This window comes from Carassius auratus, chromosome 5, assembly GCF_003368295.1.
Source record: "Carassius auratus strain Wakin chromosome 5, ASM336829v1, whole genome shotgun sequence".
NCBI lineage: Eukaryota > Metazoa > Chordata > Actinopteri > Cypriniformes > Cyprinidae > Carassius > Carassius auratus.
The window spans coordinates 27,296,208-27,440,386 of NC_039247.1; the positions used below are offsets into that span (position 1 = coordinate 27,296,208).

At 39.7% G+C, this 144,179-nt stretch overlaps 2 protein-coding genes across 7 annotated transcripts; both read left to right on the forward strand.

Annotated features, from left to right (window-relative positions):
- Positions 1 to 4,155: 4,155 nt before the first annotated feature.
- LOC113069460 (zona pellucida sperm-binding protein 3-like) lies at positions 4,156 to 9,745 on the forward strand. 2 transcript variants are annotated; one of them, XM_026242560.1, is made up of 10 exons: positions 4,156 to 4,230; positions 5,689 to 5,870; positions 5,941 to 6,038; positions 6,643 to 6,725; positions 7,909 to 8,089; positions 8,787 to 8,892; positions 8,976 to 9,058; positions 9,154 to 9,239; positions 9,323 to 9,364; positions 9,496 to 9,745. In XM_026242560.1, the coding sequence occupies exons 1-10, from the start codon at positions 4,176 to 4,178 to the stop codon at positions 9,648 to 9,650; spliced, it is 1,071 nt and encodes a 356-aa protein (XP_026098345.1). In that variant the 5' UTR covers positions 4,156 to 4,175; the 3' UTR covers positions 9,651 to 9,745. The 2 variants fall into 2 exon arrangements, with proteins under 2 accessions (XP_026098345.1, XP_026098338.1); XM_026242553.1 differs by having other exon boundaries at positions 9,323 to 9,415; positions 9,496 to 9,738.
- A 7,352-nt stretch (positions 9,746 to 17,097) lies between these two features.
- LOC113084485 (mediator complex subunit 13L) lies at positions 17,098 to 87,492 on the forward strand. 5 transcript variants are annotated; one of them, XM_026254853.1, is made up of 31 exons: positions 17,098 to 17,849; positions 47,166 to 47,400; positions 53,141 to 53,225; positions 57,506 to 57,589; positions 57,910 to 58,049; positions 58,141 to 58,335; positions 58,418 to 58,555; positions 59,264 to 59,411; positions 59,516 to 59,593; positions 65,984 to 66,562; positions 68,367 to 68,556; positions 69,099 to 69,177; positions 69,259 to 69,380; positions 70,298 to 70,397; positions 70,476 to 70,684; positions 70,879 to 71,048; positions 71,275 to 72,158; positions 76,140 to 76,319; positions 76,768 to 76,991; positions 77,643 to 77,826; positions 78,676 to 78,919; positions 80,350 to 80,593; positions 80,675 to 80,863; positions 82,126 to 82,349; positions 82,435 to 82,577; positions 82,656 to 82,814; positions 82,992 to 83,156; positions 84,209 to 84,375; positions 84,459 to 84,620; positions 85,672 to 85,781; positions 86,146 to 87,492. In XM_026254853.1, the coding sequence occupies exons 1-31, from the start codon at positions 17,772 to 17,774 to the stop codon at positions 86,276 to 86,278; spliced, it is 6,042 nt and encodes a 2,013-aa protein (XP_026110638.1). In that variant the 5' UTR covers positions 17,098 to 17,771; the 3' UTR covers positions 86,279 to 87,492. The 5 variants fall into 5 exon arrangements, with proteins under 5 accessions (XP_026110638.1, XP_026110646.1, XP_026110657.1 ...); XM_026254861.1 differs by having other exon boundaries at positions 71,278 to 72,158; XM_026254872.1 differs by having other exon boundaries at positions 70,476 to 70,678.
- The last annotated feature ends 56,687 nt before the right edge of the window (positions 87,493 to 144,179 follow it).

The window sequence follows — 144,179 nt, forward strand, 5'->3', positions numbered from 1 at the left end:
TGCAGTTCTCATTCACGCACTAGTCACCTCACGTATAGACTACTGCAATGCTCTTCTCACAGGTATTCCCTCCAAATTGCTACATAAACTTCAATTGGTTCAGAATTCTGCAGCTCGTGTTCTCTCTAGAACACCTTATACTGATCACATTTCTCCGGTTCTCCAGCAATTGCACTGGCTTCCAGTAAAATATAGAGTTGAATTCAAAATCTTGCTACTCACTTATAAGGCACTTCATAATCTTGCACCACAATACCTTACTCAACTTCTCCAGGTTTATACTCCTTCACGTGCACTTAGATCTTCATCTTCAATTTCTCTTGTGGTACCTCGGATTCGACTTACTACTATGGGTGCCAGATCTTTTAGTCATGTTGCCCCCCGCCTATGGAACTCCCTTCCCCTCGATGTTCGCAATAGCGATTGCTTGTTGACTTTTACAAAGCGTCTTAAGACATATCTTTTTATACAGGCTTTTTATATTTTTTTTATTAAGACTTAAATCCACTTTATATGTATATGCTGTTTGTTTTTTTGTTTGTTTTGTCTCATGCAGTGACCTGTATATTGCTTGTAAGGTGACCTTGGGTGTTCTGAAAGGCGCCATGAAATAAAATGCATTATTATTTTATTATTATTATTAAATAAAAACCCCATGAGACATTACTAAATCTAGTGTTTGACCCAAATTGTGAGTTGGACCACAGACAGATTGTACAGTTTGTAAGTTCAAAGACTCTAAAATATTTACAAATTCTTTGACCAACGTTCTAGAAGGGCAGCAGAGATTAATGTTAAAATCCCCAAGAATCAATAGTATATCAGCCCGAGTCACCAGATCAGAGAGAAAATCAGAAAATTGTTGAATAAAATCCGTATTGCATTTAGGGGGTCTGTAAATCAGAGCACATAGCATAGGACCATTTAAATTAACCTTCAGTAACTGGACTACAAAACTGGAAAAGGTGTCCGTAGGCACAGACTTACATTTGAAACAGTTTTTAAAAATTGTTGCAACTCCACCACCATGTCCAGAAGCCCGTGGAGAACTGAAAAAAGCACAGTCAGGAGGAGCTATTTTGGCAAGAGGCAACAAGTCACCCTGTTTTAACCAGGTCTCAGTCACAAATAAAAAGTCTAAGAAGTGAGATGTAAACAAATCATTTAAAATAAAAGATTTGTTCAATATTGACCTTGCATTCACTAAGGCCATCTTTACAGTAGCAGGGCAAACAGAATGCCGAGATGTGAGAGGCGCGTGTTTGAGCAAACAAATGTTTTCAAGATTGACACCCTGACTCTTACCATTTGATCTGACGGAAGAGCGGCGATGTGGCGACCAGATGACAGGGATGGGAAAATTATCCTGAGACACAGTCGAAGTCCTCACAAAGGGGTCACGGTGAGTTCCACGATGGATGTACCTGTGGCGGCGTGTAATTCCCAATCCGGCACAGCGGTTGTAAATTCCGCCGGAAAGACGGGAGAACGAATTCAGTCTCTGTAAGTCCACCAAAGAGTATTTAAGCACCATATTTGGAGAATTATCCACACCGGGAACGAAAAACAGACCCCACTTTGAAGAATAAACAGTAGAACTCCAGCACACCAGTGTGCAAATGATATAACACCACATTTCAATCAGGATTCACTCCTCCACGTTCAAGTTCACCAAGCGAGTTTCAATAGATCTATGCATTCAGATCCTCCGACTCATTTCACCATAGCACGCGATGAAAATACCAAACAATAATCAGGTGAGATCCCCTCGATCAAAGGGCATAAAATATCCTCAAAATTAGGCTAAATTCTAAAATAATAAAATAATAAAACATTAAAACCGGAGAGCAGCGGCAGCCAAACACGCCAGCGTTCGCTCAAACCGGCCATGTAACCATGGTTCCCTGAATAGGATGCTGTGGTTCGGGCCATTCTGTAGCTTGATAGTGTTTCCTTAGATCATGAAATCAGAGCGAAATACTAAGGAATACTATGCGTAAGGCGTCGGCAAGTGCTGTTTGGCCAATAAAATTGGAGGGATGGTACAGGGCTTCAGACATTCATCACAACAAGAGGTTTTCCCATACGGTGACATCACCGCAGCATCTCGTTCTATATTCAGGGAACTGTGGTTACATGCATAACGATATGTTTTGATATTTTAAAGAAAAAAATGTAAACCGATGTTTGAAATTATTTAAAAAATGAAAATGTGCATTTAATGTGAAATTAAAACTGCCAGTAGGTGGCAGGAAGTCACTTTAGAGTGAGTCATTGCGTTTGAACTGAATCAATTACATGGGCAATTCATTAAAATACAGAACACTGTTGTGTTGTTCAGAGACACAAAACAGTGCTGTGGTTGTGTTTGGAATGATATTTGTTGAAGAAAAAGAGCAAAAACAGGAAATACGGTGTTCTTAATGCATTTGAAAGAATGCACTATAAATGCGCACGCACGCGCACTAGTCTAATTGCCAGACTTCATCACGTAACTTGCACGCACTCTGTAAGAGTTTAGTTTGCTTTTAGCGATATACCGGATAATATGAAACTGCACATAGTTAAAACAACAATTGCAATATTATTGCAGGATTCGCAGACCACATAGCACACTATCGGATTAGAATCCCGCCAAATGTATTGCAGTCACAGATCGAAAAATAATAAGCATAAATAAAATCAGGTTTCCTGCTCATGTTATTTTTTTGTGTGTGCTTGTGGTCTTTCCCCCTTTGCTCTTGTTTCCACGTTCTGCGCTTGCATTTCTAAAAGTTGCAGTTTGAGTTTCATGTAAATCAAAGCAGATGTCGTCTTTGTCATGTGAACTTGAGCGAGAAACTCAATGTATGGAAAATATATCTATAGAGAGCGCCACTCTCAGAGTTCAATGTCTACGCTCAAATGAAAAAAATAAAATAAAATAGAAAACGTGTTAGCATGGATGATTTACATTACGTGTGTGAAATGCACAATGTGCATTGTTTAAGATGGCTTTCAGTTCAATAAAATAACAAAAAAAAATTACATTTTACATTTTTATTTAACTAAAGTAGGCATGCTGTGATCTGTGCTGTATTTTTTCACTGTAACTGACAGATTCCGGCTGAAAAAAAAAAATACAACATTCGAGTGGAAGAGATTTCCCCCCAGTTTTTCGATCCCTGACTGCGCTGTTTGTTATTTAAAAAAAAAACTGCATTTGTTTTTCGGTTTTATGCGTTATTTTACACATGTTTTTAAATATTTGATGTTTGCTTATTATTTTTCGATCTGTGACTGCAATACATTTGGCGGGATTCTAATCCCATAGCACACCCCTATACTTTTTAGATTTTGATAATGCATTGTCTTCTTATCAATCCACCAGTTCACATTTAAAGCTCTGCATGTTTGCAGGGCAAAAACATGATTTTCGATTTTCGCATTGTTCTGAACTCTGAACAAAAAAACAATTTTATTGAAAATGTTCATTTATTCTGCCAGCAGGGGGAGAGTTTGGTACAATATAACAGTTTCCCTGGTAACAGCAGAAAACGAAGCAGCAAAGCAGGACTACAAACATGCAGCACTCATGTTTTTTTTAATGAATTCATAACGTTAGCCTTTTTAAGTTTAATCGTCACATTCAGACATATTGAAAGTCTGGTCTTTCCGTCCCCAAATTTAAAACCTCTTGAGATCATAATTAAGACTTAATTTTTTCAGAGGCTGCTGCGAATATAGGCGGGAGCAGGATATAATATCAGAGTTCACCAAACCTGAACTTTGGAATGCACAAAAATGCAATATTTTTTCGCATGAGCTTGCGTTTCCGGTCTAACGCATTCGCATGCGTACGAATGGAAGTGCTAGAATGAGGCATTTTAGCCCAGTCTGGATCAGCCTTCTCTTTCAGATAGAAATAGAATAAATCCTTTTGTTGGAGCATTGTAGCTGCAGATCTTAAACATGCACAAATTGTTACATAACACACTAAAGAAAAGGAAAAATAGAAATTGCATTAAATGTCCCCTTTTACTTACGTTGTGGTCCTTTGGTGAGAGTTCCATAAACCCTCCTGATTGACAAAGAGCGGCTGTTTACGGAGTTAACGCTCAGCTGGTGCTGGTTAACCTGATTATCATCAGAACCACTTAAGCAGGAAAGATGTTGCTGTTTTTTAGTGACTGAAGATGATTTCAGGATGGCTGCTATTGATGTTTGTGGCCACTGCAATGGCAAATAATGGTAAAATTCTCATAGTGGTAGACAGTAACGGAGTAGTTTTACTTCATTACTGTATTTAAATACATTGTTCAAGTATTTGTACTGTACTGGAGTAGTTTTATTTTGAGTTACTTTTACTTCACTAAATTCCAATGCATAAGATCGTACCTTTTACTTAACTACAATTCATAAAACATATCGATACTCCTTATATCATGTGCTCCGACATGTAGAAGCGATGTCTGATTCAAGAACAAACTTTTAAGTGAACCTTTTAAATCGGTTCGCAAATGGCATCAAACGATTCTTTCAAGAATAAGAATGATCCTATAGCAGCTGTTCTCAAGTCGACAACTCCCTGATTCAAATGAACCATTTAGTGTGAGACTCCAGTGAACTGCTGAACTCCCAACCGGGAGATCTTGTGAGCACGCGCTATAGATGCTGCTAAAAGTAACTTCACTAATATCAAATTTTTTGATTAATTATTGTAACTGAATCCTGAGGTCAAAGCTGTCAATTTGTTTGTGAACTAAATCTGTTGTAAAGGGTAATCTGTTCAACTCCACTGAAATGCTTTAATGCAGACACATCAACAACAGTGTTTCTATATTTTAGGTAAAAAAACTAAACGTTAAAATAAGATTAAATAAAATAACTCTTTGTACGTTCAAATTCCTCGCTGCCGTAACGTTAACCGTTTTAGTTTGTTTTTATATTGTTTGGATTAACTAGCCGAGTACTTTTTATTCACAACCATACTGAAAATAAGTAAATATTGTTAGCTGATGTTAACAGTCTAGCTAACAACCTTGCTGGTGCAACGTTGATGTAATTTTAGCTATAAAGTAAAAATGTGTATATATAAATATTTTTTTTTTATGCAACCACCTATAAATGACATCTTGGGGGAAAAAAGAAAGGATGTGCTGTTCAGAACATTGTAATTATCAAAGTGGGAAGTGATGCCCTCTGGGGTCATTAGACCAGGGGTGTTTTTACACCACAGACAAGGTTTGAGAAGGGGCAAAATCATTATGAAAATATATTTTTATATATTTCTTCCTAAGGTCAGGCCACATGTAGCCTATGTTTTTTTTTTTTTTCTTACTAGTGAAAATCAGATGTTCGAATTATCTCCAGGAGATCGCAAAGAAAGCTCCATAGTGAACATTATTTCATCACTCTTGTCAATTTAGTCCATATCAACAACAAACATATCTTTTGAGCAGTGTGTATATATATTTTAAGTAGCCTATATAAAATTGCTTTTTTTCTTTTTAAGTACATAAGTTCTTTTGATCTCACTCGAGTTAAACTGAAAAAGGAGTGCTTTTAATTTTACTGGTGTAATATTTTATTATACCATCTGTACATTTTACTCAAGTAACCTGCTTGATTTGTATACTTCGTCCACCACTGGTTAATTCTCATCTCATTCTGTCTCAGTATTCACTAACTGGAGTGGTTTGCATTTAGATTTGACTGTAGACTGTGGCAGCGGCGATTCAGTCACTGTCCGCTGGAGACCCAGACTGGATTCATCTCAGAAGCTGGATCCTTCCAGAGGTTTGTTGGGAAACTGTCCGCCGAGCTTCACAATGTCCGATGACATGCTGATCTTCTACGCGTTACTACGAGACTGTGGCTTTCTCAAACAGGTACATGAGTGTGATTCAGAGATTCACCCGGACGAACCATCTCGCTGATTCTCTTCCACCGGTCTGACAGGTAACTGCAGACAGCGTGACGTACTCCAACATGCTGATCTATGACCGACAGCCGGAGCTGCCTTTCATTTCCCAAAGGGTCCAGTGCGTCTATGACTCGTAGGTGATGAGACAGTGGTACACAAGACCTCTCCAATCCGCAGTGTAAAGTGCAATTTATGCAAGAGCTATTTATACCTAGTGGCTAGTTTTACCCCTAAATGTAGTTTTGCCTTCACAAATCTGTCTGTGTTATTGAGCACTTCTCTGTTTGCCGAGATAATCCTTCCATCCATCTCACAGATGTAGCATATCAATATGCTGATTAGACAACATGATAATTGAACAGGTGTGCCTTAGGCTGGCCACAAAGGAAAGAAATCTTTGCATTCAGCTCATGAATAATAGGGGCAAAAACAAGTGTTGCGTTTATAATTTTTATCAGAATAAAGTGTGTATATTTATCCTAGAATGTTGTTCCAAATGCATCAATGCAATAAGTCACCACATTCATTACTGATGTTGGATATGCAAACTGGGGAGAGAGACTCATGTTACAGCAGGTGCAACAATTTTCACACATGACATCACTGGTGGGAGGGGCCCCATCTCATTCTTTGAGGGTCTTCATAGAAATCTGATGTGCCACTGTGATGGGACACTGGATTCTTGATGGCGCGGTGAGATTAAGCTTTCATTCAGTCTTTGAGCTTGTTTTCCACAGAGCTGTAAGCAAGACGACCACATTCAGCGCTGTGGAAGATGAGAAAGAAGGACTGGTGACCTTCAGCATGGAGCTTATGAACAGTTAGTGTTAAACTCTCATTTACATCACTCCTCATCTTCAGCACTCATTCCTTTATTTATTTTCTTTGTAGACTTTCAATAAAAGTAACAACTTAATCTCCAAACTAATTTACAGACACTTCACCACAATCCTCATGGATTTAATTCACATTATAATCGGTGAATATCCTTTTTCACTTGTCACATTGGGTCATTCTGGTATTCAGTGCCTTTTTAGCCCCTTTCACACTGCCATTCCGGCAAATACAGGGGTAAAGTGTTCCTGTAATTGTTCCCTGGTCGCTAGATTTGGCACTTTCACACTGCCAGTGATGACCCGGTACATGTGCGTGCTTTCACACACAACCCTTGAAGATCCCGTAACGACACGTGACATCAGCGCGTGACGTGTAATGTACGAGTCGAAAACGCTTGGCACGTTATACTTTAACTGAAGCAAGCAAACGATCTCGGCGTCAGCGCGGAAAGTGAGGAACTAACTGATCTCTGCTTCATTACAGTTTGCACTTATGTTTTCGTCGCGAATGTTGATCTTCCTTCAAAACAGCCGGTAAAAGAGTCGCGCGATAACGCGCGTCATCACTTCGATACGGAATTAGATCTGGCTTTTGTTCACACAGCGCTCGTTCCGGATCGATTACCGCAATGTTACTAGGTCCCCGACCCGGGTTCAATTCGGTAATCAATTCCGGGACGTGGTTGCTTTCACACAGAAGGCGACCAGGCAATGTTACGGGAATATTGCGGGTCCGACGTGCAGTGTGAAAGGGGCTTTTGTGTCATGCTCTTACTGTACCTTTAAAAACTTCTAAAAACTGTGGCTTAAAATGGCGAGGAACATAAATCTTCAAGTTGTCTTGCACATATCCCCATTTGAACTTTAAGCATAAGGAAGTTGATGACATTTTACAGCATTTTAATTCACCAAATATCACAACCTTTCCTGTTTTATGATGTCAAAGGCACAGAAGAATACCAGGAATTAACTCATTATGAAAGTAAATGGGGTACAGATGCAGTTTCGTGTGGCGATGCTCTAAATGTGTATATAGCCCTAAAATCAACATCAGTGTAAGTAGTTGAGACCTAAGCAGAGAGTGCATGTGCTGCTGAACTGTCACGCATGTACACCTGAGTTCATCATGTTCCGGAAGATAACGACTCCTCTACTGATGATCTGCAGGTGATTTCAGTGCCCCGGCTCCGTCTATGAGGTTCCAGCTAGGGTCTATTATTCCCATCCGAGCCACTGTGGAGTCACCGAGCCACAGGCAGCTGAAAATCTACATGGAGAGCTGTGTGGCTGCAACAGATGCCAACATCAGCCGCGCCGCTCAGGTGCACCCCATCATCGCCAATGTCGGGTAACCACATGTGGCTTTCTTCTCCATTTACTAACGTCCTTCACCTAATTTGGTGTTCCAAGCCTTTATAAAACTATACAATCACAAAATATCAGATTCAATCTTTGTGAACCTGTTTTTTCAATTAGCAATGGTTCTGGGTTTCATTCTGGAGTTTAGGCACCTCAGTTTTTGAGTGAAAAAAGTTCTTGCAAGATTATTCACCAAAAAAAAAAAAGACTTCTGTCATTCTCGGATCAATGTGCTAACTGTGAAAGAAAAGCTAAATAATCCATGTCTGCAATGAACCAAATAAATATTGTTCACAAATGTTCCAAAAAAGAATTAAGCATGGGAATAGATTCTTTTGAAACTTAAGTTCAGTGTGTAGACATTAGTTATATTTGCTTTAATTCATGTTTTATCCTGCTCGTGAGCCTAATAAAGGGTTCTGGATGTGCATAACAACCATATTTAATTTTGACAAATTAAAAGAAAACTAGTTTATGAAGCTTTTAATCCAAGATATAGCAATAAGATACAGGAGACTTGGAATCAATTTTTGTAGGCCAGTCATTTGAGTAACAAGGTGTAAGTTTCATAAATCACATTTATTTGGAAAAATGTTATACTTTTTGTGTGGGCTAAATCAGTCAGAATAACCCAACATAACATGGGCTCATGTTTATGTGTATTTAATGATGCTTGTCGTTTGTAGGTGTTTGATGGAAAGTAAATCCGGAAACTCCAGTTTTCTGCCGAGGCGTCATCCTGCTGAAATGCGTCTCCATCTCCAAGCCTTCAAGTTTGCTCTTGGACAGAATGTGAGGGCTGCGCTTTCAGCTTGTATCATGATGTTATGCATTTTGTTTGTCATTCTCAGTTGGTCAGTGTTTTTCCATGGCAGATTTTCCTGCACTGTGATCTGGAAGCGTGGGATGTCCAGTCCATGGACAGGAAGATGTGTCACTACAGGCAGCAGCAGCGCAGGTCAAACTAATGAACAAGTTCTTGAGGTTCTGGATCTCGCGCAGACTCTGGGCAGCTTGTTGTGTTGAATATTTTTGACGTGTGGTTTGTGGTAGATGGGAGCTCCTGGATGATCCATCCCAGAGCTACGTGTGCTCCTGCTGCGAGTTCTCATGCTTCTGGAGGATGAACTGCACGAAAGGTATGCCACTGAATGTTCTGCCACCAGGAGCGTCTGATCTGTGAGGCATTACCATAAACAATTGGCATGATTTTCTCCACGAGGCTTGTCGGCTCGTAAAGTTCTGGGGCCGTTTGTGATGGAAGGTGAATCTCGGAGCGATACATCTCTGGACACACAGTCTAGTGCTGAAGGCGGTCTGTGCTCTTCAACAGGATGTTTATTAAAGCCCGTGTGACTGAATAAGTTTGACGTGTGTTCGTTCTGGATTGTGTAGGTCTGACTGTAGCTCTGCTGTGGCTGTTGGTGGTTTCTGTGACCGCAGCGCTGGTGACCATCATGGGAGTTTTGGCCGTGAGCTACTACCTGTGTTTCTGGAGAGGAGGACGCTTGGGCTACAGGCCCATCAGAGATCTGCTCACCAAATACTGATTATTAGCTTTAATAAATAATAATAAAGATAACATTTAATGTTATTAAAATAGCTGGTTGCAGAGTTTCTCATTCTTTTGTTAGTGCTGTTGTCCATCAGGGGGCGCTGGATCCCCGATTATCAAACGATCTCCTCTATCCTTTTCTCTCAGTGACTGATATCTGCGTAAGTTTGAGCAGATAGACATGTAAAAGAAAAGCAGAGTGCTTGAAAAACTGGGTTTAAGAAATCTTTGCAAATTCATAATTTGTTGTTGCTTGATTCACATCAAGCTTTTCCAAGACTCTGTGAACACTGATTCTTCAAACAGTTAAAATGAGAAATACAGTAGGTCTGTATGAGTTTAAATCTTTATTTTTGGTCTTGTATTTAAGCTGGTCTTATTTTGAGTCATACTGATGCCTCATGATGAGTATGCGGAGATCTACTTTTTTTTTTTTTTAATCCACTTTTAAATTCATGCTAAGATAAAATTATGAAAAGCTGAAAAGTGCCTGTAAAAAATGTAAAAACAAAACTGACTTCATAAACCGACTGGTTATGTAAAATGATGCTGTGCAGGTCATAAGGCACTACAATATGAGATGAGTCTCTATGGCGTTTGGCTGCTCTCTGAGCTCTGGATTCGGGTTTGACGTCACTGCGTCTCACGTTGCTCTCAAACATGAGTGTTTCTCCTCTTGGTGGCCCCAGGGCTGAATCTCTCACTCATTACAATAATTAGAAATCAGCAATTGGCGGGTTTGAGAAGCACAGAGGTACTGTGAGAGTAATGTTTTAATTTGCCTGAGCAAACGCAGGCCCCTGATCACATCCACAAACACTCATTATGAGGAGCCTCCAGCAATATCAGGTCACATTAGGAGGCCCAAGGAGACAAAGGCCTGATGAATTGAATTAATTTGTAGAAGCTTGTGATGGAGGCTTTGTTCGGAAAGGCCACACTGTTCATCTGTCACTTACATGGCTCTTTGATTCAGGCAGGAGTCGCCCACATCTCTACATGCTTCGAAAAGCTCAATGGTGACTGATCTTCTGTAAATATTCAAAGAATAAAAACATTTGTTGACCTTCATGTCAACAGATCTATGAAAATCCATAGTTGATAGTTTCTTGTAGCACATAAACTTTGACTAAGCCTCAAATGAGGTTTACTGTAAATTAAATAAAATATCAAGTAAAAATGATCTTAGCTGGGTATAAGGCTTAAATAAATGGCATAGTATTTTAGGACGGGTAACTTGATGTTCTTTACCACATCTCTGAGGATTTTAATGTTAACTGTCAGTAATACACTGGGAGTCTGGTTCAGTTCTACGGCCTCATTTATGAAACACACGATTGGATTGATCATAAATGTAATTTAGTTTATATAGTATACATAAATGTGACCCTGGACCACAAAATCAGTCATAAGTGTTACTTTTTCAATTTGTACATCAGCTGAAAGCTGAATAAATAATATTTCCATTTATGTATGGTTTGTTAGGATAGAACAATATTTGGCTGAGATGCAACTGTTTGAAAATCTGGAATCTGAGGGTGCAAAAAAATCTAAATACTGAGAATATCATCTTTAAATTTGTGATATACTTAGGGTAGGAAATTTACAAAATATCTTCATGGAACATGATCTTGACTTAATATCCTAATGATTTTATGCATAAATTATAAATCGATACGTTTGACCCATACAATGTATTGCTACAAATATACACCAGTGACTTAAGACTTTTTGTGCCCCAGGGTCACAAATACGGAACTAATCAATATTTATGAGGGCATAATCATGCACATGCCAACCGCAGTAGCCTACCATGCAGTAATTAAATGTATTTACCATTGCTTATAAAAAACTTAAACATGGAATTAGAATATGCATTAATATAATTATATGCACAAATGAGCACTATTTTAACTGTTTTAATAACTAAAATGTTCACATTTATTGGGGTCAGTTGTGGGCTTATACTGGATTACAACCTAAAACTGCTTATAGATGAACTGTTATTGATCTGAATTTACGAACACTGAATTTAATAATGACACTACTGTCTTTTAGAGCTGCTTTACAATAGAGTCCTGACTTTCTCCATATTTGAGTTTCCATCAGATTGTTATTTTCCTGTTTATCTCTGTGAAGCTGCTTTGACACAATCGGTAATGTATAAAGTGCTATAGAAATAAAGGTGAATTGACTTCATTTACAGTCATTTTCCAGTACAGTGTTGTCAGGTCTAGAATGTTGGTCTTCTTCAGGATTATCTGTTGTTTTGTGGTTCTTGTTATGTTATGTTCTTGTTATGGCTTCATTCACAAATCAGCTGTGAATCTTAGAATGTCATGTTCATAAAACAGCTTACAGGAAGGGCTTGACTGTTACACAAACAAATCATGCTCAGTTCAGTCCCCAGCATCTTTCATGTATGTACAGTATTTGGTGTTTTTTTCATTTGTGAATTATATTGCGTTCAGTGTACAGATTTAATGCATTATGCAATTTTTGCATTCCCTGGCAATCAAATAAAGTTGTACAGCATGCAGCCATGATATTTCCTCCTGAATTCTGATCAATTCAAGTGATCACAGAAGATAAAGTACACTGTATGGAGAGATTAGGAAATACTTCTTATACAATTCAGGTGTTTCAATCAGACATATTTCCATTTGTGTGTAAAATGAAGCAGCTAGTCATACAGTCTGCAGTTACAAACTTTTGTGTAAAAAAGGGTGATTATGAAGAGTTCAGTGAATTGAAGCATGGTAATGTGATAAGATGATAGCTTTGCAATAAGTCAGTTCATAAAATTTCTTCCCTGATATTCCACATTCAACTATTAGTGGTGTTATTAGAAATTGAAAGAGGCACATGGTGTGTAAAAGTCGTCAATGCTCTGCTGATTCCAGAGGTGAAGAGTTCAAAACTTCCACTGCATTAATATCAGCAAAAAAACTTTGCACCGGGAACTTCATGGAATGGGTTTCCATGGCCGATCAAGTTTTACCTCACCGTCCAGACTGCATTGGGCTGGCAGTAAGGTTTGGTGGAGGAGGAATAATGGACTGGGTTTGTTTTTCAGGGGTTGGGCTCAGTTCCTCACTTCCAGTGAAGGGAAATCTTAAAGCTTTGGCGTACCAAGATATTTTGGACAATGCTATGCTTCCAGCTTTGTGGAAGCAGTTTGTGTAGGAGCATGACTGAGCCCCAGTGCACAAAGCAAGGTCCATAAAGGCATGGTCAGATGAATTTGGTGTGGAAGAACTTGACTGTCTGCACAAAGCTCTGACCTCAACCCCATCCAGCACTTTGGGCTAAACTGAATCAGTGATTGAGAGACAGGCCTTCTTGTCCAAAATCAGTGCCTGACCTCACAAATGCTATACTAATGGATGAGCAAAAATTCCCACAGAAACACTCCAAAATATTGTGGAAATCTGTCCTAGAAGAGTGGAAGCTGCAAAAGAGGGACCAACTCCATATTAATGTCTATGTATTTAGAATGCAATAAATCTCCTTCAAATTCCTGTTGGTGTAATTGTCACGTGTTCCAATGTACCTTTGTCCATATAGTGTACATTTCCCACGTGACAACCAGGTGAAAATGATCCATCTTAGATGACCACTTGTGAGAAAATCAGTTATAAACAGGAGCTAGGAAAGGCTTTTTGTAGTCTGCAGGGCTTTGCAGTCTTGACTGGAGCTGTTCCCATACCACACTGAGATATTGAGTCAATACACGTTCTATGGCCCCTGAATAGAAATTTTTCAGGATTGCTGGTGAGACCCTGAATTTCCTCAGCTGTCGCAGATGGTACATTCTTTGCCTGGCTTTATTAACCTGTTATTGAACAGTGAACACCACTACTCTCTGCACCGGGGGATCTTGAACGAGCCTTTGTTTGTATCCTGGTGTGAGGAAAATGGCGGCATGGTCTGATTTGCCAAAAGCCAGTAATGAGTGGGCTATGTAGGCATTCTTAAACTGAGAGTAGCAATGATCCAGTGTATCCGGTCCTCTGGTTGGACAGGATACATGTTGATAAAAGTTCGGCATGACCTGCCTGCGGTTGGCTTTGTTGAAGTCCCCAGCGATGATAAGAGCAGTGTTGATGTTTGTTGATGTTGCTGCTGAATGCATTGTGAAGCTCAGACAAAGCCAAGCCAGTGTCTACTTGTGGCGGGATGTAAACAGCAGTAATGATGATCGATGAAAATTCCCGGGGTAGATAAAATGGATGGCAAATAATGGATAGATGTTCCAGATGAGGCGAGCAGGAGTGTGACAGAGTGGAGATATTCCTGGGGCCACACCATTTCTTGTTAATCATGAAACTCACTCCTATACCTTTGGATTTACCAGCCTCAACTGTTATATTCCCTTATGTCCAGTTGGAAACTTATTCTGGCTCTAAGATCATCCATCTTATTCTCCAGAGATTGGACATTGGCATCCTCCAGAGGAGGACTGTGAGCTCTTGGAGGATAAAGTGTCCAGGTTAGTGAAGCGGTGTCCTATGTCCAAAAGTGTTCCTTTGTCGTAAATGATTAGTGCAGACATTGTGTGTTAAAAGAGAAAGCAAAAGTAAGTAAAAAGGTAAATAAAAGCACAGTCTTAGTGGAGTGACCTGGACGGTGTCCAAACTTGGCAGCACCATCTTGTATAAGTCAGCATCTCAGACATGGTCAAACAGAGGATGAGCACTATTAACAGCAATTATTAAATGAAGCAAACAAACTTGTAGCAAAATTTGGTAGTTCGGTATGTTGTTTCAGGGTTGGCATCATCTGAGGACCTCTGAGGGGTTGGGATAATCTCTTCTCAGGTGTTCTGGATCCAATAAATCCAAAAGCAGAGGCAGTGTTGGTCATCATGTCGCCTACAAGGTGGTGTTTCTGAAACACATGCATAGCTGTAGTTCAGACATGGGTTGGATTTGTGATGGACCTTAAAACTGACCTTGACCATGTCTGTGATGCTGAGGTGTGTCTGGGCTTTGGCCGCAGTACAGAGAGCAGGAATGATGTGAACCTAGTCGTCATACAAAGATCTGCTCAATCTCAGTCCAATCCACCCTCCCTCCATCCTCACAGCCATGTCATCATAGAAAAATGTTTCTTTTCTTTTCTATTCTTTTTTTTCCCCTACCATGTTTATTGGTATCATTTGTTGATTTATATATTTGCTTCCAACAAATTAATCTGTTGTTTAAACAGAATAACTAAAAATTCCCCTTTTTTTTAATAGTTCAGTTTAATCATGAATGAACAGGAAATGTAATTTATACCATTACAGTGTTGATAAATGTTATGCTTGTTATTTGTCTATATTTGTCTTATTTGACTAAAGTTAATGGATTTTTTTTTCTTCAGCACAGGTTTTGTACTTCTTTTTGGAGCTGATTGATTGTTATGTCTCACTGATCTAATCTTGTTGAGGACATAGCCTGCAGTTTTGAGTACATTTTGCCAGAATTATCAACAAATAAATTTAATATTAGTTAATATTTTTAACTCAAAAACTGAAGTGCATAAGCTCAGATCAATGAGACCTACAATTAATCAGAATTTAATTTACAAGCATTTTTTAAAAGGTGATCATTTTTGACCAGGAAAAAAATAATACACAAAAAATTATATCTGATCAGCAGTAGCTTTATTCAGGAGAAGGTGAGTATGGACTCCATGTTGTTGGAGCAGTGCTGTGTCTTTGTGAAGTGGTTGAGAGAGGTTCTCGCGCGACCACAATGCTATAATTTTCCCTGGCTGGATGATCGATGAGCTTGTGTTAGACTCTGTTCATTATAATGCGCGCCATCTATTCTTCTGCCAGACAGCCACTTTTTCCAGGAAATGCCATTGAGGTGTTTGGAGTCTGTATGAGTGTATATGAGTTTGTGTGTGTGCAATGGATGTTTGGGATTTTCTCTGTTGATTTGTTGGTGCACTAAACTGTTTTGATGGATTATACACATATTGAGGACAACATTTTTGTATAAACTTAGAATAAAACTTGCAAGATTGCAAGCGTCTCTAATATCACAATGCAATGAGATAATTATCCACAGTGTAAGAGATCTTTTGTTCTTTTGAAGTTTCCAGTGTCAAATGCTTGATTGAAGTCACAAATGTTATAAAACCGCATTAGTCAAAATAATAAGCATGTTATGACTCCCTCAACTCGGGCTCATTCTGTGGCATTAAGGAGAACCTTTGATTTACCAGAGAATGTATTAGCTCTGAAACTCCCCAAAACATGACTGGACTGCTGCTTAGCAGAGACCTTTTCAGACCTGCTGGGCATATTAAACAAGATGAAGAAACTACAAATGAATTCTGTCATGTTCTTGAAGCAGTGAGATCGATATGTGCTATGCTCAGCTCTAATATGTCTGACACATTGCTCTCTCTCTCTCTCTCTCTCTCTCTCTCGTTTAGCAATAAGAAGAGGCATGATGCCAGAATCCTTTCCACCAGCAGAGCAAGTTATCAGATACAGCTGGGCTTTACAATGCATTACGGAAATAACTATAATTTGGCAAATGGGATATGAGCTTTGTTCTTATCACAACACTGATTGCTCCGCTGAAGTTTATAGCATTTGGGTCAGGCCTCGCAGGACTTCAGTTTATTGTTCTGAACAGCCCTTATATAAAACCAGCCTTATAACTGCATGATCCAAATTAGTCCTGATCCATAAGACTGCTGTTAGTGGTTTATCAGAAACTGAGTTTAATATATACTGTGAGAACAACCTGATACCTACAATACCTAAACACAAAATTATGATGCGGATTTCAAGAAATGACCAACTAATAAGATGTTTGACTTGAACCAAGATTTTGGTTTGATATAGCCTACTTATTTTATCTTAGGCAGGGTACTGAAACGTTTCTTTGTTCGCCATGTCCACATGTGTTTGTGTATTATTGTGATCAACAGCTGCATATATTGTAGATCACAGGTTTCATTTGTACTACATGCAATTATCAAAGATGTAGATGGACTCTTCATATAAAGGAACATTATTTTACATTGTGTGGAACAATTATCATGGTGGCTTGAATATCATCCATGTCAGAGGCAAAAGAACAATACAATTAGCCTTAATTTTAAGCTATATAGGCTCCAACATCAGGATCTCATTTGCAAACAATATAAAATAATCACATCCTATAATAATGTTTTTTTTTTATTATTAATGCAGAACACAAAAGAGCATACAAAAGTATAAACATACATCACATAATATCAACCATAAAAAAAGAATAAATTAAAAAAAATCCTATAATAATGTATAACTGAAATTTTTAGTGTGTCAAAACGTAAAAAAGATTTTAAAAGACAAGACCTTGTTGATCAGCAGCGCTACTAGTGGCCAAACCGCGTCATCACCGCAGATTCTCCAGCGCTGCCGTAATCCCTGATCACATGACCACAAACACATACACACACACACACACACACACACTCACACGCACGCGGGAGCGCGCTCAGCGCTGCTGTATGAGCCATGCGTGAACAATACGCGCTCAAACTGGAGTCATTTTAACAACGCTGCGTGTTTGTGTGGATGATTATTGGCGAATGGACGGTCTTTATAATGTGTGACTGGCGTCGTTGTTTCGTCATGGCCTCTCAGAGAAAAGAGGAAGATGCGTTCACTGCTCACTTCAGTCTGAGGAGGAAATCTGGAGGATTTTAATGCTCTGTTTCAGTGTGTGTGTGTGTGTGTGTGTGTGTGTGTTTGTGTGTGATTAAAGTGAAAGCTGCGTGTGATCATGTGCGTGTGTGTGACATCTGACCGATTCTTCATTTCACTGTCAACCGGATGATCTGAAACTTCACGAGCGTCATACTGTCCTGTTGTGGATTATATGATTTATGGGGGCTTCATCTGTCATGGATTAAAAAAAAGAACACTCGAGACTGAAGATGACTCGGTTCGGACCGATTACGGATTTAATCCAGTGAGAAATTATAAAGCAGAAGAATCTCATGCGCACATGTTTATTGCTTTGGTTCATCTGATCTTCTAATGTTCGGCGTGGATTCTGCGGGTAACTGCGATTAATTGTGATGATCGGCTCTGATCGGCTTTAATCGGGATGTTCGGCTCTGGATGATTATGACTACAGCAGCGAACTGGGCGGCGAACGGGGCGAGTTTAGAAGACTGTCATTCCAACCTCTTCTCTCTGGTACAGATCCCCAATCTCATTTATGTCTCATGTGTGTCTATATTACATTTATCTGCTCCTGAGGTCATGGGTCAGCTGCCCATAGTTTAGAGGTCATGCTCTGTCATTTTTTAGAAGTATTAAGGCCCCAATATAGGCTACTTCAAGCTAAATCGAAGGCGAACTGATATGACATAATTTAAAAAAATCTGGGCAAAACTAAGTTCGTTTTGTGTTTGTTTTGGCAATGAGTATAGAAGACCAAGAGATGAAACGCTAATGCTTTTAGTGTAACAGACACTAGGTGGCTGTTCGGTATGGCAGATGCTATTTTGGGGTGAAAATTCCAAATGAATAACAGCAAAGTTACACAAAAATTACGGAGCCCCGCATGGCATGCAGGAAAAAAATAGTCGACTAAATCATGTGCAAGATTTACTATTTCGTTACTTCGATTTATACATTGTGCGCACAATTTAATTTGTTCCCTTGATTTATAAATTGTGTGTATGATTTACTAATTCATTCCATCGAATTTGTAAATTGTTCGCGTGATTTAGCAAATCGAGGGAATGATATCGTAAGCTTGTTCATTGAGGCAACAAAATTAGTAGATCGTGTGCCCAAAGACCCTGACAGGTAATTATTAACAAAAGTGTAAAAATATTGTGTTTCGAAGTGGAACGTAGTGCTGTCTTATGCACCTGCTAACTTTAACTGTTTTTATTACAGTAGTAAACTTAAATCCTTTTAGGAACTGCAGGTCGTAGAAACCATAATAATGATTTATATGGATATGACACTAAATGATTACAATAATTACTATATTATTACTTACTATTACTCCACTAGGTCTGAAATATATATTGTATGTTTTAATCCCTTGGAACACACTATGAACATAATGCAATAGATTAGAAAATGATGCACATATAATGAAATAAACACAAATTTGGAATTTCTTTATTTATTTTTGTTTTTCAGTCTTCCTTTAATGGACAGTAATATAAGACTACTGCACAAACAATTTGCTGTCAAAATGGTGGAAGCGCAGGGCTGCTGCTGGGAGCTGCTGATGCAATGGAAAGTTATACAGATTTTCACCTTTTGGCCTTCTATACTCTTTGGTTTTGGGAGTTCGAAACTTCTTGCCAAAGCAAACTTTCTTGAAAAGTTAATTCGAGCTGAAAACACCGTACTGCCATTGGTCCATGATGATTACATCATAAGAGGTGTGCACTTAGGCTCCACCTTCTTTCACATGGAACTCTTCAGTTATAGTTGCTGTATGTAGGATTGACACCGAGTGGTTGAACTAGGAATTGCAGTCCAAATTCAAAATATTAGAGAGGGTTCTTTTACCCCGGCCCCTGCTTAGACTTGACGCACATGCAGGTGGCCAAATTGATGGCACAAACAAGAACACACTTGACAATGAATTAAATTTAATACGCTGCGTTATCAGCCAATTAGCAACCCAGGGTGGCGAAATACAATTGGGTAAACTGGCAGTGGGCGGGTTTCACAAACCGAAACAGACTGACAAGTATGTTTCTTAAATATTTGCAAACATATTACGGTATTTTTATGCTTTAGTAGAGTCAAAAACTTACTTTAAAGTCTGTAATTGTAAATTGAAAGTTCTTATTTTTTTACGGAATACTGTAGTGTTTATTATAAATAATTTATCTGTATTTATCGTCATTATTTTTTTCAAATGAATGTGCCCTCATAATCATTAATCAAAAACATTAACCTCCCTTCACCTTCAAAACGACTTATCTTCCAGTTATGGCACAAGGGCGGAGCTAGTGGCGTGAGGGATAAATGCTGATGCTTCACTCTATAGAAATCAACAATCAGTGCTGACTCGATGGTGGAGTACAATACCCTTAAAGTCCCCATGCAAAATATTGTATCCCTTAAAAATTATCTTTGATAATCAAATTGACATATTTTAATGTTTTTTTTCTTGTGAAAATAATTTTCTCATGCCTTAAAATAGCTTGAATTTAACTCTACACCAGGGATATTCAAATCTGGTCCAAGAGAGCCACTTTCCTGCATAGTTTATCTCTAACCCTAATAAAACACACCTGAGCATGCTAACCAACGTCTTTGGGATCATTAGAAAATCACAGGTAGGTGAGATTGATAAGGGTTGTAGCTAAACTCTGCAGCAGATTGGCCCTCCAGGGCAAGATTTGAGGAACCCTGCTCTACACCCTTAAATCATTTACTATATATGGGTCTATGAATATACAAATTAGTCCCGCCTCCACTCAGTCCGTTTCACTAAGGTCGCTGTGATTTTGCGGAGTAAGACATGTTCCTGGATCAACATCTTTTGGTGAAATCATGCTCACTGTTCCACTAAGGAGGTTCAACCAACACTGAGATGGGAAACTCTTGAGTTTTCGCGTTCAGAACAGCTGAATTGTGTAAGTTCAGTCAACTCTGAGTAGGCTGACTGAGTTTAGCACGTGCACCATGACCATGAAAAGCCATAATTTATGGAGCTCCGATATTATGATTCACCATGGCAACAGCTCCGCTAGTTTTACTCAAGTCAAATGATAAAGTGCTCATAAAGTGGCGAAAGGGCAAGTGTAATGCAGATATATTTGAAAGGTCTGGGCGAGGATATCGTCACATTCTTGCGAGATCAGTCAGATCTCGTGAGACACAGGGTAGCACTTTATTTTATAGTCCTGTTCCCCATGTACATACTATGTACTTATTATAGTAATTACAATAACTATGTAATAACTTGGTTCTAACCCTGAACCTAGCCCTAAACCTAACCCTACCCCATGTAGTTACATTGTATTACCAGAACTTTCTTAGATAAATACACTGTAAGTACACTACAAGTACATGTTAGTACACGTACTGTAAAATAAAGTGCAACCAAGACACAGTCTTTTGGACTGTTGACAACCAAAACCTGCTTACCCCCATTGAAAGACTTGGAGGGACCAGGACAGTTTTTAATATAACTCTGTCACATACACCTGATGCTGATGCTTTGAGGGATAGTAAAACACAGGCTAATTTTCATTTTTGGGTGAACTAAACCTTTAAGGCTAGATGGCATAATCTACAGCAAAAACTACTGGGCATGCACACATCAATATAGCATAATATTTCTCACACTGTACAACAATAATAATTATTTTTGTGTGTTAGTGAGCACTTCTCCTTCACCAAGGTAATCCATCCACCTCACAGGTATGGCATATCAAGATACTGATTAGACAGCATGATTATTGCACAGGAGTGCCTTAGGCTGGCCACAATAGAAGGCCACTCAAAAAAGATGTCACAAGTTTTGAGGGAGCGTGCAATTGACATGCTGACTACAGGAATGTCCACTAGAGTGTTGCCCATGAGTTGAATATTAATTTCTCTACCATAAGGGGGAAGTCATGGCTTAGTGGTTAGAGAGTTGGACTCCTAATTCTAAGGTTGTGGGCTCACAACTGAGGTGCCCTTGAGCAAGGCACTGAACCCCCAACTGCTCCCCGGAAGCCTTTGCATAAATGGCAGCCCACTGCTCCGGCTGTGTGTTCACAGTGTGTATGTGTTCACTGCAGTGTGTGTGCACTTTGGATGGGTTAAATGCAGATCACAAATTCTGAGTACTTGGCTGTATGTCACTTCACTCACTCACATAAGTCGTCTCCAAAGGCATTTCAGAAAATTTGGCAGTACATCCAACCGGCCTCACAACTGCAGAACAATTGTAACCACACCAGCCCAGGACCTTCACATCCAGCATCTTCACCTCCAAGATCATCTGAAACCAGTCACCCGGACAGCTACTACAACAAGCGGTTTGCATAACCAAATAATTTCTGCTCAAACTGTCAGAAATTGTCTCAGGGAAGCTCATCTGCATGCTCGTTGTCCTCATCGGGGTCTTGACCTGACTGCAGTTCGTGCCCACTTGAGTGGGCAAATGCTCACATTCGATGGCCTCTGGCACTTTGGAGAGGTGTTCTCTTCACGGATGAAGGCCCATTGTTGTGCCATTCATTCACGACCATCACTTCATGTTGCAGCTTGATAATGCACGGCCCCATGTAGCAAGGATCTGCACACAATTCCTGGAAGCTGAAAACATCCCAGTTCTTGCATTGCCAGCATACTTACTGGACACGTCACCCATTGAGCATGTTGGGATGCTCTGGATCAGTGTTGTCAAAAGACTTCGGTACCTAGTCGGTACTAAAAAAATGAAAATGTCACGGTACCAGATTTCTTTGCCCGGTCAACCGGGTTCTTGACGCATTCAGTGCTATGATTTCCGCGAAGCAGAAAACGAGGACGGATTCTCAAAATCCAGCCATGAAAATGAAACTTACATTTTAATATGGACAGTCACGGAATTTGTCAAAGTTAGCATAAATTAATCAAATCAAATCTCCATATGGACCAGTATCTGTAAATGTTAAGCCACAAATGTTGGTTGAAATATGAATCCTGCATGTTCTGCGCCTCTGTGTGAAGGAATGAATGGCAGAGATGTGCGGGTTTGTTTACTACATAAAACTACGACTGAAGCCCGTTTTGCTTGCAGTAATTTCAGCATCTGCCATCTCAATGAGGACATAAAAACATAAACATACACAACATCAGCAGAACTGTTTTGAGTCACTTCACAAGCATTCACTTCACAAACATTTTTCATTTTTTTTTATTTGAATAAAACCAGTGTCTATTCAAAGGTATTCAAGGTAACACGTCAAAATAAAAGTTTTTTTTTTTACACAGGCATTGTGCTAGAAATATTACTATTATTTAGTAGAATGTATGTGATACTGCTACTACTGTTGAAAACATTGCTAAAACTTTTTAAAGAAATAAATCACACAATATTTCTTACATGTTTTAATTTTTATAGCAAATCCCATTTATTTACCCAAAAATTAAATCAATAAAAAATAAATACAATTTGGGTGAAACTTGTTTACAGTTTTTCATAATTATATTACTTGGAGAAAAACTTTAAACACAATTGTAAATAATTATAAAGAATGGCATTGGTTTTATTTTTAATGATAAAAAATTTGTTTTTTTTTTATTAGCATATTTTTGTGTTTTGCTTTGTAACCGAAATTGGTACCGAGAACCGTGGATTTTCACTGGTATCGGTACTGAATACTGAAATTTTGGTACCGTGACAACACTACTCTGGATCAGCGAATACGACAGTGTGTTCAAGTTCCTGCCAATATCCAGAAACTGTAATTATATTTATTTATATTGATTTGTGGGCTCCACACTGGCAGCAAGTAGAGTACCCAGGGATGCAAACTATTCGTAGGTGACAAGGACGAGCACCCCTCCAAAATAAAACCCTAATTTTTTTATACTTATAATAATGTAAAGCCTTTATTATTATTATTATTATTATTATTATTATTATTAATTTTTTTAATCACATTTTTTTTTTTTTTTTTTTGCCAAAATTGTCTCTTCATGGAAAGTTATTATAGGAAGATATGTGCGTAAAAACAAGAACGCAGTAAAGAGTAAAGAGTAAAGAGTGGAAAACTTAAAATCGCATCATATAAACCCTTTAACAATGTAATCAATATTCTGTTTATCAAAGCCAAGTATGCATATCAAGTTAGTTTTGTCACGGTTTTACGCTGCCTGAAGGAATACGGAGTCGAGGATAAACGGAATAAGGTTTTTAATGTATCCAACACAGGGGATATCCAACATGGAGCACAGAGGTAGACACACGTAAGTAGCAAGTGAGCACAAGTGAGCACAAGTGAGCTGCAAGTGAGCACAAGTGAGCTGCAAGTGAGAAGACCCGACAAAACAGAACTGAAGGGACAAGGCTTATGTACAACAGATAATTGGGGAAACACAGGTGGATGGAATCATTAACTTAACAGGGACATGGAACACATGAGGAAGATAATGGACACACCTGGGAACTAATCAAACACGGAAAGACAGAAACTGGGTCACGGGCAAAAACACATTAAATGAGTCCAGGTGTGTGACAGTACTCCCCCCTCCCGGTAGGTGCGTCCTCGCACCGTAGAAACAACAGAGGGAGGCGTGGGTGGGAACTTGGGAGGAGGTTCCGGTGGAGGACGGACTCCCAGGAGGGGGCCAGCAGACAGGGACCACAGAAGGAGGAGCCAGGGAGGAGACGACGGAGGGAGGAGCCAGGAAGGAGACAGGAGCAGGAGGAGCCAGATGGTCCACCAGAGACCAGCCAGGACGGAGATCCAAGGTGGAGTCGACGGCGGGAGGAGCCATGGTGAAGGAAGGGTCGACGACACCAGGGGGCCGACAGGCGGAGACTGCACCGGTGGGTGAGGAGCCCAAGATGGAGCAGCACAGCCGCAGAGCCAGGGTGACGACGAGGTTCCGGAGGGCCTAGGTGGAGCAGAAGGCTCAGGCGACCAAGGCGGAGGCGGGGTCCTGGCAGACCGCTGTGGAGCCGGAGCGACCGAGGATGGAGGTGGAACCAGAGGGAAGGAGGAGCCTGACAGAGCCGGAGGGATGGAAAGACGAGGTGGAACCAGAGGAGTGGAGTCCCGAGGCGGCGGATGGTCGACGACTGACCAAGGTGGAGCCGGAGGGACGAGGGAGCCCGGTGGAGCAGGTGGGATGACAGGCCACGGTGGAGACGAGGGAGCTAAGAGCCAAGGCGGAGCCTCTGGGTCGAAGGACCGAGGAGGAGTCCAGGGCTCGGAGGCTGGAGGCGGAGACAGGGCCTTAACACGCCAAGGCGGAGCTGGAGACTGGCAGTCCAGCGGCGAACCACCGCGCCCCGATGGCGCGGACTGAGGGTGAGCTGCGGGACTGACTGGTACCAGCAGGGATGACGAGGAACTGGCTGGTCTAGGAGGAGGAGAGAGGAGAAGGGTGGGAGGAAGGACAGGAGGATCAGGACTGGACGGAACCAGCGAAAGAGGAGTAGAGAGACCAGCAGGTTTGGGAGGAGGCGGGAGAGGGAGGCTGGGAGGGAATACAGGAGACACAGAAGATTCAGGGCTGGGCGGAACCAGCGGTGAAACAGAAAAATCATGGCTGGGCGGAACCAGCGGTGAAACAGAAAATTCAGAGCTGGGCGGAACCAGCGGAGACACAGAAGATTCAGAGCTGGGCGGAACCAGCGGAGACACAGAAGATTCAGGGCTGGGCGGAACCAGCGAAGAAACAGAAGATTCAGAGCTGGGCGGAACCAGCGGAGACACAGAAGATTCAGAGCTGGGCGGAACCAGCGGAGACACAGAAGATTCAGAGCTGGGCGGAACCAGTGGAGACACAGAAGATTCAGAGCTGGGCGGAACCAGCGGAGACACAGAAGATTCAGAGCTGGGCGGAACCAGCGGAGACACAGAAGATTCAGAGCTGGGCGGAACCAGCGGAGACACAGAAGATTCAGGGCTGGGCGGAACCAGCGAAGAAACAGAAAACTCAGGGCTGGGCGGAACCAGCGGAGAAACAGAAAACTCAGGGCTGGGCGTAACCAGCGGAGAAACAGAAAACTCAGGGCTGGGCGTAACCAGCGGAGAAACAGAAAACTCAGGGCTGGGCGGAACCAGCGGAAATGGAGCAGAGGAAATGACTGGAGGAGGTAGGAGTGGGAGACTGAGAGGGTATGCAGGGGAATCAGGGCTGGACGGAACCAGCGGGGAAACAGGACAATTAGGGATTACCTCCATAGACCAGTCCATCAGATCCTGAACTTGCTCCATATGATCTTCAGAGACTGCATACAGCTCACCCTCAGTCGCAGGAGTGTGGGCAGGGCTTTCCTCCACGCCCTCGATCTCCACGAGGACTCCCACGATGCACGGTGTTGCCGGCTCACACACCTGGTCAGTCGCGCTCTCGAGATCCGGCTCCCTGTCAGTGGATGGCTCGGGCTCTGCGGCTGCGGTGGGCTCTGGCTCCGTGCGGCGTGATGGTGGCTGGCTGGTCTCTGGGTCGGGAGTGGGGCTGGCGAGGTCCTCTATGGGGCAGATGGTGAGAGATGAGCCATTTCTCGCCAGAGTCCACTCCACGAATGCGGCGAAATCCTCTCGAGGACCATCTTCGGACGACAACGCTCTGCATTTGAAGTTCAGGCTGGTGTTGTAGAAGGTGCAGAGCGCGCCGTCCGGGTAGCTGGTGGCATTAGCTAATAGGAAAAACTGTCTGGTATGGTCCTCGAGAGAACGCCCTTCCTGCTTCAGCAGGAGGATGAGGAATTCGGGACGATAGAGGGGATCCATAGACACTAAGAAAAGAAAAGACTGTGAAAAAACAAAAGCAAAACGGAGGGAAGAACACGCAGTTTTCTATTTTCTCTTTTGAGGTCGGGTCTTCTGTCACGGTTTTACGCTGCCTGAAGGAATACGGAGTCGAGGATAAACGGAATAAGGTTTTTAATGTATCCAACACAGGGGATATCCAACATGGAGCACAGAGGTAGACACACGTAAGTAGCAAGTGAGCACAAGTGAGCTGCAAGTGAGCACAAGTGAGCTGCAAGTGAGAAGACCCGACAAAACAGAACTGAAGGGACAAGGCTTATGTACAACAGATAATTGGGGAAACACAGGTGGATGGAATCATTAACTTAACAGGGACATGGAACACATGAGGAAGATAATGGACACACCTGGGAACTAATCAAACACGGAAAGACAGAAACTGGGTCACGGGCAAAAACACATTAAATGAGTCCAGGTGTGTGACAAGTTTTTTAAGCATTTTAGATTTATTCAAAAATATTAACTCAAGGCAGTAAGAATTTAAACAAAATATTTATGTTAATAAACTTATGTTCAGATATTCGTTAACTGTCAACTTTTTTAATTATTCGGTTCATCGTTCATCAGAGCTCAGTAAATATTGGTCACAGACACAGAGATTTACTTAAAATTTTACCAAACTGATTACTCACTGAGTCTTTTGATTTTAAACTGTGAGACTGCTTTCTGTGAGCTCACACCCAAAGCGCACACACATAAAGCTGCATCTGAGAGCACGCAACTACATTAAGAGGTGTTGTGACTTATTGGGCCCTATTTTAACGATCTGAAACGCAAGTGTCAAAGCGCGAAGCGCAAGTAACTTTGTGGGCGGGTCTCGGCGCTGTTGCTATTTTCCCGGCGGGATAAATGGCTCTTGCGCCCGGCGCAAATCTAAAATGGGTTGGTCTTAAAGGGGGGGTGAAATGTCGTTTTCACTCAGTATCCTGTTAATCTTGAGTACCTATAGAGTATTACTGCATCCTTCATAACTCCAAAAAGTCTTTAGTTTTATTATATTCATAAGAGAAAGATAGTCTGTACCGATTTTTCCCGGAAAAACACGAGCGCCTAGAGGCGTGACGTGTGGGCGGAGCTAAAGAATCACGAGCGCCAGTAGGATTTTGTGTTGAGCGCGTCTGGAAGCTGTGACACAGATCCAGAGGCTGAAATTTAACAAGAGGAGCATCAGCAAAGGCTTCTCTATGTGGTATGTACTGAAACTGTATATATTTGCTTAGCGGTTTTGGAAAATGACTAAGTTCCACTTTGTCGTCTTTTTTTTTTTTTTTTTAAGCTGTACATGTGGAAAGTGCAGTTTGATAACAACATCGCATGTTGTTTACTTGATGTGCTTACGCGCTGATAGCTAAGTAAACAACACAGAGATATTTGAAGCAGTTTTACTCACCGCCTGCGGTTCCAACACATCGTGACCCTTTTTCGTTGGGATTGCATTATCCTTAAGAAATAAACGATGTGCAAATCCAGCGTCAACCTGGGCCTTGTTTGTAAAACAAGCATCTTCGAAATGCAGGGAACAAACACAAACACTTGCACAACTCCGTTGATGCTCTGTAAAAAATAAACTCCATCCACTGGTCCCTTAATGCTGTTTCTCTTTTGGTAATCTGTGCAGGGTTGTCTTGCCCTGGCAACCAAAAACACACTCCTTTTGTGACATTTCGCGACGCTCTCGCTGTGATGAGTGATTGTCTGTGCACAGCTCTCCCTCAGCCTGAATAATTTGTAAGCTAGATTTATGCCTATTTTTTCACATCTTCGTGGCACACCACAATGATTTCCGTCATCTCACGTGTTAATATTTTTTAGTGTAACAATTTATGATTTGCAAAAATAACTGTTGCATCTGTGTAGATCACATGAGCAAAGTGTATGCGCGTTGTGCACGCTATACATTATGGTCAAGCATGCGCCCTTAAATAGCATAATGAACAACGCGCAACGCGCCACTGACTTTAGACTAGGTTTTTTCTGGTCAGTGGCGCAATTGTTTAATGGAACAGCAAAATAGCACCAGGGATTGTTTGCGCCGGAACACGCCTCCTTTTTTGCGCCGAACCGCCCAGGGAGCGCAAGTTCATTCACTAGTTTAGCGACGTGCTTCTGTGGAGGGAAAAGCGCGCTTTGCGCGGGTGCAAAATAGGAATGACACATGCGTCGGTGTACAAAGTCAATTGCGCTGGGTGCAAGATAGGGCCCATTGTATGTAAACGGCCAAATACATATAAAATTATGTATTCACGTAATCAGTCGATTTATACTAAACATTGTTGGTTACAGACTATTAAGTGAATTGTAAACAGTTGAGAAACAAAACTGTCTTAAAGAGACAGTAACCTAAATAAAGCTGCTGCTGTCTGTCACTAATGTTTATTTATACATTTAAGACTAACCAGTGTTATTTTAAAGTTAAATAGATTATTCAGTTTCTGTGGTATTTATGTACGTGCATATTTCTGTTATACTTACCTGAAAAACTTCAGGTAGCACTAGGGCTGTCAGGATAACTCCTATAATAGGGTTACGCCCTTCTCATTTTACACTTCGTGCATGTGTACTGAATATTACATATGTTAGTAATGATAACATACTGTGTACCATGCTGATTTGTACAGAGGATCCATAGATTTGCACTTAAAGGGATAGTTCACCCAAAAATTTAAATTATGTCATGACTCATGTCCTTCCAAACACGTAAGACCTCTGTTCATCTTCGGAACACAGTTTAAGATATTTTAGATTTAGTCCGAGAGCCTTCTGTCCCTCAATTAAAAACCTATGTACGGTATACCGTCCATGTCCAGAAAGGTAAGAAAAACATCATCAAAGTAGTATTTGTTGCAGCATCGAAAATACATTTTGGTCCAAAAATAACAAAAACTATGACTTCATTCAGCATTGTCTTCTCTTCCGGGTCTGTTGTGAGCGCGTTTAAGTGTAGTGATATCCGGTTCGCGAACGAATGATTCAATATAACCGGTTCTTCTTGAACTAGTTCAACGATACGAACTGAATAGTTTGAAATGATTTGCGTCACCAATAAGCATTAATCCACAAATGACTTACTGTAAGTACAATTATTTTGATTTTATGGGGACTTTAACAATCCTAAACAGACATCGAATGAGCGAGAGATCAACTGATCATGTGCGATTTACTTGCGAGTCATATATATTTGTGAAAATAGGTTGTCATGTTCAAGGAACATGTCTGTCTTAGCATCAGCGCATTGGTCAGCTGAGCCTTCTAACATGGCGATCAAAGTTAAAATGATTTCAACAGCACGTTTCATTACATCTCTCTTTGAATGAATCAGTGTTTTTGAATGTGTTGTTGAATGAATTAAAGTCTCTTGTCCAGTCGGACAGTTATAGCTCATTATAGCGTAACACATACACACACATACACATGTACTGTACACACACACACAGAACTATGTTTTTATAAGCTGTCGACCCCCCCCCCCTCCCAAAAAGCTTTTAGGACACAAAAGTAGAGTACAACTTATCATATTACTGAGAACTGCACCCACTGGAGGGAAACGTAATGGGCAACAAGACTATTTATTATTTTTAACCATGTCAAAGGATTTTTTCACCAATCTATGTGAATCTGAGAGGAGGATATATTAAGAAACTACATTTTATTGGTCTGTATCAGTGCCCCTTTTCCTAACCTTTTGTTTGAGAAATTATCCAACTGAAAGGCCCAACGTGAAATACCCCGAAATCTACTACATCTATTTGTGTCCTAAACGTTCATTTTTGGTGGGGTCGACAGCTTATAAAGGCAACATTTAGTTATTAAAAACACAGTAAACACTGTAATATTGTGAAATATTATCCATTTAAATATCTATTGGAATGTTTTAACATATAGGCTACTGTATTCTTGTGATGGAAGCTGAATTTTTAGCAGCATGACTTCAATCTTTAGTGTCACATGATCATTTTAATATGCTGATTTGCTGGCCAGTAACCATTTCTGATTATTTTAATGATGAAAACAGTTGTGCTGCTTCATATTTTTGAGGAAACAATATTTTTCACTATTCTCCTGTGAATATTTGAAATGGTTCTTTTTATCAGAGCAGCGGAGTTTATCAGAAATAGAATGGGGCATTCTAGTTCTCTATTTCTACAATATATAGTATACTATCACAAAAGATAGAGCAGCCTTTCATGTTTGCATATAGTAATTTAACTAATGACAGATTGCTTGTGTCTTTGTATTAAACATTATCAAAATTAATAATTTGAATTCTTATTGATTCATTTCAAATACCTAAATAAATAAAAATGTAAATGTTTAAAGATAATTATAATTAAACACAGCCTTATTTACCTTACAGACATTTCATCTTGTGTTAGTTTGCTAGTTTGATTATTAACTTTCAAAATGAAGACAGGAACTGTTATTTAAATGTCACAAAAAGTTAGATGTGTTTTGGATGATAATTCAAGTTTTTTCATTGGCTCATGACTGTGAATGAAGGGTATGCAATGATGGTGAGACTGTGATTCACAGAGTGACAGCTGTGCATTTGTGTGTTCTTCAGTAAGAAACTCTCTCTTCAAGTCAATATTGAAACCAGTGCACACATTCCCACAAACACACTTTCACAGAAGACTGACAGAAAACAGCACGCATGGAAACTCTTGCCACCAATAGGAAAACAAGACAGCAATGTCTAAAAACGTGTTTGAGCTCCAAAAACATGTCCAGCTGCATAGAGAGAGAGAGAGAGAGAGAGAGAGAGGAGTGTGGGAGCAGAGGAATCTGTTTTCGTTTTAGGAAAGTATTGTGTGTGTGTGTGTGTGTGCATTTCCTGAGTTCAAGCTACAGCCCAGTTTCTGCCTTGCTCACTGCAGTCACCACTGAAAGTTTGAGTCAGAGCAACAGACACACCCCCTTCAGGTCGCACACACACACACACACACACACACACACACACACACACACAGTGCTCTGATCATGACGTGATGATACACAATGAACTTGTGCAACCACCTAGTTATTGCTCTGTTGCAGGATGTGTGAGAGAGATATTACTACTGTTAAACTGTAAATGTTGGTTTGCATGAATCATATTTGCAGTGAAGCTGAATGATAACGTTTAACAGTGCATATAAGCTATTAAATTATACATTTATTAAAGGACTGGTTCATCCAGAAATGAATTAATTTACTTACTGTTAATTTACTCATTCTATGATGGCCATCCAAGATGAAGCTGAGTTTTCTTTCTTTCTTTAGTAAAACAGTAAAGAAGATTTTTAGCTGAAACTGAGGTCCATGGTGATTCAGTTTAAGTCAATGTGTACCAGCTCTTCGAGGGTCAAAAAAGCAACACACAATTAATACCCATGGCTCCTGATGATATATTAAGGTCTTATAATGTGAAACTGTCAGTCTGTGCAAGAAACTAAACATTATTTACACCATTTTTACTTGTAATCCAGAGCCTCAGGCAAATGTCCAAAATGATGAAATGTTTGCAAACAAATCATTCTTCAGGACAGCAGATTTTCATTTTTGAATGAACTGTCCATTTAAATTTGTTTAAAAAGGTCAGCATGTGTCTATATGAAGTCCTCGCTGGTGTAGCTATATTAAACCATCAGTCAGAGTTCACATTTGATCAGGCTCAGTTCATACAGTAATCATATGGGGAAAAAATCCTCTCTATGAATGTGATTATTGGTTATTTTTCCCTCTCCAGTTAAAATGAGATGGATTCACAAATGGATTTTTAGACCCCAATCATAGTTGTTTTTTTATTCATTTTATTGTGGCATTATCATTTCAGGGAAGGAAAAAAGAATACAGTCAAAATTGAATTAGGGGATACTGCTCATGACTGGCAGGACACTGCTCAGGACTGTCCTGCACGGTCACCCTATAGAGAACAGACAGATGGAGCTGACAGTGACACCTGGTGAGACCAGTGTCTGGCAGTGGGATACTAGGAGACTTTGCTGCAGTGTTTGAGGAGTGTCTGTAGATGTGTGTCATGTTCCTTCACAGTGGTGTAGGGAGGCCTTCAGAGGTGGGTATACTCTTAATTTATGTCCCCAATTTTTTTTTTTTTTTTTAAAGCAAGCGTGGTGTTTCAGTCTGAGTCTGAGATGTTTATTTTTAACCAACATTAACATATCATCATCATTAAAATAATGCAACAATATATTTACCGTAAAACAATATGTTAAACAAATAACAATATTTAGTTAAATATAATGTATACGTAAAATGTATACGTTTTTACAATATAATTATTAAAACCACAGTGATATATTTTCTCAACCTATTTTTTTTTTCTTTACAAAGACCATTTTCACTCTAAAAACAGACTGCACATAGTACAAGACTTGATTTTATGTTTTATTTTATTATTATTATTATATTGCTCTTATATTGTATTGCACGGATGTAGAATGCAGGAGACTGAACCTAAGCATTTCAGTGTGCAATTGTCTCTGACATTGTACACATGATAAATAAACTTGAAACTTGAACTTGCCAAATATCTCAATAAGTGTTCATATTTTTGGCTCAAGGTTAGGTAAGGAATGACATACTTGAAATAATATGAAATAACAAATAACTGATTTTGAACACAAGATTTATTGTCAGTGCAGGTTTTTACAGAATATTCCAGACAGACTTTCTCTCTGCAGGGGTTTTCACACTGCATTGTCTGGAACGCACAGAAGAGGCAGCACGGTGGCTCTTCAACCAGGTCTTTGTATACTTTCTAGGTTTAAACTTGGAAGTAGGGGTTCCATTGATGTTAATAATCATCAAGTTTGATATGTTTGAAGATCAGAAGGACAAACTTTTAGTCTGTGCATACATTGTTCATAAGGCTGAAGTTCCTCTCACACTCTGCTTTGCTGATAGGGAATGTTTTCAAATAGTTAATGAGTGGTTTTAGGTCATTGGTCTCACTGTTGGGCTCTTCCAGTAGGTCCCAGATCCCATTCAGTGCTTGGTTTGTGTGCGAGTTAAATTACTTGCACAGTCGCTTAACTTGTGGGGAAGGGGGAAGTCGTGGCCTAATGGTTAGAGGGTTGGAATTGTGGGTGGGGGGAGTGCATGTACAGTTCTCTCTCCACCTTCAATACCACGACTTAGGTGCCCTTGAGCAAGGCATCGAACCCCCAACTGCTCCCCGGGCGCCGCAGCATAAATGGCTGCCCACTGCTCCGGGTGTGTGCTCACAGTGTGTGTGTGTGTTCACTGCTCTGTGTGTGTGCATTTCGGATGGGTCAAATGCAGAGCAAAGATTCTGAGTATGGGTCACCATACTTGGCTGAATGTCACTTCACCCTCACCTTGTTTTTCACCATGGCAGATGCTGGGGTTCGATGGCCATATACTCTGATCAAGAATGAAAGAAAAGCGTTGCTCAAGATTCGTCACAAGGCTTTGTAAGAACTGGCCTGGATTGATAGAATTGAGATTTGTATTTCTTTTCAAGGCTATAGATTGATACACCTCTCTTTCTTTTGCTTTTAAAGCCTCACCATATTTCTCACCTGGACTCTCTATGAATGTATGCATCACTCCGATTGCTCTGCTCTGAGGAGAGTTAAAGAACTAGCCTGATGTGACAGGACACTTAGTTCATGGAGTGTGTCATACATGAGCCCAAGGTCACAAAGAATTTCAGTACTTTGAACACAGACAAATAATCCTCTGTACATTTGCTTCTCTTTGTTGGACCTCCTCTCATCATAACAAACATTCTTAAAGGGCTTCATATAAGGGCTTTTTATGCCAAAAATCAATAGGATATTAAGTAAAGATCATGTTCCATGAAGATATTTTGTAAATTTCTTACCATATTTCAATGGTGATTTCTAAGTAATTTTATTGTTTTGCATTCCATATGTTCAAATAGTTGTATCAAGCCAGATATTGTCAAATCCTAATCCTGACCATGGAAAGGTTATTTATTCAGCTTTTAGATGATGTATAATTCTCATTCTCTTTCGAAAAATTGACATTTAAGACCAGGGTCACATTTGTGTAACTGTAACAAAAATGAAGTATTAAGCCCATCTTTATACCATTCAGTCCCTGCAGCTCAATGAGGCTTTCATGGTCAGAAAAGGGTCTGTTCTTTTTGGCCAAATGGTAGGCTGTTTGAAATACAGCTTCAGTTTCCTTCATGTAGGACTCACTCAGCCTCCACTACATTCTCAATGACCGCTTCTTTCTATTGTTCTACCATCTTCACACATGAAGTGTGTGCCCTAGAGCATGTTCCTCACCTTTCTCAAGGCTGACAAACTTGTCTCTCTATTTCCCTGGCTAGGTGCTTGAATTTCATTCATTCTCTTTCTAGAGAGATACACCTCGATGCTCCTTGATGATATCAATGGACTTCACACTGCTAAAGAAGAGACAACCTGTGAAGCATAAACAAAAAATGTATCTAGTTGTGTGTTAGTGTAGTTTAGTGTAGTGTCCATTTCTCCCACATACATACAAGCACACAAACACACACACTGTACATTTCTTCTTGTCCTCTGTTTGCCAAAACTACCAGTCTACCTAAAATTACCCAAATTTTGATTTTGTATTTTAACGAGGGGTTCTTGGATTTCAAATATTCTTTTTGTTTGGCTGTCCACAGGTCTGTCCAGTTTTTACTGGTGTCTTACAAAAACATTGAGTGATTGAATTATGGGCTATAAATGTAACAATGGACATCGAATTACCATAACTAGAATATTACCGATTTTCAGAGGTGTCAAGTAACGAAGTACAAATACTTCGTTACTGTACTTAAGTAGAAATTTGGGATATCTATACTTTACTTGAGTGATTATTTTTCAGCCGACTTTTTACTTCTACTCCTTAAAATTTCATGCAAGTATCTGTACTTTCTACTCCTTACATTTTAAAAATAGCTTCGTTACTGCTATTTCATTTCGGCTTGTTTTCATTCCGGCTTGTCATCATTAAAAAAAAAAAAAAAAAAAAAAAAAAAAACCTATCCAGATAAATCGCGCCAATCCGGATGGAGTGAATTTGATTGTGGTTGGATGAGAAGTATAAACATATACCATTCCGACACCCTATTGGTCTGTACGCGATCCATCGCACCTGCACGTGACACAAATCACATCACAGTCCAGCCAGGACATAGACAGTTTTGGGTCCGTTTATCAAAAAATATATTTCTTAAAAGTAGGGTTGGGTATGGAACCGGTATCCCGATCGCCTCAGAGTCAGTCCGTTTAAATTTCACATGAAACCAGCGTCAGACCGGTCTCCTCTCCGTCTTTCAGCACGCTCTTCAATCCGCAGAGGCGCAGACCGCGAACGGAGCAGCGCAAGCGCACTTAAACAAACAGAGGACACAAGGTATGTGTTTATCGATAGATTGTTAGAATATCCATATCTGTCCAGTTCTTTGTCATAAATACAGTTTACAAAAGGTCACGAGGTAGCAGTCGGTTTCTCATCTGTAAAGTTTTCGCTCATCACACCACAGCCGTTTCCTCCAGCGAAAATCGAGCCCTTAACACATATGAACGAACACATACTTTAATTACACTTACTTAAATATACTTCATTTAATCATACGTACTTTATACATACACTACTGTGCAAAAGTCTTAGACACGTTAGTATTTTCACTTAAAAGAATGGTGTTCGGACAGTTATTTATATATTTTGCTGTAGTGTGTCAATATAAAATATCAGTTTACATTTCCAAACATTAATTTTCCCGTTGTCAGACTGCTTGTGCATTCAAAATCACACTAGATTATTATTAAAATTAATGGCAAACTGATATTTCCTACTGACACACTACAGCAAAAGATATAAATAACTGGCTTAAAACCCTTTTTGGGGAGAAAATACTAATTTTTCCATAAGACTTTAACACAGTACTGTATTTTAAAAACGACATTGTTGCTACTTTATAAAGAATGAGCATACAGTAATTCACAGAACTGATTTAAGACAGTGACAGACAGCACTCATCTTAACTAAATATAAGAGTGATTGACAGAGATACAGTAGAAACATTATGTGTGGTTTTGTATTAAATAATGACCCAGATTGTGAAATACATTTATTAGCCTTAGATTAAGGGAAGCACTTGTTGCACAACAAGCTATGGATTTATTTTAAAGATTTGTAATGTTCTTTAAAGTTATCCATAGTTTTTTTGTGGTAAAAAAAGTATCGGTTCAGGCACCGTTTAGGAGCTGGTACCGTTTTAAAAGTATTGAAAAGGCACTGGACCCTACTTAAAAGTTATTATTTATTCATTGGCTCATTTACCAAATGAGTGCTTTTTCTTCGTCCTCCACAAATTAAGCTACTGTAGGTAGTTCGGTAGCGAGACGTTTTAATAAATTAGCGTTTTCGATTGACGATGTGATTGACAATGTTGTGATAAGTAGGCTATACCAACTTTGTAACTCGTTACCCCTGAACACTGGACGTATGTACTGAATACAAGAAGCTATCAATCAAGAAAGTATCAGGATTATGATTTCTTTTTCAGTTTTAGTTTTTGATTAATCACTTGGATTAATCATTCATTTTGACAGCACTATAATGTTTATTGTAAATAGTCAACCACACAAGAGTAATTGTTACTAAGCCTGCACCAATGTTCTTGTCCATTGCCCTCGCAGATTCCTGCAGCTAATCTTGGATGTACATTTACATTCCATTAAAAGTTATTGATGACAAGCCTCTGAAGTTTGACTTTTTGCACCATAACAATACTTATTGGCAACTAGTCATCATATCTCTAGTCCTTTAATGTATTTGCATTGTACTAAAGTGCGTCCATTTTAAATGGGCATATATGCGGCTGATGAAGACCTGAAGGTCGAAACGTTGCTTGATTAAATTCCTCTGGAGCAGTAGTTTTCAGTGTTCAGACGTCACTTCTTTATTTGTCTATTTCATTCAGTTGTCTTGCACCTGCGTCCTAATTGGATGTTTGGGATGTGCACACCATTTTTGTATTTTCATATATGTGGCTGAAACAGGAAGCCTAGTGCATCCCAAATTTTTCAACATGAACATTTTAATATAACATTATAGTCATTATGGCCTATGGCCTTTAGAAAATTTTTTTTTGAGGCGGTGGGGTAGTGCACAATAGGCCCCTGTGGTGCAGCCTAAGCTTTTGTTCTTAATGGCATTTTTTCCCCCTTACATTACTTTTACTTTTATACTTTTAAGTAGTTTTTTAAACCAGTACTTTTACACTTTTACTTGAGTAAAAAGCTTGAGTTGATACTTCAACTTCTACAAAAGTCTTTTTAAACCCTAGTATCTATACTTCTACTTGAGTAATGAATGCCAGTACTTTTGACACCACTGCCGATTTTATTTCATTGACAAAAGAATTTCAAAAAACAGCCTCATTATATTATATCCAATCACTTTTATTGTCACATCACTACAGCACATGTGCCTTGGTGATTGAAATTCATGGGAACGTGCTCCAGACAGTGCAGAAACAATTTACATATAGACATACAGACTTATACAGATGACAATGTGCAATATTCCCCATACATACTGTATACTCAGTACACACAGTGTACTTTTAGACATACAGTACAGTTAGCAATACTCAGTTATACACAGTATGACTATATACATACTTACAGTTAGCAATATGTACACATTCTGCATTTTGTACACATAGATTCACATAATTCATTTTCATTTATTTATTAATTTATGCATTTAGCAGACACTTTTATCCAAAATGGTATCCAGTGGTAGCAGATACATTATTGTATTTAGTGCATGATGTATGTATAGTCCAGTATTGAACTGTGTTGGAGTTAAAGTGCAGTGTGTGGCATACTGTATTGTAGGAGTATGCTGTAGGGTGCTGTATGGTGTATTAGTTCGGACTGTTCATTAGTCATTAGGAAAAAGCTATCCCTCAGTCGGCTAGTGCAGCAGAGAGAGCAGTCTGTTGGACGGGTGGCTAGAGTCTCTGAATGTCCTCCAGGCTTTCCTTATGCTCCGATGTCCTGGAGGGAGGGAAGCTCACCTCCAACAATGTGGCGGGCAGTTTGCATGACCTTTTGCAGACCTTTTCAGTTTCCAGCGGTGCTGTTTCCAAAAAAAGAATAACCTGTATAAATCCAATTTGTTTTTTAAATAATAAAAACTAAAATAAAGTAATAAATAGACTGCAGCATTTTACAATTTTTCTGAACCTCTAGTAAATTACATGCTATTTTGTTTAGTTGTCTGTTCAGAATCGTGGTCTGTATTTGAAACAAATAAAATTGTGATTCGCAATAAATCCAAAAAAATCCTTCCCTTTCACACTGTAGTGGTGCTTCGCCCAATTCCTCTAATGAAGAAACCGCCCCTGTTTTAAGTTACTAATAATCACTTTTAAAGACATAATTTGCAGAAATATTAATATAAACATGCATTTGTATGACATAATACTAGGATGTCCCTAAGCTTGCAATCCAAAGTGTGTACTTTTTCTTCACTAAATAAGTACATACTTTACTGTTCGCACTGGGGTGAAGGGGCATTATGTCACAAAAGTATGGACTCAGAGGAAGACCGCAAGGGTTTAGGGTGCAATTTGGGACAGGGACTTTCTTGAATGAATCAAAAATGCTGGACTAATTTTGGAAAACCACAAGTTACAGTGGCTGGTGAGCACAAAAGTTAATGTCATGCCCTGTATACAAGGAAGGTTTGTATTATTGCAATTAAAAATGTGGTGTTTAACTGGAGTAGTGCGGTGGGTGTGCTAGAAACCAAGGAAGTGTGGGAACCACTGATTTAGACTAATGAAGAACACTACTGAATGATGCACATCAGAGGGCATAAACAATGCCAACTGATAAAGCAGTGGGTATGCGCCATATACTTGGGTATACCCTGTCTGCACTACAACAGTGCTTCTTCTGATCCAGCATGTGAAAATGGTCTGATCACTCAGTGAAGTATCAGGACACTCTTCTCAACATCACGCCTGATCTGAGGATCATTCATGACTGAAGCATAAACACGTACTCAACTACCTCAGTGATAGAGGATTAGGCGCGTCACTGTCATCGCTAGTACTAGTGAACAATTGACATCTAACAACACTAATTAAGCGAATGACCTCTAATTTGAGAAGCAGCTCTGGATTTAATGGTGTTGTTAATGTTTTAATGGCTGAAGTGCCGCAGACATACAGCTTCATTGAGTTTCATCAGTGCTGCGTCTGCAGGCTGATATTCGTGAGCGCTGGTGGTTTGACTGTGAAATATGTAAGCCCTGCAGTGCCAGCTGTGTGCTATTCTTAGCTTCTGGTGTTCCTGCGTGCAGAGACACACCAGGGAATAGCAAAGAAGAACTGGCAGAAATGCAGGCCGACTGGCAGCAAGTGCTGGCCATGCTGCCACGCATGCTGGACTTAAAGGATGGTGATGGTCCTAGCCGTCTGCTCCACCTCAAGGTTATATTGATGTTTCCAGCGGTGCTGCTGAATGCAGCCGTCTGTTACATTCCGACTGCAATATAGTCAGAGCATTTAGTCTTTATATGTGTCCAAAGTTCAAGCAGTTAGTGATGAGGACTTGATATAAATATAAGCGTTGAAGAAGAGGAAGCCACTGTGTGAGGTTTGATGCTTTAACTGAAACTGCAAATTCAACAGTGCAACTGTTGTCCTGCATTGTTATGATGGATGTGCAGTTAAATCAGGTTGTACTTTATGAATCAATCCCACACCCATTTGGCAAGCAAATAAGTGGTAGAATATAAATGGCGATCTACAGTGGTAGGCTGTGACCTGTTCAGGGTGCAGTGCTCAGATGATCGCTGCTATGAGCTTTGACTGAGGAACTTTGTGAGTTTGTTTGTGTCAAAGTGTTATTAATTCATATCATTAGACACAATTTTATGACAAATTTGTTATGAATCATTAAACACAGAATCCAGGAAAAAATCGAATGGAAAACAGAATTTACGAAGGAAAAAAAAAACAGATTCCAGGAAGCCCTAAATTAAAGGGTAATCTGTGGAGTTTAATTGTGAAAAGAAAATACAAATAATTCTCTACATTCATTCTCAAGGTCTAACAAACTTGTGAAAAGCATTTCCCAATAGTAAATGCATGTTGTGATAAATATCGCTATCATAAGATTTGGAAAAAATAAAAAATATATTGTTATCACACATTTGGCCGTGTTGAGCAGCCCTGATGTTGACTGCAAATGTTTTCTTCAGCTGCTGCTCATTTTGCATGCAGTGATGTTACATGAATGGTGATCCTCACAACAGTGCTGTAATGTTATGCATTCTGCTGTGGATTATTACACTACTGTGATCTGCGAATCATGTGACTGATCTGCTTTCCCAAACAAAGATTTCAGCTCAACAACTCAACAGAGTATGGCTTTATCAACTGCAAGGTCGTATCCAAAGAAATGCATGAACTACGGTATATACCCTTAAATGCAGCGTGAGTCCCTTTGCATAAAAGGGTCTGAAAAATGTAATGTTTACAAAGCTACACAGTGACTGACCAGAGTGTCTGCCAAATGAGTCTGTTTGGGCAGACAGATAGTTATGAGTAGATAAACAAGAGTACTGAAGATCTGAGTGGGTGATCTTTGAACATTTTGAATGCCAGGTTGATCCACGATACGATCCTGCCGGACAGAAGCGTGCAGTCAGCTGTCTGGCGACAAATCAAGACTCTGTTCACGTTTTCCAGTGAAGTTATGATCATGGAGCATGTGAAACCTTGAGCTGGTGCGAATTACATCCCTTTTGTCCTGTGCAGTCAATAGAAAAGCCTTGCGAATGGCTGGCAACAGCATCACTCTGCTGTAACCCTGGAGACAGAATCCTGAAAATGGAATAAGTTGCTGAAATCCTACAGATGTTGTATGTTGCCTAGCAACTGTTTCGACTTCCCTCTCTTTCTCGCTCCCGTCTCTCTGTGCCTGTCAGAGTTAATTAAGTCACACAGGAGATGAGCTGGTAAAGGAGGCTTTGGTTTATTTATCTGCCTGTTAATAATTTAGCATAAACAGGGACAGCGGTTTAGGTTGCTCTGCCGTGTTGAACTGAATCTGCCTCGTGGCCTTTGTTTGCCAGCAAAGCGACTTCAGTCAGCTTTGTTCATTGTTCATAACTACAGTCAGGCTGTTTGCCCGCTGAGACGGCCCTTGACAGGTGAGAAGTCGGCGCTCGACACGGTGTTTTGTGGTGCGAGGCTCCTGGCTGATGATTGGCAGGTCCATCCGTCACTCCGCCCCGCGGGACGATGCCTGCTCTAATTAGGTCGCTTTTCTTCTCTGCACTCCCGAGGCTGATGTCTGTGACGGAACGGGTACAGCGGCACCTTCTGCTGTTGTGTGGCCTGGTAAAGGTGGCAGCAGAATGAAAGCCTCTGTTTAGAGTCCTGAGGCCGTCGTGTGCTCCTCTCAAACTCGAGCGAGCCCAAAACAAGAAACGACACAGTGATTGGGTTCATTTAATTCCAGTGGGTTATAATTGAAGGGGTCGGACTGTTGGCTTATTATCTGCTCTACAATTCTCCTACTGTCTCTGTGAGTTTTGTTATTGATGTCCTTTGTGGAAAGCATGGAGATTCTTTTATTACTGATAATTTAAGAGGAGCAATGAAAGCGCCTCGGTTCATGCTGTTGAGTCTCCAGTGCCGATCAGAACATGTCTAATGTTTCATGGACACTATATTTTGTGTCGACAGACCCTAAAGGCTTCCTTTTGTCATTGATACCCTCTTTCTGATTTTCAGAGAACAAACACTAAATGAATACAGAGCCCTGCATATGACAGATATGACAGACTCATTATTAAGATCAGTTCCCCTTTGTTTTTTTAAAGTGTCATTGCTGTCAAATTGATAATATGACTGAAAATTAAGTGTCTTTTGAGTTCTAACTAATCAAGCCAAAGGCGACAGTAGCAAAAAACCTTAATTCCACAAGGTGACTGTACTTATAATGCTAAGAAAACATCAGTAGCTTCCTTGGTTTCTGGAGACCTGTCACAGGACAGTGACCTTTGAGGTCAAGACCCTGGTCTACAGTCTCTGATTCAGACTCTCTGTTGGAGTGCTTGTAGAGCTAATGGAAGTGATAGCAGAAGAAGCTCTGGATGACTGTGTCGGTGAAACTCATTGTTTATGTGCAGTTTCTGCCCTTCTCATTGATGTTTCTGCAGTAGGTTTGTCATCCAGTGTGAATGACTTACTCATTGACTTATGTCTTGTACTACAATTTAGATTTAAGTCTTGCTGTTAACACTAATGTCATCCTAACTAATTCACCAGTGAATAACCAGGTGCATTATGGTATGTTTATAGCATATTTGTGGTTGTTAAAGGAGTTAAGAACTTTATAGGGTATATTAGCAAATACTTGCAGGAACACTTTTGCAGGAGAATAGACTGACATCAGAATTATTTCCTGATCCCGTGAACACTTCAATCCATGGATATGATTGGAGATGACAGCAGTTCTGCAAGTGTGAGAGAAATATATTGTGTGTGTGTGTGTGTGTGTGTGTTTCAGAAGTCCAGGAGATCAGAGCTGGGGCCATCAGGAGCTCTTCCTTGCTTCAGATAATGTTTGTTTTGACACCCGCCAAGTTTTTTGCTTGAGGCCTGTCGATGCAACAGCATTTCTGGGTCATTCTTAGGAAACAATTCTACAATTGCAATTTTGCAATTTGTGCCGCAACATCTCAGGAACATTTAATCTTTGTATCATTCACGTGAAGAAGTTACAGCTGCACTGTTAGGTTTGTTGTGATCAGTATAAATTGAGTAAACACTGGTAGAGTCACCATGTTTTATTGCGTAGCCAGAGCTTTGATCGAACAGCAGATGATCGCACCGCTGCTTATTCTGATGACCTGACCAACATCTACAGCAACTAACAAGATGTTTACCTGCTGCTTAGAGGCACTGTTATTTGAAATAGTTATTACTTCAATAATAGACCAGCATGAAAAATTAAATAAATCATTTCAATAATGACAACAGGACACATGTACTGACTGTGTGATCTGTCTGTTAAAATATATAAAATCTTTTGTGTTGTGTTGCTTCTAAAATAAATGTTTATTATTTCAAGAATCTCTAGATATTTGGAAGATACATTAAAAATATTTATATTTTTGCTGTGTACGTCAATGTTATTTAGTATCATTGAGATACTATTTTTTATTTATTTAATTCGTTTTACTTTGTATTTTTCATTTTTATTTTCATTTTTAATTGTTTTAGCAATTTTGTGTTTGTTATTTTTATAATTTTTTAAATGTCTATATAGTTTTTATTTTAGGTTTAGTTATTTTAGTACATCGAATAAAACTAAATGAAAAGTTTTTTTATTTTTTTATTTAGTAAACTTTAATAATCCTGGTACACATACCTCATAACATTTCTGCTTTTGGTAATCTTTAGTTGTTAGAAAACTCATGCACTAGTTCTCCTTAATAGCTCTTGCTCTATTAACCCAGTAACTTGTAAATTCACTTTTGTTTCCAGGTGAGCTAATAAAAACCTTTTATTGCATTTTGGAAGTTGCATACTGTAAAACTATGACAATGACAATGACAATTTATTTATATAGGACAATTAACTACAACTTCTGTCGTAAACATAACCAATGTGCTTTCCATACGGTCATTAAAAACAGAGAAAAACACACAACGAAAAAAAAATAAAAAAAATTATTATAACATTGTACAATCGCTTTTGAAAATAAAAATGTCTTTAGCCTGGACTTAAAAATATTAAGAGAAGAGGCTAGTCTAATGGACAGTGGCAAGGTGTTCCAAAGCCTGGGGGCAGCAATACAGAAAGCACGGTCTTCCCTGCACTTAAGCCTCGACTTTGGGGTAAACAATAGATCCTGGTTGGAAGACCGAAGGGATCTAGTGGGTTTATACTCGGTCTGCAACTCCCTGAGATAAAGTGGAGCCAAACCATTCAGAGATTTAAAGATGAGGAGCAACATATTAAAATCAATTCTAAAACAAACAGGCAGCCAATGTAGTGAGCATAAAATAGGAGTAATATGCTCCCTCCTTTTGACGCCACACAAGAGTCTAGCCGCATCATTCTGAACAAGCTGCAAGCGGGATAAAGCTGTCTGGCTAATCCCAAAGTAAAGTGAGTTACAGTAGTCCAGCCTTGATGAAATAAAAACGTGAATTACTTTTTAAAAATCGAAAAGCAGACGAAAGCAGACACAGCTGAAAAAAGCAAGATTTGACAACTGAATTTATTTGTCGGTCAAACTTTAAGCCATCATCAAAAGTGAAGCCAAGGTTTTTTACCCATGATTTTAAACACAGAGTCATCCCTCCCAAATCAATTTTTGGGGAATTTGAAAATTCAGATGGACCAGAAAATATAATTTCAGTTTTCTTTTCATTGAAAATTAAAAAAAATTAAGGAAAGCCAAGTCTTTACATCTGCCAAACATGTCATAAGAGACTCAAGACCCACAGAGTTTCGTATGACATGCAAATAAACCTGAGTGTCATCCGCATAACAGTGAAATGACAAACCATGTTTTCTAAAAAATTGAGCCAAGTGGGAGCATATAGAGGGAAAAAAGCAAAGGAGCCAAAATAGAACCCTGAGGAATCCCACAGGGCAAAAAAGCATTACTCGAGTAATGTTCACCCATCTTGACTGAAAAACTCCTATTTGCAAAATATGATTTAAACCAATCAAGAGCAACACCTCTTAGACCAACACAATGTTCTAAACGATCAATGAGAATAGCATGATCGACTGTATCGAAAGCAGCCGTCAAATCCAAGAGCACCAGGACTGCAAAATCACCCAAATCACATGATATCAAAATATCATTAAGAACCCTCAAGAGTGCAGTCTCGGTAGAATGGCATTTACGAAAACCTGACTGAAATGTTTCAAACATTGAATTGTCAGATAAAAAATGTTGTAACTGTGAATTTTTTTTTTTTCAGAATCCGTCCAGATTCTGTTTTTTAAGCAGTGGGTAAACCACTGCATGCTTTAAGCAATCAGGCATAATGCCAGATTCTAAACTGCGATTAACGATAAACAAAAGATATGGAGCGATGTCAATAAAAACTTGCTTAAGTAAAAAAGGAGGAATAATATCCAAGGACGAGCCCAAGGGCTTTAGGTGCTCAACTATTTGCAGCAAATCTGGAAGAGAGATTAGTTTAAACTGACTAAAAAATGTATTTGCGATGGAGCAATTAGATGGATAACAAACCGAGGGAGATATCCCCAGCCGGAGATCCCTAATTTTACCATCGAAAAATAATAAAAAATTCTTCACATGAAAGAGAAGAATCCCCAGAAAAACGACAGGCCGACGGATTAAGAGTAGCATTAATAATGTTAAAAAGAGTCTTTGGTCTAGAACAGTTTTTGTTAATAATATCTGACAAATGTCGACATGTCATATTTAAAAAGAGAGTCCTTTAAAATCTCAAAGGAAACATGAAGCCTGTCCTTTTTCCACTTTCGTTCTGCTCTTCTACAACAACGTCTGAGAGAACGAATAGAATCATCAATCCAGGGTTCAGAACGGGCTTTAGACTGAAAAGCCCTTAAAGGAGCCACAGCATTTAAAACATTAGAACAGGTGGAGTTAAATCTGGAGAGAAGTTCCTCAACGCTAAAATCACAGCTAACTAAACAACTAGCTAAACAGATTAGATTGTCTTACATGGAGAAAGTGTTGTGTTCAGTTTGTATCGGATGCCGAGTGAAGGAACTATGGAGCATCTGAGATTAATAAATCACACATAATCATCTAAAAAATATTAACCTACAAGCCAGTCCCTTTCCAGAGAGGTTTTGAGTCAATCCTTTAACATTGCCAAAAATGACCTCAGCTAGCAGATATCATTAAACTCCTCCACATTAGTTACAGTCAATGTTCTCATGCTTAATGAGGCCAGTGAAATACTGCAGCATGTGATAGGAAATATTATTGAAGATGTCATCATCATAAATACTGTGAATATCAAACCATTATTTTTAAAGGGTAAATGCCGAAACATAACAAGATTGTATAGAAAGTGCAGGACAGGACAGATTCTGTTATGACAGAGTGATATTATAATTTGAATCGAGGTAAAAAGAGGTGACTGTGCTGGTAATGAAAGCACACACGTGTATTTCATGTTCATGTTCTTCAGATATCAGCTGTGAGATCTGCTGGATCAGTGATGCTCGTGAAGCTTCTCACTCACTTCTCTTCATTAAGAGAGAATTCTCTTAGTTCAGTTCCTCTGTGATGAAGCGTGTGTTTCCAGCGCGTCCGATCACACACAGTTTCACACGCTTCTCTTAGATCTGATCCTTCACGCTGAAGATGTCAAACACTGACTGAGAGGATTTCTCACAACACCGTCTCTCTCAGACTCAACACACTGATCATTGGAGTTAAAGTGAACAGCTGTCACAGTAACATTTGTCTACAACAATTTACCTGTTTATTTGAATCTTTGTTTATCCATTCTCATAAAAATGTGTCTTTGGCTCCCACAGGTGGAATATATCACACTCTTTCAGCTTATTCATAACACAAAATATGCATACATAATACACATAATAAAGGAAAACAATGATGAGCAATTGTTTAATAAACCAGTTGACAGTATAAGAAAGGGAAACTTTTTCATTTTATTTTTTATATTGATTTATTACATTGACAGTGATGTGTTAATGAATGAACAGATTATATGCAGCATTCACTGATGCTCCCAGGTAAATGTCTGTGCACACATGCTGTTTCAGAGAGGGATGTTTGCAGTGACCCAATGACTATTAATCTCCAGAGATAATGGCCTTATAAACAGGAGAATTGCACACAGATAATGCAGCATTATCAGATACAAATAGAGCTGCTCTTTATTGTGTATCATTTACTTATCAAAAGCGGTTCATTACAGTGATATGACATTATAAATGGCATGTATAGATCCAGGTGTTGTGATTGTCTGATGTGTTTATTGTTCTCCTGTGCAGGCCGAGCTGACGGGCATTAAATGGCGCTGCTACAGTGCTGGCGCTCTGGCGTATGGGCCAGGGATTTCCGCTCCAGCGCAGGACGACCCGGTTCTGCGCAGCTTCATGCAGTGCGTCCGTGCGAACCTGCTGTGTGTGTGGAGGCGCAAGATCAAACCGGATGCCAAAGAGCTCTGGATCTTCTGGTGGGGTGAAGAACCGAACTTGACCGATATCATCCACCGTGAGCTGGAGGGTAAGACTGACTAACTGGTGCTGAACAGCAACCACAAATAATTTCATAATTACTTTTATTTGTCCTGATGATACAGGGATGATATTGTTTTAAACAGCAAGTTTGTTTTCTTGTGTGCTGATGAAGCTGACCGTGGCATGTGTGTGTTTTGGGTTACAATTTAGTTTTATAGGTGCAGTTTTGAATCATTTAATGGTTATTTATGCACTGTGTTTGAGAATGTAAGAGTGGTCGTGTTGTGAACGGCATGTTGAGCACTGAATGCACTGCTGTGTGACAAAGAAACTCCTCTTTGCTGCTTAGTCTGTTCCTTTTCTTGCTCTCTCAAATCTGTGCCGTTCCCAAATATCCTCTCAGCTACAATTTTCACATTTTCCCTTGTTCTCCTCGGGATCCACTCTGAAATGATTTTTTTTCAGCATAATCGTAAATCTCTCTCATGCTGATGATTGATGGAGAAAATCTTTTGCTTTTATTACACAGTCTCATATTAAAAGATCCGCGAGCGAATACTGTACAAGAGCTGCTGTGAGAACGGGGTGGTCTGAGAGCCACACTTGTCAGAAAATAAGGTTGCCAGTCCCAAAATCAGAGTTTTAAGTTGAATTATTATATTGTGATGTATACTGTTACTGAGATATAATGACTGGAGTGGTGGTGATTAGAGTGGCAGTTGATGACATGTGTTCACCCATAATGACTCATTAAGCAGAATCGTCTACATCATTATTTACACACACAGGATTACTGCACCTGTAATAACGCTGTGGTCACTCGCTGAGATGTTTTGAACCGGCAAGGAGAATCTGACGTCTGCTAATGTTTCACAAGACTTCCTGGTTTTTTTGGGCATGACCACAGTCACTTCCTGTTTATGCCCCAGTGCACCTGAATAGAAGGAAGGAATGAATGAGTCAAGAGCAGTGTTAAAAGCGTCATCATCTGAGTCATGAAAAAGGAAGCACAGCATCACAGTTTGCTGAAGTGAACAATTTTTTTTTTTTTTCGCAAGAAACCAGGTGACTCACACTACTTCCTTAAACAGCAGAAACACACAAAGTTCAGCTGATGAAAATAGAAACAGTGAGCGATGATGACAACTGCAGTGAAGATCCTGAATGCTAACTGGCTTCTTCTCCTCTCATACACTATTATTATAAATTGTAGCAGTGGCCACTGATTGGTCCATTGTGTGTTTCAGTTTTGCCTAAACACATGACATATTAAAGGTATAGTTCACCCAAAAATGGCTCTTCTGCAGTGAATGGGTGCCATCAGAATGAGAGTCCAAACAGCTGATAAAAAACATCACAATAATCCACAAATAATCCACACAATTGCAGTCCATCAATTAATGAATTAATGTCTTGTGTAGCCAGAAACTGCATGTTTGTAAGAAACAAATCCATCATTGAGACATTTTTAACTAAAATACAGGTAGTCTAAAAAGTTTTCTGATCTAAATCAGGAGAGAAATATGCAGAGACCAAGCACCATTTACAAGCCAAAGATTTTGATGTGAAAGAAAACGGGATGGACTTTTTCCCTGGACAAAGCATTATTATGGATTATTGACTCAGAACAGAAATAAACATCAGCACATTCTGACACAGAACATAAAAACAACATAATGAATGTCAATGACTTTTAGGAATGTCAACATTGCTAAACTACTAACATAACTGAATTAATATCCCCATAATACAGTGATTCATAAACTTTTTGACTTCAAAGGTCTCTACTGTACATAACAGAATTTAACGGATTAATTATCAGGAAAATATGTGTTCTCATAATTTGAAGGATTTAAAAAATTATGCACGTATGTTTTACTTTACATTTTTAGAACTAGGCATATGCAAAATCTATATTCATTTTAAATTAGAGTGGATTATTAGTGTCATGTAAATGCCACTGGAGTGAGATCTACAGCATGAGTTGTGTGTATAATATGACGTGTTGTGTCATTCACAATCACATGCATGCTGTCATTGCGTCGATGTAGAGCAGGACTCAACACTGCAGCTTTATGACTTCAGTCGAGAGAATACAGACATCATGAAGGGAACAGATTCTTCTCGCTTGTTTCCCTTTCCATAAATCAGAGCAGGTGGCTTTAATGAAGAGCTGCTGATGATTGGCTGATTAGAGTCAGTGCAGTTTGATTCCTGATGTTGTTCCTGATGGATTTGTCTCTTCTGTTCGCTGACACATTGCTCTGTTCTTCATGGACAGTCAGTCAGTGAGTGAGTGAGTGTTTATGATAACAGAAACCAGTGATTGGCATGTGAGTGTGTGTGATTGTGGAGTTTTTAAGGGATGAGCATGAGATGATCTGATGTACTAGATGGATCATGATGTTATGCAGAGAGAGAGAGAGAGAGAGAGAGTGACAGAGTTTCTGGAGATTCCTACAGTTGGGTCCACTCTTACGAAAAATGACTCATACGTGCAAAAGTCAAACAAAAGTTTGAGTCATGTGAATGAGTTTCTGGAGTTTTGTGTTAGCTGGAGCTTTGTGTGTTGGTTTACTCTGAAAGATCAGAAAGTCTTTTTACCTGGAAACACAGATGTGATTCTATTTTTGAATGTGCTGTCGGACTGAGTTCCTGTGGTCATACAGCTCCAAAAGTACTTACATTCCTTTCACTGAAGCCTGAATTACACAGACCAGCCTGTATGTGCTGTGGATGGAGAGTCAACATTACATGATTGTTTATTATGACATCTTATTTTACTGCTGTTAATGGACGTGTGAGACTGTCAGATGTCTCTCTCGTGTTTTCATACTTGATTCATCTTTAAAAGAACCTAAAAGCTGTACATTTAATCATTTAGCAGACATTTACATTTAATAGTTTATCCAAAGCGACTTACAAATGACAACAATAGCAATCAGACCAACAAGAGAACAACAACAGTATACAAGTGCCATGACAAGTCTCAGTTAGTCCAGCACAGAACACGTAGCTTATTTTTCTCCTCCTCCCAAGAATAAGAAAAGGTAAGTGTTAATATTAGTTGGTCAAGTGCTGGCGAAAAAGATGAGTCTTTAGAAAATGAGTCTTTCAAAATATATCAATGGTGGATTAGTAAAAAAGAAAAAAAAAGAAAAAAAAAACATAATTCTCAGAATGTTGCTGTGTTTACCACTGTGTCAGTCATCAATTTCATGAGTGATGTGTGAACTGTACACACCCTTGATCACTGAGGTGGTTCAGTCCCGCATTCAGATTCTTTCAGAGTGCAGTGTGGCTTCTGCTTCTCAGTATATGGATCAGGACTGGACGGACTGAAGACATGCTGGCATCGGCTGCATGACTCTAGAGGAGCTTTGTGTGCACTGTGCAGCAGCACCACCAGCAAGACTCCCACTAGTGGCCAGACTGAGGCCCTGCAGCACATGCAGTGGCGACCCAGTTCAGTCACTGCTCATTTGTGTTGAGCAGAGAGAGAGAGAGAGAGAGCAGCCTGAAATAAACACGTGTGAACTCACTCAAGATCTGCTGGCCAGTTACTGAAGCATGTGAGATCATACAAGAGTGGAAGTAATAACAGCTTGAATGAGTGCAGCAGATTCAAAACAAGCTTTGTATTTCAGTACTAAAATCTCTTACCACTTACCACCAAATAAAAAATAAACTCATCTGAGACCTCATGTGCTTACAGTAACATGCTTTCAGTGGATGTACAGGACACATATCTAGACTGTTTCTGAAATCACCAAACACAATTGCTGTCTGTGAAGTTACATACTGTATTTCATATCATGTCCATGTAAAGCCATACAGTGATATTGTCTATTCGACTGAAATATCAAGAATAAAGAACTTTACTATGACAAATAAAATTTATCAGCTGAGAATACAACACCCTGAAAACACGGCGGATTCAGTTACCCCCAAATGTAATATGGAAAATTACAGACAAACATTGGTTTACAACTAAATAAAACTTGACAATTTTCGGTTTCATTGTTTCTGTAAAACATTAAAGCTGTGGTAGGTAACTTTTGACGCACTAGTGGTTAATAAACAGAACTGCTTGCGTCTTGCGGAAGAACATCGTAGCCGGAACTACTTCTCTCTGTTTATGTCTATGAAGAATCACAAAGGTACTGGGTTACTCCGCCGCGGTACCCCCGAAGCAATCTCGAATAGTCAGAATATAAACACTTATTATAGGTTCAACCTAGTGATTCAGGACAAGCTAAAAACACGGTTTGGAAAATGGATTCATGGTGTACTCGCTTATTATATAAATTTTTCTACATTTTGAACACAAACAAAGTTACAGACCGCAGCTCTGATTGGTTGTTTCTTACCGGGAGCGGATTACTTTCTGCAAATGGCAATAGGACCACTGGGAGGAGCCAGAGGAGCTTGATTTTTTCACAGATTATCTGTCTCATATTCTACTGTCAGGACATAATGACAGGTTTAACAAATATGTAAAAAATATATTTTTACAAAAGTCACCTACTGCAGCTTTAATGCCAGTGCATCGTGTCTGTGTGTTGCAGACAGCAAATGCACGTCAGGAACATGTCAGTAGATGTTCAGCACTGCAGCACTATGATCATTCACATGCTTTACAGATCAAATCATAAATCATTGAATTAAACAAAACATAAGCTGCACATTTCTGCTTTCAAAAGGCAAACAGATCAATGAAAAGTGCATGGCTGTCTTTAAAGAATAAATACACAGAGAAGAGATGATTTTTTTACTTGAATTGACAAAAACTGTTGATAGGGCTGAGTGTGTGTCACATACTGTCACATGAGACACGTAGTAGTGTGAAGATCTCATCACGTGTGTGTGTGTGTGTGTGAGAGAGAGAGCTGCAGGTACAGACTGTCAGATCTTCACTCAGTGCTGCTCATCTGTCTGTCTGTGTCCATTAACAGTACAGTGTGTGTGTTTGTGAGTGTGTGTGTTCTCTAGCTGTGTTGCCATGGTTATGAGGGAATTCTGGCAAGTATGAGATTTCATTCAGTCTGCTGTGAAACATCAACACAGCAGCAGCTCACGGAGTGCCACCACACCCAAACATCAGCGTGTGCTCCACGGTTTGTGTCTGTGATAGAGATTCAGCTCTCTCAAAGCCTCAGTTCAGTGCTTTATGCATATTTTAGCTTATGACTTTCACTCAAAATGGCATAGACAGACAATTTTTTTTTATGTTGGTGAAGTTGGAGCTAGTGGCTTTAATTTCCCCTCGATTAAATCAGTTTATCTTCTCAAAATGTTATAGTTAAAAAAATAATTCCTCAAATTCAAATTAATTTCTCAGAACTTCACCACTATGTATTAAAAGCTTTCTAATATTTCACACTATGGCTGTATGTTTTTCAGTGATGTATTGATGTGCATATCATTGGCAGCATGTGTACAGAAAAGGGTTTAGTGAGGAGAAACATGCCTCTTAATTTGTTTTGTATCTCATATTTCTGTGTGTTTGGTCCTGTAATGACTGTTTGGCAGCTGTATGTTTCCTTTTGTTTTGTATGTATATGAGCATCTGATGTGTTTCTGTGTTGTTCAGGGGCCCCGGGGGCCCTTCAGAGCAGACATTGAGTGCTGCTACTGAGGGGACATCTGAGCGCTCACAAGATGAGATGAGCAACACACACGATAATCCTCAGATCAACTGCTCTATGTGTGTGTGTGTGTGTGCACAGTTTTGTAACAGTACAGATAGTGGTGATTAACTTCTGTGTTGTGCTATTGTCTTACAGTGGTGGAGGAGGGATTGTGGGAATGTGGCCTGTCATATGAGTGCCGGACACTGCTTTTCAAGGCTATTCACAATCTGTTGGAGAGGTACGTGTTCATACTGTACATGCTCATACTGTACACTCGCTCTTACTGTACATGTTCATTTTGTACATGCATTTATACTGAACAAGCCTCCCTACTGTACATGCTCATACTGTAAACACACTTACTGTACACACATTCATACTGTACATATTAAAGCGGTCATATGATGTTGCTAAAAATAACATTTTTTTGTGTATTTGGTGTAATGAAATATGTTTATGCTGTTTCAGGTTCAAAATATCGTATTTTACACAAACTGTACTTTATTGTTTCTCCTCTATGTCCTGCCTTTCTGAAACAAATTATTTTTTACGAAGCTCATCGGTCTGAAAAGCGATGTGTACGCTGATTGGCCAGCTGTCCAGTGCTTTGTGACTGGCCCAATGCCTCAAGCGTGTGAAGGAAATGTTACACTCCTTGTCATACTTTAATGCGTGTCTCGTTCAGAACATCAGTGCTACAAGACAAAAACAATAAAACCCGTTACAAACGATCCATTTGTAGCATCCAGTGGGGACATAATTATGGATTATAATGACTTATACTGTGTTTTTATGTGTTGCGTTGCATTGCATTGCGCTGCATAAACTTAAAGCCATGTCTGCATTTTTGATCAGAGAAATGAACGACAACAAGCTCTACCCTACACCAGCAGTTCTCAATTCCAGTCCTTGTGCCCCCAGCTCTGCATATTTTGTCAGATGTGTTAACATATATCTCTCTGTTAACACATCTGATTCAGATAATCAGCTCCTTAGAAGTAAGCTCTGTGCATGAACTGTGTTCCCATTGACATGGTCCCTACACAGTGTTCATTGCTTCCTACTCCCTGAGCAGGGGAAATCTGTTCTTTACCTCACTTCAGAACATTCATTCACAGATTTGTGCTGCGCAATATCTCCACATACGGGAACCAGAGGGCTGGAATTGAGAACCGCTGCTCTACACTGCTCAAAACACGTTAGGGCTGTCAAAATTGCTCAAAAATGACGTTCGAAAAAACACGAATATTCAAACTATTCGGACATCTGTTTGAATGTTGTCAATGACACGCATTAAGTCAATAACAGGACAAAATAATACAAAGAGACATAACTACTTGTATAGGTAGTCTATTTACGTTTAAACATATATGACAATGTAATACCTACACAAAAACAAGGGAATCAACTAATAGGCAAGACTGCAGACCTCACGCTCTCTCAACCTCACGTTCCCTGCGCATAACGGTTTAAATGAACTAATTTTGAGTGCTGATCAAGAGTTTTGTGCAAGCAATTTAAGGTCGCGATTTTTGTCCCAAATATAGCAGGCTTCATTCAGTGATTGAAACAAATATTATTAATATTAATTGAAGTTTTACAGCATATACAGTATTGTTCAAAATAATAGCAGTACAATGTGACTAACCAGAATAATCAAGGTTTTTCGTATATTTTTTTATTGCTACGTGGCAAACAAGTTACCAGTAGGTTCAGTAGATTCTCAGAAAACAAATGAGACCCAGCATTCATGATATGCACGCTCTTAAGGCTGTGCAATTGGGCAATTAGTTGAATTAGTTGAAAGGGGTGTGTTCAAAAAAATAGCAGTGTGGTATTCAATCACTGAGGTCATCAATTTTGTGAAGAAACAGGTGTGAATCAGGTGGCCCCTATTTAAGGATGAAGCCAACACTTGTTGAACATGCATTTGAAAGCTGAGGAAAATGGGTCGTTCAAGACATTGTTCAGAAGAACAGCGTACTTTGATTAAAAAGTTGATTAGAGAGGGGAAAACCTATAAAGAGGTGCAAAAAATGATAGGCTGTTCAGCTAAAATGATCTCCAATGCCTTAAAATGGAGAGCAAAACCAGAGAGACGTGGAAGAAAACGGAAGACAACCATCAAAATGGATAGAAGAATAACCAGAATGGTAAAGGCTCAGCCAATGATCACCTCCAGGATGATCAAAGACAGTCTGGAGTTACCTGTAAGTACTGTGACAGTTAGAAGACGTCTGTGTGAAGCTAATCTATTTTCAAGAATCCCCCGCAAAGTCCCTCTGTTAAAAAAAAGGCATGTGCAGAAGAGGTTACAATTTGCCAAAGAACACATCAACTGGCCTAAAGAGAAATGGAGGAACATTTTGTGGACTGATGAGAGTAAAATTGTTCTTTTTGGGTCCAAGGGCCACAGGCAGTTTGTGAGAAGACCCCCAAACTCTGAATTCAAGCCACAGTACACAGTAAAGACAGTGAAGCATGGAGGTGCAAGCATCATGATATGGGCATGTTTCTCCTACTATGGTGTTGGGCCTATTTATCGCATACCAGGGATCATGGATCAGTTTGCATATGTTAAAATACTTGAAGAGGTCATGTTGCCCTATGCTGAAGAGGACATGCCCTTGAAATGGTTGTTTCAACAAGACAATGACCCAAAACACACTAGTAAACGGGCAAAGTCTTGGTTCCAAACCAACAAAATTAATGTTATGGAGTGGCCAGCCCAATCTCCAGACCTTAATCCAATTGAGAACTTGTGGGGTGATATCAAAAATGCTGTTTCTGAAGCAAAACCAAGAAATGTGAATGAATTGTGGAATGTTGTTAAAGAATCATGGAGTGGAATAACAGCTGAGAGGTGCCACAAGTTGGTTGACTCCATGCCACACAGATGTCAAGCAGTTTTAAAAAACTGTGGTCATACAACTAAATATTAGTTTAGTGATTCACAGGATTGCTAAATCCCAGAAAAAAAAAAATGTTTGTACAAAATAGTTTTGAGTTTGTACAGTCAAAGGTAGACACTGCTATTTTTTTGAACACACCCCTTTCAACTAATTGCCCAATTGCACAGCCTTAAGAGCGTGCATATCATGAATGCTGAGTCTTGTTTGTTTTCTGACAATCTACTGAACCTACTGGTAACTTGTTTGCCACGTAGCAATAAAAAATATACTAAAAACCTTGATTATTCTGGTTAGTCACATTGTACTGCTATTATTTTGAACAATACTGTAGAACTGACATTGAATATTCCCGAGCGAGCTGTGCTGTGGTAAACATGGAACTATTCCTTGACATGAAACGATAAATAATCAAATCTCAGTTCCATTGCTTGACAGAACTCCCCGAAGCCTGCCCCATCCGTGATACTGATCGGTCTCATGTCCTTACAAATGAACGAAATTATTTTATCCATTATGGCCTCTTGTCGTGTTGCAGACAAAGAGCTTGTGGCGGGTGATGCAAAGTAATGTTAAGTGTCAAGACGTGACTGTTCAGCTGGAGATCCACACATTCATTATGCCATACACATTTGGGTGCACATTTTTGAGATGTGACCTCATGTTGCTAGTGGTCGAATGGTATGCTAACTGTATCTTAAATAGATTGCATACAACTTTTATCTCGCGGTTCAACAATTTTACCTCACTTTCTCTGCTGTGGTCGAGTTGGGCTCTGCACTTGGTGGCATCTTCCATGAAGACGCGTCAACTTTCAGCAGTGATGCTGTGCCAGACAGTGCGACTCCTGTGACCTGTCCCTGAACCCTCAGGCCCGCTAACGCGCCCACTCGCAAAGCAGACAACCACGCCTCTATTACTGCGGGCGTTTTTTTTTCCACATTTCTTTTTATTCGAATATAAATTTTCACCTTCGAAATCAGTTTTTTAAAAACTATTCAAATACATATTCGAATTTAGAATATTCATTGACAGCCCTAAAACACGTGTTTGAATCATCGGTGGCAAATCGTTTAAATATGTAAACGTACTTATAGACTGTGAGTCAGAAGCGCCAACATTGTAGTCTGTTCTCCCAGGATCAGAAAACAGTCTGATGTTAGCTGAATATTTGGGTTGAACTGTTCTTGAACAGTGTTGTTAATACAAATTGACCACTGATTTCTAGTTGTGTCCTCTTTTGTGTCCTCTTTTTGGCCGGTGGCAACAGCGAGAATTAAAGTTACGCCATCTTTCTATGCGTAAAAATTACACAAATCTTCCCACATCATGATGTAGACATTGGGATATGTTTAAACGAAGTTTGTAGGAGGTTTTGAGAGACTATTAACGTTTATAAAGAATATCTCTTTGGGTTTGAGACTTTATTCTTTGCAGTTTTACAGATCTTATCTATTTATGAACAGCATTTTAACACTTCAAAGAGAAAGAAAAACTTGAAACTGCATCATATGAGCCCTTTAATACAGCACATAGACACAAACCTGCCCATAATACAAAGTTCTATGTAGCTTCGCTGATTTGAATCGCTGATGTGTTTGATTTACAGATGCTTGATGGATAAAGATTTTGTTCGCATTGGGAAGTGGTTTGTCAAGCCATACAAGAGTGAAGAGAAACCCCTCAGTAGTAGGTAAGTGTCCATCCAGCATCTTCATCTACAAGCCTTTCTTCACGTGTCACTGCAGAAGAGAAACTCTAAACATCTCTGATTATGAAAGTGTGAATAACTCACAACAAACTCCTCAGAGGAAACGCTTTCACAACAGCAAGTTGCCACACCAGATAAGTGTTTGAAGGGCTTTTGAGGAAAACTTAGGGAGGAGAGTTTGAGGAGTTTATGGGTTTGTCGCCCCCTGCAGGCTCATACAGTGATGAACACACGCACATGTGGTTTCATATACTGTACTTCAGACTGTTTAGCTCTCTCTCTCTCTGTCTGTGTGTGTGCAGTGAGCACCTGTCGTGCTGCTTCTCATTCTTCTTGCATGGCGACAGCAGCGTGTGCACCAGCGTGGAAGTTTCACAGCATCAGCCACTGTATCATTTGACAGAGGATCACGTGCATCTGGCCCAGAGCCGCTCATTGCAGGGTTCGTCCCATCATCCTCACTGCATTCACTGCACTGCTGAATGAACCAGCATCATACATGATGATGAGTGCTATGTGTGTGTATGTTGTAGTGGTGTTGAGTCCGTATGGCCTGTGCGGGGCACTGACGGGTCGGGCGTTTAAGATGAGCGACCCTGCAGTGCGGAAACTCATGGAGGACTGGAGTCATTTCTACCCCATGGTGCTGAAACACAGAGAGATGGATGGCGAGGACGGCTACCTGACCTTTGACCCTCACAGTTATGTTGCACTTGAGGTCATCGTAGGTCAGCACTTCATAACAACATGTGTAAATGTGTGTGTCAGTGTTGTGAAAGACCTCACGTCTGTGTGTGTGTTTGTGTTTAGGAGGAGTGCGAATGGTTTACCCAGAAGCCCTAGTTCTGGTGGCTCAGAGTGACGCACCTGCGCAGGTGTTGCTCAGAGATTCTTCCAGCTGTGGGACACCTCTCACACCCCCCACCTCACCGGGAAGGGCCTGCTCAGGTAACACTTCCAAAACATCTTGTAGTGTTGTACACCCTCACAAATTAATCTTCTTAATTGGCATCTGTGGTTCCATGTAGAACATTTTCAAATACATGAAACATTTGGGATTTAAACACTTGATATACACTTAATATTCAGTAATGTCATCAATTTGACAGCAATGACACTGATCAGATTAATAATGGCACTATTATATTATGTCTTAAACCTGAATAATTTATTTTCATAATACATTTTTGCACCATATACACTTATTAAACTGAACTGAATCAACACTGAAATTAATTAATCTAAATAAGGGCAATATTGTCTTCTGTAGAGCTTATTCAGAGCAGAGTTTTGAGTTAAGTTTGCATCATTATTTTCCTGTTTATTTCTGTAAAGCCACTTTCATAGTGCTATATAAATAAATGTGACTTGACTTTCCATTACGAAAAAAGTTTTTTATAGTGGAAAAAGGGTTTTGAGATTATTAAAATGTTTTTCACACTGAGAAAAATTTGTTAGTTCACCCAAAAATGAAAATTGGCCTGAAAATTACTCACCCTCAAGGCATTCTAGGTGTATATGACTAGAAGATGCACAGTGAAGTGTAGTTAGAGGTTCATCTGGTCGTCCTCTTCAGATACCCGTTGATCTCTAAAAATCTGCAGCATTTCTTCCTGACATAAATGTAAACGTGTGTGTTTGAACTGTCATCTGTAGGAGACAGTGGCTATCAGATGACCATCTCCAGTGTGTCTGGTCAAGAGAATGCTCCAAACGTCAGCCCAAAGCATTCTGGGAGGAAGCTGATGAATCAGATGCTCCATGAGGCCTGGAGGGAATGTCACGTCAACCCTCTTCAGTGCAAGTAAGCACTGCATGAGATGAGTTGCTGATGTGTGTTTATTTGTGTTTACATAGATTATATTTTAATACACTAATTATTGTGGTCTTTTATCTTGTGTAATCCAGCAGCAGTAAGTCTAACAGCAGTCTATCTGTGTGGGGATTCACCAGCCCAAGAGAGCGAGTCCCTTGTGGCTGCTCCAGGTGAGCATCCTCATCACAGCACAGACACACATTTCCAGCTGCTTTCAATTTATGATGATTTCCGACTTCCCAATCACATTAAATCAGTGCTTTCAGTAATCATACAATAAATTGCTCAACTGAAGCTAGAAAGTGTTTTTATTTATTTCTTTTTTTGAGTAATAAAGAAGTTTTGATTTCTGAAAACCGTCTCAGGTTACGAATGTTACCATGGCTCCCTGAGTAGGGAAGAAGACACTGCGTCCTCTAGGGGGTGCTATGGGAAACACCTCGTTGTGACCCGTGTCTGAAGCATATATTGGACTATTGGACATATATCCTACTCAGGGAACCATGGTTACATGCGTAACCTGAGACATTCCCTTTAAAGGGAATTTCGAACTGCGTCCTCTACGGGGCGCTATGGGGAACAGTATACCAACAGCGCTATGCTGAGGGGAGTGCAGGTCCGAATAATGGCAAACACTAAGTACCAACTCTACCATTTCCATGGGAGTTGCCCCTGGGATGTTTAGACAGCTGTCCATGACATTATCCCCTCTGGCAAAAGGCCCAAGCTACATACCCAGTTTTTATTTGTTAGGGCCTCGGCCCGGGGTAGAGCTAAAGGCTTGGAATCAGGAAGGATTCCTTAAAAGGGATACATAAATGGAGTGACACCCAAGATGAACGGGGCTTTTACCAACTCATGAATGGGCACAAAACAACCGCGCAAAGCCCTCATCATATAGGATTTTGGAAAGAACGCAGAGCATGAGCACTAGGTTTCAGAAAGTGCGCAAAGACCTCACATGCACATTTACCATGGACATTTTGAAATACTGTTCTAGGGAGGGGCTCTTGTGGCACTCTGATCGAGCAGCTCATAGATGGAATGGTGCATCTCAAACAATATGTTTGAGAGAAATCAAGTCGATCTGTGAAAATAATGTTGGAGCGCTCTTGGGAAAAGACAGAGAACTCAGTCTCATATGAGAGGGGAACCCCGAATTCAGAGTAGCGCACTCATAGGCGATCCTTCCTGGAAAAGGGGAGCGCTGCTAAACTACCACGAGAATCGCCCAGATAGCCCCTCACATTGAGGGAATCGATGCTTGGAGTGTATAAACAAATACACTCTGGCTGAATGTAGCCCAAGGAACCAAGGTCTAATCATCTCGAAAAGGGAACGAAGCTGAGCGCATAACCCTTACGGTACAGGATTCAGTACAGAGCTTAGCATGTGTAAGCTTCCTAAGAGATGTTGAACCGCACGGGAGAGGCAAGCTCAAATTTTACAAACCTCTGGCGAGGGGTGCATCACTTGAGGCAGTATATAAAGGAAGACTTCCGTAATTACCACCTCCACTTCCCGCTGGATGAAATTCCCTGCAGTGCTGTGCCAATTCTGATGATCAGCGAAGCTCCCACAGAAGCCTGTGATCTCAGCCACCTAATACCAGAGTAAACACCGTAATTGAGCACTGTAAAGGAACTCACAGAGTTTGTTAGTAGACACATAACCACCAGCAATTTAATACGGATAAGTATATACAGAAAGGGTTACATACTCACCCACTCTCCTGCACTAAAGGCGCACTCAAGGGGCGCCTCCTTTTAGTCCGGACCATCAGTAAGGTGGTTACTATGAACATATAACCAGCCACAAACATCATAGGTCCAGCATAGGAGACTGTTATGCGAGAAATTTCCCCCCCTAATCTCGATTAGGTGGAGAGCTGGTGGTTACAGGGCAATTAGGCAGGGCAGGATAAAAGCATAAGTTAAAAACACCCAAAGGGAATGAGTAGCTACCTAGGTATCGCTCCGATTCGGATGAGAACGCTGCCTTGTCTGAATCACATCCCTCAGGTCCTGCTTATCTCCACGTGACCACACAATTCCTCTTATTCCTCTTTAGGATCGCAGGCCGCGACACTAGCTTTCTGTGCCCGTCTTTGATCCTCAGATTGAGACAGGCCAGGACCCCTATGTTGTTTGGGCTCGGACCTGGACCTCCATGGAATGAAGGATTTAAAGGCAGCCGAGCACACCCTTGCATCCCTGAAGTTCTCAACCACCATCTCGATGGATGTAAGGAAAAGTTTAGAAGGCGAGACCGGAGCATCAAGAAGAAAGCCCCTTTCTTTCCTCCCGATGTCTGCCAGGTTCACCCACAGATGTCTCTTCGTTACCACCATGGCCACCATAGAGCTACCCATGGCAGAGACGTCCTGCTTGGTAGCACTAAGAGAGAGAGGTCTGTGGTGCGGCACAGCTCAGCTACCTGGTCAGCTGAAAGGCCCTCGCCTTTATACAGGTCATCCAGCAGATCAGCCTGATAAGCCTGAAGCACTGCCATCATGTGCAACGAAGCCACAGCCTGACCTGTTGCTGCGTATACTCTGCCATTTAAGTGGGATTTATCCTGGAGGGGCTTAAATGGCAAAGAGGGAGATTTAAGAGAGGATGTTTCCCCCACAGAGAGATAGCTAGCCAGCGTCTCTTCTACAGGGGGCATCCTTTCATAGCCGTTTTCGCATATCGCCTCGATATTGGCATAATTCGTATGCTAATGGATGCGAGAAGAAAACAGCCTTTTCCATTCTTTTTCGACATCTGCATGTAAATCAGACAAGAATGGAAGGCTCACCTGGGCTGGGGGGCTATGGTCAGACAAATAGTGCGAGGCGACCTTGTGGCATCACTTTGCTGGCACGCTTCCATGGCAAGTCCAACTTTGCCATGGCATGATCCATAATCTCTAACAGCTTCACATACGCAGGGCAGGAGGATTGAGAAGGCTCAGCCTCAGCATCTTCGCCACTCTCTGACATCTCCTGCTCTTCCTGGGCAGAACCCAGCAGAGCACTAACTTTAGTATCAGAAAGGGTTAATGACAGCACATCTTCCTCCTGAAGTTCACTCTCGTCTGTCGCCGAAAAGCGTGAAAGGGAAAGTCCCTCTCTAAACTCCTCAGCGAGATTCACCTGCGATCCCTAAGAGCTCATTCTCCTCCGTGCCTCAGCAACGTTGGGTCCTGAACCGTGGGAAGCAGATGGCTGTCCCTCTTTCCCCGAAAAGAGAGACAGATGAGAGCGGAGCTTTTTCATAGAAAATGCTCGCAATGCATGCATATCGCCCCCTCAATGACATTGCGCACGTGCTCTTTGTTCAAACAAGAGATGCAAAGACTGTGTGTGTCATAAGGTATCAAATAATGCAGACACGGATGTACACACTGTCTAAACACCTTGCTAGTGGATGCCATGATAAACAGAGAAAAATCGCAAGTCGCTGGCCAACTTGTTGGTGTTTTTTCAATGTATGCTTCAGACACGGGTCACAACCAGGTGTTCCCCATAGCGCCCCCTAGAGGACACAGTTAAAAGTTCCCTTGATTCAATTCAATTCAATTCAAGTTTATTTGTATAACACTTTTTACAAAACAAATCGTTACAAAGCAACTTTACAGAAAATTATGTTTCTACAATATTTAGTAGTAGCTAGTAGTTTGTGCACATTTGACAGGATTTTAGAAAAATTAAAAATAATAATAATAATACAAGACGTAGTCAGCTAGACGATAAACTATCAATATTATTAATTAAGTTATTATATGATGCAGTCACACATTTAGCAATAATTGTTAGTTCTGTTTGTTGATTCAGGGTTAGCATCATCTGAGGTCCTCTTAGGGTCAGAATAATCTCTTCTCAGGTGTTCTGGATCCAGACTGGAGCTTGTGTAAATCCTAGTTACGTGGCAAAACATAGAAACAAAATACAGACATCATTAGCATAGCTGCTGATCCAACAAAGTAAAATTAGTTTAACCCAAGCTAATGAATAAAAATGCACCTTTGATCAGATGCAACTACACTCACAATATAAAAGATACATTATTCGAATGCTTGGCGAAAATGGCGAGATGTGTTTTTAATCTAGATTTAAACAGAGAGAGTGTGTCTGAACCCCGAACATTATCAGGAAGGCTATTCCAGAGTTTGGGAGCCAAATGTGAGAAAGCTCTACCTCCTTTAGTGGACTTTGCTATCCTAGGAACTACCAAAAGTCCAGCGTTTTGTGACCTTAGGGTGCGTGATGGGTTGTAGCGTGGTAGAAGGCTAGTTACGTACGCAGGAGCTAAACCATTTAGGGCCTTATAGGTAAGTAATGATAATTCTTAACTGATATGGAATTTAATAGGTGGCCAGTGCAGAGACTGTAAAATTGGGGTAATATGATCATATTTTCTTGACCTCGTAAGGACTCTAGCTGCTGCATTTTGGACTACCTTGTTTATTGACGAAGCAGGACAACCACCTAGAAGTGCATTACAATAGTCCAGTCTAGAGGTCATGAATGCATGAACTAGCTTTTCTGCATCAGAAACATGTTTCGTAGCTTGGCAATGTTTCTAAGATGGAAGAATGCAGTTTTTGTAACATTGGAAATATGATTTTCAAAAGACAAATTGCTGTCTAATATAACACCCAGATTTCTGACTGTAGAGTAACAGTACATCCGTCTAGTTGCAGATTGTAATCTACAAGATTCTGTGTAGTGTTTTTTGGTCCAATAATTAGTATCTCTGTCTTATCCAAATTTAATTGGAGAAAATTATTTGTCATCCAATCTTTTACATTTTTAACACACTCTGTTAGCTTAGATAATTGGGAAGTTTCATCTGGTCTCATTGAGATATATAGCTGAGTATCATCAGCATAACAGTGGAAGCTAATTCCGTATTTTCTAATAATATTACCAAGGGGCAACATGTATATTGAAAATAGAAGGGGACCTAGGACAGATCCTTGTGGCACTCCATATTTTACTGATGATAAATGAGATGACTCCCCATTTAAGTAAACAAAATGGTAGCGATCTGACAGGTAGGATCTAAACCATCTTAGAGCTTGCCCTTGAATACCTGTATAGTTTTGTAATCGATCTATGAGTATATCATGATCTATGGTGTCGAACGCAGCACTAAGATCAAGTAAGACTAGAAATGAGATGCAGCCTTGTTCTGGCGCAAGGAGCAGGTCATTTGTAATTTTAACAAGTGCGGTTTCTGTGCTATGGTGGTACCTAAAAATTCTTCATACAGATAATTTTTATGCAGGAAGGTTTTCAATTGAGCAGACACAACTTTTTCTAAAATTTTAGACATAAATGGAAGATTTGAAATAGGCCTATAATTTGCCAGTACACTAGGATCTAGTTTTGGTTTCTTAATAAGAGGCTTGATAACCGCCAGCTTGAATGGTTTTGGGACGTGACCTAAAGATAACGACGAGTTAATGATATTGAGAAGCGGTTCTTCGGCTACAGGTAACAGCTCTTTCAGTAATTTAGTGGGTACAGGATCTAATAAACATGTTGTTGGTTTAGATACAGTGATAAGTTTATTTAGCTCTTCCTGTCCTATGGTTGTAAAGCACTGCAGTTTATCTTTGGGTGCGATGGATGAAACTGAAGTGTTAGATGCTGTAGAATCTACATTCGCTATTGTATTTCTAATGTTATCTATTTTATCAGTGAAGAAATTCATAAAGTCATTACTATTTAACGTTGGTGGAATATTTGAATCAGGTGGTGTCTGGTAATTTCTTAACTTAGCCACTGTGCTAAATAAAAACCTTGGATTGTTTTGGTTATTTTCAATGAGTTTGTGTATTTGCTCTGCCCTAGCAATTTTTAGAGCCTGTCTATAGCTGGACATACTGTTTTTCCATGCAATTCTAAAAACTTCTAAGTTAGTTTTTCTCCATTTGCGTTCAAGACTACGAGTTACTTTCTTGAGAGAGTGAGTATTACTGTTATACCATGGTACAGTACGTTTTTCTCTAACCTTTTTCAGTTTGATCGGGGCAACAGCTTCTAATGTATTAGAGAAAATAGTACCCATGTTGTCAGTAATTTCGTCTAATTCTTGTGTATTTTTTGGTACAAATAGCAGTTGAGATAGACCAGGCAGGTTATTTGCGAATCTTTCTTTGGTGGCTGGAACAATAGTTCTGCCCTTGTGTGCTTTACTTTTGAGCATCACAAATGTGCTAGGCTGAAAGATGGACACTGCATTAAACTATTTCAACAGTATATTAATAGTATAAAAACATACAGAAAGACCCTACAAATCATCAGCTACTCTCAGACAGATCATCTGCACTCGCTTTAGTCCCAGACTGCATCATATCTCAGTTAATATGCAGAGAATTTCTGAGAACATGGACCTCAAAACAATCAATTAAAAATTGCATTTGATAACCTTAAATATCATAGGCTACTCAAAATAATATTCCAGACTTTGATCTTTCTTTAAATATTAAAGCATGATTCTTTACAGTAAACATTCTTTACCATGTGCATTCTCATTCTTTGAGGTCTGAATCTCTTTCTGGTGTAGGTTGAAGCCGGAGCAGATGAACAGCATAAGTTCATACACCGGTTCCATCCCTCCAACCTCCACCCAAAAACACAAGTCAGTCGAAAAGCCTGATAAACCCGAGAAGATCCCCAGACGTATGTCTTTGACCGCCTTCCACCACCGCATGTGTGTGGATCCGCAACTCTCCTCTGGGCCGGAGCTCAGCCTGATGCCTTTGGATGCTACTCTCCAGCCTCTGTCAGACTGCAAATACTCCAAACCTCACTCCGTCACTAGAAAAGCCCCTGAGTCTCTTGTTCAATCTCCTGTATCACCACAGCCACCCACGCTGAGCCCCCATCCGCGGACAGGAGACCCCGAGCTGACGGAGACCCCTATGGCTGTCCCAGACTGTCTGGAGGGGCAGTCAGGACCCATGCATGTGGAGACCAGTGAAAGTGTGCTGTACGGGATGCCTCTAGGAACAAAGAACAATGCCAACAAATGGTGGAGAAGGTACAAGATTCCCATGGCAGATAATATGGAGTTTAAACCTCCGGATCTTTGCTGCGACTCAGAGGAGAACCGGCCACAGAAGGAAGGAGCCGCCCTTAAAAGGTACAAACACATGTTAGGACAGAAATACGCTCTATGCAGACGTGAAGCAAGTGCATGTACACACGTAATGATGAAGAAATATCTGTCATTAATATGAATGTGCTATCCAGATAGTTCTCACTAGGTGATTGTGGAAAAAATTATAATCAAGATGAACACGATTACTCATGGATTTCATCCATCATGCATTTCTTGAACTTTTACCAAAAAGCTTTTAATGAAGCACATTAGAATTATAGTTTTTGTCATCTTTGGAAAACACATGTGTAATTAAAATTATATTTGATTAATTATTCAGCCCTAATTTTCACTTAACTAGCCAGATTAGCATGCTTCGCTCAAACCATTGATCTGTTAAAACTAATGCTCTTATAGCGGCCCTTGTGATGGTGCTGAGAATACAAACACATACAGGGTTTGGACAAAATAATGTGAATACCTCAAAACTAGACAATATTTCTTTATTAAGGTGTTTTACCACAATTTGCCTTTAAAGGGGTGGTTGATTGCGATTTCATTTTTTAACATTAGTGTGCAGTGTTGCTGTTTGAGCATAAACAATATCTGATAATTAGAAGCGCTGAAAGTTCAATGCAAATGGAGATATTGTCTTTTAAAATTCTGGCAGTTTAATGCCTACAAAAACGTCTGGGAAGGGACTACAATGAGCTTCTTCCCAGGTCTATTACGTCAGGAACCCAGATAAACCCAGCCCCCCAGGAACACGCAACAAAGGGGACGATGCCATGTTGTGCTGCTTTAGAGAAGAGGAAGAGAAGAATAGGGGTGTTCGTAAAAATCTGTTCATATATGAATCATGATTCTGTCTTCTAACGATTCTAATGGATTCACAAGTTTCAAAACCAATGTTCTAAAGCAGCGATTCTCAATCCTGTAACTAGCGTCGCCCTGCTCTGCATCTCTCTCTCTCTCCCCCTCTCATTCAGATGATCAGATCAGCTCAAACAAACTGTTCCATCTATACACTTATTTTCACAAGCAATGAGAAGCATTATACACGGTATGGCGTACGGTTGCTGTGCTTTATTAAAGCTTTAATCAAAATAAAACAGCATATTAAAAGCTAACAGAAGCAGTAGCATTTACAAACAACGTTTGTCAGAGAAGGGACAGACCGATGTGGAATAAAGGTAAATGATATGAAAAATAATGTTTAAAAAAATAATAATAATAACACATATTATATTGCACCTCATAACCAATAAAGCCTAGAAAAAAGACAGTCAACCACCCCTTTAACACAGCTTTGTGCATACACATTCTGAATAGTCTCCGACTCTTCAGTTTAATGTAGTCTATCAGAGCATCAGTCAGGTGTTTCAGAGATGTTGGAGTAGGCAATCGGCATCTCACTCCAAAACTCTCCAGTGGTTTGATCATATTCGGCTCAGATGATATGTCTGGTCAGATGTTGAAGTTTATCTTGGTGCTCCAACTGTCCAGGTTTTGTGATCATCACAACATATTTTTCACATTTTGCATTGGTGCCTGTGACCAAATGTTAAGGTTACAGATGCTCCTGGTAAACAGACTACCATAATTTGCACTTTTTGGAAGTCTGACCATCTTTCTTTTTGTTTTTACTTGTACTAAACACTGCTGAACACAATGTTTGTAAGCTACACAAAATTATATTAACCCTATAATAATGGGTGTTCGGATTATTTTGTCTAACCCCTGTACTTGCACTGTGTGATGAACTGCATTCAGAATTCTCAGATATACACACACATACACAAACTCACAATATCAACACACTTAAGTGGCTCACACTTCCTCTCAGGCTGTTCAAGCAGATGCAGAAGAGGTTAAAGATCTCAGAAGAGCATGTGAGGAGAGACATACTGCCACAGGCTGAAGTGGACGATCCTGGCGATGATCCATATGACTTCAAAGAGGGAGACATTGAGTACAGCTTCCCTGCCACCAAAAAGCTGAAAGGACTGAGCCGAGACCCAGACCGCAAATCTAAGGTTAAACTGCTGTTTATTGCATTGTTAAGAGCAAAACATTCTGGTCCATTTAGACAGGAAGAGGCACATATATTGACAACCCACCGTTTAATGAATTTTGTTGGCATTAAAAATTGATAAATCTTAAAATGATCACGGAACAGTGCAAGACGCAGTAGTGATTTCAGAAATCCCACAACTAAAGGCAAAAACAGAAATGTAAGCAGAATTCACTTCAGAAAGAACTTAAATGCAGAAGTATTAAGGAGCTTGATGTTTGCTATAACATGACTCAAACAAACCTAAATATATTGCACTTAGATTCTGTCAAATGAGCTATTTTTTCTTTGTTAACAGGACTTACTGTATAAACACTGAGACCTGTGACTATGACCTACTGAAAGTGTGTGAAGTCAGCCATAAGATAAAAACCGGCAGATTTTGGAAACTCACATATTTTTGTGTCTAACATGAACAAGTTTAGCTGTGTGTAGGGTTGATGCTCTTTTGTTTGTTTCATGTGAAAACAGTTCTTTGTTACATCTTTGTCTTGTGTTGTTCAGGCAGAGGAAGTGAATGGTAACAGCGTGGTTCCTGAGGGGAAAGACGCCATGTCCATCTTTAGTTCAGCCCCAAAGTCAGGTCAGTTCACACTCAGTCATGGAGATATTCAACAAATAACTGACTAAATCTGATATCACTAACTCCGTCTGTCCTATTCAGAAGAGTCAAATCCAGATGAATCAGATGCCAAAGTAAACCCTCCATTGACCAGAGAGAAGGATCTCATTGTGCTCATCTCTGACCTGGAGAATATCTTTGGGGAGGAGGAAGATGAACTAACGGTGAGATATTGAAACTTCTTGAAAGGGCTGTGAATGCATCCTCTGAATTGTGAATTGTGAATTGTTAATGTGCTGGAATAGACAAACCTGATAAACAAATAGATAAACAACTGGATTGCTAGTCACATCATTACCAATAACACATTACAAGTAATGTGAGTAATGTAGATCAGATTTATTTTTCAATTAACAAGTAAAGAAAGGAGTGAAGTGCACACCAGAGGAACTTCCTTCAGCCTGATGCTTATTAATTTCACTTTTGTTCTGAAAAGGCCTTTACGGTCCCAAAAATATAACTTTTGGATTTTTGTTCTAAAACAATTAAAATCATAAATAAGCAATCCCATCCCAATCCAAAAGTAACACAAAAGTAATGCAATGCATTATATTTTCCATTAAAATTACCTAAGTAATGCAGTAACACAATACTGTAATGAATTAATAACTTTCCACAACACTGGTCATAACAGTGCTGCCATATTTAGCATTCCCACATTCTGCTGTCTTAATAGTAAAAGCTATTTCATTTGACCATTCAGTATTTTTATATCTGAAGTCTCCCTGTACTTTATATTCTAAGAGTAGAGGTTTAGTGATAAGAGATTTAACTACTAGATATTATACAGTTGTCAGATATTGATACGCTCTGGTGTTTCGGAATAGTAATATAGCTTCTCAAACTCTTCCTAGAACTTCACCTCCTTCTCCTGGTTTAGAACTCCACTAGCAGTTAAGCCAATGTCAGCCAATTTATCACACTGTGCTGTGTTTTCTGTGTTTTAGTTTTAGAAACTAACGCTCACAATGATCTATTTAGACTTACGATGCTTTTGGTAAACACTGACCTGGCCATCAGTATTCTAAAATGTCTCAAGTTTGGCAAGATTCAGGAAAGTTTGTCCATGTACCCAAACCAGAGCACATATCCGAACCAACAGTCAGCCAAGTCCGGGTCTGTGGCAGCAGAGGAGCGGCCAGTAGGGGTCGAGGGGAGAGCTCCAGTGCCGTATCCCTCAAGTAAGTTCCGCAACACTACAGATCAGCAGATTCTAGGAGACCCATCATCCCTTACAGTGTATGGATGTGTCTTCTCAGCAGTAGCAGAGCTCCAGCGCATGTTCCCCACACCTCCGTCTCTAGAGCAGCACGCCGCCTTCTCTCCCATTATGATGTATCGCGACACCCCCAGTCAAGAGCCGGCCGGTCCCGCAGCAGCTCATGATCAGCCCAGCTGCTCTCAATCCAACAGCCAGATCACAGACTTCAAAATGGACATGGAGGAAGAAATCACAGAGGATGTACTTGTGCGTTTTTCAAACCCTTGTGTGAAAGTTTCAAATGTTGAAGCCTAGTTTGAAAGGAATAAAGGTTTTACAGACAGACATATAGTATTGCGGGCAGGTTGACCAGTTAAACCCTGATTCATCCTAAGCACAGTTCTACCCATTTATTTTGTTTCTATGTTTATACATTTGTGTCCCATTTGTCCCCTGTCCAGCCGCTGATTGGTTGCTCCATGTATGCCCCACTGCGTTCCTTACCCAGCCAGTGTTTGACTGCTCTTAAAATCCCTGAGCACTGCTACTACAGACCATCCTGGACAGATATGAACAAGATGGAGCAGTACTGCTCGACTACTCAGAATCCCTTCAGCAGAGACACATACGTGTAAGTCAAATGGTCAAACTTTTCAAAAATTGCATGAAGAAAGGTCTGCGTACTATTTGACCCACAATACAATGTGTGAAATATGAAATAAAAGGCGAAATTATCTTGGTATTTAATTTTAAAGATGTTTATGTACTTCAAGGTTATTATGAACTTTGTTGGTGGGGATTTTTGCAAAATACATTTGGCCATTGCAGTGAAAGTTTCTCACATGAATGTTCTTCAGCAGCAGTGCTCTTCTGGAGCAGGACTACGCCTCCATGACCATGAGTGCTGCCTTCACTGGAACTGCCACAGGCATCCTACCCTCCCCGTCCGCCTCTCGCTTCTCTGTGCCGACCCCTCGAACCCCACGTGGCATGGGTGCAGCCAGTGGCCAGGGCTCCGTCAGGCAGGACGGCACTGAACTCAGCTCACCAGCATCAACCCCCTCCACCAGCGTGCCACTCAGCTCAGTCGAGCCATCTGTATCGGGACCACTGCTGCCTGAGGCGCACAGTCTCTATGTTACACTGCTGCTGTCCGATTCAGTCCTGGATATTTTCAAAGACCGCAACTTTGACAGCTGCTGCATCTGTGCCTGTAACATGAATGTTAAAGGGGCAGATGTTGGTGTCTATATCCCAGACTCCACCTGTGAGGACCAATACCGTTGCATGTGCGGCTTCAGCGCGATTGTAAACCGAAGGCTGGCGCACGGGGCAGGCCTCTTCCTGGAGGATGAGCTGGACATATTTGGCCGTGGCTCTGAGGCGGGCCAGGCGGCAGAGAGGAGACTGGCACTGTGTAGACGAGACCCTACCGGCCGAAGAGCTGAGGAGCAACAGACGCCTGCCTCAGTGATGGCTCTGTTACAAGAGCAGTGCTCTCAGCCAATCACATCCTTGACCTCCCTGCACAAATCACCCAGCTGTTCCTGTCACGGCCGCCAGGGGGCACTATTGCAGAGCTGGGCAGCAGACAGGCTGTGGGTGGACAGCAGTGATGCGTGTGTGGAGTGTTATAATGCATTGATGCAGGGACTGCAGTATGTGGACAACTCAGCTGGAGGAAAGGTGGAACAGGCTACAGTGAGGAGCAGTGCACTGCACACCTGGCCACAGACTAATGGTAAGACTCATTAAAAGGCAGGACTCAATCCATATCTAGAGACCAGAACATTATGCTTGACTTAAAACCATTATTCAGAATACCTTTGAAAACCAAATCAGTTGCATAGTAGTGCAACTAAAAAACATATAACAGCAACATCTTAACTACCACTTTAAAACTTATCACCTGTATTTCAATGCTCTGGCAACCACTCAAAGTTCTCTAGCACAGGGATGGGTAACTCCAGTCCTATTCAGCCAAACTCTTCAGGATTGCTTGAAAATTGCAAGCAGAGGTGTGTTCCTGTAGGATTGGAGCTGAACTCTGCAAGCCAGTCACCTTCCGGGATTCGAATGACCCATCCTTGCTCAAAAGTCTCAAAACACAATGGCAACCAGACAATAAATCAGGGTTCGAAATGACTTAGGACTCTTGGGGGGGTCCCCTAAAATTTAATTATTAAAGGTTCTGAAGACTACCTTGCTACACTATATACTGCAGGCAAAATTATATGGACCAACGTTGAAAATGGGATAATGGTCTTGGGATGTTTTCCCTTGCCCCGCTGCAAATATCTAGACACTAACATCGCCACCAACCCCTGCCACCCCTGTAGGCACATAGAGTAAAATGAAATTCTGACAAACTATCACACACTTCTTGCTTTACTACTCCTTCCTCTTCTTCCTGAAAACAATTTCACCTGATGATTTGAGTAGCTCTTTTTGTAAAGTTCTAGGATGATTGGGGTAATTTTGTAGAGTAGGCCTAGTGCCTCTGCATAGAAAATAATAAACAAAGTACCAGAGGTGGACAGAGTACACAGCTTCATTACTTGAGTAAAAGTACAGATACCCCTTGCAAAATTTGACTCAAGGACAAGTAAAAGTACTACAGTCAGATGTCTACTTAAGTAAAAGTACTGAAGTACTTGTTTTTAAAAGTACTTATCAAAAGTACAACAGAACATTTTCTAAATATTGAATTACTACTGCTACAGTGCTTGCATTTATGTACAGAAATGTCCTACATGGAGTTATGAAAAATGTTAATAACTTGGAGAATGTAAAAGGAATTGAAAGTAAAATCAAGTCATTTTCATCTATTTACAGTATTGTTCAAAATAATAGCAGTACAATGTGACTAACCAGAATAATCAAGGTTTTTCGTATATTTTTTTATTGCTACGTGGCAAACAAGTTACCAGTAGGTTCAGTAGATTCTCAGAAAACAAATGAGACCCAGCATTCATGATATGCACGCTCTTAAGGCTGTGCAATTGGGCAATTAGTTGAATTAGTTGAAAGGGGTGTGTTCAAAAAAATAGCAGTTTGGCATTCAATCACTGAGGTCATCAATTTTGTGAAGAAACAGGTGTGAATCAGGTGGCCCCTATTTAAGGATGAAGCCAACACTTGTTGAACATGCATTTGAAAGCTGAGGAAAATGGGTCGTTCAAGACATTGTTCAGAAGAACAGCGTACTTTGATTAAAAAGTTGATTAGAGAGGGGAAAACCTATAAAGAGGTGCAAAAAATGATAGGCTGTTCAGCTAAAATGATCTCCAATGCCTTAAAATGGAGAGCAAAACCAGAGAGACGTGGAAGAAAACGGAAGACAACCATCAAAATGGATAGAAGAATAACCAGAATGGCAAAGGCTCAGCCAATGATCACCTCCAGGATGATCAAAGACAGTCTGGAGTTACCTGTAAGTACTGTGACAGTTAGAAGACGTCTGTGTGAAGCTAATCTATTTTCAAGAATTCCCTCGAAAGTCCCTCTGTTAAAAAAAAGGCATGTGCAGAAGAGGTTACAATTTGCCTAAAGAGAAATGGAGGAACATTTTGTGGACTGATGAGAGTAAAATTGTTCTTTTTGGGTCCAAGGGCCACAGGCAGTTTGTGAGACGACCCCCAAACTCTGAATTCAAGCCACAGTACACAGTGAAGACAGTGAAGCATGGAGGTGCAAGCATCATGATATGGGCATGTTTCTCCTACTATGGTGTTGGGCCTATTTATCGCATACCAGGGATCATGGATCAGTTTGCATATGTTAAAATACTTGAAGAGGTCATGTTGCCCTATGCTGAAGAGGACATGCCCTTGAAATGGTTGTTTCAACAAGACAATGACCCAAAACACACTAGTAAACGGGCAAAGTCTTGGTTCCAAACCAACAAAATTAATGTTATGGAGTGGCCAGCCCAATCTCCAGACCTTAATCCAATTGAGAACTTGTGGGGTGATATCAAAAATGCTGTTTCTGAAGCAAAACCAAGAAATGTGAATGAATTGTGGAATGTTGTTAAAGAATCATGGAGTGGAATAACAGCTGAGAGGTGCCACAAGTTGGTTGACTCCATGCCACCCAGATGTCAAGCAGTTTTAAAAAACTGTGGTCATACAACTAAATATTAGTTTAGTGATTCACAGGATTGCTAAATCCCAGAAAAAAAAAATGTTTGTACAAAATAGTTTTGAGTTTGTACAGTCAAAGGTAGACACTGCTATTTTTTTGAACACACCCCTTTCAACTAATTGCCCAATTGCACAGCCTTAAGAGCGTGCATATCATGAATGCTGGGTCTTGTTTGTTTTCTGACAATCTACTGAACCTACTGGTAACTTGTTTGCCACGTAGCAATAAAAAATATACTAAAAACCTTGATTATTCTGGTTAGTCACATTGTACTGCTATTATTTTGAACAATACTGTACCATGTTGCTTTATTTAAAATTTCTCACTTGTCCACAAGGCAATAGCACAAGCACAAGTGTTGGCTCTGAAAACGTCTGCTAGAGTTTTAATGGATTTTTGCACTCACATTCGAACCTGACTGTGTTAAACACATGGCATATTCAAGAACATCAAAGCAAATGCTTTTTGAAACAGGGTCCCAGAGTGGATACATTTGAGAACGCTGTCAATGCGTTTTCGTCTGGACGGCGAATCCGTACATTTTGTGAAACGATGATGTCATCAGCCCACTAGATGTCATCACACCGCTACGTCACGTAACAGCAACAAAAACATGAACAAACACGGAATGATTGTCTTTTTATTAACTAACATTAACACAGATCAATAAATGTATTGTTCCATGTTCTTTTGTGTACCACTCGCAAGGTTTATGAGCATAGTCCGTCTCTTCTTAAAGCGCGCTGTTTTTGCATCCCTGATATCTACAGTTTCCCCCAACAACAGCCATGTTATCACATAAGCACAATTTACCCTTGAAAAAAGTCGGTGATCTTTGTTTTTCCTCTTTTTCTCTACATGTTCAGGATTCCAAATAGAGAAAAATAATATTAGCTTCTTTACCAAGCTCTCATGTACAGTCATGCTCAAATCACATTCACTTTAATCAACTCACAGACTTGAATTAAGTCCTGGTTATCTTTCGTAATCACTGACTTGACAAGTAGGTTGTTAAGCTAGCTTTGAATAACTAGTCTAGCTGCTCATTCTGCTGTTAGCTGGCAGATCATTTGGCTTCATACACAAAGTTACAGCTAGCATGAAACGTTGACAAACGCACTCTTCTAATCCTTACACTGGGTATCTAGTTAATGCAACTTTTGATATATGAACTCGAACTCCTAATATTTTACTATAAGCAATTATGGAGATATAAACACAATCGAAGCACTTACAGGATTTTCATTCAGGATTTTACTCTTTGTAATGTCTCGTTTTGCCGTGTTCATCTAGTACGTGTCTGCGGGAGCACCACAACAACAATCTGTGATGCTGAACTCACATTTAGCTAATAGCTGCCCTGATTGCTGCCTCGCGCTTGGAAATAAATTAATTACTGTTATAAATACAAAACGTCACTAGACTTAAGGAGTCATTAGGGACCCAGAACTCCCTCATTTCGAACCCTGCAAGAAATGACCTGGTAACCGCTCGGAACACTCCATCATTATTGCGTCGAGTTTATCGAAGTGTGTTCTTATTGATGCATCTTATGCATATTATTGCATTTCCTCAGTGTTGGACATCAGCAAGCTGTCCTCTCAGGATGTGGTACGGATGCTGCTGTCCCTCCAGCCATTCCTGCAGGATGCGATCCAGAAGAAGAGGTCAGGCAGGAGTTGGGAGAATATCCAGCATGTTCAGGGTCCTCTCACATGGCAGCAGTTCCACAAGATGGCTGGACGGGGTTCTTATGGTGAGACTATACTCATCATAACACGAAAGATCTTCATTACCGTATTTTTCGGACTATAAGTCGCACCGGAGTATAAGTCGCATCAGTCCAAAAATACGTCACGATGAGGAAAAAAATATATATAAGTCGCACTGGACTATAAGTCGCATTTATTTAGAACCAAGAGCCAAGAGAAAACATTACCGTCTCCAGCCGTGAGAGAGCGCCCTCTCGTGGCTGTAGACGGTAATGTTTTCTCTTGGTTCATTTATCTTGGTTCATGTCAAATTAATTTGATAAATAAGTCGCACCTGACTATAAGTCGCAGGACCAGCCAAACTATGAAAAAAAGTGTGACTTATAGTCCGGAAAATATGGTACTTGTATTCATAATTGTTATTAAAAAATATATTTTTTCACTCTGATCTTGAAATCGTGTTGCAACTAAGCATCTGTTTCCAATGGTCAGGTTCGGAGGAATCCCCAGAGCCTTTGCCGATCCCCAGCGTGCTACTGGGATATGATCGAGATTTTCTGTCTCTGTCTCCGCTTGCACTCCCCTTCTGGGAGAAGTTTCTGCTGGAGCCATATGGAGGTCAGAGGGATGTGGCCTTCCTGGTACTGTGTCCTAATTATGACGCCCTGCTCAGCAGTGCCAAAGCGTTCTTCCATGAGCTCAGTGCTGTCTATGAGGTATATCATTATCACTGGCATGTTGTATCCTGCTAGGCACGTATCTTCCTTATGTAAATGAGTGATTCTTCAATTAGAGGCACTTTTTGTTTCATCCATGTCAGGGGTGTCCACTCCCATGCAGAGTTTGACTTAACCAGCATATCTGCCTGGATGTATTTAATAATCCTGAAGACCTTGATTAGTTGGTTCAGGTGTGTTTAATTTGGGTTGGTGCTAAACTTTGCGGGACAGTGGCCCTCCAGGAGCTGGATTAGTGTTCCCTAATCTATGTTCCGTTATGCAGTTATCTCATAAAGCAGGTGAAGAATAATTCAGATATGTCCTGAGTTTAAAAGAAAAGTTGCTGCGACTGAACAAAATTCTCAAATGCATAAATCTTTAGGTACACAAAACATGTGTTGCAAAAATGTATGCTACTTTTGGTTTTATCATATAGGTCCTCTTAATGTGAGTGTACTCCTAAAAGTTGACAAACCCTTTCCTTTGGGAAAACAAAAAATGCTAAGGTCTTACCTTGCACTCAAATTACAAATTGTTGTCCAATCAAATACCTCCATGCAGTAGAAGCAAACTGTGTCCATCAACAGATTTAATGAGGTCTGTCAACTCTCTCACACAGATACTCTCTTTTGCTCCTCTTTCACACAGACGTGTCGACTGGGGAAACACCGTCCACTAGCACGGGTGTCCAGAGATGGGATTGTCCCAGTGGGATCAGTGGAGTGTAAGGAGGAGACAGATGATCAGTGGCTCTCAGGGCTCTGGGCTGGACAACAGGAGGAAAACCTCAACAAACTCAAACTCTACAAACAAATCTGCAGACACACACTCGGTAGGAACCCCTCGTGTTATTCTGTTCCTGTTTCATTGGAGTGAAACACCAGTCATTGTGCCAGTGCTCTGTGCCATAAATGTGACCATTATTTGGCCAAGTAGGATGTGTTCTTGGATTAACTTCTTCTGTTAGTCCTTGAGCAACATTTTTCTCAAACAAACTTAACTCTTACGACCGCCCAAGTCCTCACTATGTCACATGCTACATTCAGACTCGTTCAAACGTCGGGATTCCAGCACTGATCTCAATGATACTACTAGGGTCTGATGCAGTATGCTCACCTGCAATTTCATGGTAACTTTGCAAAATTACAAGGTCTACAATCCAATCCTGCTCCTGGGGAGCCATTGTCCCACAGAGTTCAGTTTTATCCCTAATTAAATACACCTAAACCAAATAGTCATCACCTTCAGGATTACTGGAAACTTCCAGGCAGGTGTTTCGGGGCAGGTTGGAGCTAAAATCTGATGGAAATTGGCCCTCTAGGGGCAGGTCTGTACACCCCTGTTAAAAAAAAACAACAACAACAACAAAAAAAACTTTTGCTGGTTAAGTATGTTTTTAAGCGTGGCAGCTGGTTTAAGCTGGTCCTTAGTTGGTCATGAGGTGTTGCATGCTGGTCCTGAGCTGGTTATAAGCTGGTTATGAGCTGGTCCTGAGCAAGAGCTAGTTCCTTAGGACCAGCACATTACCAGCTTATAACCAGGTTATAACCAGCTCATGACCAACTAAGGACCAATTTAAGCCAGCTCAAACCAGCTGTCATTCTTCAAAACACACCTAAGCAACCTAACATGAACAGTTGGTCTACAGGGTGTAGTTTAAAGTTACACTGCACTTTTTCAGGGCCGCAGCTCTCCACCCTGATTCTGGACAGTGGCCTCCTCCTCCCACCAAAGCCTCCACCTGCTTCTGATCCTCTCACCCCGCCAGCATCCACCCAACAGCCTATATCCGCTGATGGAGACAGCAACTCAGGAAACACCCCTAACCCCGCCTGCGGTGCCATATGCCAGTCCAGCGGCGCAGAACCAGGACAGGTAGTTACGGGCGACTCAAACACCACTCCATCAGCAGAGAGCGCCGAGAGGTGAGACGCCACTCCACAGCACAGAGCACCGACAACTTCAGTCTCTAACAGTAGTTGAGAACGTCATGATGTGAGAACTGGTGTAATTCATGTGTGTTCCATGACTGACTACTGATATATTTACCAGCATACTGCATACTCACATTATTTCATAGCTTTTACTATTATATTTTTTGGATCCCCCCTAACCTCTATGTGGTGTGATATTTCCTGTAGTGTTACTCAGTCCCTCCAGAAAAATGCGATCGCTTGATTTAATGCATAATCCGCCAAAGGCCGCATATTTATGCGGGGTCACATTTTTTCAAATACGCCGCTCTTTTACCGCATAAATTACAGATTTCAGAAAGCAAAATATGCGGGGCTAGCATGATTTCATAATCCCTGTATTTTCGTTGAAAAAACTTTTAAACTAATATATAAAACATATATATTAGCAGAAAGTTGAAAAATTTTGCGTTTACGTCACACAAGTAAAGCGCAATTTTCCCCTATTGCCATGGGAACCTTATAAAGTGACGTAATTACGTGACGTGAACATCATCTGCAAACCCCGCGGTGAAACCAGGGTGAAACTTGAAACGCACAAATCATTCTTATTTGCCAACAAAAATAAGCGCAAAGCAGTTTCCCGATTTGTTACATGACATGGGGCCATATTATATTGCGATAACTTGTGAAAACTGCGGTTTGATGAAATAGAGAAAAAAAGGTGATTCCCCCAACACCCCCTTATCACTAGGCTACTAACACTGTTGTAGTTTCATTCAGAAGTTGATGCAACTTTACAGTTCAAATATTGCACTTTTTTTGTTACAGAACAGTACCAAAAACTTACAGTTGTAATTATATTAGTAGTATGTAAAATAATTTACGATGCAGTAAGAGATTGCAACTTAAATATTCTGTGATTTAGTATGCCTGCTTATCATAGGAAGTAATAAGAAATTACTCTTTACATTAATATAGTAGCCTAGTGAGAGAAAGGTTTTGGGGGAATCGCATTTTTTTCTCTTTTTCATCAAACCGCAGTTTTTGCAAGTTCACGCAATTTCATGGCATAAAATTGCAAAAATATCCCGCAGATTTCATCGCATTTTTTAAGAAAACGTCTGCGTTTTTCTGGAGGGACTGGTTACTGAGTGATACTACCAGAATTTACTCAATTATCTCTGTTAGATAAAATGTGCCAGGGTTAGAACAATGCAGCACTTTAAGGCCAGTAGCAGTAAATTTGTTGAAAAACCCACATTTGTATATTTTTCTAAATGTTCAGCAGAATCCTTTTCAAGTGAACAGAGTATAGTGTGATGCACAGTTTACAGATGTGTATATAATGTCCCAAATTATTAAATCATTATCATACTTATTCACTTCTATTGTTAGTTACTCAGTGTTGCATTTAGATATTAATGTCATTGTTGTTGTAGCTCAGCAGAGAGGGACCGGATTGGCATTCCTACAGGGGCGGAGTCAGCAGACAGCCACGCCCACCCACCAGCCATCGTGCTTTATGTGGTGGATCCCTTCCTGTGCTCAGGGGCGGGGTCAGAAAGTGAAGATGGCGGGGAGGACGTGGATGTGAGCAGCGTGTGGCTTTTAGCACTGCTGCGCTGTTACACAGATATGCTGAGTACGCTGCCAGAGAGCATTCAGCCTGCACTAGTGCTACAGGTCAGGACAGATTCAGGTCCTAATGACTCGTGCCTTTCACAAATCATTAGTGGCGTTTCAATGGTTAACTTTGATTTGCAGGTGTTGCCGTGTCAGCATCTGTTGCAGCCGGCCAGCGGAGAGAGTCCTGAGTACCTGCAGCACCTGCGATCGCTGGCTTTTTCCACATACTCACAGAGTCGCCGTCTGTTACCCAGACAGACGCACATCAGGTCCCTCACTGGATTCGGCCCAGCGTCCGTCGTACAGTCAGCGCTCAAGAGCCCAGAGGTCACACTTCATTATACTGTGTCTGCACTGGATTAGAGTAATGTGTTGTGATGCAAAAATCACTCTTGTCATAATAAAGGGTGCTGACATTGACATTTAATCATTAAATTGATGCTTTTATTCACAAAATCATGAGACACAGGGCAGGGGATGAAACAAAATTGAGACACTGCTGAAGATTTGTTAAACGCGTCTGTCTAGCACAGCGTTTCTCAATCCTGTCCCTGGAGCCACCGACACTGAATACTTTCAAGGGGCTTCAGGAACGGTTGAGAAAAACTTGTGTAGTGCATATTTACATAGACAAACAAACACAATTAGTTCATTTAATTAATCTTGTTGAATAATGCTTATAAAATACATGATTATAAGTACTTTTATTGAAACAACTTTTCTGTTACATTAAATCCAACTTATGTGTTTGCTGTTTAAATCATCAAACAGATTTTTACAAATGTTTTTGATATGAAGTCTCTTCTGCTCACCAAGGCTTCATTTATTTGTTTCAAAATACAGTAACACTGTAATATTGCTAAATATTTTTACAACTTAAAACAACTGCTTTCTATTTTAAAGTATTTTGAAATGTAATTTATTCCTGTGATGCTAAGCTGAATTCTTAGCAGCCATCAGTCTTCAGTGGAAATTCTGATACACTAGCAGTAATTGAATAAAATAGAATAGATTAATAAAAATACATTAATGCTTTTATTCATCAAGGATGCAATAAATATATCAAAAGTGACAGTAAAGACATTTATAATGTTACAAATTATTATTTTTTTCCAATACATGCATTTCTTTTGAACATTCAACTCATCAAAGAATCCTAAAAACATATAATGTATCACAGTTTCCACAAAAATATGAAGCAGGACAACTGTTTTCACCATTTATAATTTTCAGAAATGTTTCTTGAACAGCAAATCAGCATATTAGGATGATTTCTGAAGGATCACGGGAGACTGGAGTAATGATGCTGAAAATTCAAAATATTTTATAATATATTCACATAGAAAACAGTTACTTTAAACTGTAATAATATTTCACACTTTTATCTGTATTTTTGATCAAATAAAAGCAGCGTTGGTGATCAGAAGAGACTACTTTCAAAAACATAAAAAGTATTAACCACCCCAAACTTCTGAACTGTAGTGTAATTGCATATTTTGCAAACTGTATATTACATTCATTTCATTTGTATACTTGCTACTGTCTTGTGTTTGTTTTCTCTTGAGGTAATGATATTTCCTGTGATACAGAGCCCCAGTGTCACGCGTCTGTATTCTCCGCCCTTCATCCTGGGTCTGACCCGCAGTAAACAGTCTGAGGCGGGTGACGTGTGTTCAGACGCTCCCTCGCGCTGTAATGTGCTGTTCGTGGGATACTGTCTGTCACATGACCAGCGCTGGATCCTGGTGTCCTGCACAGATCAGCAGGGGGAGCTCCTGGAGACCTGCGTCATCAACATTGACGTGCCCAACAGGTGACACCTGCTCATTTGAGTTCATCTACCTGCCATATTTTCAGTTCCAGTATAAAGAAACAGAACCTCCTCTCTTTACTCGCAGAGCCCGGCGGCCCAAGTTTTCTCCTCGTAAAATTGGCCTCCAGAAGTTATGGGAATGGTGCGTGGGCATTATTCAGATGACATCATTGCAATGGAGGATCGTGATTGGCCGTCTGGGAAGACTGGGCCACGGGGAACTGAAAGGTTGGTCAGTGGGTCCGATATATTTTCAACAAAGACCCTCATGAATATTTATTCTCTCTCTCTCTCTTTCTCTCCCAGACTGGAGTGTGCTGCTGGGCGAGCATTCACTGCATTCTATTAGCCGTCAGCTGCGGGAGGCGTGTCTTGTGTGTGGTTTGTCCACTGCTGATTCGCCCTCGATTCTCAGTGCCTGCCTGGTTTCCATGGAGCCGCAGGGATCTTTTGTGGTGATGCCAGGTGAAATGTAGTTCTGTGCCGAGCTGCTTCTGTGACACCTGCATAAAGACTTAACAGTGATAGGGCTGCACTGCACTGACTCGATGGAGATGATGATTATGATAAGCTAATCATAAAAAGTGTCAGAAAGTGCAACCTGTTGTGTGCCAACAGTCGTGTGTCTGTGTGTGTGTGCAGATGCGGTTACGATGGGCTCAGTGTTCGGCCGCAGCACCGCGCTCAACCTGCAGACGTCTCAGCTCAACACTCCTCAGGATGCGTCCTGCACGCACATCCTGGTGTTTCCCACCTCCTCCACCACACAGGTGGCACCCAGCACTTACCCTGCCGAAGACAACCCCGGTACCACAGCACATCACACACACACACACACGTACATCCATACACCTGCTGCAACACAGCACACGTGACTGCAAGTGTGTTCTCTAATGGTCAAGAGCCGTAGAATAAATCACTCTCACATCACAGTAAACAAAAAGACCTTGAGCATTCAATCCATGAACTGAAGTCCTGAAATCATTCATACCACCTTAGGCTTGCACTTTATTTTGCAGTACGTACAGTACACTTACAGTGAACTTCCTTAAAGAAGTATTCATTAATATGAGGTATAAGGGTTAGTGCCTAGTTATTACTCAGTTATTGTAATTACTATAATAAGTACAAATTATGTACATGTGGAATAGGACTGTAAAATAAACCGCTACCCGCTTTACTTAGAAAATCAGAGGATTCCCTTTTAAAATAAAAGCTGTTATATTGTGTAGGAGTAATAACATATCATACGCATAAAAAAATAAGACGAACATTAAAGTGCAAAACTAATATCATTTTTTTACTAATATCAAAAGATATTGACTAATATCACCCCCCCCCCCCCCCTCAAAAAAAGAAAAGAAAAAAAAGTCACAAAAAATAATTTTAATATTTATATCATCTTAATATTCTTCACATTTAGCAGATTAGAGCTGGACAATAATGGTTGCACTTTATTTTACAGTACGTGTACTTACATGTACTTATAGTATACTTACAGTGTACTTATCTAAGAAAGTTCTGGTAATACAAGGTAACTACATGGGGTAGGGTTAGGTTTAGGTTTAGGGGTAGGTTCAGGGTTAGTACCTAGTTATTACATAGTTATTGTAATTACTATAATAAGTATCTAGTATGTACATGAGGAACAGGACTGTAAAATAAAGTGCTACCATAATGAGTTGCGTTTTGCAACAAAATAAACAATCAAGCAGATGATATTTGCTATATAGGATATATCTGGCTTCTCATGAGTGAATAGATTTTAAATAAAGAGTCCAGATGATAAATGAATGTAAGCACTGTGGAGTTCATGTGATCTGCCGAAGATGATATCTGTCTTTCTGCCCACTCTGTAGATGACATGTTTGGCTTGCCTTTCCCCGATGAGCTGGAGAGTGACATCGGCCATGATGACATGATGCTGCTGACAGGGACACTGCATCCGTCACCCAACACGTCCCCTGTCCCGTCTCCTGGATCACCATCTTGCCTGGGCTCTGGATCACACTTCCAGCACACACGGGTGAGTCCAACGCATGCTCAGTTCCTTGTATGTCATGCTGTCGACGTGCCTGTGCGAAACAATCCGTTTGGGTGTGTTTGCAGAGTCAGGGTGAGCGCCTTCTGTCCCGGGACGCTCCAGAAGAGCTGAAGCAGCAGCCGCTGGCTCTGGGATACTACGTGTCCACAGCTCCGGCTGACAGCCTACCGCACTGGTTCTGGGCGTCCTGCCCACAAGCACAGCATCAGTGTCCGCTCTTCCTCAAGGTACGAGACGCTGCAGTCAATCATTAACTCACTGACTGACAGAGATGTATGTGTATTTTGCATCAGTCAGACATATATCTCTTGCAGTTTCCAGCTGGTTGGACCTGCTTACACTGAGAGATAAGATCGATTTCTTTACAGTTTGTTGCTGACATCCTCATTGCCACAAAAAGTTGTCTACAATTAGAAGAAACTCTCACCAGAGTCTGATAGCAGATGAAATAGGGAAAGAGCTTCAGGACGAGCATTGATTCTGATGTGCATCTGTTGCTTTTTCTATCTACATTTATGTCAACCTGTCCTCCAACCAATATGCTTGTATAGGTTGTTTGTCCAAATCCCTGAAATAAAACCCATCAGAGCGTATACTACAATTGCGCCCCTATCGGCAAAAGGTCATTTTCATATTAATGTTTTGTACTCTTTTATTTGCCCTCTGGTTTGCGTTTCGTGTAGCTCAGTTAGTAGATTATTGCGTTATACCTTGATATGTAATCATGCTGTCATGGGTTCTATCCCAGGGAACAGACGTGCACGAAAATGTGTATGCTCAATAAATCATAATTTAGCATTATTTCTGTGAGGGTTAGGTTTAGGGGTGGGGTTAAATGTGGTCATTCGAACGAATAAGCCACCTAGTAAAATATGTAGGAAATACTGTGAGATCAGTGTAAAACGCCCACACATTGCATTTAAATAAACGTGCTTTTTGATTGGTAATGACATTATACATCAATTCATGAAGACAGATGCAACGCGATACTGTCATTATTTGTACGCCCCCTAGAGGGCGCTTAACTTTAAAACGTAAATATAGGTCTTAATAAATGCTTGCACAAACGACCTATATGGTCATTTTTTATTGGAGGACAGGCTCATTTATGCAACTGGAAGACACTTTTATCCAGAGAACTTTTATCAGTTCATGCATTTCCTGGGAATCTGCTGTTGTTGTATTCTACAGGAATCTATAGGAACGCAGATGACTAATGCAAGTAAATTTGTGGCACGTCTCATCCTGTGATCATTTAAGATGTGTTTGTGTCTGCAGGCATCTCTGCATCATCACATATCCATCGCTCAGACAGATGATCTGGTGTCTGGTAAGACGTCTTCAAGGGTTCACCCGCTGGACTCCAAAACCACCTCAGATGTGCTCAGGTCCGTAGTAGTAACCTATTTATTTATGTTAAATGAATCCTTTATATGACTCAGGAGTACCGAGATGTGTTCAGAGTGAAAAGTTTATGTGTGATCGATGATGTTAATGAATGAAATAATTTATTTTTCCTGTATCTTCTGTAAACTCTGTATTAATCACTTAGTTCACCTTGGTCCGAGTCGTTTGTTCTTTAGTCTTTAGACAGCCACATGCTATGTACAAAATATAGAAATGATTAATTCACCCATGTCCCGATTGGACGCCATCAGTTTCACACTAACCTGCAGACCATAAACCAGCCTGGACCATCATGAAGGTTTGCTCTGGTCTTCAGAGAGTGAGGTTTGTATTGTTTTCTTTCAGGTTTGTTCTGGAGCAGTATAACGCTCTTTCCTGGCTCACCTGCAGTCCTGCTGCTCAAGACCGGCGCTCCTGCCTTCCCATTCATTTCACCGTCCTCACGCAGATGTACAACGGCATCCTCAAGCTCCTGTAGATCTCCGATGGGATACAGAGCCATTCCTGCAAGTACCTTATGGATCCGGACAGCTGGTGTTTTCACAGGATGACCAGCCAAGTCCAATCATGAGCCCTCAGATGAGCTGGACCTCTGGACAGACTGCTGAAAACAGGGAAGCGGATGTAATGTTTGACGATGACAGTGTAATGCTCCCCTGTCACTTCATGCCATAGAAATCCTACAGAGTGTAATAATGAGCTGTATTTATCCATATAAGAACAACTCAGCATCATCATGTTTCTGACGAGTTCTCTTAAAAAGGCACTTTCATGATCCGACATTAAATTGATAAACTTGATAAGTAATGTCTGACACTCAAAATGTTTATCGTGCAAAAGCAAAATTTACAGAGAGTTATTTTTGTCAAAGTTTGAATCAATTTAATCAAGGCCTTTTTTTCCAGATTCAGAATGGAAGCCTTGAGATGAGAAAAACAAACTCTAATTTTAAATGATGCTGAAATGCCATATTTATAGATGAATTGTATTTCTGAATGTATAATGTTGTTGTAGTGAGCAGCTGCGCTCCGGTCTACATCTTAAACACTTTCCAGAGAGACGACACATTATAAAACCTATATGAATAACAGTGCATTACTTTTTACTTTCTCTTGTGAAATTTCTTCAGTGCTTTTCTTATTTAATAACTTAACTAAACTGCAGCGCAAATTATATTTATAAAGCATTTTCTGCTAAATAAACTTAAATTGGCAATAGAGTTCATTCAGCTTATCTCAGCATACAATTTTAACTGATATGCATTATTGCTATTTGCTTTTTTAAGATGTCAAATCGGTCCATCAACAGTGAGCTGGTTGCAGAATTTGTCCTGCGATTTGTATTTTCCTGCATGTTTTGTAAATACACTTTACAACAGTGTGTTTTCATATTTCTTAAAACTGTACATTTCGTGTCAGTTTGATTCATTTTACTCTACATGACTCCTATGAAGTTCTTTTTACTTTTTGCCTTTTTAAAATATGAATATATACAGTATATATAAATGAATATATATATATATATATATATATATAACATTATTAATGTACAGCCACGGGTGCATTGCCAAGATATGACACTATACCAATGACAGCATTTGTTACTCAATCATCATTTGAAATATCAAGCTGATGTGACTCAACAGTGATTTGTATCTTTTACACATTTCTAAGTAAATGACTGACAAATGAAGATTGACCTGTTTGTGGTTTATGTTCACCGAATTCATTTGTTTGATCTTCTGCTCTGTTATCTGTCACATCTGCAGCATCTTTGAAAAGTTAATATCACACCAAACATGACTAAAGTCTTCGGAGAAACTTCGGGGAAACTCACATTCAGATTTTCTTTTTACTTGGGTTTTCTCTGCTGTTATTTCTGCCCTCTTGTAAAAACAGAAATGGTTGCTGAGGGGACTGAACTAATGAGAAAAAGATATTTCAGATTAACGCTCCATAAACTGTGTGCCAAATGTAAGCAAAGCTACTCAAGAGTTGATATAACAGATCTCAAAGAAGTGCTCATTCATAGCAAACTCGCAATCTAACGTAGGCGTGGAAAACACTTTATTTTTATTCTAGCCAAACCTGCCATGTACTTTTTAGTAGATGCACAGAAATGATTCAAAATTAGTTATTTTTGGCCTGACATTCTATTCTTCTATATAGATCAAATACATAACAGATGATATATTGATGTGGGATTTCCACTGTGAGTATCACACTTCAGATCATTCTTAAATATGCTCACAAACGCATGGCTTTATAATCATGGAAAATGTTTCAAACATAACGTCCCTCAATTAAGTGATCCTACATAAGGTTGTGGAAATGTTGGCACGTATCCCAGTGTACTGGCCAAAGTCTGGGAAACACCCGGATCAGGTCAGTCCTAATGGCTAATATGAAATTTGAGTTGGTTACACTGTCTATAAATTGACATTGTTACATTATAATTACACAAATGAATAAAATTAATTAAATTTACTTACAGTACTATTAGGTTAAAGTTTGGTTTAGGGTAAGTTGCTTGTAATTATGCATAACTTAATGTTTTACAGTTACATATTAAAATGAAGTGGTACCTCTGAGATTGACACTATTTTTGTACACACACACTCACACACAATATTATTTAATATTTAAATATATGGATATTTAATATAAATTTAAAGCAATAAGATATTCAGGAGAAAATAAGACTTTCCAAAACTTTCTTTAAAATCTGTTTTTAAAAAAAACAACAATTTGTGGTGAGAAAAAATTAAGGACATCAAAGTCAAAGTCACCTTTATTTATATAGCACTTTAAACAAAATACATTGCGTCGAAGCAACTGAACAACATTCATTTGGAAAACAGTGTCTCAATAATGCAAAATGATAGTTAAAGGCAGTTCATCATTGAATTCAGTTATGTCATCTCTGTTAAGTTTAAATAGTGTCTGTACATTTATTTGCAATCAAGTCAATCATATGGCTGTAGATGAAGTGACCCCAACTAAGCAAGCCAGAGGCGACAGCGGCAAGGAACCGGAATTCCATCGGTGACAGAATTGAGAAAAAAACCTTGGGAGAAACCAGGCTCAGTTGGGGGGCCAGTTCTCCTCTGACCAGACGAAACCAGTAGTTCAATTCCAGGCTGCAGCAAAGTCAGATTGTGCAGAAGAATCATCTGTTTCCTGTGGTCTTGTCCTGGTGGTCCTCTGAGACAAGGTCTTTACAGGGGATCTGTATCTGGGCTCTAGCTGTCCTGGTCTCCGCTGTCTTTCAGGGCAGTAGAGGTCCTTTCTAGGTGCTGATCCACCATCTGGTCTGGATACGTACTGGATCCGAGTGACTGCAGTGATCCTCTGGTCTGGACACAGACTGGATCTGGTGGCCACGGTGACCTCGGAACAAGAGAGAAACAGACAAATATTAGCGTAGATGCCATTCTTCTAATGATGTAGCAAGTACATAGGGTGTTATGGGAAGTGTTTCCGGTACCGGTTTACCTAATTAATGCAGCCTAAAAATCCTTTAACAGATTTGAATATTAAAAGCATATTAGTATGTTATGTGTATGCTAGGTTAAAGAGATGGGTCTTTAATCTAGATTTAAACTGCAAGAGTGTGTCTGCCTCCCGAACAATGTTTGGGAGGTTATTCCAGAGTTTAGGCGCCAAATAGGAAAAGGATCTGCCGCCCGCAGTTGATTTTGATATTCTAGGTATTATCAAATTGAGTTTTGAGAACGTAGCGGACGTAGAGGAGTATAATGTAAAAGGAGCTCATTCAAATACTGAGGTGCTAAACCATTCAGGGCTTTATAACTAGTAATAAGCAATATTTTAAAATCTATACGATGTTTGATAGGGAGCCAGTGCAGCGATGACAAGACCAGGCTAATATGGTCATACATCCTGGTTCTAGTAAGAACTCTTGCTGCTGCATTTTGGACTAGCTGTAGTTTGTTTACTAAGCATGCAGAACAACCACCCAATAAAGCATTACAATAATCTAACCTAGAGGTCATAAATGCATGGATTAACATTTCTGCATTTGACATTGAGAGCATAGGCCGTAATTTAGATATATTTTTTAGATGGAAAAATGCAGTTTTACAAATGCTAGAAACGTGGCTTTCTAAGGAAAGATTGCGATCAAATAGCACACCTAGGTTCCTAACTGATGACGAAGAATTGACAAAGCAACCATCAAGTCTTAGACAGTGTTCTAGGTTATTACAACCGGAGTTTTTAGGTCCTTTAATTAACACCTCTTATTTTTCTGAATTTAGCAGTAAGAAATTACTCGTCATCCAGTTTTTTATATCAACTATGCATTCCATTAGTTTTTGAAATTGGTGTGTTTCACCGGGCCGTGAAGAAATATAGAGCTGAGTACCATCAGCATAACAGTGAAAGCAAACACCATGTTTCCTGATGATGTATCCCAAGGGTAACATATAAAGCGTGAAGAGTAGCGGCTCTAGTACTGAGCCTTGAGGTACTCCATACTGAACTTGTAATTGATATGATACATCTTCATTCACTGCTACGAACTGACATATAATTACGATTAAAACCATGCTAATGCACTTCCACTGATGCCAACAAAGTGTTCAAGTCTATGCAAAAGAATGCTGTGGTCAATTGTGTCAAACGCTAAAATCCAATAAAACTAATAGAGAGATACACCCACGATCAGATGATAAGAGCAGATGATTTGTAACTCTAAGGAGAGCAGTCTCAGTACTATGATACGGTCTAAATCCTGACTGGAAATCCTCACATAAACCATTTTTCTCTAAGAAGGAATATAGTTGTGAGGATACCACCTTTTCTAGTATCTTGGACTGAAAAGGGAGATTCAAGATTGGTCTATAATTAACTAGTTCTTTGGGGTCAAGTTGTGTTTTTTTGATGAGAGGCTTAATAACAGCCAGTTTGAAGGTTTTGGGGACATATCCTAATGAAAATGAGGAATTAATAATAGTCAGAAGAGGATCTATGACATCCCAACAATTATTCCCTCTTAAATTGGCTTAAATTGGCTAAAATCATATCAGGTACATATGATCAGAAAATGTTTACCAGGAGGCTTGCCCTATTTAAATCACACATTTGGTTTGGTGTGCTCTTGGCTGTTGAGGTGAGAGTGGACACCATTGTGAGGTCAATAGAGCTATCTGGGGCCATCAAAAAGAAGATTGTAGAAGCTTATGATTCTGGAAAGGGATTTAAAAAGATCTCCAAAGATTTTGAAATCAGCCATTCCACTGTCCGGAAAATAGTCTACAAGTGCAGGACATTCAAAACAACTGTCAACATGCCCAGGCCTGGCCGTCCAAGCAAGTTCACCCCAAGAGCAGACCGCAAGATGCTAAAAGAGGTCACCAAAAACCCTAAAATTTCATCACAGGACCTACAGTAGGCTCTTGCTACTGTTGATGTGAAAGTGCATGCCTCTACAATCAGAAAGAGACTACAGTAGTTTAATTTTCATGGGAGGTGTGCAAGGAGGTGCTCTCTAAAAAAAACATAAAGGCCAGACTGAAGTTTGCCAGAGAGAATGTAGACAAAGACCAGGACTTTTGGGGTCTAAAATTGAATTATTTGGACACAGAAACAGAGGACATGTTTGGCTTAAATCAAATACAGGATTCCAGGAAAGGAACCTCATACCAACTGTAAAACATGGAGGTGGAAATATCCTGGTTTGGGGGTTTTGCTGCAGCAGGACCTGGCCAGCTCACCACCATAGAATCCACCATGAATTCTAATGTGTATCAGGGGGTGCTTGAGGATCATGTGAAACCATCCATTAAAATATTAAAGCTGCAGCAGAATTGGATCCTGCAACATGACAATGACCCAAAACATACCAGTAAATCCACCAAGAACTGGCTGAAAACTAAGAAATAGGGAGTACTGGAATGGCTGAGTCAAAGCCCAAATCTGAATCCCATTGAGATGCTGTGGGCTGAATTGAAAATGTCCAATCTAATAACGAAACAGTTTTCACGAGCAAAAATGTCAATAATCACAAGAAAAAAGAAACCCAAAACAAAACAGTTCAAAAGATACAGTAATATATTCAAGTTTTCAGATTACAAATTTCATGTTTCATGTCCCTGTTTGAGTGCCACTTCTACACAGTTACACCCACTTACTCCAAAAACCCATGTAAGATTTTCCCCTCCACCACCAGGAGAAAGGGCTCCTCGTCCACCGACTAGTGACATGCAGTTGTGCACTTCCCTGGAACTTACACCTCCTTCAGAAACACAGCATGACTTGCCTGGATTTCTCCCGACCCCTGGCAGAGGAATGTATCAATTATCAGAGCAAATACAAGGGAACTGGGATATCCTGTTTAATTGCCTCAAACAGCAGGACACAGTTTTGAAAGTACTCATCTAGGAACTTGCAACTACCACTTCACAGCATGATGCCAAGATTCAAACCTTGACTGCTAAGATTAAAACCAACCACCAACAAATTCAGGCCTCGATCACTGATAAAAAATGACATGATGAAGAGGACACTGATCAGCTGACAAAAGCCATGAAGGTGATGGTGACAGGAGAACTGCAGAAAAGTGAGCACACCATTATCTCTGAAGTCCGATTTATGGTGGAACAATTGCAACTAGAGGTGCAGAAAGACATCCAGGAAATGCAGCACAGTACTCAAAAGGATTGTGGCCAACTGTTCCAGGAAATCAGTCAATGTTGCTTCCAATTGAATACCATAAGCACTCCTTGAAAGAGCTGAAATCAGAAATAAGCAGTTACTTCAAATTTCCTGGGAAAACAGTCACTGACTTTCCCTCGATGACACGAAAATCACCTCCTCATTCAACTGCTGCAGAAGGTGAAACATCAACACTCCACACATCCGTGTCTGTACATCCACCTCCTCTGCACCCTACATCTGTGGTCAAGAGTGATCATTTGAAACTAACCTTCCCCACCTTTGGCAGATCATCAGATGATACTGACTCTCTGTTATATTTAACTAGATGTCAGGACTTTCTGGCATTACACCCCTTAGAGGATACAGACATTCTAGCAACTTTTCGTACTGTCCTTTATGGAACAGCACAGGACTGGTGGGAAGTGGCCAGATTAGAGGAGTCCATTAGAGTCCATTAGAGAATTCGCTTTCACTTACAGAGCTCTATGCAAGATCTGGAAAACTTCACTGACGGAGTATGAGTTAGTCAAATTGATACTAAAAAAACATTAAACCATACCTTGCCACTCAACTTCGCAGCAGAGTAAATACATTGGATGAACTGGTAAAACATCAATTAGAAAAAGACTATCTTCATCAGCTGCATTATGAAGGGCGGACAATGACTTCCCTTATACCACAAAAACCTACCTCTAACCATCAAGGTGAAAGACCCACTGTCCAATGCTGGAGATGTAAAGGTCAGCATCCGCCAGGAAACTGTCCACAATACTCCACTTCACCTCACACATCGCCTCAAAGTCCTTTTCAACCTGCAGGAAACAAGCGAAATTTCCCAGCACAAAAAACAGGAGGAGCACCATCAAATAACGCCCTGTCTGTTACACCTCCATCCCAATCATCTATTGTAACTGCATCTTTTACTTCTAAACGTGAGTTTATACCTCAACAGTTTGTCGTCCTGATTGCCATTGGCAGATGGACAGGAAAGGCTATAGTTGACACCGGGGCAAGCTATACTCTTTTACACGAAAGCTTATGGATGGAGCTTGCATTCTCTGATCCACTCCAGACTTGGGCTCTTGGTCCACTCTACTTGCCAAATGGGGAGACCGTTGTTCAGTTCTGTTCCTCCACAGCACATGCCACAGGTGGTGTCTCAATCCCCAGATAATCTGGATGAGAAAACTTTAGTGAAACCCTGGTAGACTCGGCACACTTACCACCCGAGGGAAAGTGCCACCTGCTCCACCTCTTGTAGAACAATCCACAAGTCCGTACCCTCCAGCTTGGAAGAACAACAGTACTCCAGCATTGTCTTTATACTGTCCATCCTGTACCCATCAAACAGTGTCCATACAGATTAACACCAGAGAAACAAGATATGGTACAAGAACAAGTTAAAGAAATGTTGAAGAATGGTATCATCGAACCATCACACTCTGCTTGGGCCTCCCCTATTTTCCTGGTCCCAAAGAAGGACGGTAGCCAGAGATTCTGTGTGGACTATAGAAGGGTCAATGCTATCACTGAGAGAGATGCCTATCCTCTGCCTAATATCACTGAGATCTTGGAATCCCTCTCCGGTGCAGGTATTTTCTCCAGCATTGATCTCAACAGTGGGTACTGGCAGGTGAGCATGGAACCAGAGAGCAAGTCCAATGATTAACATTTTCATAATATTATTGTTATTGTGTCATGAAATGTAATTTTAAAAGCATTTCACGCGAGAATGTAGTTGCTTAAAACTCAAATCAGTGGTTTATTTATAAAGACAGCGCCTATTTAAAAAATGTGTTTCGCCAATCTCAGAGACGGTCAGCTCCACGCAATCAGCGAGAGCTCAGTGATCATCTATCCGCCGAGAAGAAGCCTCACCTCGGCTAGACCTTCTGATATGTGCCGCTGGCTCTGATGTCTCTTTAGTGGTTAAACATAAAATATAATTCAGCTGCGGGGTAAATCTAACAGGTTTTCTTTGGTCTGTATTCAATTTATCTATATGTTAAAATGAAAATAAAAAAGGCATATTTATATAATATTTTGTTTTATTGTAATGGCTGTATATATATACACATATCCCTGAACTAAGTACATTTCTGCAGCTGTTCTCATGTTAAAATGAAAACGAAAGGAGGCAGTGGTATTTGATATCCTATTTCGTTTTATTGTAAATATACATAGAGGAAAATTGCAGTAGCCATGATCAGCTGACTGAAGTTATCAAGAACGCAGCTGTATGCAGATTTACCAGATTTGCGTCGTCGCGGACATCACTCCCGAGACGAATGCACAAAGTCTGAACTACCGAGGAGGATGCACATCCAAAATCAGCGTACTTTGTGTTGAGAAACGCGTGCATTCCTACGTCACCAGTCTATTTGCCTAATCTTTCCGGTACTTTACACCGTGGTGGAAACGCAGAAAGCAACAGTTCTGGGGGGAAAAATGTTCCTGGGAAAAAAGGTTCCTGGTACAAATGTTCCCGGTAATTTTGGTGGAAACGCGGCACAAGACTGCATTCATCGCCCCATCCGGCTTATACCAATTCACTGTCATGCCGTTTGGGCTGAAAAATGCTCCAGCGACATTTCAGCGGTTAATGGAGACTGTCCTAGGTGAGCTGTGAGGAAGAATTTGGAAGAATTTGGAAGAAAAGGGACGCCAATTCCAGTGGTCACCACAGTGTCAACAATCCTTTGAGAAATTGAAGACCTGTCTTACCTCATCCCCCATCCTGGGTCATCCAGACCTTCAACTTCCTTTTGTTGTCTACACTGATACCAGTGACTCAGGACTCGGTGCTGTGTTGACACAATGAAAAATGCATGATTTGGAAGAAGTCATAGCCTATGGGAGCCGAACGCTAACCAAAGCAGAGATTAATTATTCAGTTACAGAGAAAGAGTGTCTGGCAATAGTATGAGCGCTAGAAAAATGGCAATATTACCTTGAACCCAAACTCTTCACAGTAGTCACAGATCATTCAGCTCTACAGTGGGTCATGAATTCCACAAAAACCACGGGACGTCTAATCCGTTGGGCACTCCGACTGCAAAAATTTGACTTTGTGGAGGAGTATTGAAAGGGAAAACTCAATGAAGCACCAGATGTGTTATCCCGAATGTATTCTGTACCTGGATGCCAATTATACTCCAATCAGAAGGAGGACTTTGGATTTCCAATTTCAGCAGTAGACATCTGGGAAGGGCAGCACAAAGACCCGGTAATAACCAAACTATTTCAGTCACTAGCAAACAATGATTCATATATACAAGACCACTATGAAGTAGTTGAAGACAAGCTGTATCATAGAACTCATCTGACTGATGAGCAAATGTATTACAGAATCTATGTCCCAGCCATCCTTGTCCAAAATCTACTACACCATTACCATGCACATCCCTTAAGTGGTCATCTAGGAATTTAAAAAACTTACTTTCTGGCCCTCCATGTGGACATCTGTAAAACAGTATGTAAAAAGATGCATGAAATGCCAAACCTTGAAAAATGAGAACAGCAAACCTGCTGGGAAAATTCAACAGACCACCACCAGTCGTCCAAACGAGATGTTGGGAGTAGACATCATGGGTCCACTGCCTCGCAGCTCCCACCAACACGAATATCTACTAGTGTTCATGGATTATTATTTCCGGTGGGTAGAACTGTTCCCTTTGCGAAAGGCCAATTCTCAAACTGTTGCTTCACACCTCAGAGAAGAAATCCTCACTCGATGGGGGTACCTGATTTCATCCTGTCTGACCGAGGCACACAGTTCACATCAGCTGTCTTTCAGGACATCTGTGCCAAATGAAAAATCACCCAGAAGATGACTACAGCATACCACCCTCAGACAAACCTAACCGAACGAGTGAACAGAACATTAAAACAGATTATTTCAGCATATGTGGATGACAATCATAAAAAATGGGACCAACACCTACCTGAACTATGGTTCGCCAATAATTCAGCGGTACAGGAAACCATCGGTATGTCTCCAGCTGAGCTTCACCTAGGGAGAAAATTACAGTGGCCAATGGACAAGCTGCTGCAAGGGCAAAATCTTGCTCCAACTGCTCCATCTTACAATGTCACAGAGCATCTGTCCCAGTTGCAAGCTAGAGCCAAAGAATGCACCAAGAAAGCGTCAGTAAGACAGCTCCGAAGCTACAACAAGACCCGAAGAGATGTCCTCTACCAAGAAAAAGATTGTGTCTGGGTGAGAAACTTCCCTCAATCAAGTGCCCTTCACCATTTTTGTGCTAAACTCGCCCACAAATGGAAAGGTCCCTACAGAATAATAAAACAGCTGGGACCACTAAATTATCGTGTGGCATTGGAAGACACTTGTGAGGATGTGTGTACCGTTCATGAATGTAACTTAAAAGCCATGTTTTCCTACCGCTGATGAGTTAAACCATCTGGAAAAATGTAATCTCTTGGAAATGTTCCACAAATCGAGTTCCTTGGGTTCTGACAATGCTACTCTTTTAACAACCTGGGGTTGTTTATTTCCAGAGGGGAGGAGTGTGGCGGAGCTAAAAACATTCCAAGAGCAAAAATGTAATCAATGTTGTCTCCGCCCATTTTAGTTTACCAAATGTGGAAATCTAATTAAAAGGAGGAATTTAAACTGAAGGAGGAGAGGAGTAGGTGTTGAAAGAAACATGGAGTGTTGTTGTTAGTGCACTTTGGAGATGAGAACCGGAAAGCCTCAATGGAAGCCGAATGCCATCTTAAAATTCCCAACAAACAAATTGCTGGTAATATAGTTAAACGCCATTTGGAAGTACCCAATAAATGAACTGCTGGCTGGTAGTTGGACAGAAAATATTAAGGGACAAGGAAGGTGTCTACACTTACTTGTGTGGCGGTTACGTAATCCTCTGTGGGAGAACGCTGTCTTTGCCAGAGTGGATGCTAGAGAGTGGACCGCTCTCCATGGCGATGTCTTCAGCGCAGAGTGTTTAAAAAGTCCCGAGCGAGCTGTTAACGACCATCTGGATCCTGGTTGTTTTTGTTTACCACCAACACAAGTTCACCAATTACTGAAGGTTGCGGCTGACTGGATATGTGGCTGGTCTTATCCCAAAACACTCACACAATTCATCTCTGCACTTTCCACACCCACATTTAACCAGGTTCCTATCAAACTGCAGTGAGTAACATATATATTTTTTATTTTATTTGTATTTTCTTTTTACTGAACCTCGACTGATAAAGAGTTTTTTTTTCTTCTTTTTCTGTTCTTGTGACTGATAATTTAAAATGGTGTTTTTTTCTGTTCTTGTGAGAAATACAGTTGTCTAAATGGAATCCTATGACATTTGTGATTTATTTCTTTGAATTTGAGTTTATATATGTAACTGTATATATTTAAGGTGGTATTTATGCTATCTGGGATATTTTTCTTCTTAAACTTTTGACAGGGTTACTCCTGTCTGGCGCCCGAATTTAAGTTTAACCTAAAGAGAAAATCATTGGTTTGAGTTTCTCATTTTATTATCGGGTCACCACCATTATAGTGCTGTACATGCAAGAAACCCATCAAATATCTCACAACTGAAACAATTTTGCATTGAGGAGTGGGGCAAACTTTCCTCAGACCGATGTCAGAGACTGGTAGATGGCTAGAAAGAAGCGTCTCACTGAAGTAATTCCAGCCAAATTTGGGTAACACTTGCTATTAGTGGGCAGGGTGTCCTAACTTTTTTCTCTGTTAGAATACACATTTTTGTTAATATTTTGTTTAATGAGTAAAACTTGGTCAGTTTTTGTTTACCTGCAATTAAATCACTTTCTTTTCCACACAATTAAAGAGTTAAATTTGACTTCTTGCATTTACATTATGTTTCTTAATTGTTTTTGTTTGTTTAATCGGTGCAATTATTCTAAAATAATAATATAAATTTAAATTATATATCATAATTTTTTGTCAATGTTATCAATGTTTTTTTTTTTTTTTTTTTAATGAGATCACCAAAAGGTGTAGAAACACACTTCCAAGGTCAAAGTTCAGCATAGGAAGAAGCTGTTCAGATGTGATTCTGTTTTTTTTTTATTTTTTTTTTTTTTATTAACATGTTTTGAGAATGATCCGTTCCAGGACTTCAGGAGTCCATCTTCCCATTTGTCTTTGTTAGAGGAGTTACAGCAAATAAAAGAGCTCCTTATAGGATCAAACTACACATTGGGCAGAGAAGAGTTCAAACTGATTGAAGTGGTGACTTGGATTATAGAGGATTACTACTCTCAAACAGTTACTAGGTCTAAGGTCAAGAGATCAACATCTCACTGGAATTGTTTTTATAACAACAGAAATCTTGACTTCGGTCACTAAACATTCAAAATTGTTTGTAATATCAATGTGTGCTAAAATATGCTGTTTTAGAATGGCAGAATGTTTTCAAAGGTATCCATCCTTGCTTTAGATGTGAACACATCACATGACCTGCTGACAGTGCATGCAACTTGATTTCAGCCATCAGTGTGGATCCTTTGTTATCTGTTAAAATGAAATATTATCACTCAATGTTCTAGTTAATTAATTATTTTTTTTGTTAAGGTTTATTAAGGTATATAGCATATCTGTAACATTGTGGTGGAGATAATAACATTGTGGGTGTTCCTCATAGTCTATTGTATGTAATGTTACATGCAAAAACGTTAATTTATGCGTTCATGACCTCAAAGTTAGATTATTGTAATGCTTTATTGGGTGGTTGCTCTGCACGCGTAATAAATAAACTCCAGATAGTTCAAAATGCAGTAGCTAGAGTTCTTACTAGAACCAGAAAGTACGACCATATTATTCTGGTTCTGTCAGCTCTGCACTGGCTTTTTTATTGAACATTGAATACATTTTAAAATCTTGCTAATTACTTATAAAGCCCTAAATGGTTTAGCTCCTCAATACATGAGCTCATATTGCATTATAGTCCTTCACGTCCACTGCGATCTCAAAAATCTAGCCATTTGAAAATACCTAGAATATCAAAATCAACTGTGGGTGGCAGATCCTTTTCCTATTTAACTCTGGAACAACCTACCTAACGTTGTTTGTAAGGGAGATTAACTAGGCTGCATTAATTAGGTCAACCGGAACTGTTAACACTTCCCATAACAGCCAATATACTCTCTACATCATAACAAAAATGGCATCTACACTAATATAAGTCTCTTTCATTCTTATTGTGAGGTCACCGTAGCCACCCAAACCCAGTCTATATTTAGACCAGATGGTGGATCAGCACCTAGAGGTGACCTCTACAGACATGAATGTCAGCAGAGACCATTTACAAGACCACGGGAACCAGACAAGTCTTCTGCACAGACAGACCTGTGTTGTTGCCTAGAATTAAACCACACTATGCTGGTTTTGTCTGGCCAGAGGAGAACAGGCCACCCCAGACTGAGCCTGGTTTCTCCCAAGATTTTTTTTTTTATCTCCATTTCTGTCACCGATGGAGTTTTGGTCCCTTGCCACTGTCGCCTTTGGCTTGCTTAGTTGGGGACGCTTGGCTGATTGCACAGACACTATTGGAAGAGAGCTGAGCTGGATGATGACATCACTGAATCATCGATGAACTGACTTTAGCTGGAAAGATTACTCTTTGTTACTGTCCTCTTGCATTATTGACAACGTAAAACTGCTTTGACAATATGTATTGTATAAGACGCTATTTAAATAAAGGTGACTTGACTCTGTTGTAGTAAATTGTTATTGCTTTTACAAATGTCGTTTTTTTGTACTTTTTCATATTTTTTGTGGTTTAAGGGCGAGTAGAATAATATCACCTTATCGTATTTATTTTTAAATCCTTATTATTGCATTTCAGAGCAAATCTTTGGTTGATTACAGTTTAACGGAAGTTAGTCCAATTAATAATGCAAAGCATGGATAGAAATAATGAACTGTATACATGTAGCCTGTTTACTTTGCATGCTATCAAATGGATTACACATTGAAAAGTTGTATGTTCAAATGTAGGCACATGCTAAGTATTCAAAACTGAAGTATACTTTGAACAACTCTTGAAAAAAAAAAGGTGCTCTAGGTAGAGTGCAGCTACAATTATGTCCAGTGCATTTGCAGTGCACTAGATGGAACCGAATGTGGAAACAAGTATAGATAGACATTTACTGTTTCTATGTTTTACAGTCGGTTTAAAACTGAAAAATGTGCTGATGAAACATTTGTATTGATTAGATTCCTTGTTCTGATCAGTAACGTGTTGACCTCATGGTCACTTGTGTCTTTCATCAAGACACAAGTGACCTCATTTAAAGTCCAATAGAACAGCTGTTCTGGTAAAAGCACAGACAGACACAGTGCTCAGGAACATGAACAGATGATCCGTACAGCAGTGAGACCCATGAGTGCCCAATTGAAGATCGGGGTTGCTGAAAAGGGAACACACTTAAGAGCAACCCTGGAATTTTAATGAAGTGGGACCTTGGTGCTACTATAGACAAATAATGAAGGGAACTAAGGGCCAAATAAGGAGGCTGGCTTTGGATGCACTGGTCATTGAATAGAGGCTGAAGAGTCACTTTAAGAGTTGGGTGGACGTCTAATGGCAGTAATGTATGAGAGAAGGTCTGGGCTAATTGTGTCGCACACACAGATGACGCACATTCACCTCATAAACCCTCTTCACCAAATGCCCTCTATAAAAAAAAAAATACAGTGTGAGTGTTTCTGTGTGTGTGCACATGCACTTAAGGTCAAATATGCAAAGGTCTGTCAAATAAAACAGCAGACATGGTTTGTGCCTTAAAAAAGATATAGTGCCTTACTTTAGATATAACAATAATATTTTGGAGGGCGGTGACATTACCCTCCACCCTGCCACCCCAAAATGAACATTTTAGCCTTTATATTTCCCTTCCTTGGAAATAACAAATAGACTTTGGGGTAGTGATGTCACTGTCCACCCCATACTGTGCAAATGTCTTCAAACCGGTACCGTTTGTTTGTGCTATTTTGTGGCATAGAAGGAAACACCATAACTTATTCCATTCTTTAGAATTTACAAAAATTTCTGGAGGAGAAGTGACACAACGCAAGCCATTCTCCATCCATCTTGTCTACATACACACTCTTTTGTGCTCGCTGTGCTGGTATTTAACTGTTGCTGTCAATGTGTTTTTCCTTTAAATATGGGATTTAGTATTTTAGAACTCTGCTTGATATTGTCAGATAACTTTCTTTCATTCTAAAATAATTGCAAATGCACTCTTAAATCTTACCTGTAATGTACTGTAACTTCTCTGGCTGTACTTATAATGTAATGGGAATTATGTTGGATTTTGTCCTAGAAAATGACGGGAAAAATTTAATTGTGTAAACTCCGCGCACAAGGAAAGACCGGCGGGATCTTGGACTGCTCTGGAGGCCTACACCATCAGCGACCCCCACTACTGCATCTCGCCCAAAGTGGAGGTGCCACAAGTGGCGTGAGAAGAAGCAGAAGAGGGGTAAGCGCGGAGGTATCCGGGCTAGGCTAATGGCTAACCCACACAAGCCATCCATCCCCACCATAGTACTGGCTAACATACGCTCTTAGGACAATAAACTGGACAAAATCCAATTACTACGTTCAACTCAGAGGACTGTAAGAGACTGTTGTGTTTTTGTGGTTACGGAAACATGGCTCAGCAACAGCATTCCAGACTTCGCTATTCAGATCGACCAGCTTACGTGCTATCGAGTGGACAGAGCTCTTGTTGCAGGAGGATAAACCTGCGGCGGCGGGCTTTGTGTTTACATCAGTGATGCGTGGTGCTGCGATGATGTTGTGATCTGCAAACACTGCTCACCCCTGGTAGAGTTTATGATTATTAAGTGCTGGCCGTTATATCTGCGAAGGGAATATACTGCCATACTGCTCGTTTCGGTTTACATTCCCCCGAACATCAACTGCAACAGGAACAATAAACTGTACCAGCACATCAGTGACCAGCAGACAGCACACCCTGATGCATTTCTCATCATAGCTGGGGATTTCACATTTTAGACTATGTTTACACCACACAGGAGCTTACAAAGCCCTTGCCCTCTCCCACCTCAGTGCCTCAGACCACATCACTTCCATTCTAATGCCTGCATACAGACCGCTCATTAAAGTCGCCAAACCAGTTCAAAAACAGGTTCAAGTGTGGCCGGAAGGTTTGTCAGGGGCTCTTCAAGACTACTTTTACAAAACTGATTGGAATATGTTTAAACAGGCTGCCACATACAATAACTCCACTGACCTCCAGGAGTACTCAGAGACTGTCACTGCCTACATCAACAAGTGCATTGATGATGTAACAGTCACAAAAACCATCACTGTCCAGGCCAACCAGAAGCCGTGGATGACGGGAGGTCTACAGACTCCTGAAAACACAAAACGCTGCATTCAGAGCTGGAGATGAGGTGGGCCTGAGAACACCCAGGGCCAGACTGTCCCGCTGCATCAGAGAGGCTAAGAGACAGCACTCTAGGAGGATAGCCCATCAATTCAGTGACAGCAGAGACACTCGGAGCCTGTGGCAGGGGATAAGGACCATTACCCTCTACAAGCCCCCACTACGGACCTGTGACAGCAACATCTCTGTACTGAACGAGCTGAACAACTTTTTCACTCAATTTGAGCAACAAAACAGCAACACTGCACAGAAGACACCACCTCCTGCCTGGACCCCTTCCAGTTTGCATATCGGTCCAACTGGTCGACCGATGATGCCATCTGGACACTCACACATCTGGACAAAAAGAACTCATACGTCAGAATGCTGTTCATAGACTTCAGATCAGCATTCAACACAATCATCCCTCAACAGCTCATTTACAAACTGATCCAGCTGGGGCTCAACACTTTGCTGTGCAACTGGCTGTTGGACTTTCTGACTGGAAGAACTCAGGCAGTACGGGTCAGCAGAAGCACATCCAGCACCATCACACTGAACACTGCCCCCCCCCCCCAAGGAAGTGTGCTGAGCCCCCTCCTCTTCACTCTGCTGACCCACGACTGCACACCGTCACACAGCTACAACCTCTTTATTAAGTTTGGGGATGACAGGACTGTGGTGGGTCTCATTAGCAAAGATGAGACAAACTATAGGAGCGAGGTGAGCCGCCTGGCCGGGTGGTGCAGTGACAACAATCTCTCTCTGAACGTGGAGAAGACGAAAGAGATTGTTGTTAACTTCAGGAGAGCACACACTCAGCACGTTCCTTTGACCATCAACGGTGCGACTGTGGAGAGAGTGAGCAGCACCAAGTTTTTTGGTGTGCACATTACAGAGGACCTATCCTGGACCAACAACACCGCAGCACTGGTTGCATTTCAGGTGATCCCACCAACCTGTCACACAGCTTCCTCCATCTGCTGCCATCAGGGAGGAGACTGCGGAGTCTCCAGGCCAGGACCAGCAGACTGAAGGACAGCTTCATCCATCAGGCTGTCAGGAAGCTGAACTCGCTCCCGAACTTGACCCCACCCCCCATCCCTCTTCTGCCCCAGGTACCACTGAAATATGAACCCCCCCACCCCAGATCCCACATCCCCAGATCCTTCCACCCCCCCTCCCACTAATACACTTAAAGCATTGGTCTGCTCACTACCTCATTCAGCATGGAACTGATGTCATTCTTCAGTGAGTTAAATAAAATAACTGCTCTTGAAACCTTTGTCACTTTAATCAGACAGAAGCTTTTTTTGCACAAAAAATATTTTTATCTGCACTGTTTGTTCACTTCACTGTTTTGCACTCAATTTCTCAACAAATTAGAATATGGTGACATGCCAATTCTCTATGGGGTTCAGGTCTGGTGAGTTTGCTGGCCAGTCAAGCTCACCAACACTATGGTCATTTAACCAACTTTTGGTGCCTTTGGCAGTGTAGGCAGGTGATGCAAACCCTACTGGAAAATGAAATCAGCATCTTCAAAAAGCTCCCCAGCAAAAGGAAGCATGATTTTCTCCAAAAATTCTTGGTAAACGGGGTGGTGACTTTGGTTTTCAAAAAAACCAACAAAACCCACACCAGCAGATGGCATTGCACCCCAGATTATCACAGACTGTGGGAACTTATCTCTGGATTTCAAGCAACTTGGGCTATGAGCTTCTCACCCCTTCCTCTAGAGTCTAGGGCCATTGTTTCCAAATGAAATACAAAACTTGCTCTCATCTGAAAAGAGGGCTTTGGACAACTGGGCAACAGTCCAGTTCTTCTTCTCGTTAGCCCAGGTAAGATGCCTCTGACGTTGCTTGTGGTTCAGGAGTGGCTTAACAAGAGGAATATGGCAACTGTAGCCAAATTCCTTGATATGTATGTATGCCTTGACCCTAAGCCTCAGTCCATTCCTTGTGAAGTTCAGTTAAAATTCTTGAATCGATTTTGCCTGACATATGGCTGCGGATCTCTCGATTGGTTGTGCATCTTTTTCTTCCACACTTCCAGTCAACTTTCTGTTATCATGGTTGGATACAGCACTCTGTAAACAGCTCGCTTTTTTGGCAATGAATGTTTGCGGTTTGCGACAACTGTCAGATCAGCCGTCTTCCCTATAATTGTGTAGCCTAGTGAACCAAACTGAGAGGCTCAGGAAACCTTTACAGGTGTTTTGAGTTGATTAGCTGATTGACATGTCACCATATTCTAATTGGTTGAGATGTGAATTGGTGGGTTTTAGTTAAATGTGAGCCAAAATCATCCCAATTAAAAGAAACAAAGACTTAAACTTCTAGTGTCTGTGTGCATTGAATTTATTTAATACACAAGTTTCAAAATTATTCCACAACATTCAAATTTATTGAGATGCACCTGTACATTTATTTACCTTAAAGGTACAATTTGCAAGATATTTGCAGTAAAATATCCAAAAACCATAGGCTAGTGTTATATATTTTGTCCAGCTGATTACTAACAATATCTCTAATGTTTTCAACTACTTGTAAATCATGAGAAAATCCCTATTCTAAACAGTGACATGGGGCAGTGCAGTCGCCTGTCAATGACGTTAGTTCTTCTTCTTCTTCTTCTTCTTAGTTTTATGGCAGATTGCAACCATGGCTTATCAGGTGCATACCGCCACCTACTGCATCAGAGTATGTAGCATGGATATGAATCTAATGACGTTAGTTACCCTTTGTTACCGCCTTTACTGACGTAGAAACCACATGTCAACAATGTTGTGGACAAATGCGGAAGTATATTCACGACAAACTTCAACTAGAAAGAGATGCCGATCTCGATTGTGTTTTACTCGACAGGTGAGTTGTTTTGATTCGTATCTTTACAGAAAACGTATGCTATTATAACGATCAAGAAGATTAGTATTATGGGGCATACATGCCAAATGCGGGGCATTGCGTCTATTCGGTTGTTAAGTGATGACGTAAGAAGCGCTGCTTCCGGGTCCAAGCCTCAACTCACTTCACTTGAGAATACGACCTCAGCAGCCGCTTATGAGCACTGTTTATTCATATTAATCATTTAAGCTAAATGCTTTCAAACTTACGGTATACACTACAGTCTCCCTGCTCACAGCGTCCCAAACACAAATAATTTTTATATATTTTTTTTATATTTATATTTTCATTGTCTGGCTATCTGGGACTTCGGTATGGAGGTTAAGATTATAACTTTTTCTCTAATATTCTATCACATTGTGAGTTTATATTAGCACCTTTTGTTGTTTTCTCATGGTAACTGATAGAGCGTTTGGAAACGGAAGCGCTGCTACGTGACGTCAGACTTAACAAGTGAATAGACATGCGTGAGGATGCGTCTGATCCATATTCTGATCGCGTCTTTGCATTGACTTTGTATGTAATCTACTCGCGCAAATCGTTGAACTTGCATTAAATCCATGATTTATGTTTCCATCTGATTTGATGGCCTTCAGCGGTTGGGTAGAAGACAACAAATCCCATCATTCCACGCTCCTTCTTAGCGTCATCAAACCACGCGATTGTTATTGTTTTGATAGTGCGCCCCCTAGTGGCAGGTCCTACATCCTGTACCTTTAAGCACTGCATAGTGGGAAAACAAAACAGCCTCAGGAACAAGGTAAGCATGGGCTTTTTGATTATATTTTTAAGTGCACTTAAAAGCATGTGTGCAGGGCAATACAATTTACAGGATACATGTCAAGAAAGAAAATCTCTCATGTGCATGTCCTAATTATCCTCCATTGGTCAGATTAATAATGGCAAAACATTTTATGACAAAACATAAAAGAAACTGACAACAAGCAATTCACAATTTTTTAGCAACAACACATCATCAATTCTACTTTTTAATGATACTGTTCGATTTAGTTCACAAAATGATACTCTGACTGATCTTTTTCCTTGACCTCATTGACCTGATATGATCCATATTATTTGATGGATAGATTAACAGAAAATAATTTTTATAATTATCTGTTTTTCAAAGCTATCAAATGGCATCAGTTAGTCATATAAAAATAGCAATATCTAAACATTGCCAATATAGAATGGATGACATAGATTAAACTTATAATTTTGGTTTGGAGTGCTGACAAGGAAGCCTGAAGACTCACAGTTACTACCTTGCTTATCAGGATATAAGTTGCACACTGCATCAAGCTCTTCAGATGGTGGGAATGCATAAGACAAAGAGGAAACAGAGTTAGAGAGCTAATTCATTAAATTTCAGTCGTTGTCATCAGTGAATCAGAATTCCTGCCATGTGCCATCAATTTGTAGCAGTGAATGAAGAGGTATTATATCGCAATACATAGGTCACAGAAATCTGTAAAGATTGCAGCGCATCAAGATGACAGAGACAATCTACATTTCCTTCAGGAGCTTTTCCCAGATATCATAAGAATGGCATGCTACCTCCCTGTTTGGACAGCTGTGATGGTTCCACACTTCAGAAGTGTATACAACACAGCAAGCACTGCAAATTTTGAGGCTGAGTTAAAAAAAAAAATCAAACATGGCCTCTTGGACAAATATTTATAGCAGCTACTATTTGCACTAAGTGTAAATAGCAATTAGATTATATTTACACTAAGTGCAAATAGCAATGGATTATATTTACACTACGTTAAAATATCAATATTTTCATCTATTTATATTACTTATTGCAAATAGTTGCAATTAACTGCACCTCAGTATTATAGTACATTATAAAACTGTATGCAATAATAAAGTATTGAGTGTAAATTATAACTTCAGTTCAAATTATTAAATGGATGCCACCTTATAGAGACAATAAAGCTCTCCATACACCTACTGTGCCCTAACCCTACCCAATACTTTTTCAACTTTTTATTTTCTTCCTTTTATGTAAAATAAATGCCCGGCATTTCTGATGCAATATGAGATTAAAAAGGGAGAAGAAAAAAAGCTTGGCAAAAGGCGGGTTGGAACACGGGTTGATTGCATTTAAAAGTACAAAAACAAAACAAATAATGAACTGTCTATGCCACTGAAACTGATGTTTAACGAGCATCCTTTCTCAGTATTGACTTTCCCAATCACACGCCGGTGGGCAGAATCAGTGTAAATAGCCTATAGGGCTATTTGCACTTAGTGTAAATAGACATTTTTGAAAATTTATAACAATGACCAGGCTAAAACACCCAATACAGTTGATAAAATGCTTGTAAGTGTAAATAAACCCTGTGCCTTTGACTCTTTTGCCATTGCCTTTGCTCTGCTTTCTGTGACAGTGGATCATTCTGCCATATATCTTGAAGAGAACAAAAAATTCAAATTTTGGAAGGAGATTCTTATGCAAAGAGGGCAAGACTCTTGACCAGTCTGCAGGTCAATGCAGACTGCAATGTTTCTAACATAATCACATCAATAATGAAACAAGTACCAGAATGTTTTTGCTCTGATTATTTTATCATCTGAATTGCTACACATCTGCAATAGCTACACATTAAAACAACTGGCAACCCTTCAATCATGCTTCATGGGCTATCAATAGAGCAAACAGATGTTAATGCAATGCAGTAGCCTAAACTAAACTAATCCCTCAGCTAAAGTTATAGACTAAGACTACTACTTGGTTTGAAGGAGAAGAAAAAGAAAGAAAGAAACATTCTTTAAACACATTTTTGTTAGTATTTTTGTTAAAAGAATGCAGACATTACTCTGTGCACAAGGTGAACTCATGATAACCTGTAGTGTTGAGGACCTGTGATATCTCCACCATCAGCTCTAAGCTGTCATAGTGTGTGTGTGTGTGTGTGTGTGTGTGTGTGTGTGTGTTGCAGGCCTCCAGTCACAGGTAGGTCAAACTGAAGTATAGTCAACAATGTTCTTGGTGATGTTGTAGTTTATTAGGTGAGAGGGCAAGCACACTCGTTTGAACATACCAATGTATGTACACACATGCTCTTGTGTTTCTGTAGGTCCAGCTGCTTTATAGTGTGTGTGTGTGTGTGTATGTGCACAGAGAGACTCATCACAGTTCATACAGTGTTCTGAACAGTTTTCATGGTTTTACTACATGTTTTGAATTTGAATTAAGTTGAATAAAGTGTAATCATTGTTGCAGCATTGGTTTTATTTAAATTGTAATCTTATCACATACGTGTTAAAAGATATTTAAAAAAACACAGCAAATAATATCAAAATGACTTAATATGAAAATATCAAAATCTGCACACAGTGAAACGTCTCTGATTTGATTTTCTGTTGTGTGAATGTGAATCGGATCTGGTTTTGTCGTCATCTGCAATGAAATCAATGTCATTTGACAGCCTGAAAAATTGTGAAAACAGAGTTTATTTTCTGTAAAAGCCGCATTTAACAAATGGAGAAAAAATACGAATGAAGATTTAATCCATGGTAAATAGAAAGAGAGCAGCTCAGACCACTTCAAAGACGCGTTGAGTTCACTGATCCACTTCGATAATCAGCCATGACGCCATTAATTGACTCTCGACAGGTCTGGGCGGATTCAACTGCGCATAAACAGACGCTCGCAGTCGCAGGGCATGTAATAAAACGTGGAAGTCACATGAACAGTTACAGCTCTCTGTTCTGATTCCCACGCAGCGTTTCTCCACAAGAGGCTGCTGTTGCTCAACATATGAAACCCGGAGAGCGTTCAGTCTGATGATCGGATGAGACGGAAAGATCTCACGCGAGCCAGTTTACCTTTAAATGGAGTTTGTTATTTAAATGGAGACGTTCCATAGACTTCTATTGTTTTTCTGTACATCTCGTTATACATAGCATACTATCTGAAACTAAACCCACACACTAACAGAAAATGTTTTTGTCAGATGTGGCTCACTTTTGGGTACAAGTTTGCCCGAGAAAATATGTAAACACATTATATATATATATATATATATATATATATATATATATATATATATATATATATATATATATATATATATATATATATATATATATATATATATATATATATATATATATATATATATATATATATATATATATATATACACACACTAATTTCTGCCTTTAAAATGTTTACATTTTCATGAAGACATTGTGTTTATCAATTATAATTTTTTTTTCTTATTTTCATTATGGGGAGTGTTTACTGCTCCTTACAATGTAATTGATTTTAGCTTTAGTGTCATTTGGTCACAGTGTAGTCAAAACCAAACCACAAAAATGCAACAAAAGAAAGAAAGAAAGAAAGAAAGAAAGAAAGAAAGAAAGAAAGAAAGAAAGAAAGAAAGAAAGAAAGAAAGAAAAATAAAGACTGTCAGCTGCAGATGTTTTCTTGTCAGTAACTCTTTGCAATGGAGATTGACACATGGAGTCTGCGCTCAGATCACAGATATGATTTTATCACAACTCACACTGACAGTGAGAGAGAGAGAGAGGGAGAGAGAGAGAGAGAGAGAGAGAGAGAGAGAAGCACTGCTATACTAACCAAATAAAAGCATTGATTATTATCATTATTATTAAAAAAAATACTTTGTACTGTAGGCCTAAGGTTTTATTATTTATTTATGTGTTTATTTATTTATTACTATTCATTTATTTATTTTTCTGTATTCAATACTTTATGTAAAATGTAAATTTTTGGCTCACTCTATCCATGTGTAATAATTTCCCAGCTACTCAAATCCGCTCAGATTTTTTTTTTAAACCCACATTAAACTATCAACACATCAAAACAAATTAACATTTGAGACAAAGAGAAAGTTAAATTGAAAACACTGGTCAGAAGAACTTGCCAGTTCATTGAAAAAGACAGATTTTCAAACAATCTGAGCAAGGTTATTCCTCTAGTTTAAGAACTAACAGATGATTCACATTCTCATGAAGGTATTAGAACAAACTCCTGCTTTCATTTCAGCATCAAAGTGTCTATTTCCATAAATCAAGTATCTGATCACAGCACACACTCTCCAGATATACACACAACCCCCACACACAACCCCTCCCACACACTCCATACACACATTTACTAGACTAGCTTCTATTGTTTTTATACAGCTTGTTGTAAATACTATAACCGAACTCTAACCACAAATAAAATAAAATAAAATTTAATACAAACGTTATTTATTTTATAAAAATAAATAAATACAAAGAAGGACATGGCCAAAAAGAGGTTTTGTCAGATTTAGTTCACTTATGGGTACAAAGTGTCCCCAACGTTTAAGACACACACACACACTGACGGACAGAGAGAGAGAGAGAGAACGAGTAAGAGATCATGTCATAAATGTTTAGTGCAAGGAATATTCAATTTAAATATAGCGATGTACTAAAAATACAATTCAGCCACGGCAGGGCGCTAAATGCCATTATTTTAATTATTATTATTATCTAGTTGAATATGACATGTCAACGCTTAGAAAAATGTGCAAATTGTGTATTTATAAATAGACGTACACATATAAAGTATTAAGTCGACAGACTTTTTTTTTTTTGGTTACGATTTTATGTTAATTTAGTTAGCCTACTAAAATTACTGTAATTCGATTAGTAACTCCAGTGTCTGTGAATTATATTATATATCACTCTGATAATAATCACGAGTTCTTCAAAATGCCAGAGCTTGATCAGAGACATTTGGCGAGTCGTTTCTGATCCTCAGAACAGGATCCGCAGGAGCTGAGGAACCTCTTAAGAAGTAAATACAATAGCAAAATACACATATGAAGTACGCAAAAGTTAAGCGTTAAGGAAAATATATTTAAATCGATAGCCTGTAGCCTATATAGATGGACAAACTCGTGTCAAATTTACAATTTGGAACTTTATTTCAGAACGGTTTCTCTTCAATATTAACAATAACGCAATATTAACAATCAACGATGTTTATGAACAGGGACAGTGTACCGTGGATTTTTAGTTATTATACAACTAATTATAGTACAGACAAATCATAACCGATTTTTTTTTTTCATTTTAGAATATATACAGCATGGCCTCACTTATAAATTCGTTACTAAAGTACAGTATACGTAAACACACACATACACACACACACACACACACACACAGAGAGAGAGAGAGAGAGAGAGAGAGAGAGATAGAACAGAGCTGTCTTACATAAACATCACTCAATTATTTTCAAAATTAATTGTTTACTGTATACATTTTAATTAGCCTCGGTAAATTCACCTCTGACCATAATCAAGCTGTGAGTGAAATCTGCAGATGTCACTGTAATCATATCCCAGCATCCCTTTGGCTTTCTGTTGAGCTGTTACTCTCATGTCACCCCTTAGAAATATTAACCATAGTTTTAACACACACCCACGCACGCACGCACGCACGCACGCACGCACACACACACACACACACACACACACACACACACACACACACATATATATATATATATATATTGTTAAACCATAGCAACCACATATCAATCATAGTTTTATGTATAGAATTGCACTAGCCATAATTTAACCATAGTATTTGTGGTAAAACTGTGATTGCACAAATGGTGATACATTTTCCAAAAAAAAAAAAAAAAAAAAAAAACCTTTTACAATAATAAAACCATGTTTAATTTTTGTAAGGGAGGGGACTTTGGATTTCTGCTTTTAACATAATTTTTATATAATAGTTCACTAATAAGCAAATGGTAAATAATGGCATTCATTAAATTAATCAATTAATATGTCCAAATAAAGTGTCCAGTCAATGGAAAGGCGGATGTAGAAAAGATGAGAGAAATCACTTCCATGTGACGTGAAAGTGTGACTGATGAACTGAAGCTCCAGCATTCACAGCATCTGTACTTCAAGACCTGTATCTTCCGTTCATGGACTCAATCTATATGATTCCCTACGTCTGAGAAACCCACCATTCCCCCTGCCTTCCCGTCTCTCTCTCTCAGTGATCAAAGGCCACATGAAGTTATTGGGAAATGTATAACAAACACACAGGCACCACTAAAGGCCCGAGAGCGGCTTTTATTCCAGCAGAAGAATGAAGCTGACGGAGAGCTGAGTTGTGGGAACGGCGACACTGAGTGTCTGCATGTTCTGAGGAGGAAAGATTGAAATCAATTAGTGCAGAATAGAGCAGTGAAAGCATCTATCACAGATGCTCCATTCAGCCAGGCAGACAGACACGACAACATGAATACACACTTAAAACACACACACACACACACACACACAATGACATCTACAGGGACCGTCAGTGTGTGCCCCACTGAAGTTGTGTTTCTATACACGACTGGACCACGCACTGATTCAAAATGTTTTTTAACCATCACGGAAATATATAATTATTTTACTCCATCATCACAAAACCTCAAAGACTTATGAGCAGCACGAACTAGCTAGCTAGCTAATGTGGTTTCTTGCATAGAAAAGGTGCCAGCTAACATTTCAGAGCATTTCTCAAATAATGAAAAACTATGCTTGAAAACAAAGATCAGTTCAACCTAGTTCAGAATAATCAACTTCAGTCGTGCAGCACACTTGTTGTAGGCTCTCGCTACGGCTGTACTCTCTCACACACACAAGCAGATTTAAGACGGTCAAAACCACATTCACACAAATTTGCTGCTACCTTTAAGCAATCTGCTCCAGACAGAGAAGACGTTCTGTTCTTAAGATGTAAAAAGTCTTTGATACTGAAAATAAAGCAGAATGTAATCCCTTTCTTTTAATGTGGTTTCATTTGTTTGATCATCTTTGAAAGGAAATGAGTGTCTGCAGATTTAATAATGACAACTGTAACTGAATCTGTTGTATTTGACCAGATGAATTCACAGGTTATTTAACATTAGTTGAAGCACAAGCTAAAGTATATTAACCTTAACAATGAGCAGGACTTTTTACATTGTTCATTTTTATAAATATTAATACATTTTCACATAAGGTAATGTATAATATTAATTCATGAATAATGAACAATCTTGAATAAAAAATGAACAATATTGTATTTAAAAGTGAACTTTATGTTTAATGCCTTAAATGTTTTTTTTTTATATGATTTAATTGAATTAAAATTCAATTAGCAAATTTTAACACTCTAAACCTTATTGTAAAGTGTTAAACATTTACACTAATGATTATACTTTACTGTAATTGTAAAGTCATCAGCAAAACAGCATTCACACCACATTTAACATGATCTTAGAAAACAGTTTTCTGTAGAACATGTAGCTCAAGCTTTGATATTATTGTTCCCCCCCCCCCCACCACCTTTCTTAATTCATAATTTAATAAGAGTAAATAGGACAAACCAGTCTTTATACAAAGCTTCATTATGACGCAGCAGCTCTTCTATAACCTTCACCCTCCATACTGAAATCGTTCGTTTGAGACCCAGAACCTTTGTGCTTCAGACCATCACAAAAAATACCAGAAGCATCTCGACCCCGGAGAGCAAGGTTCCCTGAAATAATCTGCAGGTTTTTTTAAATTAGAATCTCTTCTATAGCTGGTTATAGTGTTTCAGCATTGAGATCGGCTTGCTCAGCAGCTGCCAAATGCAGCTGTTCTTCAAACAGTTGTTGTTTCTGAGCCGCCGTTAGCAGACGCTGATTAGAGCTGCCGAGAATCGCCTGAGCCGCAGACTGCAGCGGCGCACAGAGTCCACGGGCCTGCTGCTAAAGTGCTGCTGACAGGAACATACGCAAGCAAACATGCTGTTTGTGCGAAAGTGAACAGAACTAAATACAACACAGTCATGTATTACTTTGATTACTGATTTTACAAACTCAACACTGCTACTGTGTACTGTGTCTTTTGTTATTTTTTAAATCACAATTGATTTCAGAATAAAAACTATAATTCTGTGACATCTGTGGCCGGTAATAGCGAGGAAGTAACTGTTGTCCGGCAAATGAGAATGAACTGCTCGCTACCAACATTTATTAACTGGATGTCACTCACTAAAGTAAACATGCAATGCAGTGAGGCCATGTGATAATAATGTACTTCTGTTTGAGACATTTGTTGTTGCATAAGACAGTGTCCAGTGAGAGTATATTTACAAAATACAGTGTACAGGGTGCATCATGAAATGAAAAGTACACTGTTGTTACATCACCACTTTCACCAGAAAACATTAGAGGAGGAGGAGGAAGGTTAAAGCAGAATGTAGAATGTAAAAAGAGGAAGGCACCGTCTACTCAGAGTTTGAGTGTTTCTTCATTGGTGCTAGGAAACTGGCTCTCAGGGGAAAGAACAGGATAAAATTCAGGCTTATACTTGAAGTACTCGACAAGCTCAGTGATCGATGAATAGGTTTCACAGAGAATGATGACTGTCCTCCCTCCATCACTAATTAAATATGTCAGAGGAAAATTATCACCTGTCCAGACAGTCTGAAAGAAAAAGTGTGTTAGTGTACAGTATATGCAGTAGATTCAGCAGTTTCATATCTACTTAAGATGTGGTGACATTTCACATGAAATTAAATGTTTTGTCACTGTTTATGTTCCAAACCTGTATGATTTTCTGTCTTCTTAGGACAGGATGTGTCCGATTCTGCTCCTGGAGGACCACTGTCCTGTAAAGTTTAACACCAACCCTAATTATACATACCTGAACCACCTAATCAAGGTCTTATTAGGCATACTAAAAACTCCCAGCAGTTAGAGTTAGAGCTCAAATCTGCAGGACAGTGGCCCTCCTGGACACCCTGGCTGTTTCTCAATTCCAAGAATGCAAAGAACGGACTTGTGTTCTCGTGGAGACAAGCTTCCTTGGAAGAACGAACTATGAGCTGCGTTCTTGCTTAACTGACCACATAATCACAGCATAAGCAGTGGCCAATGAACCATAAATATAGCATAACTTTACAAACATATGTCATAACTTATTGTGGATTTTTAATGGCTGGATTCTCTCAAGTCTGCACTCGATGCATCCTCGATATCAAGAACGCATCCGGGCACTTCCATGCATCCTCTGTACATGCGTTCTTGAGAATTGGAACTGAACTTCGACGGTTAATGATAACGTATAGCGAGAACACAAGGACGCAAGATCGCATAAGAACGCATAGAAACAGCCCCTGTCTTAGGACCTGTGAGGTGCTGCAAGATAGTCCTGGTGTGCAGCAATCCTCCACCTCCCCCAGCTCCACAGGTCTAGATCTGTTACGGGATTAAAGTATGTCTATTCACGCAGCAGCAGCAGCATATCTTACATGCTCACAGAAGTGTGTCTCTGTATGTATAAGCAGTAGCAAGTCCAAACTCACTCCGTAGCAGTTTGTATATCAGATCTACTCCAAAAAAACAAAACAAAAAAACTGAATGCATTAAAGCTGTCATATCCATTAACCTGCTTAAACTTTTATGAATGTTGCCATGATCAGATCATGTATAGTATAAGGCAGCGCAGTATGTATCAACAGCAAACACTTCCTTCAAAGTACTACATTGCTTTATATACACTGTAAAAAATTTCTTGTTGTTTTTACAAAAACTTTTTGGCAGCTGTGGTTGCCAGAATAATTTTGTAAAAATACAGAAAACTGTAAACACATTTACGTCAAAAACTGTTAATTTTACAATATAAAGCTGTAATTTACAAACAAGAAAATGTGAATATAAACCAGTAAATTCAACAACACACAAAATTAAATCTGTTTTGTACCTTGAAAATACTGACAACCACCATAATAATAAAGATGGTACTGTATAAGAGAAAGCCACATGAAGTATCAAAGCTCATCACAAGTAGCTTCACCACAAGCAGAAGTATATATTAACATATAGAAGGTGCACATTTATGGAAACACAAAACACCATCATGGTAACACACGTGATACTTAAATAATGCAAAAAACTTTCATTAAGCAACAGAAGATGTAACATAAAGCTCAAATGTACATAACTGATAACAAGAACTATTTAAAAACATGATTATTTAAACAAAATACTTTCAAACGTGGAGTGTCACGCAGGGAATAATGGGAATATCAGTTTACAGTTTTAGACTGTAAATTATACATTGATTTGTTCTTTTTTTACTTCTAAAAGCTGTATAATTAACAGAATTTTACTGTAAATTTACATTAAATGCTTTGTTAGATCTTTTACAGTTTTTCCCTGTATATAGTACGGGAACTTACTGTTAACCTATTATCAGTTTTTTTCCGTAGCGTTTTTACAAAATTTTACAGTTAAAATTACACTTATTTTTTACAGTGTATATATATATATATATATATATATATATATATATATATATATATATATATATATATATATATATATATATATATACAATGATGTAACATCTGCCAGTCTGAATAAAAAAAAGAGTAAATGTATTCGTGTATTGTTTGGAATGAGTGACTGATGACCAGACATTAATTTTAAGGTGACCTTTCCCTTTAAGTAAAGTAAAATGCATTTATCTAGAGTGGAGATGGTGTTATTATCCAGCATTGGGACCCCGATAACAACAATAACAGCAACTCCTACACATACCTGACGTGAGATGAAGATGAGGACGAGACGGACAGAGGGACAAAGTGGCTTTCTGATGGCGGCTCAAGGTGAACTAATGAGGGCCGCAGCCTCTGCAGACAGGACAAACATTATTTCTAGCATATTGTGGCTGCCAGTCGCTTATTTATGGCCTGGCCTTTGTGCTCTCGGAGCTAATAACGCTTCAAAAAAACATGGGAGTGGAAGCAGTCTCCCTCACCGCACCACAGCCACTCCAGAGCCACATCAAACGCTCGGCTCCAGGCCCTGCTCCTGATAATTGCACACCTATTGTTCCCAACGTTGAACCCGAGCAGCGGATGAAAAAGAAAATGGAGGTAGAGAGAGGGGAAAATAGGCCTCCCTAATGAGTCCACTACAGCTGAGTAAATATACTCTAAAACAATATGAACTGTTTTGGTACCTCCCCGCTTGAGCACACAGCTCACCTTGATGACCAGCAAAACCCTTGTTTGGGGAGATACACATTTGTGTGTGTGACATGGAAGGGCCAAAACCTGCATTATGAGCAGTGTGCAAAACTCACCATCACATTGCTACGTACTGATACCTTGCTGAGGTGTTCTGAATGCTTGCCAATGAGCACATTCCCAAGAGCCTGTTCAGTCCATTAAAGCTGCTCTTCATACACAAGAAATAATGAGATAATGAGTTTGGGCAATAGCTATATATTAGCGTTCCCTTGTCATTTAAGGTGTAACAAGGCTTCATCATAAAATGTTGGAAACAAGTATGTAAAATATTATTTCTGTGTCAACTGTGTAGGGATTCTGGTGATGTCATCCACAGTAGCTTTTGTGTCTGTTCTATATTGCTATGGCTCGTCATTATTGTAGTGCATTCTCAGGTTTGTTGTCATGTGGGTGATTTCATGCGCAAGGTAAGCTGTCCGTGAAATGCTCAGCCAAGCGGAAGAATGTGCTTATGATTCCAGTTCTCAATTACCGAAAATCACATTGAATTTAATGCAAAATTAACTGGACAAAGTCAAAGGAAAAACAAACAAACAGCGTTTTATATATTTTTTCTTCTTTATTTGTGTCATAAGTATAAACTACTCTCAAATTTCCAGCATTCTGTTTCAAGACTTCTGTCCCTGTCATCCCCTTCCACAAGTCACTGCCTCTTAAGGGCTATTTCTTGCAACAGCATCACATTTAAATGGATGCTTGCCTTAGTGTTTCTTATTTACAATATATGATGAATTAAATAATTTAGCCAGTTAAAGATGTCACCGCTCACCACTACTATGATGCTTTAGATCGTCCTGTGGTGCAAACATCAGCAGTGCACTTTTTCCCAGTACCTACTGTATAAACAACAACAACAACAACAACAAAAACATTAATATTGGAAGCAAGAGCAGCATGTCAAAACTTTGTGTGAGATTAAAATCCGTTCAAATGGCAATCAATGTGATTTGACATAATAACTACAAATTGCACAAAATAAGCTTTTATTCCAGTAAAGTATGTTTTGCTATGAAGGAACACACCCATTGTTTGAATAGGTTCTTTTGTCTGGTCTGGAACCGGAAACGCAGGGAGCACATGATGTGGAGAAAAAAAGCCACATTCCACCATTTATTCATATCATTTGAGTTAAATCATAACCAAATTAAAATGAGGGAACAAGTATGGTCACGATAAGTCATGGGAACAAATTCCAAACCTCTACCATGTTTTTTTTTGTCCATGTCATGTGCGGGGCTCATTAGTAGCACACGCTAACTGTACACAGCCTGTTTTACCACTCAAGGGTTTGGGTTTTATGTAAATTGTTTGTGATTTAGATGCAAATGTGTTCTTCCTTCTCATCTAAACAAGACGAAGTGTTACGAAGAAAGCCTTACTTTGATAATCAGCATGCAAATTGGTACCCAACTGCTGCAAAGTGTTCTGTGCTTGCAGCAAGGTGCAAATTGGAAATGGCCGATGGAAAGCAGCGAGGCCACACACGCAGAGGTCAGCGAGAGCGCAGAGGCCAGCGCAGTCTTTATGAGCTATTATATTTATGGCAATGAAAGTAAAAGCAGGTTCAAGTGGGCCACTCTAACCTTGATGTGACTGACTCTGACCTGAATAAGAGCATGAGAAAAACATCTCCGGGCTGTAATTAGTGGCCACACTGAGTCACGCATGCATCAGCGTGGCAATGGGACGCTGCGCAGGTGAGGCAAGCCGCTCTCCTTCAGCCCTGTACGTGAGGGGACTGTGTGATCACGGAAACACACTGCCCTCGCATTCGGATTCGCTGCAGGACACATGGATGTCTCTGGACAGCGCAACAAACCAAACTGACAAAGAAAAGGCTTTTTCTCGTGAAACAGCTGTGCGGTGACCAACAGCATCCTCTCGTCTTCTTGCAGATAGTCTCAACGGCGAGGTGGCTGTAATTGAGTTGTAAATGCGATGTGGCTCTTTTTGCCCCATGTCAGTGTCCAGCGCCGTCCGTCTTGAGCCCAGAGCAACGGCACCGCTCCCCCCGTTCCCCCAAAGTCGGGTAGAGCAAGGCTCTCTGACAGATGCACCAATCGTCTTGGACAGAGTGAATATGTAGCAGGATCTCACTGGCTATCTGCACACAGGCTGCCACATTCACTCAGCGTCAACCTCCAAACTAGCAATTAACTCTGCAGCCCCGCTCGGCCCTCCTGTGCCCAGCGAAGCACACAGCCCGGGGCGCACTGACCCACCCCCACAACACGCCGTGGCCCCTGAACATGGATACAAGGATCAAACACCTCCAAAGGAAGTCAGTTTGCCCGTGTTTCCTGAAAGAGATTGCTGCAGACTCAGACCTGAGGAAAACTGCAGATGTGAGTGACTGAGGACGATCTGCAGCATGGGCGGCCATTTCTGAACAACCAAAGCTGATTCCAAATCAACACAAGAAATAGTCTTATCTCAGATCAGCCTTTCCATAACTGATTATATTCACTTATTTACAACATCGGATTGCATTTGACAGCTTACTCTTGCTTAGAAAAGAAGTAAACAGAGCTACTATTTATATCTTGTAATTACAGTGAACGGCATCCCAGACAATACAAACTATTCTCAGAACATTGGCTAACATTCTGACAAGGTTCTCTCAAAGTTATGAACAAATGTACACTGCGACATAATGAGTGTAAATTTTGACTTCAGTGTCTTCAAATGGGTTTGTGTTTCAGTCATTTGCAAACTTCAAGCCACATTATTGGAACCTTTATTATATGAAGATGGATAGAGAGAATTCTTCTTCTTACAGTAGGCTATATTTGGTGAATTTTACTGCGTGTTTGGTGTCTTTCAAACCTTCTAATGTTTGTATTTTCCTGTATATTTTAGCAGATAATCGTGATTATGTCATTTGAGTAGTATCTTGTCTGCATCAGGTTAGTTGAGCTGCTCTCATGAAGATGCTCAGGAGAGCAGCAGTGAAGCAATGTTTTCCACCAAGGGCTGTTAGCAATGCAGTCGCTCCTAGTATCACAAGCTCTGTAGGATGTTAGTAGCCGACAGCAGTAATTACACTAGCATGACTACTGAGTGTCCACCTGGGGCAAGATGATACACGCTTCTCTAATGAAAAACTCAACCTACAGTCCCTTTCACCTTCTCCATGTGCTAATTATTGAATAGCAGCTCCCAGACTGAGAAACGTACACAAATTCCCATACCATGTCTCCATTTATGAATCTACTCTTGAATGTGCATATGGTTGTGTGTGCATGAGAAACTGCCTGTTTTGTATACGTCTGGTAAACAAACGCGCCACATTAGGCATTTGTGACATCACTCATTAACAAGGTTTATATTCCCATGTTTATGCTCAGTTGTTGCCAAACAAAAGCCTAAATGAGGGTGAGCTGAAGAACTTGAAAGGGCAACCCTAAACAGATCATGATGTTTGTCCTGCTATTACACTACTTTGCTTGTTAGACCAATAAATTTGAGGCACAGAAGTCTCGTTTAGCCTTATTAAATATGCAGAAAAGCTCAGGTTCGGGGACAAGATAAAAGAACAATTGACATTCTTTTTTAAAACACCATGAGGCAATGAGGAAGTGATTTGGAAGATTTGGAAGCGACGGCAAACATTTGATCCAGTTTTAACTTATATCTGTAAACAAGCTCTCAGTGGAGCCTCGGGGGAGTGATGTCATTGACCATAAGCTGAACAACACAATGAAGAGGCTTTCAGCTCCTGGAGGGGTGTTTCATTAGCTCTTATGTGCCAGCGGCAGACAGAGGTTCATTGGTTTGTTGTAAACTGCTGCCTTTTAGTGAGAATAAATTATATTAAATGCTTCAAAATTTCAAACAATGAGGCCAGAGTGAAAATTTTATAGAAAGAATCAACAGAGTCCATTGTCTTGCTTCAGCAAAAGTCACACTATGTTCAAATGATTATGGATGGATAACTGATGGAAGGAAAAGAGGATTCAACTACATCTCAGAAAGCACAGCAAACCACATGATCATACTGTAAATTGCAAACGACTGAAACTCTGTTTTGACACCGGCCATGTGCTGTTACAATCATATCACTAACCAAACATACATTTTTATATCCTCAGGAGGAAACCAATGGGATTTGAAGAAAGGAATTCTATCAGATTCAGTGTAATCATTGTAAACGTGTGCAACAGAATCTCACGCGCTGAGAGAGTTCAGACTGACACAGAGGAGATAAATACTTGATTATTACTGAAATATTGTTATTCTTCATCCCTCAATTTTTTTCAGGAATATTAGCTGTAGGTATACAACTGTTATACTAACAGTATAATAAGCATAAGGCATTTCAATATAAATCGTGCTGCATATATATTGCTTAGCATCAAGATTAAACTTAAAGGGATAGTTCATCCAAAAAAGAAAATGTGGTGTTTATATGCTTAACCCCAGGGCATCCAAGATGTAGGTGACTTTATTTCTTTAGTGGAACACAAACTGAGATTTTTGACTCAAACCGCTGCATTCTGTTAGTCATATAATGGAAGTGAAAGGGAATCGTGGCTTAGAGAGTCAATAAAAACACAAACAAACTAACAAAACAAACGAAACCAAATTTAACTCTGCGGCTCATGATGATATATTCATGTGTAAAGACAAGAAATGATGTGTGTGCAAGAAACTGAACAGTATTTATATAGTTTTTTTTTTTACCTCTGATTTTCCATCTTCTTCTTCTTGCTTTATGGCAGATCGCAGATTTATAAGTGCATTGCCACCACCTATGTCTCAAATGGACCACTGACACTCCTAATTGAGATTGTAGATAGTATATCAGTCTTTCATTGTAAATTGAAATGTAATGCATGAATTTACTAATAACTTGAAAAAATGTATCTGATTTTAATCTGATTTTACGCAACTCAAGTAATGCATTACACCCAACAGGAGTTATGGAGTTAACAGTCATTATACTTGGAGAGAAATTAATATAACTCCTCACAATTCTGTAAGCATCACTAACACTGTCAAGCCAGATGTTGATATAGGTCCTAAATATGAAATGATGTCAGTGTCTGGCTCCTAATTGCTGAGCAGAGGTGAAAGGTCATCTTCTCACGCCGGGCTGTCACCTCATTCAGCCAAGGGAGAGTGGAGCGCACGGGGCGAGAAATAACAACAAAGATCAGCAGCTAAAAAAGGAAAAGAGGAAGTGACTTACAATAGACGGGACCTTTGATCCATTGCTAAAGGAAGACTTCTCTTTGGGGCGTAAAGTATTAATGTGAAAGTGACTCTACCCACTGCACATATGTTACAGCAAATAATGGACCCTAAAATTAGTACACAATAGAAGGCAGACAGGCGACACTCGCACCCTGCCTTGCGCAGGAAGGGAAGAGGGACTGATTGTATGAAAATGAGTGATTTGGCGGTGCACAGACTTGTCAGAAGTGGCGGCCGGCCTTTCACGTCGCGGTAAAGGGGAGGTGACGGGTAACGGCATGCAAAGGTTTGTCCCCAAGGTCACATTCTCCACAGGTCTATTGTGAGAAGAAGGCCTTGACAACTGACGCTTGAAGCAGCTCATGCCAAACGGAGCAGAAGCAGCACCTCAGGTGTGCAGCTGACCAGTTTTTCACTTATCTCATGAGCTCAACATTCAAATTGTCATATGTGGGGTTGTGGGGACGTTGGAGACTGATGGAGACACTCTTGATGGTCAGTTTATCACAGGGATTATTTATATATTGTGTTCAAGAATGTGTTCAGGTAAGCATCCTTAAAATGTAAAGTCACAGTTATTATCTGTGATAAATGTGTCCTTGTGTAAATTTGGAATTGTATCACACCAAACTATTTTGGGTTCAATGCAATTTGTTCTGTGGGTGGCAGTAATGGAAAATAGTAAACTTCACCAGCTGATGAATTCAAATCTGCTTCACTCTTTGGCTGGCAAGTGGCCTCTATCTGGCCCTCCATTTACTGGGGTCTAGAAATAAATAAGTTAACATCTAAGATAAGGGAACACTCTTTTACTCATTTCACTGTGCATATTGAGTCTGCATGATTTATTTCTAAATGAAACATAAACAAGTTTTAAACCAAGCATCAAGTTTAACAGTCTTGCATTTGAATGCAGAGGTGTATTCCAGAAAGCAAGGTTTACTTACTGTCACATATACCCTGAACTCTGAGATGATTATCCCAAATTGGCGTACTTGAGGTATGCTGGTTCCGAAAATGCATTTGCGAGTACGTTCAGTCAACTCAAGGGCTTTTCACACTGCGCTTAACCCTGGGTTATTGTCGTTCTAAACACCGCTTTTAACCCCGGGTAAAGAAATGGTTTATTCCTGTAATTTGAAAGCAGTGTTAGCACCACCTTTTACCCGGTGTTATGAAATGTGCTGTTAAACTCGCATTGCGGTGCTTAGTTTGTTCAGTGTGAGACGGGGTTTGCTTGTTGCTGCTGGACAACAGGCAGCCAATCAAAAATTGAGCAGTGAGGCTCATGTCACGTTAGTAACAGGAAATGTGCATCATGTAAACAGCAGCCGGTGAGAGATGAACTAAGAAATGTCAAAAGACAGAAAGCATGTGAACTGGAATGTTGAGGAGACGGTATTATTCTTACAATTATTATCATAAAAGTCTGTTCAAGACATTTTTTTTTAATAACTGGCAAGATGCGAGAAAAACATGTAAACTCGTTCAATCCAACAGCCATGTGCTGTTAATCCAATCAGTGAAACTGCAAATATGCAAATAAGTGTGAAACATTTGTTAATGAATACCCAGGATTAAAGGGTTAGTTCACCCAAAAATGAAAATTATGTCATTAATAACTCACCCTCATGTTGTTCTAAACCAGTAAGACCTCCGTTTATCTTCGGAACACAGTTTAAGAACACATTTATCTTCGGAACACAGTTTATTTTATATTTAGTCCGAGAGCTCTCAGTCCCTCCATTGAAGCTGTGTGTACGGTATACTGTCCATGTCCAGAAAGGTAAGAAAAACATCATCAAAGTAGTCCATGTGACATCAGAGGGTCAGTTAGAATATTTTTAAGCATCAAAAATACATTTTGGTTAAAAAAATAGCAAAAACTAAGACTTTATTCAGCATTGTCTTCTCTTCCGTGTCTGTTGTGAGAGAGTTCAAAACAAAGCAGTTTGTGATATCCGGTTCACGAACGAATCATTCGATGGAACCGGATCTTTTTGAACCAACGAAATGATGATTCAACATGGCAACGACACTCAACCAAAAGAGTCTAACTTTTTCCCACAATGTTAATGTAAATAGTCTACTTTCAGGTCAATACATTAGTTTAATTCTTAATCAGTGATATAATATCAGAGGTAAAAACTGAAAGAACGGTAGCTTATTGAACTAATATTAATTTTCAATATTAATTTATCCCACAGGCAAATGATTAAAAAAATTAGATAAACATGAAGAATAAAGGCATAATTCAATCAAGTAAAGCTTTAAGCATAAAAGGTTCATGGGTGTAGGCTAAATGACTTAACAAACATTTGACATATTAAATCAATATCATCCGTGTTTATTTCAATGTGCAGAAGCTTTTTCACATAGTCTAATGCTCTTTTCACATAATTAAATGTCCTCTAATCCAAATTGTTGCATTTCTAAATTAGAGTAATGAAATTACCATTTGACTTCTACTCACCCAACAGCACGAAGGCTCACAAAACAATGAAGAACAGATGAAAAGCATGGCCACAATAGTATTGAAAGAATATTAAAATCCAGCAGGAAAAAGAATAAAAACGTATTTTCATTTGTAGGAAATAAAGATAACCAAATAAATTTAACAGCTGTGGTGTTGGTGGTTACTGCATATCTCTCAAACGACCCTTCCATCTGGCATCTTTTCCATTCCATTTTTGATGGGTTTGTGTGGAACAAACTACAAAAAACGCTCACACACACACACACACACACACACACCCACACTCACACATGCACGCATGCAGCACACACACACACACACACACACACACACGCACGCACGCACGCACACACACGTCACACACACACACACACACACACACACACATATATATATATATATATATATATAGAAGTTGGGACACTGTACAAATTGTGAATACAAAAGGAATGGAATAATTTACAAATCTCATAAACTTTATTCACAATATAAAATTAATACACAAAAATGTATTAATGTAAATGAATTATATAAAAACTGTTCAAAGTGAGACATGTCATGAAATGTCATGCTAAATATTGGCTCATTTTGGATAACATGAGAGCTACACATTCCAAAAAAGTTGGGACAGGTAGCAATAAGAGACTGGAAAAGTTAAATGTACATATAAGGAACAGCTGGAGGACCAATTTACAATTTATTAGGTCAATTGGGAACATGATTGGGTATAAAAAGAGCCTCTCAGAGTGGCAGTGTCTCAGAAGTCAAGATGGGCAGAGGATCACCAATTCCCCCAATACTGCAGTGAAAAATAGTGGAGCAATATCAGAAAGGAGTTTCTCAGAGAAAAATTGCAAAGTTTGAAGTTATCATCATCTACAGTGCATAATATCACCCAAAGATTCAGAGAATCTGGAACAATCTCTGTGCATAAGGGTCAAGGCCGGAAAACCATACTGGATGCCCGTGATCTTAACATGGACTGTGGCAAAGTGGAAAACTTTTCTGTGGTCAGAAAAACAAAATTTGAAGTTCTTTTTGGAAAACTGGGACGCCATGTCATCCGGACTAAACAGGACAAGGACAACCCAAGTTGTTATCAGTGCTCAGTTCAGAAGCCTGCATCTCTGATGATATGGGGTCGCATGAGTGTGTGTGTGATGGGCAGCTTACACATCTGGAAAGGCACCATCAATGCTGAAAGGTGTATCCAAGTTCTAGAACAACATATGATCCAATCCAGACGTCATCTCTTTCAGGGAAGACCTTGTGTCTTCCAACATGACAATGCCAGACCACATACTGCATCAATTACAACATCATGGCTGTGTAGAAGGATCCGGGTACTGAAATGGCCAGCCTACAGTCCAGATCTTTCACCCATAGAAAACATTTAGTGCATCATAAAGAGGAAGATGCGACAAAGAAGACCTAACCAAGAGAAGACCTAGTGAGTGTAGACATGTTATTGTTTGTGTTTGTGCAAAGCCAGTGACCCTAGCAAAAATTAGATTAAAAAAAGTTAGCTGCCTAGCTAGTTTTCAAGTTGTTGGAACAGTAAGTGGTAAGGAAATAAATTAAATGATAATTGTATACCTGCTGAACCCAGAAATCCAGTAACAAAAACACATTACTATGTTTAGAGTGCTGGTTTATCAGTCAACAGAGTCACTGTTGCATCCAGAGTACTGCTAACTTCACTTCACTGAACTCTGTTCCTTTAAAGCAGTCTGACAATTACACCATTCTGATGGAAAGGAGGGATTGCTGTGCAAGGGTTTTACAAGGCCAAGCTTTAAAAAATGTGCTCTGTTGCACATTAACGTTTTCTTTTGTGGATTGCAAGGAATCTTTCCCAGGTGCCGAGGTCCTCCAGCGCTCCAGTGGGAGCAGGGTTTGAGAACAGTAGGGGTCTAGCATGCATGCTTTTGTCTATTTTCCCATAAGGCTTGGATTCACTGTGTGTGTCACCCAAACCCGCTGCTGCCACTGCTGCAGCAGTAAAATGCATTACCCCCACTTGTCCCTCTTTGCACTTTTGAGAGAACACAAATAGCAGGGATTACAAGATCTAATTTCCACAGAGCCGTTGCCTTCTGAAAGCGCCTTTACGCAAAAAAGGGCCCCGGCTCACAAGTAGCTTGTTTATGTTGGTCGACTGAGAGCTGTTAAACGTTTCAGTTGCGGTAACTGAAGCCAAAGTCTCCGGCTGCAAATAAGCTAACGTGAGATCAGACGGCCGAGCCTGAGAAAGAACAAGAGGAAACTCCGGTCATGAAGACAGTTTTCATTCTGTGGACTCTAATAAAAGTCCACACACAATTTGGTTTTCATAATTTACTTGTGTATTTAATATTTCACTCGCATGACTGACAGTTTGATAATTCTGAGGATGTCAAATACAGTTATTTAAGTTCTCTCACCCCGTTACTATATAACTATTAACATTACTGGAGAGATGCCTTACATAGAAAAGATGGCAACCTGCAAAAATACTTTTCTACTTGATTTAACCCATGTAAAGTAGTTTTAGCAGTATAAATGAATTTAGGTTGATTCTGCAATTATTTATTTTTTTGTAGCTTGAACAAATTCAGTTAATCTAGATGTTAACATTTTTTTTTCAGTGTAATCTATATTAATTGTATTATCTTAAAAAAAAAAAAAAAAACATGAAAGCCCCAAACTCTTTCATTTTTGCTCATTTATAAGATGAAGTCATGCAGTAACATTACATGTTAAATTGATAGATTGGCTTATTTTGCTAATGGCATACATGATCATGTAAATGCAAACTGTATGTGGTGTTCACATAGGTTTCTGAAGTGCATTCATGTGTCTGAAATGACTGGACAATTAAGGAAACAGAAAGGTGTATGGTTCTCGCTTTAAGCTGCTCATGCTTTCTTCACAGAAAGGTGTATGGTTCTCGCTTTAAGCTGCTCATGCTTTCTTCACAATTAGCATTAGCTTCAGTTTGCCTCTTACCTGTCATCTGAGATGGACTCGAATGTCTGGTAATAAGTTTATTTGTATTCGTAAAAACAAATAAAAAATTCAAAGGCATATTGAGCATTTCAGGTAAATTCTCCAAAGGTCTGAAAGACTCTGACAGACAGCTCTGATGACAAATGCCCGCAATATGAACCGGTCGCAGCTGGTTCTGGGTATTTAATAAACATGTAAACAATCCAGTTCACCTCATTAGGTGATTGCAAATAGCCACGCTGTCCATAAATCAAGAGTCAGGTTATCATGGCCTCTGATCTAAACTGTACCGGGGCGCCCAGCTGTCTGCGCTGTGGAAACTGTGAACAGCGGGCTGTAAAGAATTAAATTCCTCCCTTACTAGTTTACCTTTCCTCCTCTGAGACTCAGGAGCGTACATACAGAAGATATGAGCTTAAAAACCCCAGCAGTCGCTTGTTACACTTACATAAAAGAACATGAGCAGATGCACACAGAATGCTGTGTAAATGAATAACTTGTGAATGTAGCTTTGTCCTGCAGGTCATTTAGGGACTAAATTGATAATGTGTTTCTCTAGTTTAACACTATCATTCATTCAATATCTTTTCCAGGCAAGTCTTTTGTCTCTAGTAAAGATACTGTAAAAGTTACATAAGATCATCTGATTGTACAGTGTAGATTTTTCATGGATGCACTGATATTTGTGTTCTTCACATGTCATCAGAAAGAAACACATTTATTCTTTACTGTTGCAGTTTTGTGCTACACTCTTAATGGAATAGAGCGCAACAGTAAATAAATGTAATTCTTTTTTTTATTTTATTTTTTTACAGTAACTATAATTATTTATTTTTGTGAGCAAAGACATGGCTAATTGTTTGTATATGTTTTTGTTGAACCCATCACATTAATTAATTTTTTCCCCCTTTTTTTAATAGCAGAATAATTGCGGTAAAACTACATACAGAAATTCCACCAATCAGAGAGTCACATCTGGCAAAGTGTGTTAAAAGAGTTCTGCCCAGTCTCTCTATGCTCTTAAAATATATATGCATATTTTTTCAATAAACGTCTTCTTTAAAAGAATAGTTTTCTTTCTCCATTTTACTTGCTTCATGGGATTGTACTGTAGTTCTTAATAAATATTTATTTTTGTAACATTCACAGTGTGGGGAAAAATGAATGGGAAAAATACTTTCATAACCATTCCTGCTGAAAAAGTGGATGGACCACTAATGCACTCTTATTACAAAAAAATAAATAAATAAATAAATTAAAAATAAATAAAAACAAAAATAAAAACAATGGAATTAGTCAAAATATTTAATACACATGCAAGAGGCTAGAGATGTGTTGAACTTTGTGATGGAGGTGGTTCAAGTTTTGTTGTCAGTATGATCCTGCGTTATGTCATTTTCTCCACAGTTTTATGCAGTTCTTTGATTAGAGACATGATCCTGACAAGTACTGAGAATTGTAATCGAGTCTCTGATAGTGAAGCACATGTAGACTTGACTTCAGTGGTGGGGATTTGCAAGAGATTAAAGTTCAGGCTTGATTTTAGTGAATCTAAGTGCTATTGACAAAAGCAGAAGATCACGTGGAGTCATCGGCTGTAATCAGAACAAGTCTTTAATCACACAGGCTTTCAACTTACCCGGCAGTATCGAATTACCTCACCTCCGAATCACAGCATATGGCCGCTCACTGGAAATCGCTGACGCTCACCTATACACAGAAGCATGTCTGAAAATATGCTATTCACAGCGACTCCATGAAATGAATCGAGTATTGTTGCCATTGTCATTATTATTCTCCATGGCGGATGTGCAGTTTAGATTATCTGTGGGGGTCATGGAGTATTGTGTCTAATTTGGGAGGCCTGGCTGAATGAGGAAGCGAGGAATATCCTGACTACATCTTTAACCTATTCAGGCAGAATGATGTCATGATTAGAAAAGGAAACTAGCCAAAAAGCAAACACCCCCCATGCGCTAAGAACGGAGAAAGAGGAGACAGCAAGAGAGACAGAGAGAGATCAAAGAACAGCAGCACGTCTCATGCTTGTCTCCATACCAAACACACAGTATGAATGTGCTGGATCTGTTCCATTCCATCACCGCTCCTCTCTCCCTCCCCATGCAGGACATGATGAGGTGACGTTAGACAGTGAGCAGGAGCATCACCCAGACACTGGTGCTACAGAAACAAGCAAGGCTCACATTTGAGCCAAAGAAAGTTCCAAAGAAAATCTGGCCTTTTCTGCATTACTTTTGTGATTATTTCCAGTACCTACCTTTCCTGCAAAATTCTCCTTACTTTAAAAAATAATAATAATATTGTAAATTAAATAAAAAATGAAAAATAATACAAAATAATATAAAAAATGATATACAATAATATTAAATTTTGGCACACTGTTTAAGCTTCCATAAAACTTTAATAACCCTAACCCTAACTAAAATATCTTGATGCAGTAATACACACAATATGTGTCAAGGAATTTCTAAATAAGCACCAGCACCTGATATAAACCAAGGGACCTCAGCTAACTAACCAATTATCCAGTAAGCGAAAAGACCAAAAATAGTTAAGAAAGAAAGACATCCTTTATATATGTTTGTACGTATATGTGTATGTGTATGTGTATGTATGTATATATACTGTTTGTATAGTATATTGGGTATCACATGACCCAGACATTTTCTTGACAGGTTTCATGAGATGCAGGTTTTGGAATGTGGGAAGCGTGTTGCAGTACAGTTCTTGGCTGTGTATCACAGAGAGGGCGTGCAAAGTCACTCACTGTACAACCCTCCGTAAAATCCTCAAGCGGTTCCCATGAGACTGACGACTGAACTGATTGTGTTTCTCACTTGAGCTGTTTAACAATACTGGGCTGATGTTGTCCGAGAAAACAGTGTTCCGAATCCACAGATAAACACTTCCTTCACAGGAAGGACACCTGATCTGCTCTCTTCATTAGAGGAAGGGAAACATGCAATATAGAGATCAGGTCCCAAAAGTCCCACAGGCTTTGCATGTAACCACTGATTAATGTCTATATTGCAATCTTTACCAGTTACAACAAAGCCAGAATGTCTTCAGGTAATACACAGCTCTCTGGTATAATTGTAGGTAACGCTTAATTTTGTTGGTCCTTTTGACTACAAATTACTCTGCAACCCCATGTCAGCTAGCAGTCTTTACAGTACTTTAATGTCTGCTTAATATCTGTTAACACTATATTTTTATGGATATTCTACTGACTACAAGTCTCTTTGCAAGTATATGTTAACTTATTAGTTGACATTTAATTGCAAAGTTACTTATAGTCAACAGAATTTATAAAGGGGTCATCAGAATGAAGTGGAACCCAACTGAGATGGGTCTATCGCTTCTTTCTGTGTTTGATATTCATGTATAATGACATTAAACTCTATAACGGAGTTAGGTAAGTGGTCTCTTGCATATCTGTGCTAGTTTCATATCTCAGACTTTTCTTAGGTCGTGTTCAAAGGTGGAGAATATCTGAAGAGCACTTTACAGAATGACACGACGATCTGACTGGAACTTGCCCTGGGACATTTTAGGCCTTGTGCATTTGTTGCAGCAAGTCCAGTCCTGCTGAGGGTGAGACAGTGAGGGGATCACTTCAAACACTCTCGCTTTAGCTCTCCTCTTTAGACATAACTCACATGGCCCTGTCACCTCGTCGGTGTAAAATATGTTCTTGCCCCAAACTAAAACAAACAACACATCCATCTCCATTTACTCGACTTCCAGAAGATGTGGGGGAGAAGCAAGGGTTGCATTTAAAGGACTCTGATTGGTTCTCAGCTATGTCCCTGCTTTGACCACCATCGGGTTTTTGACATTCAATTAGAAGGTGGTTTACACCTAAAAACCAAGTTCAATGACTTTTCACTCACTGAAACACTCAAGGCTTCTTCACAGAAGTTATGTTTGGGAGTGAAGTCAGCCTGACTTTTCACATTTATATTGATCTTCTTAAGCTCTTTGTTTTTACAGCAATTGACAAGAAACTGAGCCATTTCTTCCCAACCTAACATAAAAAGAGTATTAAAGAAAATAATTGGAAAAACATGCAGCAGGGTTTTGATGTTTTTTATTCAACTGAAGGAACAATTTGCAACTGTCAAAAAAAGAAATCCATTTACTTGACCCTTCAAACTGCTGCCTTCCTCTCTAATAGTGCATTTTGTTTAGTTTCCCTTGATCGTAATACTGGGCTCCATCATGGTTCAGAACATTGCCACGAGTTATCCAATCCCAAGTCTAAACACATCTCTGGACACACGTGTCCAGGCGTCTGTGTTTGTTTAGGCCAGACTTTCAACCCCTCATCATCTCTGCTGAAGTCCGCTCTTTCCAATTTCACCTGACCCCTTGAATGTGCTCAAGATGTGACGGATTCCTCTGTCACAGCTCTGGAAGCCATTTTCTCCCTGTACCTGATGATTGGGATACTGGCTGTTCTGGAGAGGACTGTTCTCTCTGACGGGAGCATGGCCTTCATGTCAGACCTGATTAAACAAGCCGCCACTGGGAGTCTCCATCCCTCAGCAGCGCTTGTGTCAGGAGCCTTATGGGAAAGCAATCTGTGCCAAGTGTGAGCTCATCAAACAGCCTGAGTGCTCGCCGGTGACATGACAATTATCAGGGGTTTCCTTAATCTTGACGAAAACTCTTCCTGAATTCCAGTGCTGCTGAAAAAAGATTTTAGCAAGTGACTTCTGTTGGCCTTCTATTCTGGAATGGCTCCACGCTAATCATCACTTTTTAAATTTGCTGATGAAGAATGTGAAGAGAACACTGTTTGGAACATCACAAGGAGAAGGCTCTGAGCTCCTGGCCTGTCGAGGCAGGAAATCACTTATAACTGAAGGAAAAACAGCTTGTGTGAATGTGTGAACCCTGGAAAACAATCAAGTGATGAAATATTGTCCATCCGATGAGAGCCATCGAAGAGCTTTTTAAAGATCGATATCCCAAAGTTCTAGATGAGGAAAGTAAAACTGGATGGAGAGAATTTGATACACATGCATGTATGTGTTCATAGCAGTATATCGCTGTGTGATGAGGTGGTGTCTGAGCTATGTGAGTGCCTGAAGGCTATCCTCCAGGCTGTAAAGTAGGCGCCACAGCTCTGGACCCTAAGGAGCTGTCAATCAAAGGCATGAATCATTCAGAGAGCCTTTATCTTCCCCACCAGTGGTGCGATCCAGAGTGATGGTGCCAAACAAGCCTTTCTGTGTCTCTCTCACTTATAATATCTTTCACCTCCACTTCTTCTCTTATCTTCACATTTCCTCAACTTTGCAACAATTTTCTGTTCATCCTGTCACCACTGCAGGGACTGAAGCCTGCCTACCAGACACAGCTGTCGACACAAACAGAAAGCAGCAACCCCAGGGTGTTAAGATCAAGAGAAACCACTGCATTGTGCCCAGTGGCTACATGACTGTGTTCTGCTGGCTCTGATGCATGTCACTCTGTGACAGTAATCTGGACTGAACCCTTGCAGGGACTCCAGGATTTAGGTGGAGTTGCAATCAAGCACTTACATTTGGGGCATATGAGATCTCCTCATTTGGTTGCAGCTGATCAGATGATTTGCTTGATATCTAGTGCTGTCTAGGGCTTGGGATTATTATATGCCTATGCAAATAACTTACAAATGAGGAACACATGCAGTTTTATGTTAAGGAGGCAATGACTTGTGAAGTGCTAGCACAAAGTTTCAAACATTTGTCACAGAATAGTATAAACTGGAAGAAGGATGAATATAGGAAGAATAAAATAAGTTTTTAAAAGTAAGCGGAATGCAGTTAAGTGTTCATGGAAAGCACATACATTAATAATACCGTGCCACGCTTGGCTGAACCTGATTCATTTTAGCAATGCTCCTGAAGTTTTGACAAGTTTATAAGACTTCATCCCTGTCCATCATGGTGTGATCATTTCGGGTTGTGACTATTAAACGTCTGTATGGAAGGCAAGCTGTATGATGAAGAATAATGTCTAACAGTGTTTTTTTGACCTTCCAAAAACAGATTATAGGAACAGTTGATACATTTTCAATATTTCATGCTTGATCAGATCTGCAGGCCTTCCCATTACTACTGTACCTGGGGCCTTGCCAAAATCAGGCCATCTATGGCAATGGTTCCCAACTACGTTCCTGAAGCACCAACACATCACACATTTGCATGTCTTCTATAATTTCTTGGAGTCTCAAATAATGAGCCGATGAGTTGAATCAGGTGCGTTTGATTAAGGAAACATGCTAAATGTGCAGTGCTTAGGCTCCAGGGATGTTTTTGAGAACCACTGGTTGATTGTCTTGCTGAGTTTTTAGTGGTTTGGCTCTGCCTCCAAGAGCCAAGTATGTGTGAAGAGTGTGTACCTGTCTGAGATGAGGATGAGGATGATGATCAGAACCACCTAGTGTCAGCACTCTGATCAGGGATGCCTTCATGAAACCCTGTAATGAGATGTGATCAGGAACTAGAGCTAGAACTGTCCATCTCCATTGATCTTTCCCATCCAAATTCAACAAATTCAATCTCTATGTCAATGGATTAACAAACAGCGAATGTTAAAGCAGGCACACTTTAGGCCGGTGAATTCTCGATCTCTTCGTGAAAAGCTGCCAAGCTCTGGTAATCCCTGTATGTGAGCAGAATAGCCTCTCAGTCCATTACTGTGGTGTTAGTGGCTATAATGTTGCCTTGTTGTTAGTGGCAGGGTTAATGTAACGCAATCCTCTGGTCTCCCACTCGGCCTGAATGTAGCAGACAGCGAGTCTGACCGGAGCGTGGCATCAATTCTAATGGGCTTTTTAGGGCTGTAATGATGGGAATCTGTTCACGCCTCAACTGTCATGCCCAATTATGAACAACCAAACAATGACTCCATTCACACTGGATTGAGTTACATACTCTCTTCCACTGGGTTATCACCATTAAGAGGATCCTAGTCTGCTGGTCCAGCTGTGTGAAATGTATATCCCTGAATGAATATATACTGCTAGACACATTTTTAATTGTCTTGAGAAGATGAAACCAAAATTTGAGAATTGGAAAGCAACACAGCTATTCCCTCACTCCCTGATGTCAACTTAGGACTGACATGGCTTAATGGCAAATTTGAGGAAACATTACCACTCCTAATCTTTCTTAGCTGATACTTGCCATCTACTGTTATCCTATTCAATTTATAAAACATCTTGGGTGCTGTGCTTTGAAGGCCATTCCTGCTTTCACATGAGCAAAAAACAATGAAGTGGTTACAAAGAATGAGATGGGATTTCTTCATTTTCTGTCATCACAGGAGTGTCTTTTAGGAGCGTCTGCACTGTCTTTCAAACCCATGACTCAATATCAGATAAATGTCTCCCAGTCAGAGATGTTTATGTACACACGCTTTTAGCAGGGCACTTACCTTTAGAGGTTAGAGCTATAAAGAGATAATTGCTGTGTGAGTGAAGTCAATAGTCCCCTCGTCTAGATACCTTTGTGAAGTTTCACCATAAGTGTGTGTGTATGGGGAACTCTGTTTGTGAGGTGCATTTTCTTATGGGAAAACTTGCCTCTAACAATGTAGAGTGTCAATATTTATGTTGCTGCTCAGGGTTGATATGTGCACATCAGTCATCTTCTGTGGTTGCATATTACAGAACAGAGGCGGTGACTGATCGTCCTGAGGGCAAATGCTGGAATATTCCAAGTAGGTGAATGAAAGTACAAAGTGCAGTCATATTTTTCATTATTATTTTAAACGTATCGTGGAGAAATGGCATGCAAAAGCTTGTCAGCAGACAGCCATGGGTCAGCCATTCTTATAAAAATACTAAATGGTGTGCATTATATATTTTTTACAATCAGTTCTCCATGGCAGTTCTTGCACATGAAAGAGTTTATTGGTTAGGCATTGGTAACATTGACACTTTAACAGCCAGAAGTTGTAAGAGTTTAAGTGATATCAAGGTAGGGAGGATCAGTATAAATATGGAGGGGCAGAGCTGTAATGAAAGCTGATTTGAATGCATCAGCTCAATGGCTACCATACAACTTTTCATTCAGCAAAAACACACAGGAATTAAAGCAGGGATGAAGACTTACATAAATGCTCATTTGAAACGGACTGTGTGGGAAAGCAGGATTGTGCAGGGACAAAATCACCACTGAAAACCCCATTTCACTACAGATAATCATCATATGTTTCTCATTCTCTGAGAGTTTGATTGCCTTACTTTAAATCCAGACACCATCCAGAGGATTTGGGGGCCTAACAGTGACCCCAAAATTTCAGTTATTCACAATAAATTTGTCTACGCAATCAGTTTATTCAGACCAAAGATACCTGGGATATTGTTTTTCAATGTTATACAAAAGTCAGCAAACAGTAAAACAATAATCACGTAGGAATTATTGTGAAGGATTCTTCATCTCATCTGTTCCAATCTCCCTAAAGTTTACTATAGCTCAACCTGTATCACAGTTAACTTTACAACAGCTACGTTTTTTAATCAGGAGCCATGATAGGTTTAATTTCGGTGAATAATTCATGTCTCTTGACTGCTAGCATTACAGCAGTTGTTTAGCCACCTCTGCACTCCAGATGCCCCGCACATTATAAAACTGAAATAATGTCAGAGCAGAATAGAATAACAGTAATTTGTTGTCCCGCCTTGTCCAATGAGAGACAAAAAGTGATTTGAACCATGATAGAGTTTCAGTAAGCAAAAGCCCCCTGGGTTTCTAAACAGCAGGATTTCAATGCTCTCTTTGAAAGCAGAAAATATGTAACAAAGGGAGCTTTAGGAACGACTCACTATCATGAGAACGTCTTATAAGAAACCTGTTTCATAGCACAAACAAAACATACTGCAACAAAAACACAATCACAACCTTGTGCACACAAGGCCTGTTAATTACTGTGACCCTTTCATAAAAAAGCCGCATTATGATGCTGTATTGCACAATGAAAAATTGCAGATAAATTACTTTTAACTGTTTACTCCAGTAGTTTATAAAGCAGTCTGTACACTGCAGTGTAACTACGTTTAAGTGTAGTAATTAGTAATTTGTAATACTTTATTTTGATGGTCCCTTTTGGGTATGCTGTTGACAATAAGTAATGTTCCTACATGTTTTATAACTCCAATCAGAGTATTGGTAGACTGTTTGCTTAATATCTGCTAACTCTTTATTGTCATGGTCTCTCAACAGACATTCTACTGACTCTGTAATTTTGCAAGAACATGTCAACTTATTCTAACCCTAACCCTACCAGTCTACTAATACTGTAAATAGAGTTGGTAGACAAACTTCAGCTCAGTCTAATGGAACAATTGCTTTGTGTAATATCTGCACAGTTTTAAGCCAGTTTTTAATTGATTTGTATTGACTTGTTTTATTGGAAAACTCAAGAACAGTTTCCTCAAAGAGAAACACGGCAGGAGTGTGAAAATTGAGCTCAGTCTTGCATATATAAAGACGTGCTTGTTGTCTTATTGGTGTTTTTTTAAGGACATTCAGGTTTGACTGATCTTGTGCTCTTGATCATTCTCATTCAGAGCACACTGTGTTTCACTCGTCTTTGCAATGTTACATGTGTCAGCAGCTGCATTCCTCTAATGTCATGCGACAAATGCCATGTTAGCGAGGATTCCCTCTGTATGTGAGAAGTAATCTACTGAAAATGGTAAGATGGGAAAGTTGGAAAGTGCTTATCTTTGTTGTATGGCTGATGGGATAGGTGAGCTCAAGGCTACAGTAAAAGACAGAGCAGAGCTCATCCGATCACTTGACAGCTGCTTAAATAACAAATATGTGTCTTTAGAGCAACTTCAGACCGAAGAACGAGTTCTGAAGAAAGACTCATCAGCGCTGCTTCTCATTGGAGACCCAACAGAACAGCAAACCCACAGCTAATGTCATCTGGGTTGTGTTTTCTGTATGTGGGTTTGCTCATTGTTTTTGAGAATGAGAGCATCACATAACCTGTTTATCGAAATACTAATACATCAAAGCTGACTTCATCAGTCAAGGGAATACTGTGTGCTGGGTTTCTAGATATAAAGCTGTATGTGAACTGGACTCGAGATTTGGTCTTCTTCTAGGAATGATTCTCTGAATTATGCATCGAAAGAGCAATGCTAGTAGAGGTAAGGTCTAAGTAGAGCATTGTTCGTCAGATAGGAATGATTCCTCAAATCGTGTGTTCTCGAGGAGTGGTGTTTTTTTTTTTTTTTTTTTTTTTTTATGGAAGTCAATTTCCAACCCCGAGTAAAAACAAATTGTGACCTTTTTTTATCTCAAAATTATAACTTTCTTTATATAAACTCAGACTAAGAATTTACAATTCTCTTCATATTGTTTTCATCATGTAATAAAATTAAAAGAGAACTGCTGATTCTTATACTGCAATTCTTACTTCTCAAAATTGCATGATTATATATTACAATTCTGACTTTGTTTTTCTCAGAATTGCTTGAAAGTAAAATACAAATTGTGAATTGTGAGATATAAAGGCAGAATTGATAAAGAATTGAACTGTCAGACATTAGTGTGTGGAGATTCTCGATAATCTAAAGATTGTTATGCTGCAGTTACTGGAATAAATCCGGCCTTTATTGAGCGCACTGCCAGTCTGAGCAGTTTCACTTTGTCTGTATTTGGTATCTGTCACGTAAGCAACACAGACTCTGTTCTGAAAGCATCAAAAGCAGTGTATAAGTCACCAGCCGTTGTTGTACACCTTCTCAGGGTGGACTCTGAACCGCCGTCCTTCTCCAGTCATTCTCATTCAACGACGAACCACACAACTTTTAACCATGTCTCTGTCGAAACAATGAGCTACACTGTTTACAGTATTCAAGATAAACCAACAAAACAGTCCTTCATAAAGGGGACATAAAATACTGCAAAATACAGTTTCAGAGCCACTAGGAAATATTTCTGTCAGGTACATTTCTTTCAGTTCAGTAGTCATTAGCAGATTAGGAAAAAGTTTATTTAGGCACTCTAGGGTCTTCAACAAGATTGTATTGCACTATAAACAAAAGAATCAGATTGATAAATGTTTCCACTGGTCTCCAGCCCCCACGAATCTCAGAGCATGCCAGAGATTAAAAATGCAATTTAGAGGATTGTAACAGCGTTGTGAGATTACACTCAAATCCATCGGTCAGATTGTAATCCCTCATAGGCTATATGAGAAGGTAATGAAGGTAGCAGAGGCCAAAACAATCCACAAACATTGGAAGAAAGATACGCAAAACATCACTGACCAGAGGCCTGTTTCAGAAAGGAGGTTAAGAGAAATCTCTGAGTGTTAACCCTAAAATGAAGAAAACTCTTCTTTGTTTTTTTTTCTTTTTGTTTTTTTACGTTTTAGAAGGAAAGGTATATGAAACGCGAGAAAGCATGGTAAATCAAGCCCATTTCTGGAAGACCATGGTAACTTACTCTGTGAACCCACTCTGGTGTGCGTTTCCGAAAAGCTTTTTTAGGTAACTATGGTTGCGAGTTTCAGTGAACTCTATTGGTAACAACAGAACTTGTGACCATTGTTGCTTTTTGGAAACGCACGTTTGGTCAGCAACAAGTTTCTTCGGTAAACCCAGGGTTACTTTCCATCTCCTTTTATACAGGTTCCTATAGATAAAGAGGATGGATTATTTAATAGGGAGTTACATTTATGTTAGTGGAGGATTAATTTTATTTTTGTCATATCCACATGCATATTTATTTGAGCGGTACCATGAATGGAAGTTATCTAAGTAACATAAAGGATGCAGAGAACATTAGTAAGTCCACTTTATGAAGAGCGGTAAAGAACACAAATTATTAACAATTTATTTGATCATCTTTATTTCCTACGAATACAAAAGCAACAGTTATTCTATTTCCTGGTGGATTTTAATATTCTTCAAATACTTGGTATTGTGGCCATTTCTTCTTCATCTGTTCATTATTTTCCTTTTCCTTATTATCAAGCCTCTTGACTTCGTGCTGTTGGCGGAGTTATAGTCAAATGTTCATTTCATTACACTAATTAAGGAACATTTTATTATGTAAAAACCGCATAAGACTATGTGGAAAAAGCTGCTGCACACTGAAATAGAAACTGAATCATATTGATTTAATATATCAAATGTTTATAAAGTCATGTAACTTACACCCATGAACCTTTAGTGTTTAAAGCTTGACCTGATTGAAATATTTATTTATGTCTTTTGTTTTGTTTTTGCCTGTGGGATACCATGAAAATTAACATTACTGTTAATAACTTACTATTCTGCTAGTTTTCACCTCTGATATCATAAAAGTGATTAAGAATTAAAGTGACATATTGACTCAGAAGTACTGTTTTTTTTTGTCATACAGGTCCTTCTAAAAAATTAGCATATTGTGAAAAAGTTCATTATTTTCCATAATGTAATGATAAAAATTTAACTTTCATATATTTTAGATTCATTACACACCAACTGAAATATTTCAGGTATTTTATTGTTTTAATACTGATGATTTTGGCACTGATGATTTTGGATGATTTTTAATACTGATGATAGGAATTTTGGGTTTTCATGAGCTTTATGCCAAAATCATCAGTGTTAAAACAATAAAAGACCTGAACAATTTCTGTTGGTGTGCAATGAATCTAAAATATATGAAAGTTAAATTTTTATCATTACATTATGGAAAATAAAGAACTTTTTCACAATATGCTAATTTATTGAGAAGGACCTGTAGCTTTTCACAGTTATGGTGTTTAACTCAGAGTTGTATGAACTAACAGATTTCAGTTGTCCCGAAATCAAAAACTCTGAGTTTCCCATCTCAAGATATGTCAGCTCTGAATTTGTTTTAACTTAGAGTTGGTCGAAACTTCTTATTGACATGGCCCTCAGAGACAGATACACTAAAACAAACCTTGACTTCTGTATCAACAACAAAATAAAATAAATAAATACACAACAAATAACAGATAAAAAAAAAAAAACATATAGTGTACAGCTGTTTCAGCCAACACAGGCTCATTCCAAACACAAGCCTCTAAATGCAAAATGTCTGATATAAATGCAAAATGTCTGATATAAAAATGCATTTGTTGATGCAACAGTGTCATTTGACCTTCGTTATGTGCAGCTTAATCTGTTTTGTTGAAGCTTAGTTTCACGGGATTTGTACCGGAGCCCTTCACCACTCAAGTGCAACTCCATGCTTGAGCTACCAAACAAACATAATGAATATGAATGCTGGATATGAAGCTGTATATGTGACGCTAACATTCAAAGGTATCACTTTTGAAATCTCGCAGCATGTTAAAACTGTTTTTCATACATAACATAATATTCCTCAATTAATTGTGCAAACATTAGGCTTTATTAATTGAAACTGTGGACCTGTACCCAAATCATATTTTGTATGAAAAGGATTAAAAGTTGTTGGAGTTTTATTTTACAAAATATAATAAATAATAATTTAACTAAATATAACACATTCATAAAAAAAAAAAAATGAATTTAGAAAGTCTGAAATAGTACATTCTTGGAAAATATTATATTTTTATTTACAACTTCAAAATCTGACTGCAGTCAAACATACTGATGTAAAACTAGTGTTTTGATGGTGTAAATGATTTTGATTAGCATTTTCCTTTCACTGTCAGACTTTAACTGACCCGCAGAAAGAAGCAATGAGACATGATCAGCAAGTATACACACACACACAAGCGTACAGCTCCTCTGCTTAATCTAATCAAGTGCGATGGCTAGCTCGATTAATAAAGCCAGCTATTGACTTCTAATTGGCGCCGCTTGGCTCTGCTAATTTCCTGGGACGAAATTACACTAATGCAGTTGGCTTGATGGAGTACTTACAGGCAACTCCCATGAGAGATGCCATCTGAGCCAGAGAGAGAGAGAGAGAGAGAGAGAGAGAGAGAGAGAGAGAGGATGTTCAACCCCGATAAAGATCACAGCCTTGTTGTTTCATCACAGACCATTTTCTAATCAGTTCCCTGTTGGCCTGGAGGAAATGTCATCCTGCAGTATTGCTTACAGTGCAGGGTCCCGGACATGGCCGTGCGGTAACACTAGCCACCTGTCTGTACGCTAATGAATTCTCCCCAAACCGTTCACCTCTGCGGTCTAGGCCGCTCAGCTGCTGCATCCGGGACTAATCTTGTTAGTCAAACGCGCATGAACCACAGCTCCAGTGGCCCAAGAAACACTTGTGTCTGAAGTCTGACGTCTGAGAGATATGGGTTCATATGCTGTACGATTGGGTTTTCATTCGATCGAGCCATGATGAGCAGTTCTCGCTACAGTACCACACTGATAATTTCTCAGGAGACCCTTGAGATTAAGAACACCCAGCAAAGAGGGATATTTTGAATAATTCCTTATTTTAATCCTCACACGCAGCCAGAGTCTGTTTACTGTTCCTCAGACACACGTCTAATCTCCTGGTGACACTGATCCATGTGGAAGCAAACACCTGTTCTCTCACATGATTAAAGAGCTTTTTGATATGAACCGTGATAAACCCAATGTCACGCTGTCGCCATTTTGATGAAACCTTTGTGGATATTGTCATATTACCTGCTGTCAAGCGTTCACACCCCACACAAACATTCAAATGATTGTGATATTTCCTTTACAAAAAATAACCATGGTTTTACTACAAATTAAACCCAAAACCATGGTTACCACATTTAAACCATGATAACTACAAATTAACCATGGTTTACCAACAATTGTCAGCAATGTCATTCAGGCTCTTAGTTCACTTCACAACATGTAGAAGAACCTCAGTGAGTTCAAGCACGCTTACACAGTGTCCTAACTACACGCGACACATCAAGATTTTTATTGAGTACCTCATCCAGTAAGAGAAAATGTGTTATTTATAATAAATTTATAATTTTCATTTATCTTTAATTGTCATTTATTTATAATATGTGATGCGGCTGCTGCACAATCAACCCTGGTTGTGGAGTAAATGAGCAATCTTACCTGAATGGTTTTCTATTAGACTTGTGTAGGCCCAAAGTGTTTTTTTCCACTCTTCTAGTAAAAGCTGTTAAATTATTAAAAAGTGACTTGTGTAAGTTTTTTCCCCCTTGTATTTTATGTTGTGACCAGTGGGAGGTGCTCTGGGCATATATTTTTCTTTCTTGGTTTTATTTCCTGAAAATTATAAATGCAACACTATTGTTTTTGCCCCCATTTTTCACTAGCTGAACTTAAAGATCTAAGGCTTTTCTATGTACACAAAAGGCCTATTTCTCTGAAATATTGTTCACAGATCTGTCTAAATCTGTGTTAGTGAGCACTTCTCCTTTGCCGAGATAATCCATCCACCTCACAGTTGTGGAATATCTAGATACTGATTGGACAGCATGATTACTGCACAGGTGTGCCTTAGGCTGGCCACAATAAAAGGCAATTCTAAAATGTGCAGTTTTACTGTATTGGGGGGTCCGGGGTGTCCGAAAATCAGCCAGTATCTGGTGTGACCACCATTTGCCTTACGCAGTGCCACACGTCTCCTTCGAATAGAATTGATCAGGTTGTTGACTGTGGCCTGTGGAATGTTGGTCCACTATTCTTTAATGGCTGTACGGAGTTGC

Excerpts from the sequence above, each read along its gene's own strand:
- LOC113069460 (XM_026242553.1), top strand. The coding sequence starts at position 4,176 with ATGATTTCAGGATGGCTGCTATTGATGTTTGTGGCCACTGCAATGGCA. Across the intron at positions 4,231-5,688 it reads CACTGCAATGGCAAATAATG|ATTTGACTGTAGACTGTGGC; the intron begins GTAAAATTCTCA and ends GTTTGCATTTAG. Across the intron at positions 6,726-7,908 it reads CAGCATGGAGCTTATGAACA|GTGATTTCAGTGCCCCGGCT; the intron begins GTTAGTGTTAAA and ends GATGATCTGCAG.
- LOC113084485 (XM_026254853.1), top strand. The coding sequence starts at position 17,772 with ATGATTATGACTACAGCAGCGAACTGGGCGGCGAACGGGGCGAGTTTA. Across the intron at positions 59,594-65,983 it reads GTCCCTTGTGGCTGCTCCAG|GTTGAAGCCGGAGCAGATGA; the intron begins GTGAGCATCCTC and ends TTTCTGGTGTAG. Across the intron at positions 72,159-76,139 it reads CACCTGGCCACAGACTAATG|TGTTGGACATCAGCAAGCTG; the intron begins GTAAGACTCATT and ends GCATTTCCTCAG.